This window comes from Cannabis sativa, chromosome 7 (assembly GCF_029168945.1).
Source record: "Cannabis sativa cultivar Pink pepper isolate KNU-18-1 chromosome 7, ASM2916894v1, whole genome shotgun sequence".
Classification (NCBI taxonomy): Eukaryota; Viridiplantae; Streptophyta; class Magnoliopsida; order Rosales; family Cannabaceae; genus Cannabis; species Cannabis sativa.
In genome coordinates, this window is record NC_083607.1 from 4,918,685 (window position 1) to 5,038,854 (window position 120,170).

Genomic DNA, 120,170 nt, shown 5'->3' on the forward strand with positions numbered 1-120,170 from the left:
CAATATGATATCCATTACGACGTATATCTTTGAAACTCAACAGATTCCTTTTTGATTTGGTGGATAATAAGGCATCATCTATAATAATTTTTGTTCCTCTAGGCATCAATATAATGGCTCTTCGGGAGCCTTCAATTAAATTTGCAGTGCCTGATATTGTATTAACATTTGCCTTCATTCTTGATAAATTTGAAAAATATTTATCACTTCTAAGTATTGTATGAGTGGTTGCGCTATCCACCAAACACATATCATCACCATTATTTGTAGAATCATGTATAGAATGACAAATGTCCATTACTTCATTAACAAAAAAAAAACATAATAAGTTCAAAATATAAATGCTTAAATAATAAAAGTTCATTACATAAATATGCCAAATAAAATAAACACCTTAAAGTAAATAAATGATAATAATAAAAAAAACATAACAAAGAAAAGTGACTAATTGTGGACATTCCCATCTCCATTATCGATATTCATGTTGTTATTAATGAGATCTTCATTAAAAAAATCTGCAACATCTAAGTGCGTAATATCCAAAGGCTCTTTGAGAAAACCATCATCTTGATAGGCAAAATTTGCTTCTATTTTCTCCTTTCCTTTCACAGATGCTTGATAAAGATCAGCAAGGTGTTTTGCCGTACGACAGGCACGTGCCTAGTGTCCTTTTATTCTACATCTGGAACATAAATTTTCAGAATTTCTATGATTATTATTTTGAGGACCTTTTCCCTTGTTCTCAGTAGTTGTGCTTTTCATTGGAGTATATGAATTTTTATTTTGACCATTACGATGCCAAACATTGCTTCGACCGCGATCGCGACCACGACCGCGACTTTGATTACGGTCACGACCACGTCTATTACTTCGATTATGATCACGACTACGACTATGATTATGATTGTCAGCAATTGTAGCATTCACTTCAGGGAATGGAGCAGACCCAGTTGGGCGAGATTCATGATTTTTCATCAAAAGTTCATTATTCTGCTCAGCTACTAGAAGACATGAAATCAATTCTGAATATTTTTTAAAATTTCGCTCTCTATATTGCTGTTGCAGGAGCACATTAGAGGCATGAAAAGTAGTATATGTTTTTTCTAACATTTCATAGTCAGTAACTTTTTCTCCACACAACATTAATTTAGAAGTGATATCAAACATTGCAGAGTTATAATCACTTATTGATTTAAAATCTTGCAACCTCAGGTGCAACCAATCATTCTTAGCCTTTGGCAATATGACAGTTTTTTGATGGTCATATCTTTCTTTCAAATTTTGCCAAAGCACAAGAGGAACTTTTACGGTTAAATATTCAGATTTTAACCCCTCATGGAGATGATGGCGAAGGAAAATCATAGCCTTGGCCTTATTTTGTTTTGTTTCAGTATTTTGATCTTTGATGGTGTCTCCAAGACCCATAGCATCTAAATGGATTTCAGCATCAAGAATCCATGACAAATAGTTTTTTCCAGAAATATCAAGTGCCACAAAATCAAGTTTTGCAAGGTTTGCCATGGATAAAACTATATCAATATAAAGTGTAAATTATTAGACATATACATAAACTTTGAAAAAAAAAAATACAGCAAAATATAGTACAATATAGAATAAGATAATAAGATTAAACAATATAATATGATAAACAAATCAACACACATATATAATATATAAGCATCTATATAGATATATATATAAGCATAGACATATATTGTATAAATATTAATTCATTAAAAAAAATGGCTAACTCGAATGTGTTTCAGTTAGATGAGTATATATATATACATATATATTTAGTGTATCATGACTTTGAAGCAATTCGAGATCACATAACAAAATCATTGTCATACCTTAGTTAGAGGCTCGTGCTGATAACGTATTATGAAATATTAGTATTATGTAATATTATAATTTAGAGAAAGAAAATAGAGAAGAGATGAGAATTTTCTGAGTGTTTTATTCCATTAGGTGATCTCCTATTTATACACATACAAGAGTCAAATATTAAAAAACTAAGAGAAAGGGAAACTAAGAAAAAAGGAATGTTGATTACATTAATGGTAATAAATAAAAAATTTGGACATCCACATAATTAATACTATTTATAACAGTATTTTAATTTTTATGTATTTTAATATTTTTGTATATTAAAAATTTTATTATAAATTTTTTTTATTATTAAGAGATTTTTCATCCCGTTCCTGCCCTCATTAGGGGATTTCTCGCCCCATCCCCGATTAGAATTAAAATCCTTAATAGAGATAGGGATGGGAGAAGCAATCCCGCCAATTCTCTCTCTGTGTGAATCCCTAGTTAAGCAAAATAAAAATTAAAAAAAACAAAAAAAACTCAAAGATTAATAAACAAAAACAAATCAAATGTGTGATGCCAATAAAACAAATCATATTAAAATATTTAAAAAACGTGTCAAGTAAAAAAAAATGCGCCATTTTGTGGAAAAGTGGCATAGTGTATATCTAGTCCCAACTCATTTTTTTTTTTTCCTAATTTTGAATGTATAGAAAAACTCATTTTAGGATATCATATAATACAACATTTCATATGCTTTTTTATAATTAAGAATAAATAAAATGCAGCCTCACCAAAATAACTTTGCAAATTATTGTACTTGTAAATTTTCTGAATCTCAAATTATTTCTTATATACATTAGAAATTAACCAATAACTAAAAACAATATTATTATTAGGTACGTCATAGATAGTTACCAGTTTTCTATATCATTTATTAAATTAAAATGTAACGCAAACCATGTATTTCTCAATTAAAAAGCAAAACAAACTCTCTTATTTGGATGTATAAATAAAGTAACAAATGAACATGATTAATAATGTCAAACCCACAAATAGTAGTGACAGCTGTAACTAATATAAGAAGCTTCATAATAACTCTAAACAAACACCATTGAGAAAGTACTCATATCATCCCTATAATATCTCTAAACAGACTCAACTTCAGTAAAAATATGTTCAATTCAAACTAATACAAAAGCTAAAGTTAGACTTAGAAGATAGACTAAAAGATAAACAAAGATAGACTTTATGAGAAACTGAAGATAATATCATCACTAAGAACTAAACTCTATTGTTTCTAATAATGGAGACTTTGAGCGAGGCTTGTTCCCTAGACACAAACTCGAAAATGCATGCATCTCCAGTGTTTACAGAGTTAGCCTCCAGAAAGGCAGCCCATCCTTTGGAAAAAAAGAAGCCACACTCACAATTTAGAAGTTTCACATCCCATTTCCTGCTCCCAACTTTAAGAGATATGATCTGAGTCTTTGATCCAAGATGACTCTTAATGAAACTATTTGGTAGACGCTGCAAAAACAGTAAGAAGAATTAGGCTAATTAGGATATTTGTCCCCTAAACTTTAACATGTACCAAATCATGCTTCCTAAATTTAACTATTTCATTCAATATTACTATTTCAGTGATTCTTTATGTACTAAATCATACTCCCCAGACTTTAATATCTACTAAATCATGACTCTCTAATTTTGACATGTACTAAATCATGCGCTCGAACTTCATTCATGTTAGACTTTTTTTATTAAAATTGGACAAAAATCCTTAAATCCAACAATTTTAATAGTTCAAGGGACATTTTTCACGACTTTAAAAATTCAGAGAGCATGAGTTGGTATATGTCAAAATTCGGGAGTAAAAATCTTAATTAGCCGAAAAATTACTATGGTTTTAGTTATCCCAAAACTCAGAAAGTCAATATGTAAGCTAAATCTACTAATAGACTCACCAAATTATAAGAACGACCGGTTTTATCCATTCTTATAATTCTTTTGAAAAAAGGATACTTTGAATAGAATTGGCTAGCCTCTTTGTAAGCTTTAGTATGTGTACTTATTATATGGTCCTTCATGCCTCCTCCTCTTTCCCTGCTTCATCTTCTTCAGTGTGTCATCTTTAGTTTCTGCACTAATCATAAACTTTGCTACATAAAAAAAACAGAAGCAATAAATTTTTAGGATTTTTTCATTTATAGTGTAAGATCAAATTTAATTCACAAATATATATATTATTGTACAATTGTAAACTTCTCTCAAAAACTCATTATATTTGCTATGTAGAATTCAAATTTCAAAGAAAGAACATTTTATAAACCCAAAGTTAGGGATCATAACATGAAAAGGGTTTCGAACATTTAATTACATTTACAGTTTATGTGAAAAAAATTTATTATTGTATTCTAGTAGCAAAAATAATTTAAAAATATAAATAATTTAACTTAAAACAAAAAAATAACCTGAAAACAATATAAACTCAAAATAGAAACAACTAATGGGTGACTATTCAATGGTTACATTTTTATTGTAATGGTTACATTTTTCAGATTATTAATAGGTAGACATTCTTTTTTTAGAATTATAATTAATTATTTTTTAAAATAATTAATTAAATATTTAACAAGACCTCTTTTAGCAATTAATATTTATATTTAAATTCTTACTCTAATTATTTTAATAATTAAGCCATTTCATTATAATATTTAGAATAAAATTTATTTTTTTACAAAAATTAAACTTCTTTTGACACAAATTAAAATTCTCTTCTTATAATAAATTTTTAAATAATTAATTATTTTTAAATGATATTTAATTATTTTGTTATAATTAGATGAACTAAGTATAAGGCCTCAAACTAGTAAATCGATAACAAGTGCAGTCATTTTTTTTTTCTAAAAAATTCTTCAACTTATTTCACTTTTTACTTTTTAAATATTTTAATAAAAAAATTAAATAATTAAGTGTAATAATTTAAAATTAAGATTACAAGTATAATAAAATTTAATTATGAAATTATATATGTATAATTTTAAATTATAAAAAGTTTTGCTATAAAATTTTAAATAATTTAAGTACAAAAAAATAAATTGCTAAAAGATCCTTATATAGTAATAAATTGTAAAAAATTAATTAATAATTATAATTGATTTAATTTTAAAATATAATTAATCTTAATTAAAGTTTTATTAGGAAATAAATTATTAGATTACTTTCAGGTTACAAGTTATTTATTATTTATTTTTATTTAATTTCTAAATTAATCACAATCATTTAATAGTAATCTAATGACTTAAAAAAATATAATCATGATGGTTACAATAAAAATGTAATCATATATAATTAGCATTGAAAATGAAAACACTTTAACTTCAAAATATAAATAACTCACGTTGAAAATAGAAATAACATAACCTCAAGATGGAAACAACTTTTATAAAAATAGAAACAACATAACCTCAAAATAGAAAAACTTTTATAAAAATAGCCGCATAATCTCAAAATAAAAACAACTTTTATAAAAAATAAAAAATATATAAGAAAAACATAAAAGTGAATAAAAAATTCCAAAATTGCCTAAATTTTTTAACACTCTATTTCTCATTATATTTCATATTAAGATATTTCAAGTTTTTACTTACCTTCATAAACCGAGTTAGAAACCGAGTCGGAATCCGAGTTAGAAGAACACTCCTCACTTGATGTTAAACGAATCACAGGTGCTTTGTCAATCTTCTTCCCATCAGAATGGAAAGGAAAGTGAGTGTAATCTATCTCACATGAAGTTTCATCTGTTATAGAAACATCAAACTTTGAATTCCCTCTATAATCAAATATCAGTAGATGACTATTAATTTTAATTATCCCATAATGTTGAACAAATTTTGGCCACTCTTTTTGTAAAAATATCTTGTTATCACGTCTAACCAAACCAATCTTCCATGTATGGCCACATGGAAGAACAAGGGATGCAAAACTGGCCAATGAATCTCCATACAATTTTACAAACTTGATTGGAAGAGCCTAAACATGAATCACAACCAGTATAGTTAGAAATGGCACATTTATTGAAAAATAAAAATAAAGAAAAACATGTGCACAAGAGAAAGAGTTTTCACATAACAAATGATTTCTCAATGCTTGAATGAAAGTAATTTGATGCATAAACATTCAATATTCACAAGTTTCAATACATATATTAAGTAAAAAAAACAATTTGATTATTATTGTTTATTTAATATATAACAAAACAGTTGGAGGAAAAATCTGAAAGAAACTATAGATATAAGAATGTTTACCAGTTGCATCTTTGAGTTTTCACTCCCAACAACCCTGACAAACTTAAAGCTAGCCATGGTTCAAGAAGATAACCCTTTCTCTTGCTTCTTTTGGGTCTGCACACAAGAAGTTGGAATAAATTTGAAAAAGGGGAAAATGTATTTCCACTAAAAAAGGAGAAAAAACGATACCCTATTAACTATTAACTACTAATAATCCATTAAATGAGAATAAATAGAGACATTTATATATCTCAGATCATATCCAGCATTCATATTAAGAAACAAAATCCGCTGATACAGGAAAAAAAAAGAGAAAAAAAATCACAAACACTAGTATGTGTAAATGTTTAGAAAGTAATGAGAGAAAGAAGCTCTTGATCAATATGATCAAAAGAGTTAAAGGATATAATTTATATATATCGTAGAGATGGACAGCAAGAGCCAAGAGTAAGCAACACAAGTTACAAAAGTACAGTTAGAACAACTAACAATTTTAAGTAACAGCATGAAAACATGAATACTGCTCTAAACAAAAATCTAATCAATTAAACATACCAGCAATACTAGAACAAATGCAAAGGAATAACATTTAAAAGGAATAACCTATAAAAACATAAGGAAAAGAAATTCCAAAGCAGATGCAATATTCATATGTTCATGTAAATATATTCTAAAACTCAAAAGTTGCAGGTAGTGCTAATCATGAGGTTTTCAGTTCATAAAGCAGTCTCACCAAATTAGTAAGATATCTCTAATGAAATGAAAATATAAAGATTCAGAAGCAATGCATACTTATACAATCATTAATTACTCAGATGGGAATACAATGAAAGGTTTGTTGCTTTGTGGAGAAATGGAAGTTTCATGAAGCTAATAAGCTCATGCCATATCTCTCTTGGGCACAGTTCAAAGGGAGAACTAGAAAGAAACTATCCTTTAGCTCTTAATCTTATACATGTGTGTATGGTTGTGAGGTTGCGGCTCGAAATTAAAGAGGCCATGAGATGCCATATTACACATATCTCAAAATTAAAGGCATTGCTACATGCTAGTTTTGAAGTCCAAAATTTATTTGCAAAACAAATGTGATGGATAGATAGAAGAAAAAGAACAATTTAGCTCAATATAACTTACTATTAACAGCACCAAACACATAATGATCTCCTATTTTTATACAACATCTTCCTCCATACAAAATCAAAAGATAAAGAGCACTCATTTTTATGGTTTCACCCAATTAATCACAGTAATAAAATTAAAAAGGACTGCTAAAGTTGACTATTCAGTATTCACTAATGCAGTAAGACATTTCCAAGGAACCCCAACAACAGAACAGACTTTTCTCAAGTGCATACTTTGCAAATTAGAATGTTAGTGTTCATATTAGTTTATTGTCAAAAGTAAAAAATCTATCAGAGATAAAATAGTAGTAATCACATTATAGTAGAGTCTCTACTCTTAGACTAAAAAAAAAACATAAACAGCAATGCAACACAATAAATTAATTCTTCTATTATCATATGATATAATTATTAAGAGCCATAAAACACAAAAGAGAAAGTAAGTAAACCTTTACTAATAACCAACTCAAGAATTTGAAGGCCCTGAGATGTGTCAATACCTTAAAACAATTCAATAACTTCTCTCCAAGCTTCCCAACTGCTGAAATGTTTTATGTTGGAATGAGAATAGTCTTTAGTATGGGGTTAAGAGTATGAGAAAATGTGTTGTTAATGGAGTTTTGAAACAAATGAAAAAGAAGGCAATAATGAATGAAAACAATAGTTACCATTTTAAGTAATCCCAATTGATAATGATAACCGATTTTGACAAATACGGATTGAAATTACAGAGGAAAATCAAATTTCTGAGTTTACCATGATCCTCAGACGTCATGAACTGGTGATTCGACTGCATTTTGACCTCGTTTCCAAGCCGGAGATTGGTTCTTTCCTCCATCGTACGAAAAAGGCGCCAGACAAAATAAAGTAATAAACCACTCTCTCTTAAAAAAAAAAAAATCAAATCAAATAATTTTAATAATTTTTTTACCGTTAAATAGGACTGTTTTATAAAGTTACTAATTATACTTTCTATTTTCTTAATAAAATGAATAATGTTGTATTTTTTTAAATGGTAAAAATAAGGTTGTGAGTATTTTTTTTTAATATAATTAATTTAAAAATAATTCCTAACACAGAACAGATTTAGAAAATATAAGTAGTTTTGTCATAACAATTTTAGATCGAATTATTATTAAATTTTATTTTGACAAAAAATTAATTCAGGATTATATTTGTACTATTTTGAAAAATACAGGGTCCATTTTATCATTTAACAAAATAAATAGTTCAATTAGTAACTTTTGCAAAACATATGGTCCAAAATGGTATTTACCAAATTTTTACTAAATATAACTTATAAATACTTTTTTTTTTTTTTTATAATCAAAGTACCAAATATAACATTACATAACTTATTAAAATTAGAGTTTCTAATACACATAATAAGATTATGACTTATAAAACTCGATGTAAATTAAGGAGTAATAAAATAAAAGTAAGAATTAAAATAAAAAATAAAAAATGGTATACATTCAAGGCCGATCCAAAATTGAAATGAGTCATAGATAAAAAAAAAAAAAATTAGCCCTTACTATAAAAATCAATAGTATTTTTAAAAATTATTTTATATATATTTTTTAAAATGTATTTTTTTATTTGGACCCCTAAAATTAGTAGGCTCTACGCGTGGGCCTAGTCCGTCTTAGCTTAGGGCCGGGCTTGTATACAGTATAATTTCCTCATATTTTTAAAAGGGGAATTCTATTGTGGTAAGTTGAAAAATACCTTTATTAATCAATTAATCAAATTTACCTTTAATTTTATATTTATTTGAAACATACCTCTTTTTATATGTATTGTACCCAAAATACTCTGACATAAGAGAGTTACATGGAGAGTATCTTGAAGTGACAGGGGCAAAATTGGTATAATGTTTAAAAAAAGAGGTAAAAATAATAGACTTTAAAAAAGAGGATAAAAATAAAAGAGGACAATATAAAAATAGTATGGAGTGTAATTTCCTCAATTCTATTTGTACCCCATAAAATGATAAATAATACACCCCATTCATTATTAAAGAAAATATAAACTTAAATAATTTTTAAAAATTACTCTTAATATTTTTTTAATGTTTTCGTCACATTAATTTATGTTAATTTCAATACTTATTTTGATTTTATTTTCATAATTTTTTTAGGGTAAATACCATTTTGGATCCTGTGTGTCACAAAAGTTACCAATTGGACCCTCTATTTTGTTAAATGATAAAATAGATCTTGTATTTTCTAAAATTATACAAATGAAACCCTGAACTGATTTTTTGTCAAAATAAAACTTAATAATAATATGATCTAGAGATGTTATGGCAAAACAGGTTACATATTCTGTATCTGTTCGCGTTATAAATTATCTTAAAGTTGGTTAAATTAAAAAATAAAATTGTTGAAAATTGAGCTCAAGGTCCTATTTTTACCATTTTAGAAAATATAGGGTTCATTTTGTCATTTAACAAAATAGAATGTCCAATTAGTAACTTTTGCAAAACACAGGGTCTCAAATAGCATTTGCCATTTTTTCTAACTCATGTATATATATATATATATATTTAATTTTTTTCTAAGAAAATTTCATATAATTTTTTATTTTAATTTTTTTGTCATAATATTTAAAATATATTTTATTTTTATTTGATAGGTATATTTTTTTAAAATATGAATTGAAAAAAAAAAAAAAATTTAGTACAATTAAAGATATAAATTTTATATAAAATAAAAATAATTAAAATGGGGGGTCTTTAAGAATTTTTGGGGTGTAAATAAAATTTGTCTTTTAAAACTGTAATTTTTTTTCCAATTTCGTCATATATTCTGTTATTGTCTTAAATAAGGCTCATATATAAGGTCTAAAATTTAAATTATTCTCGATGAAAACATTTAATATTAGTTACTTTTAAATTTTCTTTTAATAAATTTAAAATAAAATTTGTACTGTCGAACTCAAAACTTTTAGGTGCCGTTTGGTAACACTTTTGTTTTTAAATTTTTTAATCACAAAATGAGAGTAAAATTTTTGTTTTTAAAAAATTTATTTTTGAAAAACAAAAACGCGTTCTGTAACCACTTTTGTTTTTCAATTTTAAAAACAGAAAACAAAAGTGTGTTCTGTAAAGTTCATTTTTATTTTTATTTTTTGATTTTATTTAAGTCGGATCTAAGTCCGGGGTCGGATTCGGGTTCAAGTCAAAAGTCGGGTTCAGCGCCAGGGCCGTGGGGAGGGGATTTGGGTACGGGTCTGGTCGTAATCCAAAAGATTGATTAAGAAAAAAAAAACTGTTTAAAAAAATATTGAAAGTAATTTTTTTTGTTTTTAAAATTTTGATTTCTAATTATAAAATTGAAAAAGTAAAAACAGTTTTATAGAACATGTTTTTTAAAAATATTTTCACTTTTCTACTTCTAAAAACAGAAAACTGATTAAAAAAGTGTTACCAAACGCCACCTTAGCACTTATGTGACTATTTATCCTTAGAGCATCTCTAATATTGTGTTAAATAGGTGGTGTATTGTTAGTTTTTAGCACTTCTCAATAAAAAGCTTCTCCAATAGTGTGTCATAAGTTATGCCAAATTTAGCACATGCTAAATATTGGGCCAAATTTGACATAAGATGTAGTTTGTGTCAAATTTGATACACAATAAATGCTACTTTTTTAATTACATTTTTGCCATTAAATGTTAATGAAATACTTTAATACATATATTTACAATATTCCATTAGTAGTTTTTTTTTTAAAATATTTAATTTATTATTTGTAATTAATGATACTTTACTTTTTAGACCAACATACTTCTTAAGATGTTATTATGCATTGGAGCAACATAACAAATATTGTGCTAAATATAAAATTTATTTATTTATTGTGCTAAATTTAACATAGTATTTATATTTTGCATTAGAGATGATCTTATAAAAGGTGTTCATCAAACCGCTCAAATTATCTGCACCACAAAAAGATGCGGCTTGAAATTCTTTGTAGTGCGGTTGCGGTTTGAATTTTTCCTAAACCGTGCGGTGTGGTGTAGTTTGCGATTTTGGATTATTAATATGCGGTTTAAATCATACCGCATCGCACATTATAAAATACTGATTTTTATACTTATTTAGGTCCAATATGTGAATGTCCAATCCAAAGTCCATTAATTATTATATTATTTAAACTTAATTATTTTTTTTCATATTTATTTTCAAATCTTATGGTATTTTTGACAAGTGTGGCTCAAGTTTAATTGTATTTGTGATATTTTATTTATTGGTGATACCACAAAAACCGCACCGCACCGCACCATCTTTTGCAATGCGCTTTCAACAATATTTTAATTTCATGGTGTTGGTATAGTTTAGAAGATTGGTTTGAAAAAATAATCAAAAACTACACCAGCACCGCAAACACCCTATTATATATAATAAAAAATTTTGTCATATAAAAGAAAATTGTGGGTTTGTTAGCTTTCGGGTTTGGGTTGGGTTGGGCTTCTGTGTTAGCTGGCAGCCCATCAACTAAATTTTATTCTTTTTAATAATAATAATAATAATAATAATATAGGCTAATTAGTAATTTTTCCCCCGAATTTTGACATTTACTAAATCGTGTCCTCTGAACTTTTCTGGCTGTTAAAAATTCTCCCTGAGCTATTGAGATTCTTTAATTTAAGGACTTTTGTTTAATTTTAGTAAAAATATTCTACTATGATGAAAGTTCAGGGAACATAATTTAGTACATATCAGTTTGAGGGACATAATTTGATAGATATCAAAATCTGGGGAGCATGGTTTAGTACATAAACAATCACTGAAACAGTAAAATTGAATGAAATTAGACAAAAGTCTTTAAATTTAACTATCTCAATAGTTTGGGAGAAATTTCTAACAGCCAAAAACATTTAAAGACACAATTTAGTACATGTCAAAGTTCGAAAAAAAAATTACTAATTAACCATAATAATAATAATAATAATAATAATAATAATAATAATAATAATAATAATAATTATAGTTTGTTGAACGAGGAATGATAGTTATCACATGCAAGACACGTGACAGTTTTATCTCTATTGTCTACTCTCTTCTCTTCTCTAGTCCCCTCCATAACCCTAACCCTAAACAACGACAACCTCCTCAGTCCTCACCAACAGCAGAACCCTAGCAGAGTGATTACAGCCATGGTTGACGGCGGATTCGAGGTGGGAGTGGTTCCTTTCAACCCAGATGGCTGGGGTCCCATGGAAGCAACCTCCACATCTGCCGCCTCCTCTAACCTCCCTCTCAACGTTCCTTTTGCCCCATTCTCTCGCTCTGACAAAATCGGCCGAATCGCCGATTGGACCAGAAACTTCAACAACCAGTCCAGGCCCAAGAATCAACCCTCCGATTCAGCCTTTGATTTCTCTAACGACGATTCCTTCCCCGGTTACGCCGACGACGACGCTTCCTTCAGATTGGTCGACGGGAAGCCTCCTCCGCGCCCCAAATTCGGACCCAAGTGGAGGTACCAGCAGCAACGGCAGCTCCCTCAGCGACGCGACGAGGAGGTCGAGGCACGGAAGAGAGAGGCCGAGAAGGAGCGTGCACGCCGTGACCGTCACTACAACAATAACAGGTCCAATGTCAACCAGTTTAGGCGTGAGGCGGCTGTGTTCAAATCGTCTGTGGATATTCAGCCGGAGTGGAATATGCTCGAGCAGATTCCCTTCTCAACTTTCTCCAAGCTCTCCTTCACTGTTCCCGAGCCAGAGGACCTTCTTCTCTGTGGCGGCCTAGAATTCTATGACCGGTCGTTCGATCGTACTGCTCCGAAGAACGAGCGCCGTCTTGAGAGGTTCAAGAACAGGAATTTCTTCAAAGTCACAACCACTGATGACCCAATTATCCGAAGGCTTGCTAATGAAGATAAAGCCACAGTCTTTGCTACTGACACTATTCTGTCCTCTCTTATGTGCGCGCCCAGGTCTGTGTATTCATGGGATATTGTGATCCAGCGAGTTGGGAACAAGTTATTCTTCGATAAAAGAGATGGGTCGCAGCTTGATTTGCTTTCTGTTCACGAGACCTCTCAGGAGCCTTTGCCCGAGGCTAAGGATGATATCAATTCTGCCTATTCTTTGAGTGTTGAGGCTGCTTATATCAACCAGAATTTCTCTCAGCAAGTCTTGGTTAGGGACGGTAATAAGGTCACCTTTGATGAGCCTAATCCTTTTGCTAATGAAGGAGAGGAGGTAGCTTCGGTGGCTTACAGATACAGAAGGTGGAAGCTTGATGAGAACATGCATCTTGTTGCTCGATGCGAGGTTCAGAGTGTTGTTGAGGTCAACAAGCAGAGATCTTTCCTCACCTTGAATGCTCTTAATGAATTCGATCACAAGTACTCTGGTGATTGGAGGCAGAAGTTGGAGAGTCAGAGGGGTGCGGTTTTGGCTACTGAGCTTAAGAACAACGCTAATAAGTTAGCTAAATGGACTGCACAAGCCCTTCTGGCCAGTGCAGATTTGATGAAGTTGGGATATGTTTCGAGGGTGCATCCTCGTGATCATTTCAATCATGTCATTTTGGCTGTTGTTGGATACAAACCGAAAGAGTTTGCAGCTCAGATCAATCTCAACACTTCAAACATGTGGGGCATTGTGAAATCTATTGTGGATTTGTGTATGAAGTTGAAAGAGGGCAAGTATGTTCTCGTGAAGGATCCTTCTAAACCTCAAGTTAGAATTTATGAAGTGCCTACTGATGCTTTTGAGAATGATTACGTTGAAGAACCACTGCCCGAGGACGAGCAAGTACAGCCCCTTGCTGAAAATGCTGATGTTGTTGAGGCTGCAACTGATGCTGCAGTTGATGTGGAAGATAAGCCAGTTGAAGCTGAAGCTTGATTAGGTAGTTTTTCTACTACTACTAGCTGTCTACTTTATTTCTATTGACCCGTGTTTCTAGTTTTGTGTTGATTTCACTTACAATGATTTCTGCTTTAGATAAACAATGTGTTGATATTGGTTTCGGTATAATTAGATTTGTAAGGAAGTGGTAGTTACTGACTCTAGTAATCCATCAGTACACTTGTCTTTAGAAGGTTTTGCATATATTGATGCATGGTGTTGAGGCTTTGTAACCTAGCATTGTTATGGTTATCGGGTAATACAAGCAAATATATGACATAGAACTGTGTTAGTATAATTTATATACACAATCACGCATAAAGGAGTACTGTACTGCTTGCTGCTCCTCATTCTCTTAGGGTTTAATATTTGAGCATGGCTATTTCATTTTAACTGGATTGGGTTCCTGATGTTGAAATTGTTATAGTGGATTCTTCAAATCTTATAATTTGTTTAAAATGGGAGCCTTCCTTTCATTGTTGAATTGATCCAGTTCATCATGTTTGATTTTTTTAGGGGTCTGTTAATTTTAGTTAAAGTAATAGTCTCTCTTTCGTTGATAGCTGTATTAGTGTATTTGATTCCTCATTTTAGATTTTGTTAGCTGATTCTTCAAGGCCTTAGCTCTTTCTTTCGCAGTCAACTGGATTTGATTTGTGAAGTAAGATTTTGTCAGAGGAATCTTCAACTATCTTTAAATTTGATTACCATATCTTTAAAATGAATCTTCAAGTTTCTTTTTTATTCGAGTTCAACGAGCATTGCTAGTACCATAATTGGTTAGCGATTTTTTATAATATTTATAAAAGTAAAACAAGTGGGACTCAATATTAAGTTACACCAATATCGATATTACACATCGTGTTACTAGGCACCATGGGTGCCCTTTAGCATCGAGTTCAATAGGTCAAGTTGAATTTATTTTTATCTTTCTTAATTTTAGTTGGCATGCATTGTTTAGATTTAAATTGTTGATGTTCAATTATCAGCTGCTCATAATGGAAAACAAATGATTATTGTTTTTTTTTTACAGAGATAACAGAAGGTGGTATGAAATGAACAGAAGCAGCAGCAGCAGCAATGTTAGTAATGAGAATCATAAGATAACAAAGGCTTCATTTTTGTTTATTTATCATTGTCTTCTCTTTTTTTTTTTGAAAACCCTGTAATAGATATCTCAAAAGAGTACACTTTCTTTTCTAGTTGTCTACTTTATTATTTCTGTTGATTTGTTTTTTTCTTTTCGTGTCATACTATGCTATACTATAATAATGTGGTGAGTGTGACTGAAGTTTTTGACCAATGATTGATCTCTTTTGCTAGTTTTACTTTTGAGAAATGCTAAAAGGCACATTCATATTAGTATTGGCATTGGTAAATATCCCATCTAGGCACTGGTAGCTTGTAGCAATGCTGCTATGGGTTGTACATATACAAACACAGGTTCTTCTTGCCTATGTTTGAATATTTTGGGAATTTGAGTTTCAAAATAATATCTTATTTTGTTTTAATTTTTCAAGTAAAAGCTTTTCAAATGTGTATTTAGTATTTACATTACAGCCGTTCAAAAAAATTTACATTTACGAACTTCTTTGTTTTTTTTTTAAAAGTAGAATGAATAATTAAAAAAAAAGATTTGCAGTGAAAAGTTTAGTGAGAGCTTAATAGGAAATCATAAAACACTTATCAAGAGAGAATGGGAATTTACAAAAATACTGGAATTTGAGTTAACTTTTACAAAAATACTGTCACATGGAAATTTTTTCAAAAATACTGTATTTTTATAAAACACCAGTAAAACACAAAGCAGAACAACTCAAAACAACAGTAGAATACTAGTAAAACACCAGTAGAATACCAATGAAAACTTAACTAGTATACTGCAGTATGAAACTTATAAAAAAACACAGTAAAAAAGTAAAAAATACCGCCTCACAGTATTTTTGTAAAAAAATGGCAAAAATTAGTATACCATGTAAATTTCCCATAAATTTAAGAGAAGAGAGAGAGAGATTGGGTTGGGGTAGGTAGGGGTGTTCATATAATTTGTACTGACCAAATCATTTGAGATTGGATCAAATAAATTTGGTGTAAATGATTTGGTCAATTTGGACCGCCTATAAATTTTTGGTTCGGTCACGGTTTTAACATTTTTGGTAATAGTTTAAACTAAACTAATTCGTATAATTATTTTATATATATTTAATATATATATATATATATATATATATATTGGACAAATGTTGATATTTGAGAACAACTTGAGATAAAATATTGAAATTGACTTATGTGGTATAGTTCTTCCAAATAAAAAGGTCTCCAAAAGTCATTTCAGAAAAGTAATTTGTGTTCCGGAAGGTTGTTCTCGGACAACTTTCTTGCTATCCAGGAAGAAATCTTGTGGAATGATAGTTGTCCTCTTCGAAGGTTGTTCTCGGATGACTATCATGTCCACTTTGGGTGTAGTCTTCAGGAAAGGTAGTCCTCCAGAAAGGAGTTCTAGAAGGTAGTCCCGAATAGTCGACTCTGACTGGTTCGTTCCTATCCAGGATGGTCTTTCAGCGAGTGCCTTGATATGTGACTCCAAGAGCCTTCATACTCACTCCCGAATGCACTCCTACTTATGCTAACATGGATATCTCGCTCAAAGGATAGTTGGTTAAGTTAATTTTTACCTAACTTAACAACCTAAGTTTTTACAGCCACTGACTTTAGGATCTTGTTCTTAAGCCTACATATACAACTAACACTTATCATTTTAGAGATATCGATCAGGTTGAGAGAGAGAGAGAGAGAGAGAGAGAGAGAGAGAGAGAGAGAGAGAGAGAGAGAGAGAGAGAGAGAGAGAGAGAGAGAGAGAGAGAGAGAGAGAGAGAGAGAGAGAGAGAGAGAGAGAGAGAGAGAGAGAGAGAGAGAGAGAGAGAGAGATTGGGTTTGAGTTTAGTAAAAAGAATCTTCTATAAATGAAGAAAATTCTTGGGTAAGAGTGTGAAAGTTAAACACTTTGAGAGAACTCATCATGAAATTGATCTCGACTGAATTGTACTTGTTCTTGCTTAATCAATAAAGATGATTTGTTGTTCTAGAACTGAAATAGAGCCATAGATCACATCGATCTATTGGACTTGAATCAGTATATATCTTGAAGTTGATTTCTATTGTTTTATTGCCTTAATTGTTTCTGGTTTTCCATACCTAGTTTTACAAAAAAACAATTGCTTACTTTGAGAGTCGGCTCAAAGAAAAGATTAATGACTCTAAATTGAACTCTCAATTTTTTAAGCTCTTATTCTTTAAACATTCTTGTTTAAACCATTCAATCTTCGACCTTTTAATGACAACTCTAATTAAGTATTTTCTTGATTTCAATTTACTTATTTTGAATTACTTCATCGATTTGACTGTTAGTTAATTAACCGACACTACCCTAGTGTCCCGAAAACTTTACAACATTCTTCCTTTTTGTTATTTGCAAAAACAAAAAAATAATTAAAAAAATGTATATTGAATGAAACCACCGAATCTCTCCCTCTAATTAAAAGAGATTTAGAGATTTTAATGATCCCAAATGACATCGTCATGTTAGAAGGAAAATCTCCACCCCATTAAAAGTATATACTCATAAGTTCCATAGATAAAATTTTCATTCTACAATCCAATTCCAAAGTCTATTCTTACCCATCATAAAACCAACTAACATATTTATTATTTCCTTAATAAATTCTATCTATTGAAAGGCATTGTAATTGTGGGAACCCACCCAAATTACTATAATTAATAATTATAATGTTTTAATTTCCTTTTCACAAATTAATTCTAAATTATATCAAATTATGATACCTATTTAATGATTTAAAATCTTTGGAGTAAAATAGCAACTAAACTTAGTGTGTTGCCAAAATATAATGGTACCAGCAATATATTAGTGACTATAGGTTGTGATTGATGTCAAAAAACAAATTAGGTTAAAGTCCATTTTCCAAGCAACAACATTGAAATTCTTCACATTTGACAAATGTTGTCATCATCAATTAAATTTTACCCAATGTAGATGATGTTGATACTTGATCATTTAAGACTCTTTTATTGGTCACAAAAACTACTTTAAACAGCCCTTAATTATTGCAATATATTTTTTTGTTCAATTAAATCAAATTTATTATGTTTAATTTATTTGTTTAAGGATGTTTACATTTCCTATTTTGCATGTTTTGTGGGTTATCACATCAACATCTCACAATTTAAGGTACACAAATTACTATTACTTATATATATGTAATTAATATGTCCCCTTAATAATTATTTAGTTACTAAATAGTCTTTTTTTTATTAAATTATAACGGAAATATAATCATGTAGCAAGGGACATGACTAACTAAATAGTTAGCACTGCACTAACTTTTTGCAATAACTATAGAAAATAAATAGTATTATTGACCAAAATGAACATGAGTAAAGCTAAAAAATTTACATTAATTTATGAATAATTAGCTTTTTTAGTCCCTGTACTTATGACACTATACTATGATGCCCCTTAATTTATAAGTGTAGTTAAAAATACCCCCTAAAATATATCAGTTGGAATAGTATAATCCTTCTATCTAATTCTGTTAAAATTGACTAAAGTTGATTGTTAAATTAATAATGTGGCATTATACATAGATAGTAGTTGAAAAATTATATACCATTAGGAAAATAAATTACAATCACAGGAAAAAAAAAATGAAAAATAACATCCCAAAAAATAGAATATCATTACCTTAATTTTCCAAAAATCCCATGTTCTTTCTAGTGATATTCATCTCTTCAAAAAATAGAATATCATTACCTTAATTTTTCTAATTTGAACTGCTAAAAAATGATTGGAATTATTTTAATAAAATTATTTTTATTAAATTTTTTTAAAAGGTTATGAAATCATTTTTTAATCATCTTTCATTGTCAGTTATTATGCCACCTCATAGTCAATTTTCCCTCTAAAAATAGATGAAATTACTACTCTATCATTTGTTATAATACCGCATCATCTATACAAACGGTATTTTTAAACAAAATAAACAGAAGGACTAAATGTATGCATATAAAATTATACAAGGACTATTTGTAACAAGCTGAATAGATTAAGGAGCATAATAGTATAGTGTCATAAGTACAGGGGGTAAAAAAGATAATTATTCTTAATTTATAGCATATTTAGTTTAGTGATAAACTTCACATTAATATAAGGGTTTTAGATATATATTATCACATGAAAAAACATGTTTAGAATAATCATATGAAATTTAGATTTTTTATTCTTTATAATAATAAAAAGAAACAATGCTACTATATATATATAGAGACCTTAATTACCACCTTGAAAGATATATGAAAACTTCATATTTATTTAGCTTAATTAATTATATGAAGTAAAGAAATCAAGAAAAGTTAGAAGGTCTACTTAAGAGCCAACCCCACTTATAGGGCCAAATGTTCTAAGAGTGATCTTTAATTGTGGGATACATAATCATATGCAAAATCATTGGCAAAGATAATAATATATATATAAAATATTAAATAATTAGTACAATAAATTACATATATATATATATATATATATAAGTTTATATCACCATGTGTTCTTTCATCATCTTCTCGTTAAATGGTAATTACAACTAGAAAAGGGACTTCGTAGTTTGCTTTTAGTACAGTATTAGGTGATGGATTAAGGCTTTGTTAAGCAATATTTTTTATTATATGTTTTTTCAAAGCAAAATGAGTACATGGAAATATTTTTTGAGAAAACTTATCATGTGTTTCAATATTTTATTTGAAGTACATGTAGTAATTGTCAAACATGTCTTAAAAAATATTAAGAAAGATAAACAACTATATATAATATTTCATTTTTTAGAGTCTATAACAAAATATTGTATATAAAATATGTACATTCCAAATATTTCATAATGAAGCAATATGCCTTTAAAGTAGTGTTGTAAATTTGTACGGGTCTGATTTATATTTTCTATAATTTTTAAAATATGAGTCGTGTCGTATCGTATTATGCTAATATTTTTAAACGGTAGGTTTGGCATGGCCAGTAGGCTCAGTATATTTGTGTCATATTCGGATTCGTGTCGTATTTTGCTCGTACTAGCTTTTTTTGTTTAAAAAGATCAACCCGTTTTAATATTTAGGCTCGAAAAATTCATGTTTTATTTTTTTATTTTTTTTTTACAATTAATAAGTTAATTACTAAATTACATGTATATTTTATAGTTTCAATTAGATTTATATAATTTTTTTTTAAAATAGGTATCATATAAAAATATAATTAAAATTATTAGAATTTAAGTATTTATTTATAAATATTCAAATTTTTATGTAACACCTTATAGATAAATTAATATATAGTTTTAGTTTTATATTTTTAGTAGTTTTAATTATAATATCATAATATTCAGTGTTATGTTTAAATTTTATTATTATCATAACTTATTTTTAATTAATAAATACATATATTATTATTATTATTATTATTATTATTATTATTATTATTATTATTATTATTATTATTATTAAGTTATAGGATTTTTTTAAATATTTCATGCTGTGTTTTTTGGGCTTATCGTTTATTGTGCATTTCAGGTTGGACTATTCGTACTTATGTGTTGTGTTTTTTGTGTCGTGTCATGCTTAATTACATATTTTTTGAATCGTGTCGTGCCAATTTATAGTATCGTACCGTGTTATTTCAAGTCCATATTTTTTGTGTAATTATACTCGTACTGATTTCATGCCATGTTAAAAAACTCGACATGTATTTACATCACTACTTTAACCTTAAACCAATACTATTAATGAGGTCATTCAATTTACATAATCAAACAAAAATTTGTTTCTTAAACTATAAAAGAAAATAATAAACACACACACAATTCATAGAGTTTGAATTGTTTTGTTTTTGTTTCTTTTACATATATGTATACAATAGACTTGAAAGTGAAATGTCAATATTCAATATCAAAACCCTTTTTCTAAAAAAAAGATTCAAAATTGAAAAAGATGGTATGGTGACAAAAAGTATATGATATGTACAATATGTTAGTCAATGTGCCTATATAAGTATAAACATATACATTAGTTTTCGTAAGAGAATCAAAATGGTTGATAGGACAAATCCTCTAATCCAAACAAATTTTTGTAATGTAATTTTTTTTTTCCAAAAGTCCATGAGAAAGAAAGGTATAGAGAATGGTTTCAATGTATTACTAAATATACATTACAAAAAAAAATTATTTTATTTTTCCTTACCTAATTATAAAGATTCTTCTAATATGAAAGCTATAGCTATAGTTGTTAGATCATCATCAAAATCCCACTACATGGATATATAAGAAGGGAGCCCAAGATGTAATCCTTCCAACTCATTCTAACACCAATTATAGCCTTTTTTTTAATATACATATTTTCTTTCTATTCCAAAAAGAATAGAAAAAAAAGGTAATAACTACACAACCATACAATGCTTTAGCTTTACTCCTACTCAAACCATTCATATATAATATATTCTTCATACTAAAAACCTTTCACAATAATAATCCCTCATGATCATTCTATTCTATCACACTTAATTAATAAGCTTATACAATTTTCTCTTCTCTTCTTCTTCTTCTTCTTCTTAAGAGAATAATGAGTTCAATACCATCTCAAGTTTCAACCAAAATGAAAGCTTATTATAGATCAAAGCTTCCTTTACCTATAATCACCACCATAATATGTATCATTGCTTTTGTTCTTCTTCTCTTCACTGAAAGACTTAATTTTCTTACTTCAAACTCAATTCTAAGTGCCAAGACATGTTCAAGAAGAGTTGGTTTAAAAAAATCAAGTAAGCCCTCAAATAATTCTATAGAGATTTTTAGTTATTTCATACAATTTTTTTATGAGCTAATGTTTTGGTTTTTTCTTTTTTTTTTATTAGGTGAGAAAACAGAGAGAAAAACAGAGGATTTAATAGATGATAGGTTTGACTTTGACCCTGAAGAATGTAATGTTGCTAATGGAAAATGGGTGTTCAATAGTTCAATTGAGCCTTTGTACTCAGATACAAGCTGTCCATATCTTGATAGACAAGTCTCATGTGTCAAAAACGGCCGGCCGGATTCCGATTACCGCCACTGGGAATGGCAGCCGGAAGATTGCACCTTGCCAAGGTTTCTTGCACTATATTACAATTTTCTTATACTATCTTTAAAAGTTAAATTTTGGTGGTGAAAGAAAAAAATAATAAAAATATAAGAAGAAAATTAGAAAATAAAAAAAATTCTCGTATTTGGTATAGAAAGAAAATTATATGAAAAATTTTATTTTCTTAAAAAAAATCATACCATACAGATTAATTTAATTAATGTGGAAAAAAAAGATTTAATATGTGACATGAACTCTTATTTTTATTTTTTTTAACTATATGGTTATGCATGGAGTTGATATAAGTTGGGATTTAATAGATTTGTTGTTTTAAAAATATAATAAAATAGAGTTTGATGTACTAAACAGGTTTGATCCAGAAGTTGCTCTTAAGAAACTTAGAGGGAAAAGGGTTTTGTTTGTTGGAGATTCATTGCAAAGGGGTCAATGGCAATCTTTTGTGTGTTTGGTTGAGTCTATAATTCCTAAAGACCAAAAATCTATGAAACGAGGTCGTTCTCATTCTGTCTTCACAGCCAAGGTATTATTATTATTATTAAGGTACCCGCATAAGTACTAAAATTTTGAAAGTTTGTAAATTACATAAATTTAATATTTATTTTTAGCAACATAAATACTTATTGTTTGTAAAATTATAATTTTTTTTTCTAATTTCATCAGTAAAAACTCTATTATTGTCTTAAATAGGGCACATATAAAATCTAGATTCTAAATCATTGTTTCTAAACAGAAACATGTAACATTAGTTATTTTCAAATGTTCTTTTAATAAATCCAAAACAAAATTTGTACTGACGAAACGGAAGGAAAATTACAGTTTTACAAATATTGGGTACTTAATACTTATGCTACTAAAAATTAACATGAAGTTTATGCGCTTACAAAATTAAAATTTTAGATATTTATCCCACTATTTACCTTTATTATTATTATTATTGTTTGAGTAAATTGGATTCATTTTTTAATTTGGTTCCATGCTTGGAAACGTTGCACTTCAAATTTGTACATAATATTAATAACAATGTGTACATATACATGTATGTGTATGTATAGGAGTATAATGCTACAATCGAATTTTATTGGGCACCATTTCTGGTGGAGTCGAATTCAGATTTACACATAGTAGCAGATCCAAAGAAAAGGATTCTAAAAGTTGACTCAGTAAAAAAGCATGCCAAGAATTGGGTGGGAGTTGATATTCTTCTATTCAATACTTATGTTTGGTGGATGAGTGGTCTCAAGATCAAGTCATTGTGAGTTGTTTATTTATGTATTTTTTTTTCTTTTTGGTTATATTTAAATAATAAATACATAAATATTGATATGAATTTCAATTGAGTGTGAAAATAGATGGGGTTCATTTCCAAATGGTGAAGAAGGATATGAAGAACTGGATGCACCAGTGGCTTATAGAATAGCTTTGAGAACTTGGGCCAATTGGGTTGACACAACCATTGATCCAAACAAGACTCGAGTCTTCTTTACCACAATGTCCCCTACACACCAAAGGTATCTCTCTCTCTCTCTCTCTCTCTCTCTCTCTCTCTCTCTCTCTCTCTCTCTCTCTCTCTCTCTCTCTCTCTCTCTCTCTCTCTCTCTAATCCATATAAGACTTTAGTCACAATTTCATGATAGAAAAAATTATATTTTGATAAAACACAAAATAATAATAATAAGGCTAATTAGAACTTTTGCTTCCCGAACTTTGACATGAATCAAATCATACCTCCTGTCCTTAAATTATTGAGATTGTTGAATTTAAGGACTTTTGTCACATTTTAGTAAAAAAAATTAACATGAATCAAAGTTAAGGAGACATGATTTGATACATGTAAAAGTTTGAAGACATGAATTGACAGAAGTCTGATGAGCATAATTTAGGATATGAAAATCACTAAATTAGTAAAATTGAATGAAATTGGAATAAAATCTTTAAATCCAACAATCTCAAGGGAAATTTTTAATGGTAAAAAAAATTCAGTAAAAATCCTAATTATCCTAATAATAAAATATTTTCTTCTCTTTTTCTCCTTAAATTATTGAGATTGTTAGATTTAAGAATTTTTGTCTAATTTTAATAAGAAAAGTTTAACATGAATTAAAATTTAGAGGATATGATTTGATACGTGTCAAAGTTTGAAAGACATGAATTGGTAGAATTAAAATTTGAGGAGCATAATTTAGTGCATGGACAATCACCGAATTAATAAAATTGAATAAAAGTTCTTAAATCTAACTATCTCAATAATTCATGAGAAATTTTTAAAAAATTTAGAAGACATGATTTGACACATGTTAAATTTCAGAATAAAAATTCTAATTAACCTACTAATTGTGCACCTAGACAAACTTGATTAACTAAATTAGACAACAAGTAACAATCATATACAAGTTGTTCAATGATTTATTTCTTTTAACATAAAGTTTTGATATTTAATGACAGAAATGCAGATTGGAGTGATAAAGGAGGAATAAAGTGCTACAATGACACAAAACCAGTAAAGAAAAAAAGTCATTGGGGAAGTGGTTCAGATAGAAGAGTAATGAAAGTTGTATCAGATGTAATTGGAAGAATGAAAACACCTGTTTCTGTACTTAATGTTACTCAAATCTCTGAGTATCGAGTCGATGCACACACCTCTGTCTACACAGAAACAGGTGGAAAACTCTTGACTAAGGAACAAAAAGCTGACCCTCTTCACCATGCTGATTGTATTCATTGGTGTCTTCCTGGTGTTCCTGATACTTGGAATCAAATCTTCTTAGCACATCTCTTGTAGCCATATTTTTATATCATTTCTTCATCTCTTTGAATTTTCATGATATGCTGAATTGCAAAGGAAACAAAAAATTTAATTGAATATAATGAATTTTGTCTTCATTTTTTGCCTTTTTAAATAATGATTCGATTAATCATGAGTAAATATTTTGTATTTTACAAAAATTATTGATTGGACTTTGTTAAATGATAAAATAGACTATGTATTTTCTAAAATGATAAAAATAGGACATTGAGCTTAATTTTCGATATTTTTTTTTCTAATTTAACCAACTTGAAGATGATTCCTAACACAAACCGATACAAAAAATGTAAATAGTTTTATCATAACACCTCTAGATTAGATTATTGTCTAATTTTATTTTGACAAAAAATTAGTCAATTTCCTACTTGTACCATTTTAAAAAATGCAAGGTCTATTTTGTTATTTAGCAGAAGATTCACTTAGGGTGCGTTTGGAAAGCCACAATGTAATTGGATTTGTGCGTAATTGGAGGTAATTACACAATTTGGCATGTTTGTCTGACCATGTAATTACACTGTAACTGTGTAATTGGAAGTAATTGAGGGTTCCAATTACACTCTCCAATTCTCATGGCCCCCCATGAGAATTGAATGTAATTACACTGTGTAATTACTAAAAACTTTCCATATTAAACATTAGCTATTAAAAAATATTATTTTCCTATGTAATTACTAACTATTTTGCCAAACAAGATATTAGGAATTCATATGTAATTACCACCTCATATCCAAACACACCTTGCATTTTAAAATATAGTGTAATTACTACCCTAGTAAGTAGGGGTGTTCATCCGATCCAATCCGCACTTTTTTGGTCAAACAACATCCAATCCGCACTAAGTGCGGATTTCATATTTTGGATCCAATCCGATCCGCATAAAAGTTTAAATCCAATCCAATCCAATCCGCAATAGTGCGGATTGGATCGGTTATTTTGGATCGGTTATTTTTTTAATAATAAATTATTTAATACTTCATAGAAAAAAAATTAAAAAAAGACTATTGTTTCTTAATCTCCAATAATAACCTATTTCCATCTCTATTTTTATACAAATTAAACCAATATACATATATATATATATCATAGAAAAAAAATTAAAAAAAGACTATTGTTTCTTAATCTCCAATAATAACCTATTTCCATCTCTATTTTTATACAAATTAAACCAATATACATATATATATATATATCAATATATATACTTATTTTTAGATTTACACTAAAATATATATGTATCTAATTACTAAAATAAATAAGCTAGTGTATATATATTTAAACTTTATGTGTATGTATCTATGTGAATAAGAATTATTTTTCTTGTGTTTTTTATTACAAAATAAATAAAATGCACCAACTTAATATATTACTAAAAAAAGATTAAGAAATTAGAAGTTTGTGTCTTTTTTTAATTAATATATATTACATATTATAATTTTTTTTAAAATATACATAATTAAGTGCGGATTGGATTGGATCGGTTACTTTTTGAGGTCAAACAACATCCAATCCGCACAAGTGCGGATTTTAGATTTTTCAATCCAATCCAATCCGCACAAGTGCGGATATCCGCATTTTGCGGATTGGATCGTGCAGATTGGATTGGATCAGATACTTTGTGAACACCCCTACTAGTAAGTACCCTACCTAGTAATTACACAGTTGCTTCCAAACACACCCGTAGTAACTTTTGTAAAACATAAAATTTAAAAGAGTAATTTGCGGCATAAATACCTAAGTTTTATGCCGAGTAGCAGATAAATACTTAAGTCGTATTTTGGCGGTAAAAATACCTTCCGTCACTAGTGTGACACTTCCGTAGGTACCTGGCCGTTATGTGCCATGTTAGTGTCCACGTGTCACTATGTGATTAGTCCAAATCATTTAATTTTTAAGTTTTATTTGTAAATCAATTTAAAAATTAAAAATAAAATAAAAATAGTTTAAAATCAAAATAAAGTAATAAATATTTAATATATATATATATTTTAATTAAATTAAAATAAATAAATCATTAATTAAAACCCAAAACCTAAAACTAACAAATAAACACAAAAGAAAATTGAATCATCCCCTTTCATAGTCCTCTTCTTCATCCTGCCCTTCTTCTTCTATGTGAAGAGTTGTTTAATGATATTATATTTGTTTGGGTAAAGGGGGTACGTTCTCCCTTGATCATGGGGTTCATCGTCTTCTTTGCATAGAGAAAATTGAAAGGTCATTCCCCTACATCTCTATCCCATTTCTCTATCAAAAACCCTAATTTATTTTCCCCATTTTGCTTCAGGTCTTCTTCTTCTCCTTCTTCTTATTCTGTTTTGAAAGAATGTGATGTTTTTAATCTAAAAAGTTGTGGTTTTGATGAGAGTTTGGCTTTGATTTTACAGTCCCTTGAAAGGAGTGTTTTTTTTTTTTAACAGGAACTTTTGTAGAGGAAAAAGATGTTAGCCTCTAAAACTGAGGAGAGTGTTCGAGTTGGGGGCAGTTCCATTTTGCAGCCTCAATACACGCGTGAAAGTTCGGCTATGGTTCTCCCTGCTCAGAGTCGGACGGAGCAACTCCGGCCGTCTATGGCTCCAACGGACTTCACCATTTTGAAAACTATTAGATCTGTATCTCCCACGCTCTTTTCTCTCTCCCTGCGGTATCTTTCTCTCTGTTTTACTCTATGCGAAGTGTGAGGGAGATATGGGTGAGTTCGACAGAATACTTGGCTTGGCGGAGATCTGGTCATCGACGGGACCATTATGGTTTGATTTTTTTTACTGGATGTATTACAGGTTTCTTTGTTCATCATTAAGGATTTTTTAGGAATGTTTGTATTATTTTTTTTGGGTTTTTTTTTTTATTATTATTCAAGTTTTTTTGGGTTTTCTTGGTGGTCCGATTTTTGTTGTCAATTTGATTTTGCTAGATAGATGTTGGTGAGTGATGAGGTTTTCGACAGCATTTGATGTTGCTATAGGTTTAAATGGGATCTGAGTAAAAAAAAATTGGGGAAGAACAATGGATGAATTTGAATTGGGATTAAAAATTATCTGGGTTCGGGAGCAATGGATGAACATGAATGGATATATTAAATGTATTTAATTTTATTTTAAGTATGTCATTTAGTTTTTTTTTTTAAAAATAAATTATGTTTAATTGTAATATAATTTTTACTTTTTTTTAATGATATTTTTAATTTTAAAATACTTTTTAAATATTTAAATTAATTTTTTAAATAAAATATATAAATTAAATGACGTGGACTAATCAAAGAATAACACGTGGACATTAACCTGACACATAACGGCCAGGTACCTACGGAAGTTCCACACTAGTGACGGAAGGTATTTTTACCGCCAAAAATACGACTTAGGTATTTATCTGCTACTCGGCATAAAACTTAGGTATTTATGCCGCAAATTACTCAATTCAAAATAATATTTACACATTAATCATTTATTAGTAAAAGTGAAGAATTTAAATATAATTTATTTGTACTTATTTTTCATTCTCCATTAAATTTACAATTTCATAAGAAGGATGATGTTTGATATTGATCGTATTTGTTCATCAATATTATACTTGTTGTTTTATTTTTCTTTTCAATGATTATGTTTTGATTATATTTAAGCCTTTTCTTATTATTGGATTTGATAATTAGTTGTTTGAATTTCTATTTTTAGTGAACTCTTATATCTTATGTATTCAGAATGCTAATTTATTCAATGAAGTTGATATTTTATCTAAAAAAAATTTCATAAATTCAATAATAATAATAATAATAATCTATTATTAAAATATGTAGACTTTGAAAAAAAAAAAAGTAAGATGTTTCAAATTTGTAGTCCAATCTTTTAAAACTGTAATATAGGGATTCAAAAGTAAAAAATATCATACTATAACTGAATGACCATTACCTATTTATTAATAATTGACAAAACCGTTATTACTGATTATTGACTATTTTTAATTTAGTCTCACATTAAATTAAAAATTATTTTTATAGTATTCATATATTCAAATCATAATAATTATGTTCTTAAATAATATATTTTATTTTAAAATAGACCACATAATTTGATTCATCTATATAATAATTCAATGTTAGACTTTTTATTTGGGCTTACATTAAGTTTTATTGGTTTTATTAAAACTTGGGTTGATTGGATAGTTCTTTGCTGTGGTAGCCCATATTGTTGGTGATCAATTGCTAATGGGCTTAGCATCTGTGTGTAAAGTCTAGGTGAAGCAGAAGTGTGGGCTTTTCTAGTTGACTGAAGCCTTTGATGAGCAGGCCCAACCCAACTAGGGTTTTGTAGCTAAGTCCCCTCCCTAACTCTATAAATACATATTGTCTCATCACAATTGTATACCTTTTGATAATCAGATAAATAAAACTGCTTCTGATTTAGAGATCTAGGGAAGAAGACTTAGTTGATAGTATTGCACTATCAAATTGGAATAACTGCTGTGGATCAAACAGAGATAATTGCTATGGATTAATCAGGTACACATACCTAATTATTATATATTACTATTGTGTTCTATGTTATATACAAATGGATCTTGGTATATTATTAATTTTCTAACATGTGGTATCAGATTGCCTATTGTATATGATTTAGAACCTATAATTTTTATAACAATTAATATGTATATGTTACCTTTTTTTTTTCCAATTACATATTAATTTCGTTATTATTTTATGTTGAATTTTTTATTTTTCGATCTTAAAAGTTTAGGGGTTTTATTCCTCATTAAATTCTCTTTCTTTTGATATATTACTTGCATAAAATCATTGAGTAAATTAGGAGAATTTTAAGATTAAACTTTTAGGGTTTATATATTTTCTTTATGAAATTAATTTTTTGTTTTTCAATTCTATTGATTATAATCTGAAATTAATTGTACATATCTCATCAATCATTGATTTAAAATGTTTCTAAAAGTTTAATTTCCGAATTGGATCAAATTTTCGGGTTACTTTGCTTCTTTAGTTTTTAGATTAGTTTTAATTTAGATCTACTTAAGTTTATGTGTTGTTGCATGAAATTAATACCATAGATCTATTAGAAATCGTAAACCAATCAAAATCCCTCTTTTTCCCGTCCATTTCGTCACTTTTTTGGCCGGAATTTCGTCCCGACCCGCTCGGGTCTGAACCGGGTCGCACAAAACCCATTTTTTCAGCCATGGAGGTTGCTGGAGGTTGAAGACAACCTGCTGGGACGAAGCCCACTCGCGGCTGCCGGAGAGTGAGAGAGAGTGAGGTAGTTTCGTGACTCCGTTTTCGACGATTCTTTTTTTCAACATTATTAGAATTTGATTTCTGAATTTTTGGTGATTTTTAATTAATTTTTTGACGCCGTTTAATAATTATTATTATTTTAATGATAATTATGCAGTTAAAAAATTATTAAAAATATTTTTTGATGATTTTTCGAAATCTGTCGATCATAGAAAATTTTTTGGGTTTCTTCTCGTTCCGTATGACATAGTCACTCTCTTATTTGATTTATCTTGACTATGTAATCTCCACCAATATTCTTTATTTCACATTTTTCCATTATTTGTTGTTCTAAAATTTTAAAACTTGATTGTTTGATGTAAAAATAATGTGTTATGGTGGACACTTTATTTTTTATTATCAATATATTACAAGCAATTTATATATAACTTTTTAGAAATTTGGTTGAAAATTATTAAATTTTTAATGATTATTTTATCACCAAATTTCATATGTTATAGAAAATATTTATTTTGGTTGGCTATATGTGTAATTACTTGCCCAAAGGTAGTAGTTATATATATTAGTTCACATTCCATGAAGTGAGTTAATATTAAATGTGTATATTTTAATTATTTGCCCAAAGGTAATAATTTAAATATATAAATTTATTATTATTTTTTGCTTGAATTAATACATATTTTTAAGAAATTTATTTGCCCAAAGGTAATAAAATTCTTAAATGATATGTATTTTTTCTTTGTTGTTAACTTCATGAAGGTAGATCATGTGTGTGTTATATTCTCACCCCAAAGGGGAGTTTATAATGACTAGTTGACTCTACAATATTTTCTAATGCATTGCTCATATTGCTTATTCAAGTTTTAATTTTTGGATTTTTTGGTCTCCTTTCTGAGAACATTAATAACGTTTTCATCTGAATTCTGAATGCTTCAACTTTAAGACATGGAAACGAGATGTGAAAATTGCTTTAGGCATAATAGATTTGGACTTATGCCTTCGAGAAGAAAAATCTGCTGATCTTATACTAATATCAGAATTGTTGCCCAAAAAATTCTTCATGCACATTAGAAAAATTCAAATCATCTTAGTCTCATTGCTGTGAAACGTTTAATTCCTGAACATCTTTTGGTGGTTTGCCAAACACCACAAATGCTAATGAATATTTCAAAGCAAAGAAAAACTATTTCACACTAGTGAAATCGCTGCAGTTGGACATCTTATGAATGCAATGACAACCATTCAGTATGATAAATCAAAGGAGTGCGAGGTTTTATTTTAAAAATTATTAATGTTCAGTACAAGTTGAAAGATTATAATATTCCTCTTCCCGACTTTTACACTATTCTTCAAGTTCTTCATGCACTTCCTGCCTCTTTCAGCCTTATCAAGACAACCTAAACAATTATAGTAAAATATAAAGTGTTAGTAACCTTATTTCTCAGTATAAAGTTAAGCAAAGTAAGCTAACAAAATGAGAAGAATGAGTCTTCTCACTTTGTTTCTCAACTCAAGCCCAACAAAGGATAAAGAAAATATGAAAAGAAGCAACCACAACCAGGGGCTAAGGGATCTCAGAAGATAAGTGAGAGGGAGTCAAAGCTTAAAGGCACTTATGTTAGAGTTGATGTTATCTATATTGGCACACTTATTCTTGAATTACAGTTTAGTGTTCAGATTGTTTTGAACAGTAATTTCTTGATTCCTATTTTTAAAGTAATTCAGTTTCGCTTCCGCTTTTAGTTAAACAATGATTTTCTTTTCGTTTTGCCAATTATAGTGTTGACATTATGTTTGACTCCGAATAATTAGAAACTGTTTTTACTCTGATATTCTTTTCAAATTATCATTGACTTCCTTAGCTTCCTTTTTTAATATTGTGAATATTGTGGATAAGAAATCTTATATTAAGATAACATCCTTATTATTCTGGCACGATAAATCGGGTCATATTTCTAAAGAAAGAATTGATCGATTACTTCTAGCTAAAATTCTTTCTCCTGTTGATGTTTCTGGTTGTGATACTTGTGCTGATTGTACTGGTGAAAAATTGACTAAAATAAGAAAGCAGACTGCTCACTATAGTCACTCTTTATAAGAGATTATCCACACTAACATCAGTAAACCTTATTGCAACACGTTGTGCAGCAACAAGTATTTTATAACTTTTATCGATGTTTTTTCTTCTTATGGCCTCACCTACCTGATCAGAGACAATCCAACGCTTTTGATAAAGTCAAAATCTTTCGAAATGTTCTTGAGAAATCATTGGGAAGAGTCATAAAATTTGTTCATTTTGATCGCGGAGGAGAATATTCTGGTTGTTATATAGAATCTAAACAACACATGAGGCCTTTTGCTGAATATTCTCCAGAATATTGTGTAGTTTCTCAATACAATATGTCAGGTTCACTGAGAAAAATGGCGTTGCTGAAAGCACTCTCATGGATATGCTTAGAAGTATGATGCGTAGATCAAATCTTCCAGAGTTTTTTATGGGGTGAAGCACTTATGACTGCAACTTATATTTTAAACCGTGTTCCGAGTAAATCTGTTCCCAAAACCCCTTATTAAGTTGTGGACTGGGCGGAAGCCTAGTCTGAATCATCTTCGTGTATGGGGTTGTCCAGCTGAAGTAAAGATTTATGATCCTAATTTGAAAAAGTTAGATCCGAGAACAAATCTTTGTTATTTCATTGGTTATCCAATGCGATTAAAATGCTATCGCTTTTACTGTCCTACTCGTGGTACGTGAATTGTTGAATCTCAGACTGCTAAATTTTGATGTTGCTGAAAATATTCATTCACCATCTCTTGAAATGGGGGAGTCATCTAAAGGAATTTTTATTCCTATGTCTTTTTCAAGAGATGATAATAATAGCAGTCTTATTCTTACTCTAGTTGATAACGCTCACATTGCTGATGAATATATTGCTCCTACTATTTAAGATGACGAGGGTCCTACTATTGATGAGGAACCTATTATTGAAGAAGGTTTTGTTGTTGATGAGGGTCTTGTTATCAGAGAAATCTAATTGTGGAATATGTCATTCAAAATGATGGTCAATAAATAGAGGTTATTCCAGAAGTACCTCCTATATGGAGATCTCAAAGACAAAAGATGTCAATAAGGTGTGATGATAATTTTATTTACCTTGGAGAAGGTGAATGTAATCTTGGTCATTTTGTGGAACCTCTCACTTATAGTGAAGCACCTAATTGTCCACATTCTTCGAAATGGATAGAAGCTATGAATGATGAGATTAAGTTCATGGACAAAAATAATGTATATGAGGAAGTTAGTTCTATTACCTGATGGTTTCAAACCAATAGGTTGCAAATGAATTTTTTTAAGAACTAAAAGGATAAAATGGGGCAGATTGAAAGGTTTAAAGCGCGTTTAGTGGCTAAAGGCTTTACTCAAAGAGAAGGTATTGATTACACTGAAACTTTCTCACCTGTTTCTACTAAAGATTCATTCAGAATTATTATGACCTTAGTTGCGCATTTTGATTTAGAGTTGCATCAAATGGATGTTAAAACTATTGTTCTGAATGGAGAATTGAGTGAGCAAATTTTTTATGTCTCAATCTGAAGGCTTCGAGGAAAATGGAAATGACAATTTGGTTTGCAAATTGAAATGATCCATTTATAGTCTCAAACAGGCATCTCACCAGTGGTACTTGAAGTTTAATAAGGTTGTGACACTGTTGGGTTTCATCGAGAACAAGTTTGACTAGTGTATTTATATGAAGATCAGTGGGAGTCATCATATTTTTCTTGTTCTTTATGTAGACGATATTTTACTTGCCAGTAGTGATTTGTCATTACTAAATGAGACAAAAAAAAAAAAATTCCGTCTTCCAATTTTGATATGAAAGATCTTGGAGAGGCATTCTATGTTTTGGGGATTGAGATCCATCGTGACAGGAATCGAAAAGTTCTTGGCTTACCTCAAGAAGCTTACGTTACTCGTGTGCTCAAAAGGTTCAACATGAATTTGTGTAAAGCTGGTTTCGTTCCTATTCTGAAAGGGACAAATTTACTAAGCAACATTGTCCCAAGAACAACTTAGAAAGAGAAGCAATGAAGAATATCCCATATGCAAGTGCAGTAGGGAGTTTGATGTATGCTTAGGTTTGCACTAGACCTGATATTGCTTTCATGGTCGATGTTCTTAGGAGATATATATCTGATCCTGGCCATGATCATTGGGTTGCAGCTAATAAAGTTTTGAGATATTTGCATAGAACGAAGAGTTTTATGCTTGTGTATAAGCATGTCAACAATCTTTAAGTTGTTGGTTATTCAGATTCAGATTTTGGTGGTTATGTAGATGATTTAAAGTCAACTTCTGGCTATATTTTCACTTTTGTTGGTGCTGCTATTTCTTGAAAAAGTGTTAAATAGACTTTGATCGTATCATCTACTATGTATGTTAAATTTGTTGCATGTTATGGGGCATCTTTGCAAGTTTTATGGTTAAAGAATTTGATTTTAGAGATACGACTAGTTGATCCTATTTCCTCTCCTATACTAATCTATTGTGATAATAGTATTGTTGTTTTCTTTTCAAAGAATAATGAGATTAGTAGTGCTTCTAAATATAAGGAAATAAAGTATCTCACTATTAAAGACTTGGTTAAGAAAGGAGACATTGTGATAGAATATTGAAAGACCGAGTTGATGTTTGCAGATCCTCTAACCAAAGGATTAAGTGCCATATTGTTTGATAAACATGTTTTTGATATAGGCATTTTATAATCTTTTGTTCCTTTGGGTTAGTGGGAGTTTCTTGCTTTATCTTTTGAGATTACATTTATATGTAATTTACTTGTTGATGTTATGAACTACTTTGTGGGCCAATACTTTTTTTATTATTGGATGTTTATGCTTTCAGTTAGGCTTTGTTATATTCTCGAGAATAATTGAATTGAAAGCATGTAGTTCATATCTTGTTGTGATCATTGTATTTTAAGTATATTTGCTTAATAACAATGATATGTTGTTGGCTTAATTTTTTAAGCAAGTTTAGTGACACTTACTTATGTTAAGTGGTGTATGATAAATTTCACTGGCTTATTTATTAAGCATCACGGTATCAGTGAAATTGAGGACTGATAAGGATATTATGTTATTTTAAATTGATCACATGTTGAACATAAATCCTTACCACACTACTAGACTTATTGACCATGTCGATTTAATACTTTGGTATTTGTGATTATGAATGTCTTTTGTTGAGTTAAAAACAATATGACTGTCATAGTTCATTATCAAAGGTTAAATTGGACCGGTATGTTGAGATGCTATCAGAGAACTATCATTTTTAAAGTGGCCACAAATGTTTTCTTGTTGTTCATCCCATGAGTCGTTTTCAAATAAAATTATTTTGATATATAATATATATGTATTAAAATTAATGTAGCCCAAGTGGGAGAATGTTAGACTTTTTATTTGGGCTTACATTAAGTTTTATTGGTTTTATTAAAACTTGGGTTGATTGGATAGTTCTTTGCTGTGGTAGCCCATATTGTTGGTGATCAATTGCTAATGGGCTTAGCATCTGTGTGTAAAGTCTAGGTGAAGCAGAAGTGTGTGCTTTTCTAGTTGACTGAAGCCTTTGATGAGCAGGCCCAACCCAACTAGGGTTTTGTAGCTAAGTCCCCTCCCTAACTCTATAAATACATATTGTCTCATCACAATTGTATACCTTTTGATAATCAGATAAATAAAACTGCTTCTGATTTAGAGATCTAGGGAGGAAGACTTAGTTGATAGTATTGCACTATCAAATTGGAATAACTGCTGTGGATCAAACAGAGATAATTGCTATGGATTAATCAGGTACACATACCTAATTATTATATATTACTATTGTGTTCTATGTTATATACAAATGGATCTTGGTATATTATTAATTTTCTAACATTCAATACACATTTAATACATAGAATTATGATCCTCAATAAATAAAAATAGCGAATTAGAATTTTTGCCCTCCGAACTTTGACATGTACCAAATTATGCTCCCTAAATTTTTGTTGTTGTTAAAAATTCTTCCTGAACTATTGAGATTGTTGGATTTAAGGACTTTTGTCCAATTTTAATAAGGAAAGTTTAAACTGGATGAAAGTTCAGGAGGCATGATTTAGCATATGTCAAAGTACAAGGGGCATGATTTGGTTGATATTAAAATCCGAGTAGCATGATTTAGTACATAAACAATTACTTAATTAGTAAAATTGAATGAAATTGGACAAAAGTCCTTAAATTCGATAATCTCAATAGTTCATGGGGAATTTTTAAAGGTCAAAAAATTTCAGGGAGTATGATTTGGTACATGTCAAAGTTTAGGGAGCAAAAATCCTAATTTGCCTAAATAAATTCTAACATTCTCTACATCCGTCAATCCCAAGATAGACATCTCAGCTCTCAACGTCCGAAAATTTTGTACTTATTAATTATCATTATTTAGCACCTTAGAGCATCTCCAATGGTAGCATCCTTTAAGGATGTTAAAAATTTACACATCATCTAAAAATATAATATTTTATTTTATCTCTCTTACACATCATTTTTAGCACTTTTCTAAAAACACTCCAATGTATAGCACTCTTTAAAATGGTTATAATTATGATCTCACACATTATTATTTTATATATAATAGAACCTCTATCTAAGAATACTCTATTAAAAAATAACCTCTAATTTGTTATAAAAAAATCAAGTCCTAATTTAGGCCAGTTATAAATAAGAATAACCTCTAAAGTGTAATTAGTTATACATTTTTTGAGTCCCGTATTAACAAAATATACCTCTATATAAGAATAATTACATTTTAATAAAAATATATACATATATTTTGTAAATGTATTTATGTAAAATTAAAATTTTTATTTTAAATTGTAATACATATATAAATATTATATTTGCTCTAAAAGAATTTTATTATGATATAGTATTAATGATTGTTTATCGTTATTATTGTTACATTGATATTTTTTGATATTTTAAATTTTTTTCTAGTGTAATTCTATCTAGTTATAATCTCTCAATTAGAATATAATTTGCTTAGTCTCAAGTGTATTTTTAAATAGAGGTTCTACCATATAACTTAATTTTTAATTACAATAACTTTTAGCTTCAATTTTTTATTAAAAAAAATGAATAGCATCAATGCCACAACATAGTATCCATGTAAATTTCTACAATAACATCATTTTCTCTCCAATGGTATAGCATCTCAATATTTTACCACATAATATGTCCACCTCACCAAACATTCTTTAAAATTTTACCATTAGAAATGCTCTTAAAAAAGCTACTCTAATCTAAATTTATATAACAATATAATAAAATTTTTATAATAAAACCATGAAAAAAATTCTATATTATTACGTAACAATAGAAGATCTTTATTGAGTGAATATATAGTAGGGCTATTTACAAAAATATGGAAAAATAAAGATAAGTTTTGATATATATGGCATAAAAACTTAATTACACTAAATATGGCATTTTTTAAAAAAACTTACAAATATGGGAAAAAATCTTGAGTAATGCCATAAAAAACTTAAAATTTGTGTTTCTTTTTATTTATTTTTTCTTTTTAAAAAAAATAAAATACTAAAATAAATAAAAAATGATCTCAACTATAGATATATATTTTTTTTTTTACAGAAATTAAACTTGTTTTTTTTTTTTATTTAAACTACTATTTTTTTTCTTTGTTTTTTTGTTAAAAACTAATTATTTCATTAAAAGCAACAGAAAAAAAAAAAACCAGTTTCATCAACATCATCCTGAAGAAAAAACAATATAAAAAATTATAATCTAAAGATAATATAAACTTTAAAAATCAGTTTCATCAACATTGAAAGAAACTATTAATTTCATTAAAAGAATAAAAAAAATAGTTTCATTATGTTATTAAAATTTTTTTTCAAGTTACTTTTTTATTATTTTGTTTCTAGGTTGGAAACTTACACTTATATTTTGTTATTAAATTATTGGTAGGCATTATGTGTTGTTTTGATTATATTTGTGATTAGTATTTTTTTTTTTTTTGTATATTTGTGTGTGTGTATGTTTTTATTTGATTGTCTGATGAAACTGGTTTCAATTAACTTTATTATTAACATTTGTATTTTGTTATGATTTTTTATAACGTCAAAACTGGTTTCACATGTCGAAACTGGTTTCACATGTTTTAACTATTCTGTAATGGGGTTGCTCAATTTTTATGATATTATTATATATTTTTTCGTTTGTATAAAACCAGTTTTATTATTGTATGATATTTGAACAACAATTTTTATTTTATTTTAATTAATCGATTTCGACATACATATTATTTTATTATTTTCATAACCGGTTTTTTTAAGTAATTAATTTTTTTATTGTTGTTCATAATTGAGTTTTATTCAATTTTTTATTAATTTATCTCAAGAAACTGGTTTTTATTTGTTTGTTTTTATTTTGGTTGTTTTACTAACCGGTTTCTCACATTCATTTTTTTTATTGTTATTCTTTTATGGTTTTTATTGCACTTTTGTCTCTTTAATTTTCTTTGTTTCTTTTTTTTCTCTTTGATTTTAATTTGTGATTCTCTTTGTTATATTTGCTACATATTGTATGTTTAAATTAACTCTAATTTTTGAGCAAGCAAATAAAAAATTAAATGCTAAAATAAAGAATGAAGTTAGAAGTTTGATTATTAGGTATTGATATAAATTTTATATGTTCGAAACTGGTTTTTAAATTTAGTATCGTTAATTTGTAAAAGTTTAGTTATTAGGCATTGTGTATTTTTTATTATGTTATTGTTGAAACTATTTTTTTTTTTTTTTGCCTCTTTTAATGAAATAATTCGTTTATTTTAATATTGATGAAACTGGTTTTTAAAGTTATTATCGTCTTTAGATTGTAATTTTTTTCATTATCTTGTTGATGAAACTATTTTTTGTATTCTTTAAATGAAATTATTAGTTTCTTTCAATGTTGATGAAACTAGTTTTTAAAGTTTGGATTCTTTTTAGATTATGATTTTTTATATTGTTTTTTTTTTCAGGATGATATTGATGAAACTGGTTTTTTTTTTTTTTTCTGCTGTTTTTAATGGAATAATTAGTTTTTAACAAAAAAAAAAAGAATAGTAGTTTGAATAAAAAAACAAGTTTAATTTTTGTAAAAAAAAATGAAATATAAAAATGTACACTTATTAATTATATATATTAAGAGAAAAAAATTAGGTTGAGAAAAAAATTGAAAAAAAAAAGAGAGACACAAAGAGAAATTAGAAAAAAAAAATAGAGAGAGATAAGCGAAAGAAAGAAAAAAAAAGTAGCAACTGACTTAAAAGTTGAAAAGAAAAAAGAGAGCCAAAATTGACTAAAAAATATATAAAAAAGACAAAAAAAAAAAAAAACTTTTTGAAGTTTCAATAAGTAAAAAAGAAAAAAAAAATTAATAAAAGTATAAAAGTAAAATGTTCTTGTCAAATAAAAAATGTAATGTTTGAAAAAAAATGTAGTATTTGGTGTAAATTTTTCAAATAAAAAGAAGCCCTAAAATGTAAGTGTAAAATAAATTAAAAAAATAAATAAAACTAATTAAGCTAAAAACAAAAACATAAAATATGGGATTGGATAATAAGTTTATAAAAATATGGCATATTAAATACCATAAAAAACTTAAATGTGAAAAAATGCCATAGAAAAGTGGCAAACCTAAAAATGCCATATTTTTCTAACTTTGTTATGAAATCTCATATTTCATGTAATTTTCACTATATAGTAAATACATTTAACAAAACCAAATAGGCTTGTATAACTTCTAATTAATTATATTAATATTACCATATTTTGTGATTCTGGTGGCATTATTGCTGTTAGTTAAAAGCTTTATTATCATATCTTATTATCCTTTAATTGCATATGTGCAATAGTTGTCTAGTAATAATTAAGTACGTTAATTATTTCAAAATGGGTAAAATTATTTTGGGAAATTTTTATATATATACATTATATACATTAATATTACAGAAAAAACGTTAAATGAAAACAATGCATTTGTATGCCGTGACACGTCATCAAGCTTACCGTGATTAGCTTCAATAATTTTGGAACCACCGGCGATGAAGGAGACGCGCCCACAATTCCATATTTCTCGGCCATCTCTGCGCGTGGTTCTACTGTTTAAAACAGAAATCTATAAATACCGTAAGAATAATACACGAAAACGAAAAACAGAAACCAAACCAACCTTGAACGAAAAAACACCATTGACGGAAAAATACAGATCTCGACGAATCTGAAAATTAGAGAATCGATCATCATATCTCTCAAAACTGTTGCTGTATACAACAAGCAAATCATCGTCTCTCTAATTCGACCTACAATTCAATCCATCAATAAACCTATGAGCTGATCACAACAAACAAAAAATCGAAAAACCAGAAATCGTTGCTTCAAGGAAGAAGAAGAAGTCCGTCAACTACAACATCGAAAACTAAATCTGAATAAGGTACCTATTATACATTACGATACATACTACTGCTTATAACACATTACACCTTCCAATTCCTGAAAACACCTAAAAATCCATCATGTTTGTTAATTCTGTTAAACATGATTATTTGACAATTAATCAGTACTAATCAGATAGTTTACCAGTTGTAATCATAACTGATAGTAAACTAATCAATACTAAGTACTTTAAAAAATACAGTACACTATAAACCTTCGTAATTGTAATCGCTCCAACATTATAGTTCAACATATAGTCATCTAATTAGTAAAACTGCATATAAACCTTACTATAAAAAATATAAAATTTAGTTTATGAACATCACACCTATTACATGTTTATTATTTTTGTATATACATAATGTTTACTGTATACAATACTTAACATGATTAAACTAAACAAATCACGCAGAAATATGGATGTTAGAACAGTGATTCTTTTTTACAATGGAACTTGGGTTGACAAAACAACATACGTTGATTATGAAGTCGAAGGTATACTAATTCCAACAGATTGTTCACATTATGAGCTTTCTCACATAGTATACGAAGCTTTGAATTTGGACGAAACAAATATACGATTGATCTTCAATTTCAAGTAACTGAAGGCATACCACCAATAAGAATCAAAGACAATAGTGGATGCAAGTTTTATGAACAAATACGAAGGAAAAATGATGATGAGACCAAATATCCTATCTGTGTTAACATCTCAACATCCACAACCGACAATGAACACAATGATAGAGTAAACTATACCTACAATGGGGAAACTAGTTTACAAACAAGGCAACTGCTACCAACAAGAACGAGAATATGCAACAAAGATGGCAGATTATGTGATTGAACAAACTCAAATATCGATGGAAGAAAGCTCCGAAGAAAATCAAATAATTTTAAATCCTCAAGTTGCTGAAATACACATTGGCCAAGTTTTTGCAAACAAGGAAACCCTCCAACAAGCAGTAAGCCTTCACTCAATAAGATACAATCAACCTTTCAAGGTAAAAAGATCATCAAAACTAGACTATAAACTAGTACGTATTGATGATAACTCGCAACCGGACATTCTTAGCATCAAAACATGGAAAGACTCGACATGTTTATCATAAGAAAAATAGAGCATACTCATACATGTTCATTGGACATCACTTCGGAGACCATCCTCAAGCTACAAGCAACTCTGGTTGGAAAGGTTATAAAAAACAAGTTTGTAAACCCAAAAAGAGATTACACTCCAACAGAAATTGTGGATGACATGGCAGATGATTACAGTGTCTCTATATCTTACCAAAAAGCATGGAGAGCTAGAGAAAAGGCAATTGTGGATGCTCGTCGCTGCCCACAAGAATCATACAGTGAGATACCATCAATTTTATACATGATGCAAATATCAAACCAGTGTAATAAAATACTTCATCAACATAAAGTACTAATATGCTATATAGGAATTTATACTATAAACTAATTGGTTACTTTTGAAACAGAACAATCACGGACCTAGTAACGAGATGAAGATAACAAATTCAAATATCTATACTTTGCGTAGGTGCTTCAATAAAAGGTTGGCAACACCGTACACCAATAATAGTCACGAGATGGAACCTTTTTGACAAACCAACATGGAGGCACTTTGTTGATAGCAAGTGCACAAAATGCAAATAGACATATATTCCCACTTGCATTTGCGATAGTAGATTCGAAAATGACGGCTCTTGGGAATGGTTTCTTCACAAAATAAAGGAAACTTATGGCGAAAGAGAAGGTCAATGCATCGTATCGGATAGACATGAGAGTATACTAAAAGCGTAAAAGAGACCTTTCCGGATATAATGCATGGGGTATGTTGTTACCATTTGATGAAGAATATAAAAATGAAATTCAAAAAAGGAGGTGATGAGCTCAAGATTGCATTTAATAAAGTGCATCTAAAGCTTACAACATAGAAGATTTTGAAAAGAGCATGCAAGACTTGGACAATATAGATGTAAGAATAAGAGATTACTTGGTGAATGAAATTGGTGTCGAAAAGTGGACAAGACTATATGGCATGAACAGGAGATACAAAACAATGACATCAAATATTGCCGAATCGATCAATGCGGCCTTGAAAGCAAGAAGAGACCTACCCATCGCAACTCTACTAGAATGCCTACATTCATTGGTGCAAAGATGGTATTGGGAAAACAAGAATAGAGCCCAAAAAACTACAACAACAACCGGCAAAAATACCTCGAAAAAACATTAAAGAAACAAAGAGATATGAGTTTAAAGTACAAGGTAATTATGTATACGTAAAAATAAAAATTGCTTACAAACATATTTACTCTGTTGTAAACTTAATAATCGTTTACTTGATTAATACAAAGTTGAAACAAGAAACCTTCGGTATACCAAGTACACGACAACAACGGATCTCACATAGTAAACTTGGAGAATAAAACATGCCGCCAACGATTTGAATATGATGAAATGCCTTGCTCTCATGCAATGGCTGTACTAAGCAAAAGGAACCTGTCTTGCTACAAATATTGCTCATACTACTACACGAAAGAAGCTTTTATGGCAACATATGAAGACAGTATACTCCCATTAGGTGAGGCAACATCATGGAATATACCAGATTTAATAAGAAATATTGTAGTCCTCCCACCTAAACATAAGAGAGCTGCCGGAAGACCAAAGAAACAACGATACAAAAATGGACTTGAAGCAAAAGCACAAGTGGTATGCGGTCAATGTCACCAGAGAGGACACAACAAAAGATCATGTAAAAATGACCCAGTACTAAAACCACCAAGAAAAAGAAAAAGATCATAAGATCCTGAGGTAAAATGAATAAATGTTGGTAAGCATCAAACATGGTTACTAAATAGACAGTATACAAAAACAATTTACAATGATAATTGTTAGTTGATAAAGCTTTTCAATGTATTAATACAAACTTTTAATAAAATGATTACAATTCGCTTAGATTCAAGTAAGTTTTTTTTTTTCCTCCTCTATATATGAACGGTTACCAAATATATGAACGATTAACTGTAATTTATTTACAACCATTTTAAAGGTTAATAAACCATCACATTGGTTTATATCACTTAGAATGGTATACAGAAATGTCATTGGTTTATAAGATCAAACAAAATTAAACAAAAATCACATAAAAAAAGCCAGAACACTAAAACTAATTTCTAAATCCAAAAAATTAACATATTGTCTCACAGAAATACATAACATAAAAACTGCAAAACATACTGTGCCAGTAAACCAAAAGGTTACTTCAAAATTAAAATAGGCAAGAGTCTCCTAAAATATTACTGTTCCAAACAGTTTCTTAAACAAACACAAACATAAACCTAAAAACAAAACAACATGACATAAAAATACACATAAAGTTCAAAAAAATGTAAACTAGGTTTCCAACATGTTGTTCTATTACATAAAACTATGGCATCCTTCCTGGATGCTCCGAAGTAGACTCGTACCCACCCAACTCCTTCTTCTTTGCATGAACAAACAGATCAACACACAACTTCTTCCGAGTGAATGCAATGTCCAACTTCTTAGGAATCTTATCAATCAATCCATGCATGAAGAAATGAGCATACTTTATGATAAAAACACCACAATCACTACATCACAAAAATAAACCCATAGCAATTGTCAGATAACAAAAAATAAACAATAACATAGAATCATAAATATAAAAAAAAAAAAACAAAGATAGTTACCTATCCTCTTGTTGTGGCAAATTATCAACCACGACAATATCAAACGCATCAGTATCTTTTACCTTGCCGGTGCTTACTACTCCCGTCAATATCTTTTCTCCCCTCATAGAAATTAACATGTGACAGTAAGATAGGAATTATTACAGCAAATGCACGAACAAAACTCTCTGAGTTGTTCTTGTACCTCCCAAACCTCATAGAATTCAACACTTTTAAGCATCTCATCTTAATGTCAAGAATACACAATATCCAATGAGCAAGAACAATCACGTTAACAGCATTAGTACGAAATCAAGCTCACCAGGTTTATTGCATAACATATAAAAATCCGCTATGTATGCAAAATGCCTTAGAATCCTTCTTAACCGAATCAACATTTTCACCACTTGCAACAAACTCATTATATAATTCAAAAATTTGAGAAGCAAAGAAGCAATCAGTAGTATTACCAGAAATTTTCACAGACTGGTCATACTTTAACTTCTTTCTCAAATAGTAGAAACAAACATCAATATGCTGCAATAAACATAAAACAATCCAAAGTTATAAACAAATATACAGAAAAAGTATACAATAAACAAAAAAAAATATATAATAACACACTAACCGAGCATGACAAGTTCTTCCCAACAGTAAGCAAATCATAGAACCACATCTTATCATCAATTTGACAAACCACAAAATCCAATGGAACCTTAAGCTTCCTATGACATTCTTTAAACTTCTTCACTTTGTTTTTATCATTAAACCCAATCTTAAACCACTGATCAAAAGATTTAGCTTGCACATCATCAATCACATTGAAAAAGCCAAATCCAAAAGCACATGATCCAGGACGTCCACCTTTTGGTTTACCAATACTACCTGAACCAAATTCTGTGGCATACGGACTGTTGTATACAGAACTAGGTTTCCTCTCTCTATTTCCAACTGTAGGAGTTTCTTCCTCCAATTTTATAGACTTTCCCTAGCATTCAAAACAATTTCAAACAAATAGAAAAAAAAGTAAGTGAAAAGAAAAAAAAAATAAACTACCAAATAACATAAACAAAATAAAAATAAACCTTTTTCAAACTGTCTTCATAGGAAACCAAATGATCATTAACAACCTCCATGGTAGATACAGAAAAGCTTTCTTGAGAACCATGCTTCTTCTCAACACCAACAACATCAGTCTTAAAATATCATGCAGCAAAAAAAACAAAAAATATGTAAACATAGTAAACCAAAAATCAATACTCAGAACATAATCAAGAATTAAAAAAAAAAAAAAGTAAACAAACCTTGTCCAACCCATAGGTAGATAAAACATCAACATTTGTTGCCTCTAATTTATTTAAAGACTTATCCTAAAAACAAAAAATAAAAATAATTAAACATGACAAAATGATTCAAAATATAAAATAAACTAAATAAACAAAAAAGTATACAGTAAACAAAAAATGACAAACCTTTTTAATGCTTCCCTCATAGGCATCAATCTTTTCATTTATAATCTCCAAAGCAGACACAGTGATACTATCCTCAGTGCCTTGACTATCAAACAACTTTCCCTTACTACAAACACCTTCAACATCATTTACACTTGCATCTACATCAACTCGCTCGCCCTCAACATTATCTTTATTACTCCCATCCGCAACATCTTTTGCTTCTTCGCATTCTTTCCCTCAACATTGTCTTTATTTGTCCCATCGAACCAATAGCTTTAACAAAGATCACCACCCCCCAAACCCTGTAAATATACAAAACAAACATAAAAAACATTTGACAGAGACAACAACCAACATAGTAACAAATCATCTAAATAATGAAAAAACTAAAAAATAAATAAACTTGCCTGGTCATCACCACCATCATCTTCATCCTCCTTAGATTTTTTAACAACATCCTTAAATAGGCCATGATCATCAACAACCTGTTCTTCATCATTCAATTTATCAGTATTCTTTTTTTCTTCAGTAAACCAATCAGGTTTACTAGAAATAAAACTCATAATATCAAATGAAGGAGCATCATCATTAAAAACCTACAAAAAAATAAAAAAAAACCCATTAAACAATAAAAACATTAATAACATAAATAAAAAATATTCAAAAAACAAAAAATATTCAATAAACAAAAAACAATATACTAGTTTACAAAACAATAATAACCTGAGTATATTGGATATTCTCATCGAGTCCAACAGTTTCAATTGCATCTTGACTTTTCACATCAAAAACTTCAACATCATTTAAATCATCATTCTTGCAACAAAAAAAAAAAGAAAAAACCAACAAAATCAAAATAACATATGAAAAAACAAAGAAACATCTAATAAACTAATAAAATAAACATAATCAAACCTTGCCATCGCTCTCATCAGGACTATCATTTCCATCTTTAGAAATTTTTGCATTTTCAATAGCTTCCTTCAACTCATTAAACTTCAATTCCATAAAAAAAACCAAGCCTTCACTGATCTTTGAGTCAATATACGACTGAAGACTTAACTGCAACTCCTTGAATCTACCCTCCAACACATTATTCAATACTTCAATAGACTCATCAGTCTTCTTTTGCCTAGAAATAAACTCCTTCATCTTACGCATCACACCATCGACATCAAACCCACCAGTAAACTCCTTCTGTACACCAGAAGATCCAACTCTATCAACATTAAACTTTGAGAATGGAACATCATCAAAGTCATCATCTGACTCTTCTCGGCCAATAAACTCCATTCCAGTAAGCACCAATAAACCTTTTATTTCATCTTCAGTAGGCACAATATGTTTTCCTTTCAGCTAGCAAAACAAGAAAAAATAATTAGTTTACAAAATATAATAAAAACAACAAATAAACAATTTACAAAATATAAAAAATACCTTATTTGAAGATAGAACTTTCTTCTCAACTTCACTTGAATTAGGATTTCCAATACTCTTCCATCTACAAAACCTATATGGTTTACCAGAATCATAGGAACAAAACTTTGCCTTCAAGCACAAAGGAATGGTTTCATACAACCAAACCAAAAATGCAAAAGGTAAACCAGGAAGTTTATAAGATCGAGGACCCTTTTCCAAATGTTTCCCTTTAACCTTAGCAAGAGGCTTAACAACACATTTTCCCTTCATAACACCCCTCAGACCAATCTTTAAATTGTGCAAAGTTAATTCAAACACTGGTATACCCCATGGAAAACTACCATACTCATCAACCCCAATTATGTTCAAAATCTCAACAGGAACTTTTTTTGAGTAAACACTACTAATCAAACAATTAGTAACAAGGTACAAAATACCATCTTCACAAAGATACTCATCCGACTTGAAATCACTATACATAAACCTATGCTCAACAAAGACTAACGATCCTTTGTCGATCACAAAAATATCGATCAACAAAAGCATTTTCTCTGTGTGTATACTTACTCAAATCGGCATCACCAACACACAGTAAACCAGAAACAACAGCAAACTCAGCTAAACTGAATCTGAAATTCTCATCACCAAACTTAAACCACATTTCTTTTTCATTTTTCTGATATACCTCCCTATGTAAGGCATTATGAACTAATTGAGACTGAAAACCAACAGGATGGCTATCCAAAAAATAACCAAAACAAGTAGCACGAAACAACTTACGTTGATCTTTAGTCAACTTGGAATTAATATTTTTGACAACAATGTTATCCTGATTAGGGAATAACATCACTTTTCCCTGAATCTTTTCACCAGGCTTGAAATATAAATCCCATTCCTGTAAAAAAAAATGATATACAAAGAAATCCACACATTAAACTAAAAATAAGCATCAATAAACAACTTCACAGGATACAATAATCATTTAAATTTGTAAACCAATACTTTCCACTGTAAACAAAAAAAAAATACACATCAATACCTAAAAAACTATAATAAACCATAAACATACAAAAATAAACCAGTAAGCTTAAACATAAACCTAAATAAACAAAATCGAAAAAAAATTAACAAATAAACTAAAACATCAATAACAATAACCTAAAAATAAATAATCAAACCCTATAATAAACAAAAACAGAAAATATATTTGTAAGCCAAAACTTTCCATAGTAAACAAGAAAAATACCCATCAAAAATCTAAAACCCAAAAATAAACCATAACCATACAGAAATAAAACAAAATAAACTTAAACATAACCTAAATAAACAAAATCGAAACAAATTAACAAATAAACCAAAAAAACACATAAACAGTAACCTAAAAACAAATAATCAAACCTATAATCAACAAAATAGATTACAAACATCATGAAAAATAACAAAATAAAAACAACACCCAAAAACCCACAAATAAAAACCGACTACAATATAAACCAAAAAAAATATTACAAACAAACATCAAAAACATTTAAAAACATAAAACAATAAACTATAAAATCTAAAAATAAATTAAACCCCTAAAAATCGTAAACCCAATACAACCAAATAAAAAATTAAAAATCATAAAAATACCTTCAAATCATTACGAACTTCAACCTCCAAGTCTTCACTATCATAATCCTCAGGCAAATCTTCAGCAACTTGCTTCATCTTTTTCACATTTCGAACATCTTCTTTCTTCACTTTATCAACAACTCTTTTTCTCTTTTGCAATGCCGAGCCACGGCTACCATCCGATGATCCACCAGAACCACCAGAACGATCAGAATCATCACGATCTCCATCATCGGAGACATTTTCCATTTTCTTCTTATCAGCAGCTACCTTTACAGAATGCGAAGGAGAAATTGAGGAACGAGTTTTAACCATTTTTTAGGTTTACAGATGATAATAACAAGGCAATAAACGAAAATGATGCACTCAAACTCTCTTGCTAATACAAAAATAAACCACCCCAAGAAGAAGAAACCCTAACCCCTATACTCTGTATAAAACGAAAACAGAGAAAAGAAAAGCTCAAAATGAATATTTATAAAACAAACTTACTTTCCTTTTATACAAACACTTAAAAAACCATAAAAATGGTAAAATAGAATATAAAAATAAAAAAAAAATGATTACAATCCTCTAAAACCGTCCATAATTTGAATTACACATGCAAAAAAAGTGGCGCGTGAACAGTTGAACACTGCAACATGGAAGACGTGCAGGACGTGATGTGATGACGTCATCACACATCACACGTCCCATCCAGTTATTTAAAAAAAAAAATGAATTAAATTGAAAACGGTATAAAAAACGGTACATTATCATATATAAATGACAGCACCATATTTTTGTAAAAAGAATGCAATTAAAGTACTGGAGTGTAAATTTTCCAATTATTTTTGAGGTGTGCTTCTTCGAAATGTCTTGTATCAATATAAAATATAAGATTTTTATTTATTTATTTATTGATTTTTACAATGGCCTTGAGAATAAATGAAATATATTAAATATATATAAATTTATAATGATATAATAAAACCATGAAATTAATCGAAACAACAAAAGAAAAACTCCAATAGAAACATCATTGAAACTACATAATAACCACACCAATAACACTCACATTACTAAATAATAAAAAAACATAAAGACAATATTAAGAATGATTATGACCAACAACAAAATCAAGAGAATAAAGTATAACACCAAACACAAATAACTCATTATGATTGAGAATAAGAACTAAGAAAATGAAACACAAATAATCGCCATGAGTAAACAATATTTAGTTAAAGTTCATGTTGTTGTTGTTTCCCAATGGAAAAATCACATCTTTTCCTCCAAAATTCACTGGATTATTATTATTATTACTGCGGCCATTGTTATCCGCCACAAACGCAGTAGCAGAAGCAGTCACATTAACATTCACTTTTCCATTCATAAGTGGATGCATTGCAGCTGCAGCAGCTGCGGCCATTCGAGCAGACTTGGTATCCTTAGCGATTTTTTCCATTCTCTTTTTAATATCCTTCAAATTCTGGTCAATAAGCCAAGTGAGATCATTCAAATCAGTGACAGTCAAGCCTTGAAGGTTCATCTTACCAGAGAGATTGCCATACAAGAGTCGATTCATCTCTTTGTCACGATTCTCTTTCTTCAACTTTTTCACCTGCTCGCTCACCTTGCCAATCTTCTGCTTTAAGAAAACTTCTTGGTTCATCATCTTCTTGCTCTGCTCGACCTCAGGCATCTTTTTGAGCTTTTTCACTATACGATGTACTCCTGCTGGAGATGGGTACACCTCAGGCTGAGTGTCGTACGGGTTGTAAATGATTGCACATGCATCTACGCCACACAGTGTACTCAGCTCGCTCACCTTCTTTATCAGGCCTTTCTTTCTCTTCTTATAAGTGGCTTTTCGAGACGAGTCATTGTTGATGTAAGCCAACTTCACCTTCTTTCTTGTCATGGCTTGGCTTGTTGAGTTGAAAAAGAAAAAATAAGATCCTAAGGAGAGAAGCTAGCTAGTGTGCTAAAATGGAGACAACATATCCTAAATATAATACTTTTGTGTTCTTCCTAGTTCTATTTGTGGTACTATTTACTCACAAAAATCATAGTGAAGGTGGTATTAGGGTTTCAATGTGGGAATAAATGTTAACAATCAAATATGGTAACTATTTATTTATTTTTGTAATTGTGAATTACACATTGTATACATGGACATATTGAAACACATATTTCAAAATTTAGCATAATAAATCATTAACAGTTCATTTGTGTAACGTTCATAATAAATATGACAAACAACATGGAGAGCCAAAAAAAAATTCAAAAATATAAAAAACCAAATAAAATTAAAAATTAAAGATAATGGAATTGTCCACAAATAGAAGAAAATCCAACCCTATATCTAATAATAGGATGAAAATATCATCTTTTTGGCCATTTTTATTACATAATATATTATCAGTTACAATGAATCTTATTGATATTTTGATATGTATGAAAAAAAATCATTAAATTATTTGGCTAAATACTTTCCTAAATACATACTAATATATATTAATGATGATATATGAGCATATTTAGTTAAGACAGCTAGTGCTTACTATATAATTTTTTTTTATTATTATTACCATATACGTGTGCCATATATAGCCTGTTATAATTACTAGTATATATGTGTATATTTTTTTAGAGTAATTTGCGGCATAAATACCTAAGTTTTATGTCGAGTAGCAGATAAATACTTAAGTCGTATTTTTGGCGGTAAAAATACCTTCCGTCACTAGTGTAGAACTTCCGTAGGTACCTGGCCGTTATGTGCCAGGTTATTATCTACGTGTCACCATGTGATTAGTCCAGATCATTTTCTTTTTATTTTTTATTTGTAAATCAAATTAAAATGTTAAAAATAAAACAAAAAATAGTTTAAAATTAAAATAAAATAATAAATATTTAATATTTATATTTTCATTAAATTAAAATAAGATAAATTATTAGAAATTTTTACATGAAAAATCCATTTTACACAATTTATTACAAAATTACTCACACACGCCTATGACTACATTTTTACTTACAAAGTTGCTTTTATTACACAAATACCACTTAGTCATCATTCCATCCATCATCAATCAAATCCTACTCTCTTCCCTCTCTTTTTTCATTTTCTATCAATCAATCCATCATTTCACTCTCTTTTTTCTTTTCTTTTCTTTTTAATTTTAATTTTATTTCAGTTTTTAATTTTTTATTTTTAATTTTATTTCAGTTTTTATTTTTTTTTTAATTTTATTTTCAGTTTTTAATTTTTAATTTTTTTTCCATAACAATTCTTCTTAACTTTTTATTTTTAATTTTTAATTGTAAAGCTAGTTTCTTATATATTGTTGCTTAGGTCTAGGATTGACTTCTATCAATCAATCCATCATTTCACTCTCTTTTTTTCTTCTTTTCTTTTTATTTTTAATTTTATTTCAGTTTTTAATTTTAAATTTTTAATTTTATTTCGCTTTTAATTTTTAATTGTAAAGCTAGTTTCTTATATATTCTTACGAAGAAACGGACCTTGATAACATATGGAGCGGACCGTGTAGAGAATAAAGCCGTAAAGAGTATAGAAATCATTGTGCTTCTTATGTATGTTTGCTCAACAAATAATGCAGAGATTTCATTGTCAACGTTTCTGGGAAAAAAGCTAATGTTGGTGCTGATGTTCGAACCGAGGTTTGTTTTCGGTTTCTTTTTGGTTTTCTCCCATATTTGAAATTTTACACCTTCTATATGTATTTTTTTAATATGTTTTTTATCTAGTTGTTTCCTGTCCATTTTTATATCATCAATGGGTAACAATGAGATTTATCATGGATGTTGATGTTCAAAGAGTTTTTCCTGTATTTTAGTTTGTATACAGTTGTTTTGTAGTTTTATTATAGTTTTGCTACTTGCATATGTTATTTCACTATAAAATTAATATGCAACTATTTGCACAAAACTTACTATGTATAACTACTATTTTTTAGTCCCCATCAAATTAAATTCTTGCATAATATATAAACTATCATAAAACGATAATGCAACTATAAGGCAACTATTTGCACTTGCATACGGATTGTTTTGTAGTTTTATTATAGTTTTGCTACTGGCATATGTTATTTCACTATAAAATTAATATGCAACTATTTGCACAAAACTTAGTATGTATAACTACTATTTCTTAGTCCCCATCAAATTAAATTCTTGCATAATATATAAACTATCATAAAACGATAATGCAACTATAAGGCAACTATTTGCACTTGCATACAGTTGTTTTGTAGTTTTGTTATAGTTTTGCTACTTGCATATGTTATTTCACTATAAAATTAATATGCAACTATTTGCACAAAACTTACTATGTATAACTACTATTTTTTAGTCCCCATCAAATTAAATTCTTGCATAATATATAAACTATCATAAAACGATAATGCAACTATAAGGCAACTATTTGCACTTGCATACAGTTGTTTTGTAGTTTTATTATAGTGTTGCTACTGGCATATGTTATTTCACTATAAAATTAATATGCAACTATTTGCACAAAACTTACTATGTATAACTACTATTTCTTAGTCCCCATCAAATTAAATTCTTGCATAATATATAAACTATCATAAAACGATAATGCAACTATAAGGCAACTATTTGCACTTGCATACAGTTGTTTTGTAGTTTTGTTATAGTTTTGCTACTTGCATATGTTATTTCACTATAAAATTAATATGCAACTATTTGCACAAAACTTACTATGTATAACTACTATTTCTTAGTCCCCATCAAATTAAATTCTTGCATAATATATAAACTATCATAAAACGATAATGCAACTATAAGGCAACCAAAACAAAAAATAAATCAAAATGCAACTGTATATAACGTAGATGTATTATTCATGAGGTTTTTTTTTAAATTTTTCACATCATACATTGTTTTGGATTTAGTGGGAGCTCCAGATCTGTTTGTTACAGATCTACATTTCATGAATATAGATTTCGATATTAGGGGGAGTTATTTTGATCGAATAAAATAGAAAACAAATGTGTAATTTCAGTTTCTTCACAATTTTTCTGATTTTTTTTTCATCATTTTCAGTTTAGATCATTGCAGGTATTCTTTTCCAATTAATTTTGCCAGAATTAATAGTTGTATTTTTCTCGTTTTGGTTTCATTTTGGTTGTTTTGCGGTTTTGAAACGAGCGCGTATTTTCATCTTCATGGTTCGCTCTGTACAGCTGAAGGCTTAGTGCATGTGGTATTTTTGTAAATATTTGTATGTGGACTGTATAAATGTTTAATGGGTCGGCCCAAAGTATTTTTGTAATTTTTTTTCCTTTTTTGTATTTTTTTGTTTTTTTCCCAAATTATTAATTAAAACCCAACAACTAAAACATCTCTTCCTCATCCTCCTCTTCTTCTTCCTTCTCTTCTTGCTGAAAACTATTCATGAACCCTAATCAGAGACCCTCGCGTTCTTCACTCTCTCTCCATCTCTTTCTCGACTTCTATCTTCTCAGAGCCAAATGGAGGTTCGCAACCCTTGAAAACCTAGATCTGGATCTGCTTCGATGGTGAGGAGGAAGAAGGCGTCGATGAGGAGGAGGTTCTCAAAGAATCCAATCGCCCAGTTTTTAGAAACAGCCGGAGAAGAAGAAGAGACATTGAAATTGGTGAGCGAAACAGAGTCGACTGATATTCTTCTCTGAGCCAAGAAATTCCATTTTTTTTCCCTATGAGCTAAAAGTATTTTACTCCGAGCCAAAAAAATTCCATTTTTTTCTCTATGAGCTAAAACAGTATTATGGTTATGGAGTACTTTAAGATTTGAATGAATTCAAAATTTGGAGAAAGTACTGTGATGCGCAATACAAACACAGATTAAGTGCACAAGCAATGTATTATCTGAAGTAGGATGCTCAAATGGTTGTGGAATCTTGTGTCTTTATCTAGTTTAAATTACATTTTAGATACTTGATCTGATATGCTGGTTGAAATTTTCCTAGTAACTGATTACTTTCTGTTATGGGTTTTATATCTAAGTAAAGTTACTCCTTGTCAACACAGGTTTTTGATCAGGATATTGGGCAAGATAAGCGCTTAGGAATTGCAAAAGTACCTTTGATTGAGCTAGAAGCAGAAACTTTGAAAGAGTTTGAGCTGAGATTGTTGCCATCACTTGACACTCTGAAAGTAAAAGACAAGAAGGACAGAGGAACTGTTACAATTAAGGTTGGGTTTGAAACTAAATTTTAATATTTTTGGGATCAGTTAGTCTTAGTGGCTTTTGATAAAACACTTGACGATGTAACTCATTCTTAATGATGTTGTACAGGTGGATTTTCTTACCTCATCAAGTTCCAATATGCTAAGGCGGCGGATCGTAACAGTAGGGATACGCATTAGGGTTATTAGGCGGTGGTTGCTGGTGATGGTAAGGCGGCGGATAAGGATAACTATTGGGGTTAGCAGCGTTAGGTTGAGGCTAGTGGAAGCAGGGTAACCCGTTATGGGTCTTGAGGTATCTGCCATGGAAGAAAAGTTTGGATTTAGAGTGTGTGATGCTAGTGATGAGAGAAGGCTAATTAAAAAGGAAAGAAAAGGAGAAAGAGAAAGATGGGTTGTAAAATATGTAAGGTCTGCTATGTGGATCAACCTGTCAACGCAGAAGATAGAAGAACATGATTTTAGAGATTAGGGATTTTATGTTCTTAGATTTTTTAAGTTTTGAATTTAATTTTGTATTTAATTTAATTTTAAGTTTTATGTTTAACAAAACCAATCCTCTTTTGTTGGATTCTTTTTATTAACATAGGATTAAATTTTAAATTTATGTGTTTGATAATTTTGTAATTTTTTAGGTTAAAAATAATTTTTATTTAATTTTTAAATATATAAGAATTTATGATAAAAAAATTTGATTATATTTATTTTTGTTTATTTTTTATATTTTAAAAATCATTTTTAAATATTTAAATAATAAATTAAAAAAAAATTAATGACATGGACTAATGAACGAGTGACACGTGGACACTAACCTAGCACTTAACGGAGAGGTACCTATGGAAGTTCCAGAGTAGTGACGGAAGGTATTTTTACCGCCAAAATTAGGACTTAGGTATTTATCTGCTACTCGGCATAAAACTTAGGTATTTATGCCGCAAATTACTCATTTTTTTAACCATCATATCATATATATTGCAAAAAAAATATATTTTTTCACTATAGTAATTGGTCTTAAATAAATAAAGTATTAATTTTTTTCATAACAAATAAACTATTAATTTTTTCACTATAGAAGACTTGTGCAAGCCTTACTACGGGAGGAAGTAAGCACTCACCTCAAACACGAAGAGAGTTCACTATTTGAAAGTCGTTCTGATCAAATCAGATTTGCACTTCAAAGGATTGCGATAATAAGTTAGAGGAAGTTTAAACTTGTTTAAGTCAATTGTCTTTGTAATTGTTGATACTTTATTAATTGATTTCTTTCTCTGGGCGTTGCCCTGTGAACTAGGAGTGTTCGAAAGAACACCGATACCACGTACAAATCTCTTGTGTCAAGTGATTTTATTTTTTGCGATTATTTTTAATATTTTGCTGGTTCTAGTTTAATTCTGCAAAATTATTTTTTGCAGTAACAGAATTACATTTTACTGGTGCAGACTATTACAGTCATATATTTTTTTATATTTCTGTAATAATTATTGATATTTACAAAAACTCAGTTTTTCATACTCTATCCAATTCAATCTGCACGAGCCAATTCAATTCAATCTATAAAGTGTAAGTATTCGTGCTTGTATAAATTAGATTGGATTGAAAAATCTAAATACCTACATATCTGTCATCTATAAACATTAAAGATAATATCCTTTCCCCACACCAAACTTAGCCAAAAAAAATGAATCTTGAAAGCCACACTTAGCCTCTATAACTAACTAGCCTTGAGCACTTTGCTACACAAGTTGTCGGGATGTCGAATGCAGCACCAAATTTGTTTTGCAAGAAACATTTTATCGAACAATTCCAAATCTCTAAAACTCAACCCCTTCTCCTTTGGTTTACATTAATATGCCCATTTTCACCAATGTGCCTTTTTGATTTTGTATATATTTCTGCATGTATACTGCTTTAAGGTTTATATTGTATATTTTTGTACATGTTATACAAATTTTGAGGTAACTTTGCAATTTAATTTGAATGCAATACCTAGTTGATTTTGCATATCACATTGAAAAGATGGGATAATTTCAAAAAAACAAACCAAAAAAAAAAAAAAAAATAACAAAAAAATTACAAAATTACGGCATGTACAGAATTTTCAACTTTTTTACGGTTTTTTAGATTTTATTTATTTAAAATACAGTTTTTTTTTTGTGTATTTTTACGTTGTACTCTTATTATTTCGATGTTATTTTTTTGTTATTTGTATATCATTTTGATATTATTTTTTTTTGTTACTTTCATGTAATTCTTTTATTATTTTCTTACTGTAAAAATATAATTTTTTTTTTAAACATAAATACATAAAAATTCACAAAAATTTATATTTTATGTAATTATCCTTACAAAATTGAGGTATGAAGTTAATTTTTCGATGCTTTTGGCCTTAATTTTTTTAATAAGAAATTTTTGAAAATAATATTTCCATTATGTTTTGAAAAAAAAAAGTAGAAATCAAAAGACTAAAAAAAATGGATTATCCCACAAATACACAAAAACAATAAAAAAATTACAAAAATATGATTTCACGAAATTTTAAATATTTTTACGATTTTTTTTTATTTTATTTACAGAAAATACGGTCTTTTAATGTTGTACTCTTGTTAATTTATTGTTGATGTTTTATTATCTATATGTTATTTTTGTTGTTATTTAAATGTTATTTTCATGGTAATTTTATGTAGTTTTTTTGTGGTTTTCGTGTTGTTTCTATGGAAAACCGTAAAAATGTAAAAAAAATTATGTAAACATGAAGATGTAATTTTTTTACAAAAAAAAAATATAATGCCTTATGTAATTATCCCTAAAAAAAATGGAATAATTACATAAAACAACATTTTTCTGTAAATAATTACATTTTTACGTTCAAAGAATATTTTTTTTTACATTGTTACGGTTTTCCAAACAATAACACGAAAACAATATAAAATCAACAACAATAAAACTACATAAAAGTAATATGAAAATAACAACAAAAAATAACATGCAGATAACAAAAAATCAACAGCAAATTACAACATAAAAAAACCGTATTTTCTGTAAATAAAATCAAAAAATCAAAAAATGTATAAAATTTCGTGAATCTGTATTTTTGTAATTTTTTTTTTTGTTGTTTTATGTTTTCGTGAAATAATCTAAAAAAAAAAATTGTATTTAGAAAAAAAAAAAAAAAAAAACCCAATCCGAATATTAACAGATATCTCAACGGAAGAAGTTGCTTCTGCAACGACCCTAAGCTCCAACTCTCCTCCAATGGCGACAGTGAACCACCTCTCTTCAATTCACACTTCGACCACGCCTTCTCTTCGCCTATTTTCTCCTCATTCTTCAAGAAATAACCCTAACCTCTCATTCTATACACAACCCAAACCCTTCTGCTTCACCTTCCCATCCATTTCTCTGAACCCTGCCACCAAACCCAGACCCCGGGCTTCGCTCATCGCCTTGGCTCTCAAGACTCTTTCCGACACGGAGATAGTCGCCGTCCCGGAGGATTCCGATCAAGTTACCGGGAAATTCCCCTCCGATACCGGCGTTTATGCCGTTTATGACGGTAACGGCGACCTTCAATTCGTCGGTCTATCGAGGAATATAGCGGCGAGTGTTCTTGCTCATCGGAAATCTGTCCCGGAGCTCTGCCACTCTGTCAAGGTACGGAACCCCTTTGGTGTTGAGAAAATTCATTATGATTGTACTCTTTGGAAGCTATTTTGGAATTTCATTGCTTGGATTTTTTTTTTTTTTTTTTTTTTTTTTTGAGAAACATTGCTTGGATTTGAAGACACTTTGCTTTGTAGAATTACAACTATTTGCTAAGCAAGACAAAAACAAAATTTTGAGTCTTATACGGCAAGAAAGTAGATATAGAAATTGATCAAAATTGTAGCAAAAGGTCAATCATGAAATCATGTTGTTACTTGCATTATAGTTTAAATTGATTGATTGATTGATTCTGTGATTAGCTTAACTTTAATCATAATTATCTTCTTAATTAGTGAGTGTTGAACAGTCTAGTAAGTATTACTTTGTTTATATAAGTTTATGTGTTCATGTGTTCATGTTTCCTTAAAGGCTTGTTCTTTTTTTTATTCCTTCAAATTCAGAAACCCCCACCACCCAAAATAATAAGAGTCATGTCGTGTTTGCATCTATGAGGGAACAATTTTGTAGTGGTTAACTATTTAGCATTGTCTGTCTTTAAAGATTGAAAGGTTTAGAGGTGAAGCATGATAAAAACAATAGAAAATTGTTAACCAAATTGGTGAGTGATAAACAATGGGGGTGTTCAGTAAAGGATGCTCCATGTTCTGTGGAACTCTTTTGTTTCCTAGGATTGATCTCGACGCAGTATTATTTCCTAGGTAGATCCCAAGAATGGGCCGAATTTCGAATCTCATGGAAGCAAACTATAGACTCGATTAATCGAGCTATCACAATACCTTATGAGTTCAGTGGGATCATATTCTATGCATTCTGTACAGTACCAACCATATAACTAAATATTTGTAAGGTAGATGTGTTTTCTTATCTTTTCTTCTGTTAAGAGCACATGGAATTAGGTTAGACCAATAAGAATGATGTTGGGTGATTGAATGTTTTGGTTAAAACTTAAAAAGAGAGTATAATATTTGCATTTCAAAATAAGAAAGAGTAGCAGTTAAGTTATCCATTTGTTAAATTAGTCCAGCTGAATTTTAATCCCAGTCCTCTTACACACAACACACATACAATCCTCAAGTGGCGTGATGATAGAAATAATGAGTCAAAACTCAGTTAATAATGGTCCTGTTCGACTTTGTTATATAGGTTGGCGTTGTGGATGAACCAGATAGGGAATCTCTAACCCAAGCTTGGAAATCATGGATGGAGGAGCACATCAAAACCACTGGAAAGGTACCTCCAGGCAATGAATCCGGTAATGCCACTTGGGCTCGTCAAGCCCCAAAGAAGAAGGCTGATCTACGGCTAACACCAGGCCGCCATGTTCAATTGACAGTCCCGCTAGAGGACCTCATCGATCGGTTGGTAAAGGAGAACAAAGTGGTGGCTTTTATTAAAGGTTCAAGAAGTGCACCACTTTGTGGATTCTCACAGAGAGTTGTTGGCATCCTTGAAAATCAAGGTGTGGATTACGAGAGCGTCGATGTACTTGACGATGAACATAATCCCGGATTAAGGGAGACACTAAAAAGTTACAGTAACTGGCCTACATTCCCTCAGATCTTTGTTAATGGTGAATTGATTGGGGGTTGTGATATTCTGAGCTCAATGTATGAAAAGGGTGACCTATCTGATTTGTTCAAGAAGTAGTACCAAGTTTTTGAGCTGTTTAGGTAGTAATTAATGCTCATTAATATGACTTAATGAGCTCGAAAAAAAAAGAAACATTGAGTCTTAGGCTTGTAATTTAATTTGTGAGCTTTATTTAAATGAATGGAGAAAATAAATGGGTTTGTTAGAGATATGACTCACATTTCGAATTTTATTTATCAACTTGTGTTATATGGAATAGGGTAAATAGCGGCATAAATACTGAAAGTTTTAAGTTTGTAAGTCACATAAATCTAATGTTTATATTTTAGCAGTATAAGTATTTTGTAAAACTGTAATAAAAATATGTGAAAGTAATCGATACTACATGTTTTTGTCTAAATCTAATAATTTAAAATTTAGATTTTATATGTAGTCTGTTTAAGAAAATAATAAAGTTTGTACTGATAAAATTAAAAAAAAAAATTATAATTTTATAAATATTAGATATTTATATCGCTAAAAATAAATTGAATTTATGCGATTTAGAAACTTAAAATTTTAATTATTTATATCGCTAATATATATAAACGGTTAAATTATCATTATTTATATTTATTAATTTAACTTTTTAATTAATTAATTTATTATGTAAGAAATGAGTCAATTAGAAATTAGCTTTATTTAACATAAATAAATGTCAACATTTTATTGAAGGTAAAACCTCTATTTATAAAAGTCAAACTTCTTGTTGGGAGGAGCAAACTGATGGGGCCTAATTGTAATAATATGTTTGTAATTTAACTAACGATAAGGTCGGTTGTACAAATATATAATAACGTGTTTGTACAAAAAGACAAAAATGCCATCGCATTAGGTCGGGGAAATAATACTTAATAGTTTTTTTTGCATAATAATTCCAAATAATTAGGGGCAATAACGTCAGTCAATAATAAAAGGGGGCATTTTAGCAAAATCTAGGAAATTGGATTATCTGTAAGTTAGGCCATTTTTTTTTTCTATGTTTGGTCAATTTGATCAACGCAGTAATCAACTTCTTTTCGCCATTGAAACCTTGAAGAACCTTCGCTTCTCTTCTCTTCGATTCTATTTCCTTCTTTCGCTCGTATGTTGTTGTGAATTGTGATTTCGATCATGGAGGAGGTCGTTGAAATGGAAAGTGAATCGAATGATGGAGGAGGAGGTGCTAGGTCGTTCAAGCTCTACGACAAGTTGGAATTGCAGGAGTTTCACCACAAATTTGTTATCAAATCCCTACAATCTCCTACTCGAGGCTTCTCCATTAGTCGCCTTGACGGGAATATTGAGCCACTTGATGGTAAAGCTTTTTTCCTCTTGGTGTAAGAAACATCGGTACCAGAAAGAAACCACTGAAAGGGTTTTGTTTTCAAATTTTATATAATTGCAATAAATTATCACAAAATAATATATTTATTTCACTAAATGCATTGTGTATAACAGCTGATTCTTGTTCTTCAAGGCCGTCAAAAATTTCTACCATATATGGGGTTGTTGGGACAATTAGATTGTTGGCAGGTATGTGATTACTCACATTATGCTCTTACTATTATTTGTATTGTTCAATTTCCTTTTTTAGTTTCATTGGTATTGAGTATTGCATAGAGAAAATAAGAACTCTCTTTCTTTTACCTTTTTTGTTTCACTTAATATATTTTCCATATACTCATTTTGAAGCCTTGCTATGTTCAAATTTACATGGCATAAGCAGGAATAACAGAATATTGCGTTTGTATGTTATTGTTAGATGTTAGAATTCAGAACTTTTGTGGCTAATTCTTTGTATTTCGGTGTAGGAACGTATATTATCGTGATCACTTCTCAGAAGGAAGTTGGTCATTTTCTTGGCTTTCCAGTATTTAGGGTAATGTCTATGAAGTTTTTGTCCTGTAATGAGGCGTTGAAGCAATCTAATTCTCAAGAAGTAAGTTTTCTTATTTTGGTGTCTCTAGAATTTAATGTGAGGCTATTGGGTGTTGGCTAAACCTTCTTGTAATGTATTTGACAGAAAAAAGATGAGGCATACTTCTTGAGTCTCTTGAAAACAGTAGAATCAACTCCAGGGCTTTACTATTCTTACGAAACAGATGTAACGTTGAAGTATATTCTTTTGCCTAAATTTATTTTACAAAATGTTGTTTAAGTAACTGATTGATTTCCCCTGTTATTGGAATGCTTCTTCAAAATTTATCACTGTTTACTCTTGACCTTTCTATTGATTTGATGTACTTTGTGATCATTGTCAGCCTGCAGAGAAGATGGAAATTAGCTGAAGGTTGGGCGGCCAAACCCATTTGGAAGCAGGTCAGTTAGTATATTTTTGGATTTCTTTTGGAAATAAATTTTTCTAGATGATAAATTGGAAATGCTTTGAGATTTTACATTAGAAGCAAAGTTAAGGCCTATTACACTAAACCTTGTGTGCAACTTGCTTGGTCTCATCTGTCCTAGAAGTAAATGAACAAATGAGGTTGCATTAGAGATTTGATATGTTAATTTTAATGCTATTCGACCATCTTGTCATTGTCATCCTCTCCTGCACATGTTCTATATGTTTTTTGGCATGTTGCTTAGTGAAATCCTGAGCTATCAGTTTTCCTTCTGTATTTCAGGCTGATCCTCGATTTGTCTGGAACAAGAATCTTTTGGATGAACTTATTGAGCACAAGGTTAGATATTTCTTGAATTATATTTGGATGTTACTTTTACTCTCATCACACCATTTCTTTATCCACTAATTCTGAAATTTAATTTTTGGGTGGCAGCTTGATGAATTCATCATTCCTATAATACAAGGAAATATCCTTTTATGCTTAAAATCACTGTATAAATGTTGCAATCTGTACTTCTGTGTCGTTTGTGGATGTATGATATTCAAGAAAAGGACATATTCAGTTTGAGAACTGCATGTTATTTTCCGTTAACCTAGTCTTAAGCTTCCAGACAGCACAGCTAAAACTTAAAGAGTCGCCTGTAACACTCACACTTATTTCTAGGCGGTGTACCAGGCGTTTAGGTAAAATTCTTTGTCAGTTATTTGTGCTTATTATAAAGTAAGTTTCAGAAGGTCTTACTGTGGTATAATATGGTAATTAGGGACAAGAATGTGGAGAAGAGGAGCCAACCTTGAAGGAGATGTAGCTAATTTTATTGAAACTGAGCAATTGGTGGAAACTAATGGGCTGAGTTCTTCATTTATGCAGGTATGTCTAGTGAATCTGATGAACTATCAGATAAATGCTTTCACACATTGTGTAAGCAGTAGTGCAATTAGTTACTTAAGCATTATTTTTCTGAGTATTTATATTATATATAGATATTTTGAGTTAAACACAAGTATGCATGTATTCCAAGTGTATCTGATGTAACATTAGAAAAATAATTATGTGCACTGTCTTGACATTATGAGTTACGTTTCTGTTATTTTCATGGGTGATTGTTCTTTTTCTATTTTTTGGACTAATAATATTGCATGGTATTTGTCTACATGTCCACTATATCTCTCATTATGGAGTTAGATTCAATGCTTAAAAGGCAGTGGTAATGATTCAATACCCAGTCCATATGGATGTAAAAGTTTGTTCAATACTTTTTTTTTTTGCAGATTCGAGGTTCAATACCCCTTCTTTGGGAACAAATTGTTGATTTGAGCTATAAACCACAACTGAAAATTATCAATCATGAACAGACGGTAAATTTTAACTGAAGTTTTTGGTCATATTATTATTATTATTATTATTCTTTGTGTTGTTTTAGTGATTCTATTATTGTTGTTATTGCCATTGCTATTATTTTAATCACTAGTGTTATCTAATAGTGCGATGAGTTCCTTTCCATCGATTGAATTGTACTTTCTATTTGACCTTTTATTCCTGGATTTCCTCTCCTTCCCAGTCAGAAGTTGTGGAGCGCCATTTTCATGATCTCACCCAAAGATATGGAGATACAATAGCACTAGATCTATGTGACAAAGTACGTTCTCTTTTTCTTTTAATTTGCATGTTAGACCCATCTTGTACTATTATGCTCTTTTTTTTTTTTGAACAATCGTACTATTATGTTCTGATCATATACTGTTTCTCTGAATTGGAGGTCTTGGAAATATGGCCTCTTTTTTCAAGTCATTTTGCACTCTGGCCTGGTTTTTTTCCTTCCTATATATACCTATATATATTCTTCAAATGGGAGCATGTAGCCAGGAGAAATTGACTGAAATCTATTTTTTCTTACTTCTATTTTAACCATTCAAATACCATTTTGGCTCTGAGATTTGTTAAAACTCTTAATAGTTGCATGTGCCTTAAAGCAAGTATAACGCTTGATTATGTAATAATTATAACTATCATCAAGTTTTAACTTACGAGTAAGTAACATTTTCAATTATAGAAAGGACCCGAAGGACAGCTAAGCGCTGCATATGCTTCCGAAATGGAAAAGCTGGCAGATGTGAGGTGATAATTCATTACTGTTTTACAGTTATACATCATACCAATCCTAAGTTTGTTTCCATTTTTTATATTTCCATCCCATAGTGTCTGTTATTTTGTTACGTCAGTAGAATTTATTGCTTTGTTGTTGTCTTTTACCACATTTACTTAGTTGTCTTATTCTATTATTCTAAACTAAATAGGCCACTGCATTTTAATTGTGATTTACAGAAGTATTGATTATTAATTTAATGCAATACTGGTCTTACTGAACTTTCTTGTTATTTTATTCATTTCCCCATGTTTTCTTCTTTAATCCTCTATTCTTCTATCTGGTATTGCATATTCTATGAACCAATTTAATAGAAAAATCAAAGGTTTACATTGTTCTTATATGACTATTGTAAAATTGAATACCTACTGAGATTATCATGTACCTAAGTATAGGTGATTAAATTTCAAGTGCTACTACATAATATTGAGCAGTTGATATTTGAATTCTCATGAGTGGCTATTCGATATTTTACCGTAAATATTACTGTTTTTTATTAAAACATTGACGCAGTACAGTTCCAGCTATTGCTATTACTTTGTCTTCGACATGATAGAAAGAGTGGGTTTATTGCAGATATATCTCGTTTGACTTTCACAATGTATGTGGAAACTCAAACTTTGATAATCTACAAGTTCTGTTTGATCAAATTTCAGAGGAATTCGAAAAGCAAGGGTAATAAAAAAACCGTTGAATCTTTTGTATAAATTTGTACGGGATAAGTATGCCAAAGTTTAGGTATACAATCATTTGTAGTACTACTTTTAATCATTACTATTCTAGTTGAGCAGATACTTCCTCATGGACGCAGAAGGAAAAATACTAGTGGAGCAGAAAGGGATTATTAGATCTAATTGCATTGATTGCCTTGATCGAACAAATGTTACTCAGGTTTGTTATAAGTTTTTCATCTACCATTACTTCTATGGATATTTCTGTAAAGCAAAGCAATGCAGTGTCCTTGTTTTTATGTTCAAGTATTTTCCTGCTAAATTAAATAATAAACTTATTAAAGCTGAATCCTTATTGTATGCAGAGTTATTTGGCCCAGAAGTCTTTAAATTTACAATTGCAGAAAATCGGAGTACTAGATTCTTCTGACTGCATTTCTACGTTTGGTGAAGATTATGTGAAGTTCAAAACATGTATGACTGACTTCTTCATTTAATAATGTCTTCTTGCTCAGTTTTTATTTTCTTGGTGAATTTGTTGCCCTAAACTCTTTGTTGGCTGCTTAGGTTGGGCTGAGCAAGGGGATGAGTTAAGTCTTGAATATGCTGGGACTCATGCCTTGAAGGGGGACCTAGTTAGGTAAATCTTATTAACAAAAGTTAATGCCAACATCAAATAACATTCTCCCTCAAAATTAATAAATAACATTTTCTTGATTTGTGATATTTATTGGATCCTTCATATTGCAGATATGGAAAGCAAACTCTAGGAGGACTAATTAAAGATGGCATGAGTGCACTTTCAAGATATTACTTGAATAATTTCCATGATGGAATTCGGCAGGCAAGACGATTTTTATGATTTCAAATATTAGTTATTACTCATTTCAGTATAATGTGTTGTTTGATTAAATGTGGATTCTGTTTCTTTTCAGGATGCAATGGATCTAGTCAGTGGACGGTACACTATTAACAGAAACGGTCCTTCACCCTTCCAGCTGAATGGTTTTGAATCATTGTCTGTAAGTATTCTTTCTTCTTAGATCATTTACATTTATTATGAGAAATGTTGTCAAGAAATTTAGAGAAGAGGCCTATAGGTACAATGCTCCTGGATTTTAACTTTTCATCTTTTTATTCATTTAATCCTTTGCAATTTTAAGAATCCTGTTGTTCTTATCTAGTGTTGGTAACTATATATAGACAAAAATTTGGTTTTAGTTAAGAGCAAGTTTATGGTTGGGCTATTTTGGTTTTTTTTCCTTTAGTGAAAATTCAATGAAGTATCATTCATGAAATATTGCAGTATCTCCCAGTTGCATCGGCATTGTTAGTCGGGGGTTTGACGTTGACATCTTTCACATTTCAACAAGGTATTGTTATTACAAGACTTCAGATCCAGCTAAAAACCTCATCATTTGGATTTGATTTGATTTTCTTTTCTCCTCTTTACAATTTTAAGACTTTCATTTGTGTTATGTAGCGGGACGACATGCACAGCAGTTCATGAGTTCTGTGCTGTGGGCTGGAGTGGCTGCTGGAGTGATGGCTGTAGTGAAGGCTAATGGAAGGCAGTTCTGTTCGAGGCCTCGCTTGTGTGGCCTTCTGTAAGGAGTGATATGTAATCTTATGTAGCTCGAAAAAAAGCTAAAACTTCGGTTAAAAAACACCAATTCGAGTAATGGAATCATTTGATGGGTTCCGATTCCATGTTACTTGTGATAGAAGTAAGAGCCAACTGAAGATGTAATGATTTAGCTATCTCCAATGTTGCTCTTTTTACTTCAAACCAAACCTATCATGGAAATTGTACATAATGCAAGTTTTTTCTTCTTATTTAACTTAAAAAAAATTGAATTAATACCAATTTCATCTTTTGTTTACGATGAACACTTTTTGCCTTTCAATCTTTATGCATTTTCATATAGAATGTAGAAAATTTATCTTATTAACCTCTGCTTGTTGTTTCTAATCATATTGTGGTGGAAATAATTTGATAAGAAAATAATTTTATAAAATTTTAAATTACTATTTATTTAAAATTATAGATATAGCTGATGTTCTTAATGACACATTAGCAATGTTAACATTTTATTAGTCACATAGGATAAAACTTTAACAAGTTCTACATTTTGGAATAGTTCAAGAGAGCTTTTAAGCCACGATTTAGTAATGATAATCCGGTGCAATAAAAATCAAGATCTTGTATTGTTTTCTCTTAAATACTTATAAATACTCAAAATTTTATAACACATTTTGTAAATAAATTAATATATAATTTTAATAAATTAAGATAAGTGGAATTGGTCAGCTGAAAATTCGGACATTTACTCAGTTAAAAGTGTTTATAGACTTGCTCAATAGATGAAAGAAAGGCTGATCATGGAATTTGAAAATTCCAATTTGTATTGTAACTACCTTCTTACTCATGTTCAGTTGGTTTTTGTTAGGAATGTTGTGCTGTTGGACACCCAATTACAACTGAAGTCGAGATATAAAAATGATAAACTCAAATAAAATTGAATCAAAATAATCATATAACTGAACAAGATTTTAATTAAAGCAAAGAGATTACAATAATTTTTCTCTAAAATAAGGAGACAATAACCTCTCTTATTATAGGAAAAAATACTAACAACTACAAATGTTTAGGACAAACTTCTCTCTCTCAATGGTGAGACGCACATATTTATAGCTCTCAAGCTTGACAAAAATTATGAAATTCTATATTAAAAATTTTATTAGTAATAAGTAAATAATTCATGTTTTTATATATAATTTAATATTTTTACATTAAATTTATGTAAAATAATTATTCATTGTTTATTATTATTTTTTTTCAGATTTCAAGTTTCTTTGTACTATATAAATAATCTTGTGCAGTTAATTTTACTATTTTAAATAAGTGTAGATCGAAAATCTATTAAGAATACTCTAAAATTATAATAAAAATATCTCAAAATCAATTTATTGAATAAAGTAAGCTATGTTGTTATATATGTGTCAACTAAAAGAAGAAAAAAAATGTTAACGAGTATTATACTATTGCTATTGTTTTAATAAAATATCTAGTCTAATATAATTTAATATTATAATTTTTAAATTATAATATAGAATATAATAGCAATATTCAAATAAAAAGTGATGTGTATTATACATGAACTAAGTTAAGGAGTGAATTGAGATAGTTGTGATGATTAAGTTTTGTAAATAGTTATCCGTACACTAAACACGCAAACCCATGCTAACTAAGTAAAAGACAAAATCCACCGAACGACAACTACCCTTTCCGTTTGCAGTTTGATTACTCTATTGACTGGTAACTGGTGGAGACTAATGAATCTCTCTAATCACTAGGGTATGGTATGGGTGTCAAACCCAACTCTTTGTCATTTTCTTGTTTTTAGTCTTAAAATCCACTCTTCAAATCCTCCTCTCATTTCATTTCCTATTTCTTATTTGGTGAGAGAATCACACGCTTTTGAAAGGGAATAAACACGTTTAAACACACACGTGCTCATCTACATAATATAATTACCACACTCTCTCACACACTAAACGACAAGCTAACCGCACCGAACGACACATTTTACTCCCGCGTTTAATTTCTTCTCTTATCTTTCTCTTTCCATGTTCGTTTCCCAGTCGGTGCTCTAAAAGAATAATAATAATAATTGTAATTCAATCTAACCTAATCTAATTAAAGAAAATTGCTAAAAGCAGCTCTAATGGCGTAGTTGTTGTTACTGGTGGCTTCCACTTGTCTCCAAATGAAACACTCAACTTGTCAACTTCTCTCTCTACACTCTGCTCCAATCCCAAACCTAACACTCTAAATCTTACCGAATAAAAGATAATTATAAACAAAGAAAGAAAAACCTAATTTCCTTTCCACCGTATAGTGGAAAATCCCTATATACAGACAGAGAGAGAAAACTGTTTTTGTTTTCTTTGCTCTGTTTTAGAAAACTCAAACCCCTCTCTGTGTTTGTGTGATTCTGTTCTATGTCTAAAGGTTTCAAAGGTACATCAAGTACCGACGACGACAACAACAACAACGGTAATGGAGTTTTGTTCAAGAATTTTTTCGAAGGATGGTTAGTTCGTCAAGAACATTACCTGGATGAGCTAATCTGCGCCAATCAAAACTTCGATGAATCTTCTGATGATGATCTTAGAGAGCTTGTTTCTCGAATTCTCGCTCACTATCAGCAATACTACGAGGAGAAATCGAAAATTACCGAGCGAAATGTATTCCTCGTGTTTTTCCCGCCGTGGTTCACTTCTTTAGAGCAAGCTTTTCTCTGGATCGCTGGGTTCAAACCTGGACTTGCGTTTCGTCTGGTGACGAATTCGATCGACGATCTGTCTGAGGATCAGATACAGACCTTGAATCGGCTTATGAGAGAGACCAAATCTCAGGAGCGTAGCTTAAATGATGAGCTCGCGAAGATCCAAGAGAGCATTGGTGCGCCGCCGTTGTTGGAGATCGCTAGATGCGGAGGAAGAAGATCGGTTCACGGCGGCGAACAAGAGGAGGAGGATTCCAACTCGGATTCGGCTATGGCGGCGCTCAAGTCGGGGTTGGAAGCCGTGGTGACCGCCGCTGATAGGTTGAGGATGTCGACGGCGTTGAAAGTTACGGACGTGCTTGAATCGGCTCAGAGCGTGAAATTCTTGGCGGCTGCGGCTCAGCTTCAGCTCCGGCTCAGATCTTGGGGTTTGGAACGAAGAAGAAGCTGATATGAGAGTGAGAGAAAGTGAAAGGAAGGCTCAGGTGAGAATCTTTGAGGCCACAAATTTTTTAATGGGACGAATTTGGTTTTTATATATTTATATTTATATATATATAGGTTTCGGATGAAGTCTATATTATTATTATTATTATTATTTGGGTTTGGGATTGTACAAATTAATTATATAATTCTATATTTATATAGTGAGAAAAATCACATTTTGAGTCTTTAACGAGTCAACAAATCACTTTTGTTGAAGATTGAAGGATTAAATTAGATGCCTTCTTAGTTTAAGTTTAATTAATGTCTTTGGTGCCTTAGTTCGAATTGTATTTTTATTTTAAATAAAATATCTCTCCCTTAATTTAGTGAAAATGTTTGGAAGTTTCTTTCTTGGGTATAAAAAGTGACATGGGGCCTTGGTTTTGAATTGAGCTGTGGATGTGGTAAATCTTGTTATTGTAAGTTATGGAATAATAAAATAAGATATGGTAAATTCACGGACGTAGTGTGGGTTAAGGAGTCAGTTGATTGAAGGTTGTGGTTGTTGTTCTTAAGATTTGATGCAAGTAGAATCTGCATGTTGCCCCTTGGGGGGTTCTAGGGTCGTGGGTATGTAGCAAGCTTAATGAGTGAGCCCTTGACAAGATAATAATGGGCCTTTATAAAGGTGTAGGATTAGACCCATTATTCAACTCGAGTTGCTGTTGGGGTCGTCATGGTACAAGTGAAGAAGTAGCACGAGGTTTCAGACTCTTTAACTCCCTTCTTCAGCAAATTTCTGTATCAATGGCATAAACATGCCAGTCTCTTAATGGGCTTACAATATACTTGGCCCAATTCATTCGATTGGGAAAATACCACAAACAGATGACATATCTATCTAGGATAGATATTATTCTCAAATATATTAGAAGGCCATATTTGTAATATTTAGTAGAGTAATTTACGATGACAATATTTAAAAAGTATAAGTGACTGTTTAAATGAGTAACCCACAATCGTACAAGTCGGACGAAACCCTTCAAGGAGCCAATGTGGATAATGTTAGACATTTATATATATAAATTGAAATATATATGTTTAAGTATAAAGTGCGGAATTAATCAAACATATATACACTATGAATAAGGATCGAAATACCTCCAGTCATTGAATCTTGAGCTTTAAACTCACATAAGCTTTGATCTGCAAAAGAAATTGACTACCATGGGTAATCGGTCTTCCTCGCTCTCTCAACTCTCTTTAGATGGAATTTGCTATGATGAACAGAATGAGTGAGGAGTTCGGGGATCGAGACCCTATATTTATAGGTGAGATACTTGTCAGAATATTTTGACGGAAATCAAATTAGATAATAAATATAGAAATCTGACCATATATAGAATATTACATAATTAATTTTGTCCAGATTCAATGAATATAAAATATTTATTTATCAAAAAATCAATTATTTATTTATTTTTTTAAATAGAAATTAATTTCTTTAAATAGAAATATATTTCCTTAAATAAAAATAAGGGATATTAATGAATGATTCTTTCTTGTATATTGATTATAGAATTATCACTTTGCTTTTTCTTCAAATTCAAGTTTGGAATTAAGGTATATTATGCTTTTCCTTTATAAGTAACACACATTTGATCCAAAGTTTCTTCTTTGTTGAGATATATATATATATATATATATACTCATCCATTCTCTACTAAAACAGATGTATATAAATATTTTTCTTAGTATTAATCATCAATACTACTACTTACATAAAAATGTCAAACACAATACAACATTTTAGTCACAGCCATCCATTGAAACAATATCATGATATTCGACGTAAATACAGAAAAGAAGCCAAAATCAACTGTGGCTTGTGTCAACTTCTAGTAGAGGACGATCAAATATACTATGATTGTTACAAATGGGAATGTGTCTACCCTCTCCACAAAACATGTGCTGAGTTGCCACAATACCTTAATCATGGGTTACATGATTCTCTCCATGGTCCTCTAATGCTTCAAAAAAGGTCATCATCAAACAATGGCAACAACAACAACAACACAACATGCTATTATTGTGAAATTCCATTCCAACACAATGAAGTTTTTGCATACGTATGTAATCAATGCTCACTACACATGCATATGACATGTGCTTTGATTACTATTCCCATCTTAACATGCGACAAAGATAACAACGTTCAATATTTTTGCCATCAACAACTGATGATGTTGGTCGATCATGACAATTCAAAAGACCAAGCTCAATGTTTTGTGTGTCGATCATCATGGTTGGGATTAGCCTATTCTTGCACCTATGAAACGTGTAAGAATTTTCTCCACTCTTCTTGTGCTAAATTTCCATGGAAAGTTGATAATTCTCATTCACATCATCACTCTCTTATTGCTCTCCAATTTAGTAAACCTCAATCTTGCGATTTATGTTGTAAGAAACATTGTAGGCTAATCTTCAAGTGTCACGATGGGTGTAATTTTAATTTGTGCACTGAATGCGTCTTTGTTAAGACAAGGGTGAGTTGTCAAAGTCATGTTCACTCACTTTACTTTGTGGAGAAAGCATTTTATAAGGGCAATTGTAGTGCTTGTCAAAAATCGTATGCAGATTGGAGTGAACATGATCATCATCTTGTTCCTGATGAAATAAGTCGTACTCAATCCTTCTTATTTCGATGCATAGAATGTGATTATAATCTCCATTTTTTATGTGGTCCATTGCCATCCACCATTAAATTTAAATACCACATACATCCTTTAACTCTTATTGATCATCAGATAAAAAAAGATGATCATTATGATCAATTCTATTGTGATATATGTGAAGAAGAAAGGAATCCATACTTTCGCATCTATTGTTGTAAAGATTGTGACTACAGTGCACATATTCATTGCCTGTTTTCTGAGGTAAGCAAATTTATTAATTTATAGTTAATTATTATTTTATTTAAAAGTTATAAACATTTAAATATTACATATTATACATGTTTTTCTTATGTTTGAATATATTTATTTAAGGGATATGAAATAAATTATTTATCATTCTTGTTTGAGAATTCTCTCATTTTTAATTCAAATTGTGTAGGGATATAATATTTCATACATAAATTAATTTCATTATCTTTACCACTACTGAATTATACTTTTTGATAAGGCACGAATATAAACTTTATAAATCAGTATTATAATAAATCCTTATAAATTATATAACACAAAAAATGTATATTATAGAATAAGTGAAAAGATAAATTATCATAAAAACCAAAATATTAACTATATTTTAAGCTTATAAAATAATAATAAATTGTGAAAATAAAATAAAATAGAATATTCAATAACACTCTTAATATAAGTACAAGAAAAAGTATTATAGAAATAATTAATAAAAATAATGAATGTTTAACTATACTAAAATATTAAACTAATCCTGAAACAACTACAAAAAAATATTATTTTTAGTCACAACAAAATTTATAATTAAAAATGAAAAAGTTGTGACTAATTATAAATTATTCCTATGTTGTGATTAAAAAGTCCGTGACTAAAAGTATTAGTCATAAAAATTACAATTTTTTGTGACTATGTTTTTAGTCACAATACTTGTTGTAACTAAAACTAAATTAGCGACAACTTTGTATCTAAATACCATGTTTTAGTCATGAAAAATTTATATTGTGGTTAAAAGTTTGTCACTAAAAATAATTTTCTTGTAGTATATAATAAATTTTTTAATAATATTTTAATATAAGTCAATGAAAAGTGTAATTATAAATTCAATAAAATGTTTCAAAAAGTATGGTAAGTATTTTTTTAATACTTTAAGACATTATATATAATAAGTAATTTTTTTTTTTCAATTGAGTGATTAATATATTACTTAATCTATAAAAATATGTAACAAAACACACAAAATAACAATTTATTTGACACATTGTTATGTAATTGGTACATCATTTTCTATATTTGATACAATTAATAAGTACATCATATAATTACTATTGAATATTGATATTTAACATAGATACAAAATGTGTATGCATGTTATCAGATCATGAAAGAAATAAAGGGTGATAAGAAAGTTGTGAATAAGTTAATATCTTTTGGAGAGACTCGATGGACTCAATTAATTGATCGCACAGAAGATACAAGTAATGATTAACAAAATCTTGGAGAGGTATTAAGCAACAGCCTAACTGATGAAGACAAAGAAATGTTGAATGACCCCTTTACATTTGGTTCTTCATCAGAGGACAAGACTTTTGTAGAGCGACGATACCAGTTTATCAAGACAGAGATCAATGCTCCAATACTCGATCATCAATTGTTTTCAATTGAAACTATTTATAATATCAATGAGTTCCCTTCTTTCAACTCAGTCGATTTTTGGAACTTTTATTGGGAGCTTCGATATTATAAACATAAAAGTGGCATGAAATTAGATGACAAGTACTTGGGACAAAAAGTTGTTGATATCAATGGTTACAAGGTACCAATTACATTGGCTCATATCTTAAACACTTTACTTCATTACTATACAGAATCAGATCTTTTTGGTGCAAGGGTTGCGAATTGGACACCTGGAATAAAGAGTGTCTTTGCTACAATATTTTGTATAGTTTGTGATCAAATGTGTAGAACTAAGATGAAAGATGTCACTAAAGATGTTCTTCAAGATTGGTTTTTCTATCTAAATGCTATTGCTGGAAAAAGATATAGGAACAACATTAGGCTTAAGAAATTTATAGACAAAATTATTAAGCGATTTTTCTGTTTTGAGGCGATTAGATATGAAAAAGATATCAAGGAAAAATTGATGTTGAGGATTGTAGACTTGGAAGATGAATTGAAGAAATGTAAAGAGAAGCTTCACATGTTCAACACTCATATGTCTTGGACTTTTGAGAAAATCAAGAATCCCATTAATGATGCTTTGAGATTGGAGGAAAAATATGTGGATGAAATAATCTGTTTCGATGAACTTCTAAATTCGGAATTTGAGGCTATTCATTTTCCTTGATTTTTTAACAATGTAATACATACATATATTCTACCATATTATTTAGTAAATAATAAATGTTTGTTATTGGCTTGATTATTAACTTAAGGTTAATTTTTAATTTATTCATATTTATTTTCAGTAGTAATCTTAATCTCAAGCTTGATCACCTTTATATGCAATGATTATTATAAATAATTAAGGAATTTTTTTTTTATCAAGAATACGATATTTGTATTGAATTTGTCTTGGAAGCGAGTTACAAATTGGAAGAGGAGTTTCGTCCAACTAAAAAAACTCATCGTCTAACTAAAAAGCATGCTTCGCTAATCCATAAGCTGCAATATTAAAATTATGACTTTTGGGGGCGGGGCAGGTATGGGTTTAAATTTTCATACTCGAGTCGAAAACGGGACAGGGGTGGGGGAATACTCACCCCAAACCCGCCGCGATATGATATGTGTATATATTTAAATTTTAAAATCATAACTACTATAATTAAAATAACTTCATGCATGCTTTAGGCTTTCTATTGGTTATAGTAAAGAGACATTTTAGTTTTCATGAAAAACCTGCGATGATGCATATTAATAATCACACTTAACTGTTTTTAAAAAAATGACACTTAACCATTTATTTTCAATTACCAATTTTGTATATACTAACTCCATTTACTATACACACTATTCCACTTATGTTTATTGTTTTACTGAGTTTTTATGATTATTTTTTTTTTAAAATTCTTTTTGAGACATCATTTTTTTTTTCAAAAATATATATGTAATGGATATCCGATGGGAATCCTTCCCCCATCGAGTAATCCTTGCCCCACCCCTGCTTTAATTTAAACAGGTATTGACGCGGGTATGGGGGTGAATTTAGGAAGCGGGTATGGGGGTGGGGGAGCAATCCACCCACTCGCCCTGCCCCGTTTACATCCCTAAAGACCATCTCCTTGGAGATGTAAAAATTATGTTATATTTGACACAAAAAATAACCTTATGTAGATTTACATCAAATTTTAGTATAGTGCTCCATTGCATAATTGTAAAACTTTGATGTAAAATTGAATATCTAATTAATATTTCTATTAAAAAAATAAAAGGAAAATTATCCCATATAATATTTTTTAACCTTTTTTTTTCTTCAAATTTACGGTTTGGGTTACTCTAATAATTTCTACGGTGGTTTCTATATGGATTGCTATGTGGATTTTGATTGTGATTTAGGTTGCTCTGTTGGTTGCTATAGAGGTTTCTATGTGAATTCTGTAAATATTAAAAAAAATTGCTTTAAAGTGTTAAATTAAAAAAAAAAAAATCCCAAAATAAATTATTATTATTATTTTAATATATAAGAATAAAAAAATAAGAGATTATTTCAATATAAACAACAAAAAAATTACAAAAATACAGTTTCACGGAATGTTAAACATTTTTACGATTTTTTTGGTTTTATTTACAGAAAATACGGTTTTTTTATGTAGTAATCTTGTTAATTTGTTGTTAATTTTTTGTTATCTATATGTTATTTTTTGTTGTTATTTTGATGTTATTTTCATTTTACTTTTATGTAATTTTTTTGTTGATTTTATGTTGTTTTCGTATTATTTTTTGGAAAACAGAACATAACAGAACCTGTGTTGTAATTGGTATATGCTAGTTCTAAACAATATTAAAATTGAAAGTCCTGTTCTAGAGATTTTTAGTTAATTGGAAGTAGTTAATAGCAAATTAGCAATGTCATGTTCATAATAGAAAATAAAGAATAAGCATGACTAATAAGTAAACATCAAATTCAATCATCATTTCTTATAATTGAGACTTGAAGTAGTGGTGGCTTCTTGGTTATAACCTCAAAAACACAAACATCCCCTGAGCATAAGGAGTTGGCAGCCAGAAAGTTGAACCATCCTCCACTGAAACAGCATATACAATTGCAACTTACAATATTCACACTCCATTCTTTGCTTCCCACTTTAAGTGTTACTGCCTCACTTTTTACTCCAACATGACTCTCAATGAATTTTTTAGGAAGTTGCTGCAAAAAAACAGGCATAAAGATTGAATGAATAACTGTGTAATGAAATTAATTCGATCTTCAACTACTATTCCTTACCTGCTTATAACGGTTGTGTTTGTCGGTCCTTATAACTCTGTAGAAATGGGGATACTCTGAATAAAAACGGCGAGCTTCTATGACAGCTTTGCTATGTCTGTAAGTGTTATATGGTCCTTGATTCCTCCTCCTATTCCCTTTCATCCATAACTGATCTTCAGCTTCACACTTCTTGGGCATGTCTACAAACAACACAAGCACAAATAATCTATTTTCTAACCATATTTCTTAATTACCAATAAGATATTTAAAGTTTTGAACTACCTTCATTTTCTGAATCAGACTCCTCATTTGTGAAATTTGGTGAAGAGAAAGGAGAGTAATCAATTTCACAAGTGGTCTTGTCATATATAGCAATATTAAAATTCGAGTTGCCTACATAGGTGAAATCGAGCAAATGTCCATATGCAAGCTGATAATGCTTCACCAATTCCGGCCAACCTTCTTTTAGGTATAACTTGTCATCTTCAACAACCAAACCTAACTTCCATGTATGACTACATGGAAGTACAACAGAGACAGAACTTGCCAATGTCTCTCTGTGCAGCCTCACAAACTTTTGTGGAAGTCGCTACATTAATCACAACATGTCCATAAGAGAGAGTTTGCACACATAACGTGTATAAATTCCAATCAGTACAGTTTCATTTTTTTAATATTACAACAGATTACCAGATAATAGTAATGAAAAAAATCAGTTGTTCTTTATCAAATCTTGGAAATTAAATGAGCTAGTAAAGCTGTGGAAGTATGTAATTTAGTACAAATTCGATATTCACATGTTCTAATACATAAGCTATAAGTAGTGTAATTAATATACATCATCAAAAGTTTATAAGTAAAAACTAAAGAGGAATATGCTTACCATTTGTGTCAGTGAATGGTCAGTCAGAATCTTGAAAAAGCAAAAACTAGTCATGGTTCAAGTCTGTCTTCAAGATAAATTGTTCTTTTTCAATCTGTTTACCAACTAAAAATTGAAGTGGGTTAAATTGAAGAAAGCAACATGGTAACTTGTAAAAGTTAAAAAAATTATTTATATGATATGCAATAATAAGCATTAGAAAAGGAAAGGACAAATGAAGAAAAAAAATAGATATTGTAAAACATAGATCATAATCAGTACACAGATTTCTTTTTCAAAAAACAAACAAAAACTATAAAAAGTAGTATTGAACCATGAATACTTGATTAAACAAAAATCTAGTGAACAAAGCATACTGTGGTTTGATTCTCCAAGTAAGCTACACTTCAAAGTCAGTTGGATTAAATACTTGCTATTCTTATATATATTCTTATTTTCTGCATTTTAAGTTCTTTGTTGGTTGTTAGTTTTAGTGCTCTTGCTTTCTTTCTTGTTTGTGCTCGTTGACTGTGCAGATCAAACAAAGTATGACCAGACTATGTAAATTCCCAATCTACTCCTCACTGAAATGTGAAATTCTTTATACATGAGATTACGAAAGTTTTGAAGGAATCTATTAATTACATAAGTTACTATCAATTTTATAACAGCTAAGCTAACCTCCTCTGTTATGAAATGTCAGTTATTTCTGTGTTATTTCAAAGTTTAAAATATAAATATACTTTTTTACAGATTTTCTTATCTTAACTATTGGAATGATGCTTTCAGAGCCACAAATTAAGTCTAGTTTCACTGCTATTATTACTTAATAAATTCCACTCTAAAGAACAAAAGGAAACAAAAAATAGACACATCAAGTATCAACTATTTCCAAATAATAAAGTATAAAAATAAGTCCAAATCAAGAGAGTAGTAGAAGAAAATGAGAGATATAAAGTTTTACCTGGGAGGCTGAAGAACAAGAACTTCACCAAGATCAAAACTTGATGGATTCTCACCTCTGCAAACAAACATGAATAGTACATTTAGAAAGTGGTTCAAAGTGAACAAAATATTGACAAACAAAATTAAATAACGAAAAGGAACACTCTTCCGGTACTAATATTCTTATAACTAAACTAAATGATACTCAGAAGTAAAACATCTACTCTAACACAAATCATGCAAGATAAACAAAATACTCACAGAAAATATATTGTAATGTTAATGGATTTTTGAAACAGATGAAAGAAAAGCAAATAATGAAAGAGAAGAGAGAAAAGGAGGAGAAAGTTTTGTCATTGGTTTGTTGTGTGGCAGTCAAAACCAACCAAGAATTACCATTTTAAGGAATTACAATTGATAAGCAGTTATGAAAATTAATAACATATACACAAATAAAGAATCCGAAATGCAGAGAGAATCAATGGTACTCGTTCGTGATTTGGTGGTAGCAGCTTTAATACCAAAAAAATCAAAATCATAGTGATTTTACCATAATTCTGAATCTGAAACGTCATGTACTTTGTCCATTGCTTCTCCGATTGGCCCCGCCTCTGGAGGAACTGATTCAACCGCAGTTTGACCTCGTTTCTACGCCGGGGATTGGTTCTCTTCTCCATCCTACCAACAAGGCGCCACACCAAAGTGTTCAACAAAATCAAATCAAATCAAATATATTTATATTAAAAAATACTTGAAAAATATATTTTTTTATCAATTAATAAAAAATATCCTCATATTGCCACATTTTTAAGCGGGCTGCGGAATATATCCTCACTCTCAATTCTAATTCTAAGTGGTCTAATGGAATCATCAATCATCATCTATAAAAATAGATATAAAGTGTGTATACAATGTAATTGTTAAGTAAATTACCACATGACAATTCTTAATTGGTTTAAATAGTTAAATTTTTATTTTTCTAAAGAAAAAATTGAATATACCAATAAAAAAATGACACGTGGATAATGACATAATATTTAACAGTTAGGTACCTAAAGAGTTCCAAAAATATAACTTAAATATTATTACCGCCAAAAATTAAAAATTACTCTTATTTTAACTTATTATTATTATTATTAATAAATTATAAGGTTTTTAATATATCACGTCGTGTGTCGGGCTTTTCGAGTTAGTCTATCCGTACTTATGTGTCATGCATTTCGTGCTTCTCGTATCGTGTCGTGCTTAAGGATATATTTTTCGTATCGTGTCATGTTAATTTGTCGTGTCCAAGTCTATATTTTTTCATGTCTAATTATGCTCGTGCCTTTTAAGCTCGTACTAATTTCGTGTGATGTCAAAAAAACCCAATCCGTATTTACAGTACTACCTCTTACTAATACTAAAGGTGTTTTGTTTTGCTTGTATCGTATTACATGATTGAATAATGAGAAATTTAACTTTATTTGTTTAAACGTGGATTCAACGATCAAAATATCAATTAATTTTGCATTATTATCAAATAATACTAATACTTTCTTAACTGTTCAAAACATTCCTATATCATCTAACTTTGTTCTTTTGTTCTCTCTCTTTCTCTCAATCTCTCTATGCTATGTAAATTTTTTCCCACATAAAATGTACCAATAAACACCTACTACATGAGAATGTGACTTTCTCTAATATTTATTGATTTTAGTTTTTTTTTTTTACATATTTAATGATATTTTCTAAGAGTTGTGTGCCTTTATTTGTTTATTTAGATCCTGGTTCTTCCTTTGTTTTTTTTTTTTTTTTTTGCTTTCTACTCGTAAAATTCGATAAGTTATTACTCAATAAATAGTTGATATAAGCATGTTCTTGAAATTAGAAATAAATTTTCAATATATAATTGAAAGTGTTTGAGGGTAAGTTATGTTATTTAATTTAAAACGGTCGTTGTACTAAATGGTATTTTATAATACTCAATGGTTCTTAAAAATTATGTTGTTTGTTTATTTTCAATTGAAACTATAACTTTATCTAGAACCATGGAGTATTATGGAGTCAAGTTTAATCATTTAAGCATAAAAAATCAAATTTTCTTTAAATAAATGTTGTTGTATGGTACTATGGTTTTTTTTTTTTTTTATATCTAGAGGAAGAATTTTATTCAAACTATAGTTCAACTGATAAAGTTCAAAAGTTAGAGCAAAATTAAATATGCACAAATCTAGATATATTATGCAATGTAAGGCAAACCAAGCCAATTACAAATGTAGATCAATTATTAAGAAAACATAAATCTTGCTAAGAAGTAAGAACAAACTCAGCAACAGAAACTTCTAAGGGGCAACCTCATTCAGCTTTGACCAAAAACATTTGTAGATGGTCACATTTAAAAATTCTAACAATTAGGCAATGATGCTCAAAATTAAATCGGCAAGATCACCCAAAAAAAAAAAACGAAAATGGACAGAACAAGATCATAAAAAACGATATAATGACTGAAGATGAATAGTCACACTAAAACAAATTAAATATATTAAGAATTTTCGCCGCGAAAATCTATATGGGTCTCAACGCGAGTCGTTTTTTTTTTTTTTCAACTGAAGGGCAGGGATATTCCAAATTTCCCCAGCCCTACTTTGTTCCTGTTAGTTTTTGGTTCCAAAGTCCAAACCATATTAATGCTCATCTTTGTTGGTACGCACCAAAAAAAAGGTGAGGAATAAAAGCATTTGATGAAGAAAACTAATGGTGAGGAGCAATATTATTCATATGAAAGTATTCATCACATCATGTACAACTATAATAATTTAGCAGAATATTTTATTTTTTTTTTTAAAAAAAAACCCCATAAGACAAGGGTATTTAAGCCCTAATGATATACTTGACAATTTAAGGCAACACCAATTCCATTCCTGATTCCTAATTTTCTTTACACTGTTTCGAGTATCGCAAACTTCAGTTCTGGATTGCTATGAGTTGAACCATTCTTAGTTAAAGACTTGCCACTAATTGCAATTTAAATCCTCCTCAGAGAACTGAAGTGTGATTATCGAAAGCAAAATGTGAAAGGGGGGGCCGAATTACTTATATCTGCCACCATTTTCGATTTTCCAGTGTCTTGACAAGCTCATTCGCCATTGATGCAAAATCTTCAGCTCCATTCTGCAGCTCTTCAGTCCGTTTGCCGAGTCTCTGATAAAAAGAGTGGGGGTTAGTTCACCCAGTCGTCAAATAAAGCAATTATACTGTGAATGATGCTGATAACAAGTACAAGAAAGTGTAGATGTGTTCGCATTCAATGTTGCCACTCTCTTCAGCTACTCACAATTGTTATTCGAATTGTGTTGATTTGGCATATTGTGAACCCCTTTTAGTGGAAAAAAGTATAACATTTTCATAGTAATGAAGAGAAAAAATTGGAACACTTGGAGAAAATAGCTAGTTAGAGGTTCATCTCAGTATCAAATTCTAAATGGATGCATCAGCCACCCCCACAAAACAATAAACCAAAAAGAGAAAAAGAACAATCTGAGTTAACTCTTGTATAGCCCAAACATACAAATCTCGTCCCCCTAATCAATGTCTTCTTGACTTCTTATTTATGTATTTTTCTTTCTTTCAGTATCTCTACATTATTTGGCTACCAATCTATGTGTAAACAAAAATAATATTCAAACCATTAACATTTTGTATAAGTCAACTGCATTACCTCAAGCTTTTCCTTCCGCTCTACTAGCTTTTCTCTTGCATTTGCAGCCGCAGAGGAAGCATCCTGAAATCATTTTTAACAAAATCACAAATTCCGTTCAAGCAATAAATTGATTCATTGCAACTAAAGCCGTCTTCTACTTTTACCTTAGCCTTTCCATATTTAGCCATAATTTCTTCCCGAGTTCTAACTCTAGGCGTAATATCATCAGTCCCACCTCCAAATAAGCGTTCCCTTTCTGAACCTTTTTCTGAAGGACACATTATCAGTTTCTTATGTTTTTTTTTTGTTCATGTGGCCATATAATGCAAGTAATCCATGGAGTAATATATATATATATATAAATAAATATATATCTATTCTATATAAAGTGTGCCTATATAACTAAATTCTTGGTTTATGAGAAATTCATGGGTGATTTTTTATTTATATTTAATAAAATAATAAAATATTATTTATATATAATAAAATAATAAAATAAAAATAAAACAAATCTCATTAATATTTGAACTGATATTTGATGATATGTGAACGGATATTAAATATCTATATATCTATATATATGACGTGGCACTCTCAAATCACTCTAAAGTTATTTTTCTCTACTCTTTAATTCTCTCATTTTTAATATTTTATTATATCATAAATCTATAAATTATATTTTACTATTATTTTAATAAACTAATTAAAAACTTACATACTTAACTTTAAATTTTCTCTAATTTTTAAAACACACATAACTCTAAACCTATAAATATATATTATATATATTTATATATTATTCTATATATCTCACGTTTTTTTCTTCTTCTTTTTTCTTTTTTTTTTTTCTTTTTGTTTTCTAATAAAGATTGTTTTATATACATCTTTCTCTTACACTATTTCTTCTTCTTCTTTTTTCTTTTTATTTTTTTCTTTTATTTTTTAATGAAGATTCTCCATCTATCTCTAATCTTATTTATAATTTTTTTTTCTTTTTTCTTTTATTTGCATTAAGTTTAAGTAACTATTAATTTTTGATGTATGCATGACACTTCGACAGTAATATCAATAAATAGCATCAAGACCTCGATTTTCAATATTTCTCATAATTTGAAGACATACAGACTTTTTTTCTTTATATCGACAACTTCACCGTCATCGATGTCTTCACATTATTCATGAATTCTTCATTAGTATGAATTATTTGATAAAATAATTGATTTTTTAATGATAAATTCATTCTAAAATCATTCTAGAGCTATTTTTCTCTACTCCTCTTAATTCTCTCATTTTTAATATTTTATTATAGCATAATTTAATTTAAATTAATCTTATAATCTTAACTTTTTAATTCAATTAATAATTATTTGTCACGTAATTATTAAGTCTTTTCCCTTTAATTTTTCTTTTGTTGATGATGCTAATTTATTCATATTTTAATTTCTACAATTTTTGTGTTCAGACCATTAAGGTAGTGTTCTACTAGGGGATCTAACGAGTTTTGCCCCTTCACTAATGGCCTCTAAGAGTTCAAATTTCAGTATTGTATAAATCTTCAATTTGTTCTATTTCTTATATTAACTGAAATTTTGCTACTTTTTTTTTTTAATTTACAACTTTATTGTTCATATCTTATTAGGGACATTCATGGAAATTTAGGTTTCTTTGAAATATACAATTAATGAGCATTACTTTTTGATCATAGTGTGTTTTCCATGGCTGAAAACCTCAATAATCTCTATCATTTGTTATCAAATAAAATAAAATTATCATGATGTATACATTATGGTTATTTAATGAGTAATTAGTGTGTTGAAATTGTCAAGCTAATATGTAGAATTATTTATAATTGAATTGTTTCTTTGTCAAAATTAATATTAAGTATATTTATATGTTTGTAGGTTTATCTATTTTCTCTTAGATCAATCATGATCGTATAGAAAAAAAAAATCATACTCACATATAGATATGTTATTTTCATTTTGTAATTTAGATCTTCTTAGTCATTATTTAGTTCACTTAAACTTTTTCCGATTATGGTAACTGAAGTTTTGTTTCTTTTAGGTACTCTATTACAAAGATCTGTATTACATGTATTATTTATTTTTGACTATGAGGAGGTGGATTATTTTATTGGGAAATATATAGCGTGACAAATTATTGTTCATATATTGAATAATTATTTTTGATTAATGGGATTCATATATATAACTGTGTATACTGAATTCTTTATTCAAATAATTATTTTTGATTTTTACGTGATTATTTATTGTTCATATATTTAGAACCTTATTTGATTAAAGTTAAGATTATAAGATTAATTAATTTGTGATTTCTTCCTATAATAATAGTCTCACCTAATAATTAATAATATTTTTTCTTTAATTTTTAATTGTATCACTTTCAAATAACATAGAAAAAAACTAGCATAAAATTTAGTGTACGTGCCTCGCACGTAGTTTTTTACTAGTATATATATATATATATATTCTATATAAAGTGTGCCTATATAACTAAATTCTTAGTTTATGAGAAATTCATTGGTGACTTTTTATTTATATTTAATAAAATAATAAAATATTATTTATATATAATAAAATAATAAAATAAAAATAAAACAAATCCCATTAATATTTGAACTGATATTTGATGCTAATTATTCGAGAATCACAACCCTCTTTCCTTCTTTATTTTTATGTAAATATTATTCTTTTAATCAAATAATATTAATAACAGTAAATATTTGTTATTTTAACTAAAAAAAAAAAAGCTAAAGATTAGATGGAGAATCGCATCTACTTGCGATGATAAATATAATGAAAAATCTTCATCTCAGAAAGTTCACAAATATCATCACGTAAATATTTTTGAACTGCTCCAAACATCTTCTAAACAAATTTATATTCAATTCTTTAAATCTAGCTCCGTATAGAATTCTCAGTCCCTCCAACAATGAATCATTTGATATACATATATTTTACTGTATATACTATATTTGTTTGAATGGTATTGTTTGAATCACATGCTTATGCATAATATAGATTCACATGCACAGATATTTATTACTTCATAAATTATCTATACGCTTTAATATTATTCATTTTTTTCATTACACCCATATTAGAAATTCTAAATTTATGTTGCTTAAATATTGACTCTCTGTACTCAATTATTTGTGGATCATGTTCAATTATATTATTATTTGTGTAAAATCTTTAAAATGTGAGTATATTTCGAAGCATTAAGAATGTAATATCCAAATCTACGTGGAATATTTTTTTTCTACATAATATTCCTTAGGATTGTGTTCATTTATGTGTACAAAATGTGTTATAGGCTCATCATTATTGCATTATAGAAGACTATGTGGAGATTCATGAGTCGTCTTTTGAATGAAATTTATCGAATATTTACTATTATTTATTGATTATTATTTTATTGGCACAAAAAATAAATTTGTGGTAGATTTAAATTAAATTTTAATATTATGCTCTAATGCACAATTACGAAAATATAAAATTTAATATCTAATTAATATTTTTATTAAGAATAAAATAAAAACTAATAACTTTATTATCAATTTTATTACTAATGGAAGATAGTCTTACGTGTTAAATTCACATACTTTTTAGCACATCATTAGATTTAGAGTATAGTACTTTTTGTTAAATGAATTACATTTTAGTTTTTCACCACTTATTTGCATCTCTATTGTAGATGCTCTTAGTGATTGTTGATTTATTTATCAAAGCTAATATATTAATTATCTTAAATTATGAACAAGAAATAAGAGTTTAGTTTTGAAATTTTACACATTATTTTTTTTTTCCAATGTATATATCATTATGTTTTTTATTTTATGATAAATAATTACTTTAAAATAAAATTATTTATTTAATTAAACTATAATAATATTGTATAGTATAATAATTAAAAGTTAACTAAAATATAATTAAATATACGTACATTGTATTGTACGTAACTTTAATCTAGTATATATATATATATTTATATAATGATATACCTTTCTTTATATTTTTATGATCATCGATTGAACTAGATGGTAAAGGTAGAGGTTCATCTATCTCAATATCATCTGAACAAAGAAGAAATCAAACAGTAAGTACAGTAAGAGAAACACTTTTCCAAGAAAAACATAAAGAACTTAGCATATGCATAAGACCTATATTAAGCTCCACAGCTTCTTGATGATCAACATATGAAGTAGAGGTTGCATGCTGAGACTTGAGAAATATTCCCTCTAATTGATTAAAAGTGGATTTAGGACTTTTTGTAGAATCGACACTGTGGTCCACTTTTCCAACCTTCAGACCTTTGACAATACCACCTATAATTCCTGGGGCTGTACCCTGTAGCAAGATATTCATCTACTTATGGACTGACAGAATAGTTCATTAAATTAAGCATGCATGGAAGCTGAGATCGTATCTCTAACCGGCTTTTTCTTCTGATTTATTGAGTGACTAACGGCAGCATCTGCAGCAGCTGCAAGAACGTGATCGTGGAGACATGGCAAAGACTCTGGGATCCTATCAACAGCAAAAGAAAATATGTTGAACACTAGCTAAAATAAAATAAATAAAAGCACTAGCTAAAAACAGCAAAAAAAGATACCTAAAATCATTTTCACTAGCTAAAACAGAGATGAATGCCACTTCACAACCATTTGCCTGTAGAATCATCAAAACCAGGTATTTGACATTTAACTTGTATTTCTTATTTTAATTTATCTGTAAAGCGTCAAGTTCATGGAATTCAGCAAAAAATACCAGTGTTATCTGTCCGTTATCGGAAGAACTCATCATCTTATTCATATTTGCCTTAAAATTCCACCTCAGAATAGACATCAAGGAGCTTTCTTTCACCAATTCTAAATCTGGTATTGACCTGCAAAGCATTGGACTCAGCAACAAATCATTAATAAATGGAAAAGCTAACATGATATGGCATCACAAAAACAGGGGCATGTGTTGGTTTGCCACTAAAACATCGGAATTAGAAGAGAATATGTTATAAGGTATTAGTTGTCTTCAGTTCTTCGCTATTGTTTCAGTGCTGTCATTCTCGGAATGAATGCAAAGAATGGGAAACGAAATTAATCACCTGATTTCAACTGCTCCAGTCTGAAACAGCAACACTAATCCCTGAACATTTTCATCTTTCCTAAAAATTGAAGTCCAGATGCATGGTTTTGCATGTTTTACTTTGTAAATAGATTTATTGTTTCCCTGAAAAGATTTTACCAACTTAGCATTTATATATAAACCTACAGAATATTGCAAATGAAACTAAATGATTCAAGAGGCACCTGAATTACAGATTTTGTGGAGTACAGGCGTGATGAATCCTCACAACATAGCAAAACAAATGTATCCAATAAATTTTCCCCCGAATTCTTAGAAGGATCGGATAAAGGGTTGTGTTCACTTTCATCTGAAGTTATTCCACTCGGAGAACCATCTGGACCAGGCCCCTCTGGAATAGCTTTATCCTTTAAGCTCTCTTCTGGCTGCTTTTCATTGTATACCTTAGAAGTAGAAACGATACCCTCTGGAAGTAGACATAAATCTCTCAGATGTTTTCAACCGATAATTGTTACTAAAATTCAGAAACCCTAAGTTTTGAGAACAATACTTGCCTATGACATACATTGAAACTGCAATTGATTTTTTTTTCAAGTTCCCTGGTCGCGGACTGATCGAATTACCATTACTGCCGTCAATGACATTAATATTTGCATCCTTTGTTAAGATGAACATCACTTCCCTTGCAGCGTTAAGAGAAGGCTGAGAAGTGTTTGTTTCTGAGTTCTTTGATGGACTATGAGAGTTTGCCATTTCTGTCCAACTTATTGAAATCACTGGAGAGTTGGAGGATGATAAATCATTTAGTAGGAACACAACTGATAAGGAACTCATGTCAACTACTGCAACCTGAAAAAAATCAATAAATTTCAGAATCCCTTGTATTAATGCAGCAGCAAATGAAATGGCGTACTCTGAAAATATTCTACAGTGGGGCACAGTCTAATTGAAGCACTTCTAATATTCTTTTTATGATGGTTCTCATTGTAGTCATAATAGGTTCTCTGCAAATTTTCGAAAATCCTTCGGACAATTTACAGTACCTAAATCAGGGTCGTTTTTCACGCATGAGAAAAAAAAACAGACAAGCATGCTACAAACTATTTCAACCCTGATTTGGGCACTCTTAAGTGTCTTAATTAGATCGTACCTCACCATATGCACAATTTAGCATACCCCATTGTAGTTGCATCCTATATATAAATAATTACGCAAGGTGAATAAATAGCTTATACTCACACGGCCACATTTATATCCAACAGCAAGTTTAGCTCCAGAATGCACAAACTCTAATGTTTGAACAGGGGAAGTAGCAAGAGCAAAAACAGCACTACACTGAACCTCTTTTCCTTGAGACAAACTGTGAACTGTGCAGAAAATGCATTTACATCAGCTTTTGAGAATAAAAAGGATTTTTAATAAAATCACCTCAAAACAAATTAAACAACAAATAGGTATACTATGTAGTAGGATATACAATAAAACTTCTATATACTAATAAGCTTGGACCAAATAAAATGACTAATTTATCGATTGATTAACATTATAATCAATGAACTCTACAATCCATTTTTCTTTAATATTTCGTTTTACCATCTACAATTAAGTTCCAAATATCTTCTTTTGCCAAGAGAAATACACACAAAGAAGTACTCAAAGAAAAAATGACTTTGAATAATTTCTAAAATACAAGACTAAAGTCTGAAATACAGAATTTCAGATATCAAAGCTTCTTAAGATCTTTCAAAAAAGTAAGAAGAGGTAAGATTCAAGTCGACATAAGAAGAAACAAATAACAATATATGATTTTCTGCAAGAGCCTAAGAATATATTCTAGAGTTTAAAAACTATTAATTAATATTTAAGTGGATTCCTTATCTATTTGTCGAGTTTATACTGTATAATGAAGAGAGCTCCTTTCTATATGTTGGAATACATCACAATAAAATAAAACGAATACGCAGTTGAATTGACTATGGCCCTTCTCCAACAGCTTTGAGAAACATTTTGTTCATCTTGATATTCAAAATCTATAAGTTAATTAGTCATTTATAAATCGTGAAGTGTGATATTGCTGAATTGATTTCAGTGTGGTTATGAAGAAAGCAACATTTAGAAAGTCAACATATTTTTCCAGGATAGAAAGATGGTATCTTATGCCCTAGTTGAAAATCAATAAGATACAATCACAGTGATGGGGTGTCATTTACACTTTACCTTCATGTTTAGAATCTGTGACGAAGTGGAAGTTTCCTCCATCTAAGCATCCTTTAAGATTATAAATACGAACCTATACAAGTCAAGATAAATATCATTAGGAGTGAAAATGGAAGACAAAAAATTATTATAAGACTAAAATACGAAACTTTAGATATCTGACCAGACCACATTCATTGCCAATAGCCAAACTTAAAGTCAGAAAGCAGAAATCCAACTCTGAGATGGGAGCACCTGAACCAGCGACTTCAATACTTTGCACCTGCTAGTCATATGATCTGATTTGATGCCAAGAATACTTTTTTTTTTTCATAATATTGATAAAAAATAATCCAGTTCTATTCTTACCTGCCCTTCTAAAAGAAGAACAAAAGATAAGACTGGTAAAGTGGCATCCCATATCCTAACAGATCCATCTGAATACCCAGCTAGATACAGTCTCTCCGTCTTTTTATTTTTACTAGTAGACAACTGACTAGGCACCCCCCCAGTTAGTGGCCACTTCGCTCCATCAGCTGGGGATGAAATTGAGCCTGTTCTCATAATTGAGTTTATCTAATAAAGAAGAATAAGATTATTTAGTGAGACATGTGAACAAAAGAGTAAGGTGTATGAACCACTTCTGAGATGAAGAAAAAAGAAAGTAATACCTCTTCGGATATGTCTGAGTTCTTCCCAAGAGGGACCTTAATAAATTTTGCTACAGTGATGGTTGGATCACTCACAGGTATCACTGCAGGAAATTCTACTGCACTAATAGATTGTTTCTTCTCTTCCTGGGATGTCAAGGAAGAGAGGCTAACACCGTCATAAAAGTGCAGCTCCCCAGGGCTTGTTAGCACAAAAACGTCAGCATTTTTGTTACTCCCGGTTACCCAAGCACTAGGTACCAAAGCCATGTCTGCAAAAGAGCCACTGAGTGTAAGATCTGTGCGACTAACACATCTTACAGACTCCATTCCAGATGACCATTCAAGTGTTAAAACCTGACGGAGGCAGAACATTAAGAAATATTGTAAGTTAGGTGCTGAAAGGCATTTAAAGAAGAAAAACACCACTGCACTTAGAGATGTCTAACCAAAACAGTTTGACATTTCAAATAATATTTGTTATCACTTACATTACATATGCCAAATGTGTGTAATTTATAAAATGGATAAATTGAGAACTACGGTGGCGCTTGGTTGGGAGGAATAAAAATATAGTAATAGGAATGAGAACGGGAATAAGAATGGAGTAAAATTTAAAATGCATAAAAAAAATTGATAAAAAAATTAAGTTAATTAGGATTTTCGCCTCTTGAACTTTGACATGTATCAAATCATGCCTCCTGAACTTTTCTGGCCGTTAAAAATTCTTCCTGAACTATTAAGAATGTTGGATTCAAAGACTTTTGTCCAATTTCATTCAATTTTACTAATTCGGTGATTGTCTATGTACAAAATCATGCTCCTCAGACTTTTTGACGGTCTTTAAAGTTCAGGGGGCATGATTTGGTAAATGTCAAAGTTTCAGGAAAAAAAATCATAATTAGTCAAAAAATAATAAAATTTTTTCTCATTATGCATTGGAATGGTCTTTCCTTCCATTTCAAAATGGAAGTCATTCCACCAAAATGGTGGAAAGGTCATTCTATTAGAATGACATTCCAATACTTTAATATGCAACCAAACAAAAGAATAGAATGGAAATTATTTCCTTTTCATTCTATTCCATTTCATTACCTCAACCAAACGCCACTTAAGAGAAATACTTAAAAAGCATTATCCAAACTCAAAAGTCCTTTATTCTGTCAAACATATTGCATAGTCAATGAAAAGTTAACATTTTAAAAAAGCATTAATACCTCTCATGATAGTATACAAAATAAAACTTGAATGCTAAACATACCGTTAAAACTTCCTCAGATCCTATTTCATCACCACCATAAATAAACAGCTGGCCATCACAATCATTACGGGATTTATTACTTGCAGACCATTGTAAGACAATGACAGGGAGTCTCCTTTCGGCAGATGATAATTGTAACTTAACAACATTTTTAGATGATGACAAAGCCTGTTGTTGACCTTTACTTGAAGCAGAGGATGATGTGTTCCAAAACAAAATATCTCCATCCACGTACCCCACAGCAAGAATGGACCCACTAGAAGATGCCCAACAAAGAGCACTTATTTCCTTCTCTTCCAACTGATGTTTAGATGAATGTTCTAGAGAATCTACATTGGTGTCACCTGAGGGTTCTATAAATTCATCCTTAAGCTGGAGATCCTTACCACCTCCAGAAAAAACAACTCGAGAGTCAATAACATCCCAAAGGGCTACCAACCCATTCTGATATGCAATCAGTACTCTGCTAAACGATTCAGAAATAAAAGAGTTAGTTGTTGTAATTACACACATATAAGAGACTAAGTTTCACAATTAATGAGTATTTTGTTTAATAGTCAATATGACTTAGCTACTGAAACTGAAAGTTGCATTTTCAAGCTAACCAAATATTGGAGCTACTTAAACCAAATATTACTAATGATTTAATTAAAAAGCTACTTAAACAGAGAACGAAGTAGATTTAGTGTTAATTACTGAATATAATGGAAATTTGTCTTGCCTGTTTCCTGAGGAACGAGGTTGAGGAAGAACGCCAACAATTGGTTGGTCATCAAGAAATGGAAATTCGGTGACATCTGTTAAAATGATTGGGAAAAAAGAATTAAAAGAAAAATAGAAGTGAACAGATTCAATAACTTAATATTAAGAGATGTTTTAATTCATTACAGAAAAGACATGTAGCCTTCTGCTGACATTATTTTTTACAATATTATATCAAGCCATTGCCTCTGCAAGTAGCTGTACAAAATTTGGACCCTAGAGTCAAATAAGCATATTGCATTTGCAATTATGTTCATAATGTTAACGATTGCATATCTGAATATATATTTATATGTATATATATAAACTATTGGATCAAATGACTATTGATCATTTGGAGAATAAAAAGTATTTGACAAAAGTTTAAATGAGCAGCTTGTACCTTAGTATACCATAGTATGAACTATGGAGACATCAAAACTTTCCAGTTATGGCAATATTACAGGTTTTAGCAATTCATGGTGTCATGGTGATTATATACAAATGTTGTTTATGAGAAATTTCTTCCATAAGCAATTCAAATCGGTAACAGAGTTGAATGATTATGGTGCTCACAAGGAGAAGCAAAATCATTCTATACGTGGGTTCTTATTGTAATAATCATAATTTGTCAAGAAACGGTTGAGATGAGTAATTGGACCCCTAAGAAAAATATTTATGTGATGGCATGAAATTCAGCAAAAGAGATTGTTATAGGTAAATAAAACATTAAGAAACATATGATATCATTTTATCTTTACTACTAATGATTGGCAATATATAGATTATTTAAATTATAAGGCTGCACAACCACGTATACCTGTTTCGCAACCTTAAGGATGACAACTCAATAGAAAAAATAGCAAAACAACTTACACTATTTTGGAGTAGAAATTACCACTTATAGTACTTGCTGAAACATGATACGGAAACTGCAAAAGACTTTCCTCTTCAACATTGTACTTTATCACAGACATCAAACCATACTCATCACCAACATACCTGCAATTTATAGTATGAAATGAAGTTGATTTTCCAGCACTTGTTAACTAGACAACAAATCATTAAGAATATGTAAATTTTTCATTTGGTCAGTTATGTACATGAAATTGGAGCCATGGATTGCAGCAAAAGCAGTTATGTTGGTTTCCCACTGTAAACAGCAAACTAAGCACCTTCTCTCAAGATTCCAAACCTGTAAATTAAAAAGTGAATTATTAAACTTCTTCAACAATTGAAAAACCACATTGAATTTAAGCCCTTCCTAATGGTTAAATTTTACAGGTCAACTAGCGTTCAAAATCAAAAGCCACTACATTGTCCACAATCACCTGCTAACAAACTTCCTACCTCGAATAGAGATACAAAACTTTTTCCAAATTAAGACTAAGAAAAAATATACAATTAAAAATAGAAAGGACCAACCCAAACTTGAGAGTCATCCATGTTAGTAATTATCTCAACTGGTATACATCAGAATGTGAAATGATGAGTTGGTTATTATTCATACTTATGGGCTGGTCTATTTTTGTTTTTGTATCTAACCCTGAAAAAACCAACCACACTAGGCATAACAATTGTATTAAATCAACCAATTAAGAGAATTATTGTTCAACCTTATAAATTATTTATTTTTGTTTGATTTAATAGAAAAAAGTGTGCTTTTTTGTGTGTGTATACCTGATCGAGCCAAAGATAAGAAACTCAAAATAAAACAGGTCTGAAAATTCAAAAAAGTTCTCTCATAATCTTTTTTGATGATTCATAATATGACATAATTAAGTTTAGCGGAAGACAGAAATTTCAAAGTTAATACAGAACTGTACCTGGATATCATTGTCATTTAAAATGCTGACCAAATATCCCTGGTTTTGCAGAAACTGTCAAAAAGGAAAAGAAAAAACACTCAGCATTATCTCTTACCACCCAAGAAAGAGGAAAGATTGTGAAACGAAAAAGTTGAAAAACACACACACAAGCATTGAAATACATGAACATGTATGTGCATGCACAAACATGATTATATACACACAGGCACATGCAAGGGACATACATATTCACACAGTCCTTAAAATTTCATTTTTATAAGGTATTCAAAAATATTACACAAAGTATATCCAAAAAGAAAAAAGAAATATGCCACAAAGAAACAATTTCAGCACAATAGTTAAGATTTAAGAAACACACCTCGATATTTTTGAAAGGTAATTGCTTTGGGGATATAAGAAGTCCTTCAATGCCATCACCACCGATCACTTTTATCCTTCCATCCCTGCCTCCACCAAACAAATAAAGAAATGAGGTGATCATATCTCACAGATTCCAATTCCCACCAACCAATTTAGTTCAGGGGCGCCTGGAAACCACCTAATCCTTGTCTAAGCTAGTGATCACTAGAATAATGTCACTTCACCTAATATGCTCCTAAAGAGAAACTCACCCCAATTTATCATTGAGTGGAAAGTGTGAAACCCCATCTTAACATTTTTCATATAAGAAAGAACAAAAGTACAGTTAACATAACTACAAAGTTCGGTGTCATCAAAATGAAATGCACAGGAAACAATTGTGAAAGGTATATTAGTATTTTCTCAGCTGTTTTTCTTCATTTTAGTCTCTCTTTATTTTTTCCTACTTCAAATATCTTTTGAAACAGGCCATAATCGTATCCTAGATTCTTGCTAGTAGCTCACATATTGATCAAAACAATGTCAATATCAACTCACAGTGTTCCAATGGCTAAAATTCGCTGAATGGGGTCGAAAGCAAGAAGAGAAGAGGTAGAAGGAATGCCATAGTGAACTGAAATCCGCAGGTCCAAGTCCGTTTCGGTCAAATTACCCTGTTTCAAGTTCTGCTGAAATCAAATCAAATCAACACAAAACCGAATGAACTTCACTCCATTTTCCCAAAATAGATTGAAAACCAAGCAAATATGTTAATTCAAATCGAACAGTACCCCGATTCTCAAGACTTCAACAATACAATCAATTTAAAAACAATAAAAAAAATTAAAACAATCCAAAAAGAAATATATGTAGATATATTAAACCTAAAGCAAGTCCAATCTCCGTTCCCGATGTAATGGAACATTTTGTGGAGGGAGAAGAAGAAGAAATAGAGAATAATGGAATCCAATGAGTAAAGTACCTGAGAATTGTGAGCAACTTTGTGTAAGAGACGCTTGGCAAACATGGCGAATCAGGTGAGCTCTCAGAGATTGGAACAAGTTTGAAGCTTTCTTTCTTTCTATCTTTGTTTCAGTGATGATCATTACGATGCATTTTGCACAGAATATTTCAAACCACACCAAAGAGCTACAATTTTTTAAAGGGAAATTTGAATTAATATACTTACTAATACCTATAATTTTTTTCCTGAATCCAAAGTTATTAAAATTGGTTATGTATGACCACTTTTCCAATTTTCCTAAACTACCCCCCTCATTTGAATCAGCCTCTCTCTTCCTCTCTCTTCATCTCTCTCAGCCGAACCCCCTCTCTCAAAAACGCAGCCAGCTGAACCATCACTCAACGAACCAACCCTCAACCCCGACCCCGAGCCCGAGCATTCCTTCGTCGAACTGAACCACGGCCGAACGCTCAACCCCGACCCTCTCTGAAATCTGAAGAAAGAAAAAAAAAAAAAAAAAAAAACCCACGGCCGATGGTCGGACCTCTCTCTCTACGAAATCCGAAAAAAAAAAAAAAAAAAAACAACCACGGCCGATGGTCGGACCTTGGGGTCCGATGGGGTCCGACCAATCGAGACCCCAAGGTCCGACCATCGGACCTCTCTCTCTCCTCTCTCTCTGAAATCTGAAAAAAAAAAACCCACAGTCGGAGGCTGAGACTGAGAGCCATTAATGACGACGCCGAAGCTCCGTTACCTTTCTGACCAAAGTCGGCTACGTTACCTTTCTTCTTCTTCCATGCTGGGTTACTTAACTGAAAATAATGTGGGACGGAACTGGTTTTTTTTTTTTTTTTTTCAGATTTGAGAGAAGGTTTGATTTGAGAGAGAAAGGAGGAAGAGAGAGAAATGGTTGAGAATAATGAGAGGGGTATTTTGGGGTTTAGGTAAAAGTAGTCCTATTTTTTCAAGAGTTATAAGTATTAGTGTAGATAATTAATTTGGGTATAAAAAATGCATAGAAACTCAAATTTCCCTTTTTTAAATTAAAAAAAAAAAATTGAATTTATTTATTAGTGCCTAACTTTATATATTTATTTTGAAAGTCAATCTTATAGGTAGGTTTTTTCTTTCTTTTGTTTAATTTTTTATTTTTAAGAAATTCTTTTTCATAATAAGATAATGCAGGTGGCCAGTGAGTGATGACGCCAAATGTCTGTGCTTCTCATTGACCCTCATAAGGTCTGTTAAAGACTAGTGGAAAAGGCTAACTCCCGGATTGATTTACTCTTGAAAAGATTTACAATCCATATTTTGAAAGCAGTTCATAGCGACCCGAGAGTACGACTTGGAGATGGGGTCTATCACAGTATCAAGCAACAAGTAGGGGAAATCCTAAAAAGCTTCATTTAGCGAATGATGGAAGTCACTGCCAAAACTAAGGTAACCGACGATATGAATCTCATAGCCTTGCAATTTGGACTCGCAGCTGGCTCCTTGTTATGGGGAGAAATGCAAAGAAAGAGGGCTGAAACCCTCTTTGAGTTCATGGTCCAGGCACAAGGCTTCATTAGTTTAGAAGATGCTTACCAACAGGCATTTGGGGTCCCTCCAACACCAGCCCCGGTAACCTCAGTTCCTGGATTTACCTTGTTTGCTCCCGTTCCAAGAATGCCATACACCCCTACAATCTACGGACCTTCTCCGTCTGTGCCCATATCTACACAAACCCATAACTCTGGGTACGAAGCGGCACAGACTGGGTACAGTGTGGCTCCCAAACAATTGAAATGAGGTACCAGAGCAAGACTTAAGTAACTCTTGAAGCAAGAGAGGAGGAAAAGGTCCAGGACGAGGAGAAGCTTCAAATAAATTTGAGAAGGAGTACGATCCTAGATACACTGAGTACTCCAGTCTTGTGGACACTCGTAAAAATGTATACAAGGTAACGTGTAACATGGTTCACTATAGGAAGTCCCCTACTAGAATGCCTCAAGAAGGAAAACTCCGAATAGACCTAAAAAAGCATTGTGAATACCACGAAGATGTGGAACATACAACGAATAAGTGTGACTTCTTGAAGGATGAAATTGAAACGTTGATATGAACAGGACATTTGGGGTAATGGGTCTGGATTCCCATCATATATCTCGGACAGGGGGTCATTCACGAACAGGTGATTATTTCCACACAGTAGGGTACTATAAATCCTCCACATGAAGTGAGTCACCCTCAAGTTCCCGAAACATATCCTTTGGCACTCCCCGCTCCGCCAGCTCTAGCTGCAGTGGCTTTAATGGCTCCAAGACCTACATATCCCCCAGGGCTAGCACCACCACCGGTTGACGGGCATGTAGCGACAATCTCGGGTGGACTGCACCTTGCAGGAAGCTCCAAAAATTTTCAAAGGAGACATCTGAGAGGATTAGGTAGAGAAAGAAGGACATGCGCGTTGATAGGATCACCAGCCCAATGTTCTCGGACAACAAATCCACCAATTACTTTCATAGAGGATGATGCCATACATGTGAATTTTCCTCATCATGGCCCATTGGTCATTGAAGCTTAGATAGCGAACAAGAGGGTGCCTAAAGTCCTGGTGGATAACAGAAGCTTCGTGAGTATCCTGTCCAAACATGCCTTTTTAGCAATTGGACTCGCCGAAGCGAACTTGTCACCTTGTCCCATCCAGCTGTATGGCCTTAATGGGGATGCCCTGACACCAATGGGAAAGATCCAGCTACCTGTCACCCTCAGAGGTGAAAACAATGTCAACGCTTTCAAGCATTATACATTTATGGTAGTGGATTTCCCCACAACGTAGAATGCAATACTGGGACGCTCTATCTTAGTGAATTTTAAAGCAATGACTTCAATACATCATTTGTGTATGAAGTTCCCCTGTGACAATGGATAGTGGCGAACCCAGGATTGAATTTCAGGGTAGGCTTAGTTATACATTTAATACAATCCAAAATAATAAAAAAAAAAAACTAGCTAAATTTAAGTGGAATGATGGTTTAAGCATCCTCCTATTCTAGTGGTCATAAGTTTGTGTCTAGTTTGAACCTTATACTTTATTTATTTTTTTAATAAATAAAATGTAGATATACACATAGAAAAAAGGGGCAATAAATTTTAAAATATGGTCTCCCATGTAAATTTAAAATATCTTGACTAATTGTTCTATTTAACTACTATGTATATTTAAAAATAACAATTGTATATTAATATATTTTTAAATCTCAGGGTGGGCTTTAGCCCTCCCTCAACACCCGTAGGTCCGCCTATGACAATGGACGTGTTGGGACAATTAGAGGTGACTAAAGGAATGCAAGGGATTGTTACAATGTCTCCGACCAGACAGTATTCATGGTCCGAGAGGGGCACCTATTGCTCGTGGGATGGGAAGTCAGGCGGAAGCTGAAACTACCCAAGAGGACTTTAAAGATGAGTTAGACCCCTAGGTGGAGACAAAAAGAACACTTGAGCCGATGGAGGATGTGGAAGAAGTTGGTATTTACGAAAAAGACCCTACCAAAACCATTAAGGTAGGAAAAAACCTACATTTAGCGGTAAAAGAAAGCATCGTGAACATTGTCAAGAGAAATCAAGATATGCTGGCATGGAACCACTATGATGTGACATGAATTGATCGTAACACCGTTTTTCATGCCTTGAACATTAACGAGGATGCAATGCCAGTTCACCAAAAGTGAAGACCATTAACCCTGGTGAGAGCAGAGGCTGTAAAAATGGAAGCAGATAAGTTGACTACAAACGGCTTCCTGCAGGAAGCTTTGTATCCTGTCTGGTTGACAACCCAATTTCAGTCCCTAAGCCCAATGGTACATGGAGGATGTGCATTAATTTCATGGACCTCAACAAGACATGTTCCAAAGACTGTTTCCCCTTCCACGGATAGACCCAATGGTAGATGCCACGTCTATGTTGTGATCATTTCAACACGCAAGTATACGTATCGTTTACAAGTATTAGACTCACAAGAGTGAGGTCGATCCCACGAGCATTGTAGTTAAGTACGTTCAAATTAAACTTTTACTTCTATTTGGTTGAATGAGAAAAATAGGAATAGCTTAGAACTAGAAAATAATGAAAACAATGAAAGGAGAAACAATTAAACTAATAAAGGAAATTAACAGTTGATAAAAACTAGGGCTTCGATTTCAATTGTATCTATTGGATATGGCTTAATATGATTATCTTCCTATTATCAATTTTTATGCAATAGCATGTTTACTAAGGTAATTTATAGTCTTCTCGGATATATATATATAAATCCCAATTACATGCACACCCATTCCTAGGTCGCGGTCCGTGTGCTCCACTGACCACGTTTTCCACGTGTAATATCTTTTTTTCCAGGTAGGATTCTAATTTTTCCCATTGATATTTTCTGCGATCTTTTATTTTTTTCTATTGATATTTTTTCAATCTTCATCTATTTTAAATCTGCAAAAATAAAAGATAACAATCGTAAAAATGCTCTAAATACGAGTAAAACTAAACTAAAAATATACTAGAATAAATCTAAATTAAATACTAAAAATAACCTAACAGTCTAGTTACTGGTTGCTTAGTTTCATGGATGCCTATTCTAGATACAATTAGATTAAGATGCATGTTGTCGATGAAGAACACACAAGCTTCCAGACAGATAAAGGTGTGTACTGCTGCAAGGTGATACCATTCGGTCTGAGAAACGCCAGAGCAACTTACTAGCAAATGGTCAATAAAATGTTCAAGAATCAATTGGGGAGGAATATGGAGGTATATGTCGATGACATGCTAGTAAAATCAAAGACTGTCGGAGAATACTGTATAGACCTCGAGGAAGCCTTTTTGGTTCTCTAAAGGTACGAGATGAAACTCAATCCCAAGAAATGTACATTCGGTGTCTCCTCTGAGAAATTTTTGGGTTTCATTGTTAGTTCTCGAGGAATCAAAGCGAACCCAACAAAAATAAAAGCCTTCATCGACATGCTTTCTCCCCGAAAGCATAAAGAGGTACAGAGTGTCATTGGAAGGATAACCGCCCTCAGTAGGTTCATCTTAAAATCAACAGACAAGTGCATCCCATTTTTTAATAAGTTACAAGAAAATAAGAAATTCGAATGGACCAAAGAATGTGAGGAGGCCTTCTAAAAATTAAGAGAGCACTTGACTACTGTTAGGTTTTTATTAGTACTATTTTTAGGTTGATTTTAGTGTGTTTTTAAATAATTTTACTCTTGTTTTGTGTAATTTTACGCTTTTGGTAGTTGATATTTTATAGGTTTAGTGTTGAAGAAGAATGGAGAAATATTGAAAAAAATATGAGAAAAATGTCAAATAAATCATCTCGGGGTAAGAGCACCAAGAAATTCATTCAATAAAAAAATCCAAAAGTTCCCATACGTTTGGAGCTCTTAAGGCAAAGAAATTAAAAATAATGGAGTAGCGCCTCAACACTATAGTTCCATGTTAGGGCATTAAAAGGCCAAAATTTAACAGAGAAGATCGTTTTTGACCAAGATATGGGTGCGCCTCAACACTGGAGCTTAGTGTTGAGGCAGAGAGGCGTGGGAAGCTTGCTGTCAAAAATTTAGGGTCTAATGCCTTGACACTCCTAGCTAGTGTCGAGGCTCGTGTATCAGAAAAAATCAAGGAAAGATCAAAGTTAACACACGGGTCGCGACACTAAGGGCCTAGTGTCACGGCCCGCCCACCTGAATTAGCAAAACCAGATTTTTTTTTATCTTTTTTTTTTTACTATAAAAAGGAGGGAATTTTCAAACTTTTGGTCAAGCAATTAGAGAGTACAAGTTTGATAGAAACAAAGTGACCGAGAAGACTTTTCAACGAAGTTTTTCAATAATTTCTTCTTCTCTATTTTTTTCTTATGTTCTTAATTAATTTGTGTCAAATTATTACGATGAACAAGAGTAGCTAAAAAGTTATTAGGGTATTGATGGATATTGTTTATATTTTTATAGTTTTAATATAATTTAATTATTCCCCTAATTTTCTATGTGTTCTATTTCATTCGTTCTTAATTCTTTTAATTGCCTGACGATCAATTAAATATTTGTGATTTTAATACGAGATCTGAGAAGTGAATGTCAATTGTACTATATATAGTAAAATGAGAATAAATTTCAACATATGACGAGAGTATCTATGTGGTTTGGATAGCTTATAGGGATTCTGTGTTTAATGCCTTTTGCATGTTTAAATTTATCACGAAAGTAAAAGATTTGCATGTAATTGAGATTTATATATCTTAGTCGACTATAAATTACCCGACTAAACTTGTTATTGCATAAAAATTGGTAATATGAATTGAATTGTATTATGCCATAATAGATAGATATACAATTAAAATCAATAACCCTAGCTCTAATCATTGTTAATTCACATATTAATTTAATTATTTTCTGTTTTTATTGCTTTTAGCTTTAATTTTCTTTTAAAAATTTGATATTGGCCAAATAAAAATAAAAGTTTAATTTTAACGTACTTAACTACAATTTATGTGAGTTTAACTTTACCTCTGTGTGTAAATACTTGCAATAGATACATATGCTTGGATGTTTAAAATATCCACAACAACTTAAATTCATAATTTCCTTCCACTTAATATTTTAAATTAGGTGGATTTTTGTTTTTTTTTTTTATTTGTTGTGTCATTTGCTACATAATATAATTATTTAAAAGTTAGAAACTATATGAACTTAAGTGGGGTTTGGTTAGAGTTAATAAAATGGAATGAAATAGAAAGGAAATAATTTTTATTTCATTCCTTTGTTTTGCATTTTGAAGTATTGGAATATCATTCTAATGAAATGACTTTTTTATTATTTTAGTAGAATGACTATTTCATTTTGAAATGAAAGGAATAACCATTTTAATGCAAGATGAGAAATTTTTTAATAATGTTATCAATTTTTTTATGCATTTTAAATTTGATTCTTATTTTTATTTTTATTCCTATTTTTATTCTTCTCAATCAATTTTCACTTTAAATAAACCTTGATTATTTCCCCTCGAAAGATAATGGTCAATTTTCTTAATTTTTATTTAAAAATGTATACTATAAAGTATAATTTTAAAACTTTTGCTTGAAGAGGATGGCTAAGCTGCCACTTAAAAAAGTTGTTTGTTTTGGTTTATTGTCTATTTCTTTCCATCATTATTATTTATCATTTTTTTCTCACTTTTTTTTTACTGAATATCATTGCTATTAGATAAAATCGATGTGGAATAACAATATTATAAGATGACATCTTACAAGTAAGAGATTGTTTAGAGTAGTGTCCTTTAGCATTTCTTTGTACTTATTAATTAACCCATTACTTATTAGTTATTGTGAGTTTGTGACCTACCACCGGCAACTCATTAAAACTTTCATTAAAAAAAAAATTAGATAAATTAGTAGGAAATATTTAAAAAAAAAAAAAAACATAACATTATTCTTTTCATAGATGAATTGACTATGGAAACACAATGGTGTCCACTATGTTAATAATATAATCTATAAAAGACGACTGAAACTATTGATTTCTTGGGGTGGAAGAATAATATTGTTGACTTTGACCACAATCAATATAAAACTTTAGTGAACAACTCCACTAATATAAAAAAAAAAAAGCTCAATACAAAAATCAAAATTTTTTCATTATTAGTTCAACAAGGCAATACAAAAAAATCACAGCTTTCTTTTCAATCCTTCTAAACAAGAAAACTGGTTTGTTTTTGGCATCAGACACAACACAAGAGAAGCTTCAATAAAATTCTAGTACTTCTCCAATACTTCATTTACTTTGCTTTTTAAATTATGTTTGATATCATTAGTAATTTTTTGTGTCCCAAATGTGAATTAGCTTTTTAAGAGTGTTTAGACCTTTTTAGTATCTGCAGATATTTCTATGGCATCAAAGTCACAGCATCAGAAAAAACATGTTGGAGAAGATGATAATATGGACCCAACTGTAGGTTCACTCTTAATTATGCAATTTTTATTTCAATTTGTTTATACCAATATGAAATTGAACTTTTTCTTTTTCTTTTTGTTGTTGCAGCAATATTTGCAGAACAGGCTAGCAAGCCTGGCATTAGCCAAGGCAGCTGGGATCAATCCTTACCCTCACAAGTTCACAGTGTCGATTTCGGTCCCCGAACTCATTGCAGCATATGGGAGCTTGGATTCTGGAGAACATGTTGAAACAATTGAAGTCTCTTTAGCTGGTAAGTACTCACCATTCATGTAACTATAAAATGGTTTATTGTATTAAGAAATTTTTTATGATGGTATAAATTTTCTTAGGGAGAATCATGAGTAAACGAGCATCATCTTCAAAACTTTTCTTCTATGATCTTTATGATGACAGTGCTAAAGTTCAAGTAATAAGTGATGCAAGGTATTGCTTCTTTTTGCTGAGTCAAATTAATATGTTTCAAAAAGAAGTAAGCATTTTTTTGAGCAAGCTTGAATTTTTTTAGGCATTCCAATATGGATGAAGATGAATTTGGTAGACTCCATTCCCAAATTAAGCGAGGTGACATTGTTGGTATCTGTGGTTTTCCCGGTTAGTTAACTCTATATTTCTTTAATCTATTACTAACCAAAAGAATCAAATTCTACATAGAGAGCATAGCAAAGTGATTTCAGTTTCTAGAACTCTATTAAGATAAGGTTGCTCTAAAACATGTGGTATGTTTAGTGAGAAAGATTGTGTATTGAGAAAGATTGGCTTTTCCTCTATTGAAGTAGTAACAAGAAGTTGTCTTGACATAATTTGGTACCAACCATCATAACACAGTTATAGGTTGAAAATTGGTAGTTGTTATTGGACAATATTGTCCCACCCACGTGGATCAAATGTAAAAATATTGAGTCATATATAAGAACATAGGCTACTCTACTCATTGCCAATTAGTTTTGAGATAGAATCCCATAATTCTTAACATAGTATAAGAGTCATATTCCTAACGGACTTTTGATCTACACTAACCAAATAGTAGGGAGATATTGGACAATATTGTCCCATAAGAATCAATTTTGTCTATCGAACCAAATAGTTAGCCAGCCGCAAGCGAGCAAAATAAAACTCCCCAAACAAAAATAACAATACTTATGATAAAATATTGAGCCATTTTTAAGAACATCGCTTTTGTCTACCGAACCAAGTAAAATCTCGGTGTTGTGTGTTTGTGTTTGTTTTTTCATCTAATCTCTCAGAGTTTAATCCGAGCAATTTTTTTATAGGAAAGAGCAAAAGAGGAGAACTAAGTGTTTTCGGAAAATCTCTTATGGTACTTGCTCCATGTCTTCACATGCTACCAAAGCATGCTTCAGTTCACAGCAGCAATGAAGCTGAATCCAAGGTATAAGAAAACAACAAAGTTATGCTCTTAGTATAAGTTTGCTCTAAATCTCTCAGGCTTACTAGTCTTCACAGAGGAATGAAAAAACAACTCAAGCATGGAAGCCAGGATCTGCCCGAAATCCGGATACTTATGCCTTGAAAGACCAGGTAGAAATTTTTTGCTTTATACTTAACATATTTCATTTGTAGTTGTCACTAATTTTCATCTCACAGTAAGTTGTTTCAATGATAGGAAACTCGATATCGCCAACGTTACTTGGACCTCATGTTGAATCCAGAGATTCAACAAGTGTTCAAAACCCGAGCCAGAATCTTATCTTACTACAGGAGATTCCTTGACAGCCGCGGATTTGTGGAGGTTCCAAACTTTTTATTTTTCTACATGTTGTACTTGCAAGATCACAATATTCATAATTTGAATAAAACAGAACATGATCACTTTACTATGCTCACTTTCCCATGCTTTCCCAGTAGACAAACAGAACCTCACCAAGCCAATTCATTTTCTCTCTTCAATTCCCTTGGAACAACCAATACTTAAACACCTATTTATACTAATTTTAAATTAACATCATCCCAGTTGGCTAATAGTTACCCAACTAACTAACTGTCAAGGCAACAGTAAAAAATTGATTCATATAATTGAGTTAGAGTGAGAAACTAACAATAGATAAAATAAATATGATTTTTGTAACTATTACCTTGTAGAGTTTTATCCCTGAACTTTTTTTTGTTGTGAAAATCTCTTCGAACTATACAAATCGTTGCAAATATCATCCTTCAGTTACATTTTCTCATTTTTTTAAACAATACTTATGTGGCTATGAGTTACAGGTATAATTGCAATACAAAGACCTATTTAACAATTTTAAGTTACTTGAAATTCAGCTTATTGGTATTAAACGTACTCTTGAACATATAATTCATCATTAAATTGCTATTTATGTATTTATTTTTTGTCTGAAGTCTTAAATTAGGCTAAATTAGCATCATGTCAGTAGAATATTTTACAATAGAGAAAAATTCAGGAGACAAAACTCTACAAATATAATAGTTTAGGAGACATATTTTATCTATTCCAGTAGATATGCAAACAGTGAATTTGTTGAGTAAAAATTCTGCACTATAAAAACTCTATTAAACAAAATAATTTATAAATATATTATGTTCCATTACAAGTGTAGATATTATGATCACACACACAAAGACAAAGGCACAAGAAATGCTTGATTGGGATTTCTAGAGAAAAGTCCTACATTCTCTGTTACATGCCACTTTCCTAAACTTTCCCTGGAAACAAACAACCTCACAGTTCTGAATACATAAATGAGTAAACCATTTGCTGCAGGTAGAAACTCCTGTATTGAGCATGGTACCTGGTGGAGCTGCAGCCAAGCCATTTGTTACATACCACAACGAGTTAGAAACAGAACTCTACATGCGCGTTTCGCCAGAGCTTAATCTTAAAAAGCTGGTTGTTGGTGGATTAAACCGAGTTTACGAGATTGGAAAATCGTTTAGGAATGAAGGAATGGATCTAACTCACCTCCCTGAATTCACCATGTGTGAATTTTACATGGCCTATAGTGACTACAATGACTTGATGAAAATCACTGAGGAATTATTATCTGGTGACAAAAACTTCTTAATATTATTATTATTCTAATACAATTTACTGTCTTATAATTAGTAACAATGTGTAATCAAGCTTATATAAATGCTTGTAGGAATGGTGAAAGAGCTTACTGGAAGCTATAAAATCAAGTACCATGGTGATGGTTTGAGTAATGAGCCTATAGAGATAGACTTTACTCCTCCCTTCAGGTACACCAATGTGTAGATTTTAATGTATATTCTTTTAAGTAAAAACTACTAAATTAATAATTATGTTTGCCAAATATATATCTCTCAAGTTGGCACCAGACCAAAAAAAATAATGATTGAAAAAGCTATTATAAAGCACCATTGTCACACTTTTGAATTGAGTATTGTTATTGAAGACTAATACTGCTTAGCACTTTTTATAGGTAACGCTCCACGATTAGTTAGTGATATTCTCTCAAAATTATTTTCTTAAATTATATGAGACCCAATATTTAATTACACTAATAATAGTATGATATCGAGGAGAGTGCTAAGTACCAATAGTACATTTTTATCAATTCTCTTTTGAATTACATAAATTTTACACGTTTATAAAGTGCCATTAATTAAATAATTATCGTAGAATATAGCTAATTATTTGCAAAACATTATCTTAAGATAGTGCTAGACTATTCTGTAAATAAAATTAGGATTCGTTTAGTACGCCGTATGTTTAATTTTATACTAAAATATTATATATTAATATACTTATAAAAGTTAATATTACAAATAATTTTACATAAAATATAATTTAATATAATATTAATATACAATACAATACGGGGTAATATAATACACCAAATGAATCCTAAATATGTAAAAAAAATATGTATAATTTAAATGTGCTTCTATCAACAAGGGCATACCCACATATAACTGAGGTGGGGCAGTTGCTCCCCCTAAAAAAAAAAAAATCAGAAAAAAATATATATGCAATTTAGTTAGTTAAAACATATATTTATAATAAAAAATAATATTTATAAGCATAATATTAACTTTGGTGTAATGATTAAGCTACTTAGCAATAGCATATAAGTTAGAGGAAGGGTTCTAATCCCATTAAATGTATTTTTTTCTTTTTAAATTTACTTCTTTGTCCCCCCTCATTTACCAAAAAAAAAAAAATTACTCTCTCTCACTTTAAATCCTAAATTCCCCACGTCTATCAATACCTTATAAAACACATATTTCACATATTGTTTTGCAAAGGATACATTTTTTTGGACAGATGATTTACACACATAATCAAATACAATACATGTTTTTTATATTTTTAAGTGGGAAATTTATAAGCTAGCATTGATTTGGTGTTGAATATTGTAGAAGAGTTGACTTGATAGAAGAGCTAGAGAAAAGGTCAAACCTCAATATACCCAAAGATCTTTACAGTGAGGAATCCAACAAATACTTAATGGACGCTTGTCAAAGCTTTAATGTCAACTGTCCTCTTCCTCGTACCACAGCTCGGTTGCTAGACAAGGTGGTTAATTTATATAATTAATTATAGATTTGAAAGAGTGGACTTTTATTAATAAGTACATTTAAGTTGTATGTTGGTGTTATATAGAATTAGTTATATGAATTTCATGCAGCTAGTGGGGCACTTTCTTGAAGAGAGTTGTGTAAATCCAACATTCATAATAAATCACCCAGAAGTGATGAGTCCATTGGCCAAATGGCACAGATCAAGACCAAGCTTGACTGAGCGTTTTGAGTTATTTGTCAACAAGAGAGAGGTACAACACTACAATAAAAAGTATCTTTAAAGTTTTTACATCACATACTGAAATTTTTTAACTTTTTTATTGCGGAAGGAAATTTTTTAAAAAATACTGTGTTTTATTTTTTATTTAGAAATACTGTATAAGTTTTATACTGTGTATTGTGTTAAGTTTTCACTGTTGTTCCACAGTTATTTTCTAGTTGTTCCATTGTTGTTTTAATTGTTCTGTTTTGTTGTTTTACGATTGTTTTATAAAAAGATAGTATTTTTGTAAAAAAATTTATGACTATAAAATTATAAACTTTTCCCTAAAATCTAATATTTTTGTAAAAACTCCAATTTTATATGTGGCTCTATCATTATTACAAAATTACCCACCATAATAGAGGCAAAGGTGGTTCTCCCATTATAAATTTGTCCATATATTCCATTTTGAAATCTTAATATTATAAAAATAAAAATGATTAATGGTTACTGATAATATGTGTGTTTGGTAGCTATGTAATGCTTATACAGAATTGAATGATCCTGAAGTGCAGCGCAGGTTATTTGCTGAACAACTTAAGGTAAAGGAGCTGCTCTTAAATTAATTATAGCTAGTTTAATTATAAATAAAATTTAAAAAATATAAAGAGTGAATAACTAAATATAATATGGAAATTAAATATTGAATTGTTATTAGGAAAGGGAATCAGGAGATGAGGAAGCAATGGTTTTGGATGAAACATTTTGTATTGGTTTGGAGTATGGATTGGCCCCAACTGGCGGAATGGGAATGGGGATTGACCGTCTTACTATGCTTCTTACTGATTCTATAAATGTCAAGGTATATACTCATCTCAACTCCCAACTCATCATACTTATAATACTAAATATTTACATTTTGTTATGTACTATTTTTTTTATAATGAAAAGTGAGTACTTGCCTCATAAAAATTTAATATTTTTGAATTTACACACTTAAATTTTTATTTACGCATTACAAAAAATGTTACGTTTAGTCACAACAAAATTTGTGACTAAAAATAAAAAAAATTAAGATAAATACTATTTTGGACCCTATGTTTTGCAAAAATTACAGATTGGACCCTGTGTTTTGTTAAATGACAAAATGGACCATGTATTTTCTAAAATAGTAAAAATTGGACCCTGAGCTTAATTTTTGACAACTTTTTTTTTAATACAACTAACTTGAAGACAATGCTTAATACGAACAGATACAAAAAATGTAAACAGTTTTGTCATAGCACTTTTAGATCGGATCATAATTAAACTTTATTTTGACCAAAAAAATCAATTCAGGGTCTTATTTGTACTATTTTAGAAAATACAGAGTCCATTTTGTCATTTAACAAAACACAGGGTCCAATTGGTAACTTTTTAAAACAGAGGGTCCAAAATGGTATTTACCCAAAAAATTATGACTAATCATAAATCATTATTCTTATGTATGTTGTGACTAAAGGTTCGTGCCTAAAAGTATTAATCACAAAATTTACAATTTGTTGTGATTAAATATATTTTTAATCACAATACTTTTTTTTGACATGAAATCATAATACTTATCGTGACTAAAACTAAATTAGTGACAACTTATAATTAAATATTATATTTTAGTCCTAAATAATAAAAATCTGCTAATCTAAAAGAGAAAGAAAATAAAAAATCTAGTTCTCTAAAAACTACTATGGGATGGGGTGTTTGTTTCAGAATTTGAGCTAGTGGAATAAGAATTATAATACAAAACTTATATTTGGTATGATTTTAGTGGAATATTAATTAGGGTTAATTTCACAAATGTACAAAAATAACAAAAAAACAACAAAAATACGGTTTCACGGAATTTTAAATATTTTTACGATTTTTTTGATTTTATTTACATAAAATACGGTCTTTTATGTTGAAATTTTGTTCATTTGTTGTTAATTTTTTGTTATATGTATGTTATTTTTTGTTGTTATTTTCATGTTACTTTTATGTTGTTTTCTTGTTGATTTTAGGTTGTTTTCGTGTTATTTTTTGGAAAGCCGTAAAAATGTAAAAAAATATTCTTTGAACGTAAAAATGTAAATATTTTACAAAAAATGGTGCCTTATGTAATTATTCCTATTAATTATGATTAAGTGGGTTCCACTATTAAACTTATTTTTGGGTAATTTTAATCTTTTCAAATACTTGAGTTTGAAAATTTTTTAATCTAGCCCCACTTTTCCAAACTCATTATAACATATAACCATCCAAAGCTTCAACCACTTCTTTTCACTTTTTCCCTACAACTTCTTTTCTCTCATATTTCTTTTCTATCAAATATAGAGTTATACTCAAGACTCAAACATATTAAAACCTAACCTCATTCTATTTTAAGTTGCTAGTATTGCTTGTTGTAAAGATAGTTAGTTAGTTAGTTTTCTTTTTTTGTTTTCAGTTATGTACATAACCAAAATCTCTGTCTATAAATAAAAATTTTGCTCTAGTTGATCGATTAGCTTTTGCTAAGCTAATTTCAATTAACATTTTTCGTACTATGTCCTTTGTTCTTTTGTTATGTGTTTCTACATGGTATCAATTGCTCTTGACTAACGTTAATGTCGTCTTCTACAATCTATCTCGCTCCTGCAACAATGGCAAATGCCACTATTTCTGTGGCTCCTCCAAACCAACCATGAAATCCATTCTCTAATTCTCTCATTCCTAAACTCAATCGTCTAAACTTTCTGCCATGGAAATCTCAAGTGGTTCCAACTGTGATTGGCCATGATCTTGACGAGATTCTATTCACTGGAGTTCCTTTACCCAAGAATCTTGTTACTAGAGTACCAAATCTTGAGTATGCTCATTGGCGGAGGTAGGATCGACTCTTACTTTTTTGGCTTCGATCATTGATGACGGAGAGTATTCTTGCATCTGTTACCAATCACAACACCTCCTATGATGTGTGGCATGCTCTGAAACAAAAATTTTCTAGCCAAACCAAGGCTTGACATCTTCAACTCAAGGGTCACTTCTTCAATATTCAAAAGGGAAGTATCTCTATTTCTGAGTTGGTTGACAAGATTCAATCTATTTCTGATGCCTTGAGTGTTGCTGGTTCCCCTGTTAATGATCAAAATCTAATTCTACATATCTTAAATGGTCTTGGACTAGAATTTGATTCTATTATCTTAAGTATTACGTCAAGAAGTGATGCCCTCATCATTGAAGAAGTTCAGGCCTTGCTTCTCTCCCATGAAAGTAGATTGGAGCATCATCAAATCATGTCGGATCTTGCTGTCAAAATGCAAGCTAATCTTGCTTTTGGAAATGGCAGATCAGGTGGTGTTTGACCTTTTGCCAACTTCAAGAATCCTCAACATGAATTGTCTCAACCTTTCTCAGGTCGTGGCAGGGGTTATCTTCGATACAATCAATAAAGCGTAATCTGTCAAGTGTGCTTAAGAACTTGCCATACAATTCTAGTCTGCCACTATCACTTTAACAAAAATTGGGTGGTTCTGAGGTCTAACCAACCTTCAGCAAGGGCTCATCTCACAGAGGTGGTTTTTGAGTATGATCCTTAGGCCTACTCAACAACATTGTTTCAAGACTTTGGTGATAATTGTTCTTGGTATCCTGACACTGGGGCCACAACTCATGTTACATTCGATTCAACTACTCTTGAAACTCAGTAGGCTTACACTGGGACTGAGACCCTAGCAGTGGGTGATGGTAAGAAACTCCTTATTTCCCATAATGGTCAAGCCAAAAGCATATATGGCCGCAAAGCATCCTTTGCCAGAGTCCCTCCTCCTGACTGAACTGAAAAATCTTAAAGATGCCTTACAAAATCGCTAGTGGCTTGCCTCCATGAATGATGAATTTGGTACTCTTAAATCTACTGGAACTTGGACTTGTACCCTACATATCTTGAATGCATGTCATAGATAACAAATGAGTGCACAGGGTAAAACTGAGTGCTGATTGTAACGTCCCCGCTTCAAGCCTCTATTAGGCCCTTACACCCACGAAATGATGACTCTTATACACGAGTACGTCCCTTTGGCTGCTTCATAGAATGACGACTGACCCTACAAACCAACACGAGTATTTCTAACATGCTTTGTCCTCACTCGCACGCTTCCTGGAAAACTTCCAAGAGGTCACCCATCCTAAAATTACCCCAGGTCAAGCACGCTTAACCATGGAGTTCTTTCATGATGAGCTACCGAAAAACAAGATGCACCTTGTTAATATAGGTAGTACAAATCAATCCATTTAAGCCCTCTTCAACTATGTAGTCCCATACCTACACAGTCTCAAAATCATCACACATGACCTTCTCCAGGCGATGTGGGATTGCACAGCTTACCCGTATTTCTCCTTACAGATCAGAGGACTACTGACTGTCACACTGATGGTACACTAGATCAGTTCAAGTCAAGAATTGTGGCCAAAGGATACCTACAAACACCAGGGATAGACTATGAAGAGACTTTTCCCCTATTGTTAAGCTAGTAATAGTCAGAGATGTTCTTTCTTTGGCTGTCTCTCACAAGTGGTTTGTCAAAAAACTTGATGTGAGCAATGCGTTTCTCAATGGATCTCTAACTGAAACAGTTTACATGCGTCAACCCCCAGGTTTCGTAGATCCAGAAAGACTAGATCACGTCTATCTTTTAAGTAAAACTATCTAGGGTTTCAAACAAGCACCTCGTGCATGGAATGATAAGCTCAAAAATTGTCTCATTCAGTGGGGTTTCATAGCATCAAAAGCTGATACCTCACTATTTGTTTACAACTTAGGACCTGATTTGACTCTTATAAACAAGCTCACATTTGATCTCAACAAATATTTTCACTTAAAGATCTAGGGGAAGTCCATTACTTCTTAGGTGTGGAAATTTTTTGAGATCTAACTGGTATGTACCTTTTTCAAATAAAGTACATCACCGATCTTCTTGTGAAGCCTCACATGGAAGGTGCAAAAGGTCCCCTAATCCAACTAATGCTGTCACTAAACGTTCATTAGCTGAACGTGAACCATTTTCTGACATGACACTGTATCAAAGTACAATTGGAGCATTACAGTACTTGTCACTAACAAGACCAGATATGACATTTATTGTGAATAAACTCACTCGATTCATCAAGGCCCCTACTACTTGTCATTGGGAGGCTTGCAAACGGTTACTAAGGTATCTCAAAGGTACAATTTTCAGAAGGCTTAGTGATTTGTCCTACTACTGAAATGGTTCTTGAAAGTTACTCGGATGCAGATTGGGTTAGTTGTATTGATGATCGACACTCTACAGGTGGATATGTTATTTTCTTAGGAAGGAATCTGATATCATGGTCTGCTAAAAAGCAGCAAGTCGTTGCTCGTTCTAGTACTGAAAGCGAATTCAGAGCATTAGCTAACACTGCTGTTGAACTCAAATAAATAACATCTTTATTATCTAAGCTTAAAGTTCAACTGAATCGATGTCTTATAATATGGGTTGATAAGCAAAGTGCTACTGCTCTTGCGGCTAATCCTGTGTTTTATGCCCATTCGAAGCACGTTGAGATTGATTTACAATTTGTTCGAGATCAAATTGTAGAACAAAAGTTAGCAGTTCGTTTTGTCCCATCCATTGATCAAGTGGCAGACATACTTACAAAGTCCTTGTCTACGGAGAAATTTAGCTACTTTAAGTCCAAACTTCATGTGGTTGTCTCATTGTTTCGTCTAAGAGGGGATATTAACACCTAATCTCATTCTGTATTAAGTTTTTAATTGTTTATTGTTAAGGTAGTTAGTTAGTTGATTTTCCTTTTCTTATTTTCTATTATGTAACCAAACTCTCTATCTATAAATAAAGGCTTTGCTCTGATTGATCAATTAGCATTTTTCATACTCTATTCTTTGTTCTTTTGGTCTTGTATTTCTACAAAACATACGATATATGTTTCGTTAAAAAGTAATAAAAAGATAAAAAGTACAATTGCAAATATACAAAATTGGTTTGTTAGTGGGGGGTCCTTTGGGGTTTCAGAGGTTGGTCAACTCGTTGTAGAGTCTGTCTGGGTCGTCGACATATATATACATACAGAGAGAGATGAATTGGGGATGGAGGTTTCACGGTGCAGGGAATCCGTACTTGAAATGGCTAGAGATGGTGACACCAGGTTTGATAGAGGGAGTGTTATACCGAAAGTTGAATAAATTGAAACAAGTTACCGAATGAAGTTTCTGCCTGAGTTGCAGACTATATCGGTTTCTTTGAGATGTTTCGTGGCTCTACCCAAAGTGTGCACGACAAGTCTATCAACCACGACGTCTCTAGAATAAAACAACCACCATATACGAATCGTCCTGCACCGAACGATATCGCTACATAACACTCCAAAAATTGCTCTGAGAAAAATCATAAAGAAAAATAGATTATTTTTGTGTAAGGTTGTATTTTCCCGTTGTTCAGATATAACTTATATAAAGAAGTTGATGAGAAAATAAAACGGTAAGAAACGTAAACTAGATCATAGTTGTAGCATTGATTCATAGCAGAGAAATGTAAATTATTGACCGGTCGATTTTACTGCTTCATTTAATTAAAGTTAAAATAATAATAATTTATAAATAAAAAATATTTATTTTATTAATTTTTTTTTTGTAAAAATTAAAGTGACACCACATCGACCTGCCTACTAGCTCAGCACGTACGGTCGGACGACGGTGGTGCGTGAGTGTATGGTGGTCTAGTGTGAGTCCTCACCAGGCGCACAAAACTAAGTTACCCTTACAACCCAAATCCAAATCTTATATTTGCAGTGTTTCTATCCTATATAGAATTCGTTGCAATATCACACATTTTACTTTGTTTTTTTTTTTTGGTAAAATTCAACTAAAGTACAAACAGGGAGCCGACAAGGAAAATGGTATTTATAAGAAAGAGAGAGTGTTCTTTCTAATTAGCCATAACAGTACAATGTAACAATGATATAAGAAAATTTGAGATATAATCTATAACCTCAATAAAAATGAGAATGTTCATGGGGCTTTTTACTATGGAATCACTAAAATAACCTTTAATTAATTATGAAATTATAAAAAGAAATATATCCCATTTAGAAGCAAATATATCTATTTAATACTTTGTATGTACTTTTTTTTTTTTAAAAAAGAAAAAGTCATCTTTTAGTGATAAATAATTTTAGTATCTTTGAATTATTATTTTCTAATTTTGATTCTTTTATTTTGATTCTAATTTCTCTAAATGCTAAAACATAAAAACGTCCCAACAGAAATAAAGTGGTGATTTTTCAAAAAAAAAAAAAAAAAAAAAGGAAACAAAGTGGTGCTCCTAGCATAAAAATTTCCTAAATATTTATTTATTCATTGATTATTTTTCAATGGGTATTAATATTAGCCATTGATGATGTTTTTTTTTTTTTTAAAAAAAAAATAACTATATAATTAAATGTCAATTTTAAAAATATTAATTTTTAAAAAGTTATTAAGAATTTTTACCCCTCAAATTATGACCTATGTATTATTGTGCTCTTAAATTTTTTAACACGTTGAAAATGGTCCACGAATTATTCACAGTATTGTAAATTGGTCCTTCTGTCAAACTTTGTCAAACGTTATTTGAGTTAGTCTTACATTGCTAATGTGTGGAAATAAATTGACATATATAAGATGAATGGACTACCCCTTTCATTGCCAATTAGTTTTAAGATGGAATCTCATTCAACTTATCCCAAATTCTAACATGGTATGAAAGCCACTTGTGTTCGTTGTGAGTCCAAAGTGCCACCGGGCTTAAAGCCATTTGTGATCCGTTTTGAGCCAAAGTGCTGCCAGTCCAAAAAGATACTTCTATTGTCCCCTTTAACCTCCATTTGGGACCTTTCGGTCAATGTGTGTCAATTTTCAGTGTTGGGGTCTTTGACTTGTTCTAAAATCTATAAATTTTTCGACGTGTACACCCACAAATTTCTCGATATTTGGTCTTGTGGGATTCTTTCAAATGGCACGTCCGGTCCTGCAGTCTCTTAAAAGGTCGTTTGTTATACCCACAATTTTCAAGCCCAAGCGTGAAGAGGGTGTATTAGACTTAGTTCCACATTGCTAATGTGTGGAAATAAATTGATATATATATAAATATATATAAGATGAATGAGTTACTCCTCTCATTGTCAATTAGTTTTGAGATGAAACCTCATTCATCTTATCTTAAATTCTAAGACATGTAGAAAATAAAAGGAACAATGAATAGTTTCAATAATACATAGGTTATAGTTTGGGGAATAAAAATTCTAAATAGCCTTTTTAAAAATGAGGTTTTAATTCATGTGACTGATAATAAAATAAAAATTAAAGTTTTTGTGCTTACTTTTACTATTTAATTAAAAAATTTTATCTACTTTTACATTATATCAAAAGTATGTTGTTTATATTTAACATTACTTCTATTCTTTTCTCTCTCTCAAACTAATTTTTTTTATCTCTTTATTAACCCGTTAAAAAAACCTCAATCATATAATATAAAAATAAAAGATATTTCTCCCCTAAAAAATGAAATATTTTCTTTAATTAGAGATAGTAAAATTAAATATAAAAATTTAAATTTTCGTAATAATACAATGATATAGCTTGAAAAAATATAAAGTCACCTACCTTTAATATTAATAACTAATTAAAATAAAAAAGAAAAATCATATACATAATATATACGAGCAAATAATAATGAAAGGGAAAGGATAGTAAATATATTTTGATGGGTATGGCGAAAATGATAGTAATATTTTAAAAGAGATGAATGTCAAATTATTGATTTTTTTTTAAATATATTTAAACACTAAAATTTATATATTTATATATTAATTATGGTGATAATTCTAATGAATAATGTATGTTGTGAATTTGAGCAGGAAGTTATTCTGTACCCGCCGATGAGATCTCAGGAAGATAACTCCAGTAAAGGTTGGACTCTTAAACTTTTCTTTCTCTCATAATAATAATTTTAGTTCTAAAAAAATCTACTAAAATAATCATTCATTAAATTTTGGAATAATTACATAAAATACTACCATTTTTTTTTGTAAAAAATTACATTTTTACGTTGAAAGATTTTTTTTTATATACATATTTTTACCGTTTTCCATAAAAATAACACGAAAACAACAAAAAAACTACATAAAAGTAACATGCATATAATATCAAAATAACAATAAAATATAACATACAGATAACAAAAAATCAACAAGAGTACTACATAAAAAGACTGTATTTTCTAGAAATAAAATTAAAAAATCGTAAAAATATTTAAAATTCCGTGAAACTGTAATTTTATAATTTTTTTATTATTTTAATGTATTTGTGAAATAATCTCTTAATTTTACTCATTTATTTTAGTAAAACATTTTTAATCGTCATCTTTATTATAATTAATAGACCTTTTAGTAATTTTTAACCATTTTTTCATTAATTTTTTAAAAAATATTAGTTATGTTAATTGTAATAAAAGGGCATGCCCCCTCAAACTTTTTTTCTACAAACTTTTTATAATGTATTTTCGGAAAAATATTATTATGTACATATGTAAAGATTTATATATTGGTACCTTCTAATTTTTTTTATTTTTTTTTTAAAAAAAGAATTATACATTAAATATTTTGTATGTACATTAGTTAATGTTTATTGAAAAAAAATTAGCCCACTTTTTTAAGTTTTAATTCTGGTTCCATCAATAATGATAAAATTATCTTCATGTTTATTTTCTCATAGTTGATAAAATTTAATTATTTTCAAACCATTTTATAGATCTCATTTCGCAAAACCAAATTTATATATCACAATACATTTTTTTGTCAAAAAAAAAAATAAAAAATCCCATAAAGTAAATTTTTTGAAAAAAATAAAAAATCATAATTCAAATTCCTACTTTAGAACCCATAAAAATGAAAATTTCCCAAAAAAAATTTTAAAAATGTTAGATTAAATTTAGATGCAGAGTTAATAATTTGGTATAGTTTAAATATAAAAGGTTATTATAAACATCTTAATTTGAAACAAGAGATTTGAGTATGAATGAAAAAATTATGAACTTTGCTTAAACACATTGCCATGTTTCATAATTTTATATATATATTTTTTATTAAAAGCAAAAATAAATAACTTTAATTAACTAATCATAGTCATAAATTTCCCAGATCCATTGACTGACAATTAGTTTCTTATGGTTTGCAGTTTAATGTATCATGAAATTTGATGATGAGGATTTGAATGTACCTGAAATCAAGTGAACCAAACTCTTGATGTATGTTGCAATGAGATAGGTATATTTTATTTACTTAATTATTGACACAACATTTTCACAAAGGTAATAATGGTTGTGGTGATTTTAAACAAATCTTATATATTGATATGAGACATTTCTCATTATATATTACTAGAGAATTAAAATAATAAGTTTCAAAATTTCTTAATGTTAAATGAATACAATCGATTGAATTTTCTTGTTTAGTTTTTGTGTTAATTTTGTGTGCAAATATCGATAATCTTACTGTATATAAATAATTTATTTTTATTAATGAGAAATGTTTGTGTGGAACTAAAGTTTTACATTGGTTAAAAATTAAAAAGATCATGAATATATAAGGATGGATACTATCTCTCTATTAGTATGAGACATTTTAAGAAGGTGCCCAAGAACAAATCATAAAGGCTTAAGTCCAAAGAAGATAATATCATACGAAAAATGAAGATGGATGGTGTTAACGTACCAACAAAAAATACCTTTCATTCTTGAAGAACAAAATTTCCAGCAACATCGTTGGTCATTTGAAGTTAGGAGTAGTACTATTGTACTTACTCTTTAATATGGTCATTTTTATATTGATATCTGAGAAGAAGGCTTGAGATTTAGTGGTTAGACCCTATATGCAACATATGCAGCCCGGCTCTGGGCATAGGCGGGCTAGGCCTGTGCCTAGGGCCCACCTAGCCCATGGGGCCCAAAAAAAATATTTTCCTTTTAAAATTATACAATTTTTTTTTATTAATTTTGAAAAATACCATATTTCTTTTTCTAAATAAGGGTCCAAAATAAATTTTTTTTCTATGGCCCACTAAAAGTCAGGGCCGGCCCTAAACATATGCGATATATGTTTAAAATTTTTATATATAAATTGAAAGTTTTTAAAATTTTGGGGCCTTTGTGTATGTAAAAAAATGTAATTATTCAAATTTGGGGACGCTTGGTATGGAAGCATGGTGATATGTCCATATTTTGAGCATTAAATATGGACATGACATGTGGATATAAGTTACGAAAATTAAAAGTGTTGGA

At 30.3% G+C, this 120,170-nt stretch overlaps 13 protein-coding genes and 2 long non-coding RNA genes across 28 annotated transcripts; 8 read left to right on the plus strand and 7 right to left on the minus strand.

Annotated features, from left to right (window-relative positions):
- Positions 1-2,772: 2,772 nt before the first annotated feature.
- LOC115698004 (B3 domain-containing transcription factor VRN1) lies at positions 2,773-8,132 on the minus strand. Of its 2 annotated transcripts, none has more exons than XM_061101761.1 (6): positions 7,894-8,132; positions 7,726-7,797; positions 6,123-6,218; positions 5,466-5,847; positions 3,780-3,953; positions 2,773-3,342 (listed from the first exon to the last, which is right to left on the minus strand). In XM_061101761.1, the coding sequence occupies exons 3-5, from the start codon at positions 6,177-6,179 to the stop codon at positions 3,871-3,873; spliced, it is 522 nt and encodes a 173-aa protein (XP_060957744.1). In that variant the 5' UTR covers positions 6,180-6,218; positions 7,726-7,797; positions 7,894-8,132; the 3' UTR covers positions 2,773-3,342; positions 3,780-3,870. The 2 variants fall into 2 exon arrangements, with proteins under 2 accessions (XP_060957744.1, XP_030481041.1); XM_030625181.2 differs by having other exon boundaries at positions 3,780-3,974.
- A 4,090-nt stretch (positions 8,133-12,222) lies between these two features.
- Positions 12,223-15,455, plus strand: LOC115697001 (eukaryotic translation initiation factor 3 subunit D). The gene is made up of 2 exons (XM_030623901.2): positions 12,223-14,094; positions 15,127-15,455. The coding sequence occupies exon 1, from the start codon at positions 12,387-12,389 to the stop codon at positions 14,088-14,090; it is 1,704 nt and encodes a 567-aa protein (XP_030479761.1). The 5' UTR covers positions 12,223-12,386; the 3' UTR covers positions 14,091-14,094; positions 15,127-15,455.
- Positions 15,456-21,374: 5,919 nt separating this feature from the next.
- Positions 21,375-25,163, plus strand: LOC115698308 (protein trichome birefringence-like 3). Its single transcript, XM_030625527.2, has 6 exons — positions 21,375-21,963; positions 22,057-22,288; positions 22,632-22,803; positions 23,336-23,535; positions 23,633-23,791; positions 24,726-25,163. The coding sequence occupies exons 1-6, from the start codon at positions 21,765-21,767 to the stop codon at positions 25,060-25,062; spliced, it is 1,299 nt and encodes a 432-aa protein (XP_030481387.1). The 5' UTR covers positions 21,375-21,764; the 3' UTR covers positions 25,063-25,163.
- A 1,064-nt stretch (positions 25,164-26,227) lies between these two features.
- LOC133029284 (uncharacterized) lies at positions 26,228-28,027 on the plus strand. Its single transcript, XR_009683436.1, has 2 exons — positions 26,228-27,300; positions 27,504-28,027. It is a non-coding gene; the product is annotated as an uncharacterized LOC133029284 (long non-coding RNA).
- A 16,076-nt stretch (positions 28,028-44,103) lies between these two features.
- On the minus strand, positions 44,104-44,639 carry LOC133029123 (uncharacterized). The gene is made up of 2 exons (XR_009683328.1): positions 44,580-44,639; positions 44,104-44,480 (listed from the first exon to the last, which is right to left on the minus strand). It is a non-coding gene; the product is annotated as an uncharacterized LOC133029123 (long non-coding RNA).
- Positions 44,640-44,885: 246 nt separating this feature from the next.
- On the minus strand, positions 44,886-46,369 carry LOC133039581 (uncharacterized). The gene is made up of 6 exons (XM_061118474.1): positions 46,345-46,369; positions 46,031-46,248; positions 45,863-45,928; positions 45,644-45,754; positions 45,187-45,546; positions 44,886-45,095 (listed from the first exon to the last, which is right to left on the minus strand). Exons 1-6 carry the CDS (start codon positions 46,367-46,369, stop codon positions 44,886-44,888), a joined length of 990 nt encoding a protein of 329 aa, XP_060974457.1.
- Positions 46,308-47,859, minus strand: LOC133029285 (uncharacterized). 2 transcript variants are annotated; one of them, XM_061101763.1, is made up of 3 exons: positions 46,928-47,859; positions 46,736-46,828; positions 46,308-46,497 (listed from the first exon to the last, which is right to left on the minus strand). In XM_061101763.1, the coding sequence occupies exons 1-3, from the start codon at positions 47,303-47,305 to the stop codon at positions 46,399-46,401; spliced, it is 570 nt and encodes a 189-aa protein (XP_060957746.1). In that variant the 5' UTR covers positions 47,306-47,859; the 3' UTR covers positions 46,308-46,398. The 2 variants fall into 2 exon arrangements, with proteins under 2 accessions (XP_060957746.1, XP_060957745.1); XM_061101762.1 differs by having other exon boundaries at positions 46,308-46,608.
- A 2,255-nt stretch (positions 47,860-50,114) lies between these two features.
- Positions 50,115-51,424, minus strand: LOC115696265 (agamous-like MADS-box protein AGL80). Its single transcript, XM_030623175.2, has one exon. The coding sequence runs from the start codon at positions 50,946-50,948 to the stop codon at positions 50,265-50,267; it is 684 nt and encodes a 227-aa protein (XP_030479035.1). The 5' UTR covers positions 50,949-51,424; the 3' UTR covers positions 50,115-50,264.
- A 6,948-nt stretch (positions 51,425-58,372) lies between these two features.
- On the plus strand, positions 58,373-60,704 carry LOC115697958 (bifunctional monothiol glutaredoxin-S16, chloroplastic). Its single transcript, XM_030625138.2, has 2 exons — positions 58,373-58,897; positions 60,053-60,704. The coding sequence occupies exons 1-2, from the start codon at positions 58,499-58,501 to the stop codon at positions 60,554-60,556; spliced, it is 903 nt and encodes a 300-aa protein (XP_030480998.1). The 5' UTR covers positions 58,373-58,498; the 3' UTR covers positions 60,557-60,704.
- Positions 60,705-61,497: 793 nt separating this feature from the next.
- On the plus strand, positions 61,498-67,568 carry LOC115697357 (phosphoinositide phosphatase SAC8). Its single transcript, XM_061101766.1, has 20 exons — positions 61,498-61,835; positions 61,979-62,053; positions 62,332-62,459; positions 62,544-62,635; positions 62,782-62,839; positions 63,148-63,204; positions 63,301-63,332; positions 63,469-63,551; positions 63,632-63,738; positions 64,140-64,226; positions 64,430-64,507; positions 64,922-64,986; positions 65,591-65,689; positions 65,806-65,905; positions 66,051-66,159; positions 66,253-66,325; positions 66,436-66,529; positions 66,621-66,707; positions 66,992-67,058; positions 67,169-67,568. Exons 1-20 carry the CDS (start codon positions 61,652-61,654, stop codon positions 67,294-67,296), a joined length of 1,803 nt encoding a protein of 600 aa, XP_060957749.1. The 5' UTR covers positions 61,498-61,651; the 3' UTR covers positions 67,297-67,568.
- A 652-nt stretch (positions 67,569-68,220) lies between these two features.
- LOC115697159 (protein RESPONSE TO ABA AND SALT 1-like) lies at positions 68,221-70,796 on the plus strand. Its single transcript, XM_030624065.2, has one exon. The coding sequence runs from the start codon at positions 69,691-69,693 to the stop codon at positions 70,426-70,428; it is 738 nt and encodes a 245-aa protein (XP_030479925.1). The 5' UTR covers positions 68,221-69,690; the 3' UTR covers positions 70,429-70,796.
- A 468-nt stretch (positions 70,797-71,264) lies between these two features.
- LOC115697157 (uncharacterized) lies at positions 71,265-75,576 on the plus strand. The gene is made up of 2 exons (XM_030624061.2): positions 71,265-73,339; positions 74,481-75,576. The coding sequence occupies exons 1-2, from the start codon at positions 72,191-72,193 to the stop codon at positions 74,589-74,591; spliced, it is 1,260 nt and encodes a 419-aa protein (XP_030479921.1). The 5' UTR covers positions 71,265-72,190; the 3' UTR covers positions 74,592-75,576.
- A 1,526-nt stretch (positions 75,577-77,102) lies between these two features.
- LOC115697158 (B3 domain-containing transcription factor VRN1) lies at positions 77,103-80,126 on the minus strand. Of its 2 annotated transcripts, none has more exons than XM_030624062.2 (6): positions 79,886-80,126; positions 79,355-79,411; positions 78,412-78,505; positions 77,811-78,117; positions 77,547-77,728; positions 77,103-77,468 (listed from the first exon to the last, which is right to left on the minus strand). In XM_030624062.2, exons 3-6 carry the CDS (start codon positions 78,463-78,465, stop codon positions 77,226-77,228), a joined length of 786 nt encoding a protein of 261 aa, XP_030479922.1. In that variant the 5' UTR covers positions 78,466-78,505; positions 79,355-79,411; positions 79,886-80,126; the 3' UTR covers positions 77,103-77,225. The 2 variants fall into 2 exon arrangements, with proteins under 2 accessions (XP_030479922.1, XP_030479924.1); XM_030624064.2 differs by having other exon boundaries at positions 78,412-78,516; positions 79,886-80,125.
- A 1,928-nt stretch (positions 80,127-82,054) lies between these two features.
- On the minus strand, positions 82,055-96,523 carry LOC115697415 (uncharacterized). 6 transcript variants are annotated; one of them, XM_061101769.1, is made up of 24 exons: positions 96,121-96,523; positions 95,697-95,812; positions 95,158-95,242; positions 94,797-94,850; positions 94,074-94,165; positions 93,869-93,972; positions 92,951-93,026; positions 92,230-92,692; positions 90,990-91,325; positions 90,688-90,894; positions 90,503-90,604; positions 90,340-90,412; positions 89,362-89,489; positions 88,677-88,971; positions 88,347-88,588; positions 88,142-88,266; positions 87,808-87,925; positions 87,653-87,708; positions 87,474-87,567; positions 87,201-87,387; positions 87,042-87,113; positions 83,182-83,285; positions 83,036-83,098; positions 82,055-82,518 (listed from the first exon to the last, which is right to left on the minus strand). In XM_061101769.1, exons 1-24 carry the CDS (start codon positions 96,163-96,165, stop codon positions 82,411-82,413), a joined length of 3,345 nt encoding a protein of 1,114 aa, XP_060957752.1. In that variant the 5' UTR covers positions 96,166-96,523; the 3' UTR covers positions 82,055-82,410. The 6 variants fall into 6 exon arrangements, with proteins under 6 accessions (XP_060957752.1, XP_060957751.1, XP_060957750.1 ...); XM_061101768.1 differs by having other exon boundaries at positions 95,697-95,824; positions 96,121-96,522; XM_061101767.1 differs by having other exon boundaries at positions 95,697-95,827; positions 96,121-96,522.
- Positions 96,524-103,673: 7,150 nt separating this feature from the next.
- Positions 103,674-119,336, plus strand: LOC115696914 (lysine--tRNA ligase, cytoplasmic). 6 transcript variants are annotated; one of them, XM_061101772.1, is made up of 16 exons: positions 103,674-103,900; positions 104,023-104,093; positions 104,184-104,349; positions 104,429-104,522; positions 104,605-104,690; positions 105,371-105,489; positions 105,564-105,638; positions 105,724-105,849; positions 106,840-107,122; positions 107,219-107,315; positions 108,459-108,615; positions 108,728-108,871; positions 109,356-109,424; positions 109,541-109,684; positions 117,751-117,802; positions 119,069-119,336. In XM_061101772.1, exons 2-16 carry the CDS (start codon positions 104,031-104,033, stop codon positions 119,071-119,073), a joined length of 1,680 nt encoding a protein of 559 aa, XP_060957755.1. In that variant the 5' UTR covers positions 103,674-103,900; positions 104,023-104,030; the 3' UTR covers positions 119,074-119,336. The 6 variants fall into 6 exon arrangements, with proteins under 6 accessions (XP_060957755.1, XP_030479673.1, XP_030479676.1 ...); XM_030623813.2 differs by having other exon boundaries at positions 103,740-103,900; positions 104,014-104,093; positions 105,555-105,638; XM_030623816.2 differs by having other exon boundaries at positions 103,740-103,900; positions 104,014-104,093.
- The last annotated feature ends 834 nt before the right edge of the window (positions 119,337-120,170 follow it).

Bases quoted from the DNA above. Each gene is read 5' to 3' on its own strand.
- LOC115698004 (XM_030625181.2), bottom strand. From the start codon at position 6,179: ATGGCTAGCTTTAAGTTTGTCAGGGTTGTTGGGAGTGAAAACTCAAAG. The intron at 5,848-6,122 runs GTAAACATTCTT...ATTCATGTTTAG, and splicing joins AAAACTCAAAGATGCAACTG to GCTCTTCCAATCAAGTTTGT. The intron at 3,975-5,465 runs GTAAGTAAAAAC...TTTTTTATGTAG, and splicing joins TTCTAACTCGGTTTATGAAG to CAAAGTTTATGATTAGTGCA.
- LOC115697357 (XM_061101766.1), top strand. From the start codon at position 61,652: ATGGAGGAGGTCGTTGAAATGGAAAGTGAATCGAATGATGGAGGAGGA. The intron at 63,205-63,300 runs GTTAGATATTTC...TTTGGGTGGCAG, and splicing joins ATGAACTTATTGAGCACAAG to CTTGATGAATTCATCATTCC. The intron at 66,530-66,620 runs GCAAGACGATTT...GTTTCTTTTCAG, and splicing joins TCCATGATGGAATTCGGCAG to GATGCAATGGATCTAGTCAG.
- LOC115696265 (XM_030623175.2), bottom strand. From the start codon at position 50,948: ATGACAAGAAAGAAGGTGAAGTTGGCTTACATCAACAATGACTCGTCT.
- LOC115696914 (XM_030623813.2), top strand. From the start codon at position 104,031: ATGGCATCAAAGTCACAGCATCAGAAAAAACATGTTGGAGAAGATGAT. The intron at 104,094-104,183 runs GTAGGTTCACTC...TTGTTGTTGCAG, and splicing joins ATGATAATATGGACCCAACT to CAATATTTGCAGAACAGGCT. The intron at 104,350-104,428 runs GTAAGTACTCAC...AAATTTTCTTAG, and splicing joins AATTGAAGTCTCTTTAGCTG to GGAGAATCATGAGTAAACGA.
- LOC115697958 (XM_030625138.2), top strand. From the start codon at position 58,499: ATGGCGACAGTGAACCACCTCTCTTCAATTCACACTTCGACCACGCCT. The intron at 58,898-60,052 runs GTACGGAACCCC...TTTGTTATATAG, and splicing joins AGCTCTGCCACTCTGTCAAG to GTTGGCGTTGTGGATGAACC.
- LOC115697415 (XM_061101767.1), bottom strand. From the start codon at position 96,165: ATGTTTGCCAAGCGTCTCTTACACAAAGTTGCTCACAATTCTCAG. The intron at 90,605-90,687 runs GTAAGAATAGAA...TCATATGACTAG, and splicing joins TTCTTCTTTTAGAAGGGCAG to CAGGTGCAAAGTATTGAAGT. The intron at 83,099-83,181 runs GTAAAAGTAGAA...AAATGATTTCAG, and splicing joins CTAAATATGGAAAGGCTAAG to GATGCTTCCTCTGCGGCTGC.
- LOC115697159 (XM_030624065.2), top strand. From the start codon at position 69,691: ATGTCTAAAGGTTTCAAAGGTACATCAAGTACCGACGACGACAACAAC.
- LOC115697001 (XM_030623901.2), top strand. From the start codon at position 12,387: ATGGTTGACGGCGGATTCGAGGTGGGAGTGGTTCCTTTCAACCCAGAT.
- LOC115698308 (XM_030625527.2), top strand. From the start codon at position 21,765: ATGAGTTCAATACCATCTCAAGTTTCAACCAAAATGAAAGCTTATTAT. The intron at 22,804-23,335 runs GTATTATTATTA...GTGTATGTATAG, and splicing joins ATTCTGTCTTCACAGCCAAG to GAGTATAATGCTACAATCGA. The intron at 23,792-24,725 runs GTATCTCTCTCT...ATTTAATGACAG, and splicing joins ATGTCCCCTACACACCAAAG to AAATGCAGATTGGAGTGATA.
- LOC115697157 (XM_030624061.2), top strand. From the start codon at position 72,191: ATGTCAAACACAATACAACATTTTAGTCACAGCCATCCATTGAAACAA. The intron at 73,340-74,480 runs GTAAGCAAATTT...GCATGTTATCAG, and splicing joins TTCATTGCCTGTTTTCTGAG to ATCATGAAAGAAATAAAGGG.
- LOC133029285 (XM_061101762.1), bottom strand. From the start codon at position 47,305: ATGGAGTTTATTGGCCGAGAAGAGTCAGATGATGACTTTGATGATGTT. The intron at 46,829-46,927 runs GTTTGATTATGT...TTTTGTTGCAAG, and splicing joins CTGATGAGAGCGATGGCAAG to AATGATGATTTAAATGATGT. The intron at 46,609-46,735 runs GTTATTATTGTT...ATTTTTTTGTAG, and splicing joins AGAATATCCAATATACTCAG to GTTTTTAATGATGATGCTCC.
- LOC133039581 (XM_061118474.1), bottom strand. From the start codon at position 46,369: ATGTTGGTTGTTGTCTCTGTCAAAT. The intron at 45,755-45,862 runs GTTTGTTTACTT...TGATATTTTAAG, and splicing joins CTACCTATGGGTTGGACAAG to ACTGATGTTGTTGGTGTTGA. The intron at 45,547-45,643 runs GTTTATTTTTAT...TTTGAATGCTAG, and splicing joins ATGAAGACAGTTTGAAAAAG to GGAAAGTCTATAAAATTGGA.
- LOC115697158 (XM_030624062.2), bottom strand. From the start codon at position 78,465: ATGACTAGTTTTTGCTTTTTCAAGATTCTGACTGACCATTCACTGACA. The intron at 78,118-78,411 runs GTAAGCATATTC...TGATTAATGTAG, and splicing joins ACCATTCACTGACACAAATG to CGACTTCCACAAAAGTTTGT. The intron at 77,729-77,810 runs GTAGTTCAAAAC...TGTTGTTTGTAG, and splicing joins GTCTGATTCAGAAAATGAAG to ACATGCCCAAGAAGTGTGAA.